This window comes from Pan troglodytes, chromosome 1, assembly GCF_028858775.2.
Source record: "Pan troglodytes isolate AG18354 chromosome 1, NHGRI_mPanTro3-v2.0_pri, whole genome shotgun sequence".
NCBI lineage: Eukaryota > Metazoa > Chordata > Mammalia > Primates > Hominidae > Pan > Pan troglodytes.
Window position 1 is genome coordinate 115,936,841 of NC_072398.2, and position 144,179 is coordinate 116,081,019.

The following is a 144,179-nucleotide window of genomic DNA, read 5'->3' on the forward strand; positions in this document are numbered from 1 at the left end:
CCTCAATAAAGCTTTTAAAAACCCAAAAATAAAATAGAAAGGATGAAAGAGTGTAAAAGAAACAGACGCACTCAGAAATGATGGTGACCTGATAGGGAGAGAAAGATGGAAATAAAGACCCTTCAAGAAATGTTGGTTCAGGCCAGGAGTGGTGGCTAACACCTGTAACTCAGCACTTTGGGAGGCAGAGGTGGGTGGATCACCTGAGGTCATGACTTCAAGACCAGGCTGGCCAACATGGCGAAACCCTGTTTTTTCTAAAAATACAAAAATTAGCCGGGAGTGGTGGTGCCAAACAGAGGCACAGAGAATCGCTTGAACCCTGGAGGCGGAGGTTGCAGTGAGCCTAGATCCCAACATTGCACTCAAGCCTGGGCAACAGAGTAAGACTGTCTCAAAAAAAATTGGTTTATTTAAAATATGATTTATTATATATCTTAAAGGCATTTTGAGGTCTCTATTTGTTTTTGTTAAATTAACATTTCTCGGGCTATGTCTGATCAGGGATATTGTGTAGACCTGATGCTATTACTAAAAAGACAACAAATAATAGATATTGGTGAGGATGTGGAGAGAGGGGAACTCTTTTTTTTTTTTTTTTTGAGACGGAGTCTCTCTCGCTTTGTCACCCAGGCTGGAGTGCAGTGGCACAATCTTGGCTCACTGTAATCTTCACCTCCCCTGTTCAAGGGATTCTCCTGCCTCAGCCTCCCAAGTAGCTGGGACTACAGGAGCCTGCCACCACGCCCGGCTAATTTTAGTATTTTTAGTACAGATGGGGTTTCACCATATTTGCCAGGCTGATCTCGAACTCCCGACCTTGTGATCCGCCCACCTCGGCCTCCCAAAGTACTGGGATTATAGGCGTGAGCCACGGTGCCCAGCCGAGAGAAGGGAACTCTTATACACTGTTGGTGGGAATGTAAATTATGGAAACTATGGAAAAAAGTATGGAGATTTCTCAAAAAACTAGAAATAGAGCTACCATTTGATCCAGCAATCTCACTGCTATGTATTTACCCAAAATAAAAGAAATCAATATATCAAAAAGATACCTATTTTTATATGTATATTGCAGCACTATTCACAATAACAAAGATAGGGAATCAACCTAAGTGCCCATCAACGAATGAACGGATAAAGAAAATGTGGTATATATATGTATATACACACAATATATATGCAATACAGAAAGTATTTTATAGCTAAAATATTACTAAATACTAGTATATTTATATTATTTTATATATAGTATGTAATATATAACTATAATAGTAAATAAATTTATATATAATACATAATATATAACTATATTAAATATAATTTAATATTATATTTATTATAATATTTAATTATATTAAATATAGTATATAACTCTATAATATTAAATATAATATACCATATATGATATATAATATATAATACTATATATAATATATATTATATATATAGTATTACTAGTATAAAATACTACTAGTACTAAAAGCCATAAAAAAGTGAAATCACATCCTTTGTAGCAACATGGACAGAATTGGAGGTCATTATCTTGAGTGAAACAAGCCAGGCACAGAAAAATAAATATCACGTTCTGTCTTATAAATGAATGTGAAAAAGGAAGTATCCACATGGACGTAGAGAGTGGAGTGACAGATAATGAAGACTCAGAATGACGAGGTGGTGGGAGAGGGGAGAATGAGGAGAAATTGGAAAATGGATACAATGTACATTGCTTGGGTGATGGATATCCTAAAAGCCCTAACTTGACCAACACAGTATATGCATGTAACAAAATTGCAAATGCACTCCATATATTTGTACAAATAGAAAGGAAAAAAAATTAATGCAGTGACATCTGAAAGCCTAATAGAGTTTATGGCATGAGATATGTGTTCAATAAATATTTCTCAAAGTAATGAATTTTTTTAAAAAATCCTTGTTAGAGAAATTCTGCCAAATGCATATATTTCTCAAAATTTGGCCAATTAATTTTAGAAAAAGAAGATCAGAAGGAAAGGTCGTGCATTATTTAACCTTCTTGAGCCTCTTTTCCTTATTTGCAGGGTTGCAAATAAAAGATAAGCAACATGGTATGCTTATTTATTGGCACAAACATCCACTTAGTAATTGCCCATTAAAATCATAATTGTTACATTTGGTGGTCAAAATCTGTGTTTTGGCTCCCAAATGTTGGTGTAATGCTTGATTATTAATGAAGTTTGCACTATAATGAAACTGTTAAAGATCAAGTTTGATATTGGAATGTCACAAAGGAGACTAGAAAATTTCACTGTGTTATAGAACTTGAAGTTCTGTCCTTCAGCCCCTCATTGACAAATTCAACATTTTAATTTGATTCTAGACTTTCCTGTCAATATGGATTGCTGTATTTGGAGTTTACTTCATTCAAATATCATCTTAAAATTTCATGTAAAGTTAAACATTGAGAGATCATTGCTAGGATTTGCAAACTGTAACAAAAATAACTTATCTCACTCTACAAAATGCATACAAACTAGAATAGTCATGATCAGGCATCTTTCAAGAACAGAAACCATAGACCGTCCAGGTTTTTAAATCAAATTTCAGCTTTGGCACACTGGACAAGAAGTGCATACATGACTTAATTTGTAAAAATAATTTTGTTTTTTTGTATTTTGCAGTTCAGGCTTTGGTAACATTCCAATATTACTCATTTGGAAAAAATGAAGTTTATATCACAACTTAAGCATGGTGCTAATGCAAATTTATACCAACACCAGAACTATATAAAGATCTTTTCATAATTGGACATGTAAACATACATACTCCTGTTTGGTGAAATCTTTGGGAAAAGTTTATGGGAGGTGCCAAATCTATTTTCTCAAGAATCCAGTAACTACAGCTGGAGTGAAGGGATTTAAAGGATGTATACATCCAAAAGAAAGGAAGCATGGAAAGGAGGGAATAGTGATAAACTTTCAATTAAAAACGATAACAACAACAAAACAAAACAAAAAACATGGTAGCAGTTTTATTTTCAGAGATATGGTAGATAAGATATCCTGAAGCAATACTTTATACCTCAAAACACTCACAAAGACAGAGCAAAATATACCAAATATTCTTTTAAGTTTATAGCTGAACTCACAATTAAAACAAAAAAGTCCAGGAGCCAAAAAGACAAAGAGAAAACTAAAAATAAGGATTGGCCCTAGTGACCCTGAGCTGTTGTCAATCTCATAGGGATTTGAATTAAAGCAACCATACAGGGATGTAAGATAAGGCCTTGGGCCAAATTTTTAAAAAAAGAGAGAGAACAAAGTAACACACATCAGTATGGGGTTCCTAAAGAGCTACTCCCTCTGCAAAGAGAAAAAAAATCCACCCCCTGGAAAAGGAAAATGAAAAGTACAATTGTATGTTTTATCCTGGGGTGCAGCTCCCATAGCCACCAACTACCCTCATGTAAGTTTGGATTCTATTAACTTACTATACCTCTAACCAAGAAAATAATACAAAATGAGATGGCTTTAAAAAATTCAAATGTATCAATCACAATAAATGTCAATGTGCTAAATAAACCTAAATAAATTTTAAGTTTTAATATAAAAATAAAATCCAGCTACAAGAAAAACGCCTAGAAGATAGGGAAACTAAAATATTGGAAACAAAGGGTTAAAAATATATACCACACAGTGATAAGTAAAATAAACCTGAAGTAGCTATATTCATATTAGGCAAAATATATTTCAAGTCAAGAAATAGAGTCACTAGCAAAGTGAGAAGGAAATTTGTCAATAGCAAGTGACAAATTCATCAAGGAACTATAACAATCTTAAATTGTTCTATGAAAGTTATAGTACAATTTCACAATATATTTTAAAAACTGATAATTACAAGGAGACAAATCACAAATCCAGACTCAGTGGATGATTTAAACTTATTTCTATCAGAAATGATAGTTCAAGCAGACAAGAAATAATTAGAAATACAGACTATTAGAAGAATACAACTAACAACGTTGCATAGTGTACATATTTAAAATACCAAATTAGTAGATCAAATAAGTCATAATGGAAATCAGAAAATATTTAGAACTGAAAGATAATGAAACAATTATATGTGGAAATCTGTGAGAGGCAGCTAATGAGAATATAATGCTAAATGCTTATGTAGAAGGAAAGTGAAAATTAATTATCTAAATATTGACTTAAGAGATTTTAAAAGGTATAATAAATAAGTCCAGGGAAAGTAGGCTAAGCAGAAAAGGTAAGGACAGACATTTATACAATAGAAACAAGAAGTACCATACATAACAACTACAAAGCCCTTTCTTTTGAAAAACAAATGGGCAAAATACGGGTAAAATTGATCATGGAAAAAAAACAGAAGTCACAAATCAAAAATACTAGTCACAATTCAGAAATGCAGAATACTAATGGGCAAAAGAGGATATAGTAGAGATACAGCAGAGATTTAAGACAAAATAAAAGAATAGCATGAAAATCTTTATTGTATTAAATTCAAAAACTTGGACGAAGTGAAAGTTTTTCTAGAAAAAATAAGTATTAGCAAAAATGGCTCAAGAAGATGTAAACTAAGAGTCTAAGATAATTTTAGAAACTTGTATCAGTAATACAATTATACCAGCAATATACTGATACTGATTGAGTTATTTGTTCAAAATGCTTGCAGCATCTCTACCAATCCCACCTGGTAGCGGAGCCTCTGTTCCTTCTTATTGATGGTATGCTTGACTACATGACTTGCTCTGACCATTGGTATATGACCAGAAGTGATACATACCATGTCAGAGAAATAACTTTATTTCACCTTTCCTTGTTTTATTTTTCTCTTTTCACCTTTGACTTATACCACTTAAGTGTGTCCAGTGCTCAGAACTGAATAAAATTCTGATTTCCTGCCTGTGTCTATACTGAGATCCTCTTAGCCAAAGTGTCTCACATCTAAATCTTCCTTTGCTTAGAATAATTTATGTTTTCTTAATCCAGTCTATCATTGTTGGACATTTGGATTGGTTCCAAGTCTTTGCTGTTGTGAATAGTGCCGCAGTAAACATACGTGTGCATGTGTCTTTATAGCAGCATGATTTATAGTCCTTTGGGTATATACCCAGTAATGGGATGGCTGGGTCAAATGGTATTTCTAGTTCTAGATCCCTGAGGAATCGCCACACTGACTTCCACAATGGTTGAACTAGTTTACAGGCCCACCAACAGTGTAAAAGTGTTCCTATTTCTCCACATCCTCTCCAGCACCTGTTGTTTCCTGACTTTTTGATGATTGCTATTCTAACTGGTGTGAGATGGTATCTCATTGTGGTTTTGATTTGCATTTCTCTGATGGCCAGTGATGGTGAGCATTTTTTCATGTGTCTTTTGGCTGCATAAATGTCTTCTTTTGAGAAGTGTCTGTTCATGTCCTTCATCCACTTTTTGATGGGGTTGTTTGTTTTTTTCTTGTAAATTTGTTTGAGTTCCTTGTAGACTCTGGATATTAGCCCTTTGTCAGATGAGTAGGTTGCGAAAATTTTCTCCCATTCTGTAGGTTGCCTGTTCACTCTGATGGTAGTTTCTTTTGCTGTGCAGAAGCTCGATGTGGCACATATACACCATGGAATACTATGCAGCCATAAAAAATGATGAGTTCATGTCCTTTGTAGGGACATGGATGAAACTGGAAATCATCATTCTCAGTAAACTATCGCAAGGACAAAAAACCAAACACCGCATGTTCTCACTCATAGGTGGGAATTGAACAATGAGAACACATGGACAAAGGAAGGGGAACATCACACTCTGGGGACTGTTGTGGGGTGGGGGGAGGGGGGAGGGATAGCATTAGGAGATATACCTAATGCTAAATGACTAGTTAATGGGTGCAGCACACCAGCATGGCACATGTATACATATGTAACTAACCTGCACATTGTGCACATGTACCCTAAAACTTAAAGTATAATAATAATAAAAAAAGAATAATTTATGTTTTCCAGTTTCACCAGCAGCTACTGTCATAACCAATGCAGTCGTCACTGAATATTTCCACAGCAAAAAAATATCTATGTATCAAAGAAAGACAGTGACTCTCATGCAAATGCTTAAATATGTTTCTCCTTCTCTGCCATTCTCTACACTGATATTACCAGCTTAAATCCACTATTACTATGCTTCTCCTCTTACAATAGTTAATTCCTCAGCAATTCACAATATAGCTTTCTTCTCATCAGTTGGGCAGCTGTGTGCCACACCCTGCCATTAATTTTTATAAGTCATGGATGTTGGTTTTCCATTTGCTATTACACATGATTTTCTAATGCTGACACTGGTTTTCTCATGCTGATTTATTCTCCTTATTTGTTAAAAGCAGGTCAAAAATCATTCAAGGAGAAAATAATAGAAGGCTATAATTTCAGTTTGAGTCACATACAAGTAAAAACTAAAGTTAGAAAGCAAAGGCACACACTCTATTTTTCCATGAAATTTATTTCCCAAGTCAAAGCCAGAGCCCAAATCACTAGGATTCTGCCCATCTTTAATGAAGGAGGAAAAAAGTTCCACAATGAAGACAGAACAGAGCCAGAAAGCATCTTATGGTCTTGAATAGAGAGAAACTTATGGTGGCAAACATCAACTGGTGCCAAGCATCTGTTATTGCTGTAAAAAGGCAAGTGAAGGCTGCTTCCAGGGTCTCAGCAAACCAGAGACCCCGGCTGCCTGGAGTTCATGAAGAACACTGTTCAGGGGTCTCTGGAATTGTCTTTATGCCAGTACCATGCCACTAACACATGGACTGCTTACGCAGCTTTTACTGTAATTAACTAGTTGGTGAACAATTTATCTGGTCAGAAATGGAAAAACTACATTTTTAACAATCTTATGAGTGTATATTCTTGGACTTGAAAAGTAGAAATCCCTTAAACTGAAGATTCCACATATTTTAAACAAAACTGATTTCTGGAATGGCCTTCTACTGCAAGGAAGCCATGAAACCTATATCGTTCCATCACCTTTGTAAAAATGTCCTTCATAGCTTTATTCTGTAAACATGAGTGTCCATTTCCCGTTCCACTGGTGACAGATTCCACTATCTCTCCCCCATTCTAAGTGGAACTATACAGTTTGATCCATGGGGCTCCTCACCCTCATCTTACCCTCACCAAGGGATGGCTACAGTAAGAAAATTAAGTCAACCAAGCGCTTTACCTCTGGAATCTAAATTGGGAGCCAAGTCACCTGTAAGATAGTATCACAGAGGGACAATTTATCAATTCCTGACTTTGAAAATCACTGCAGCTACTTACTTCCTCAGCCTGGTTACTCAATTTACCTTTGATTCTATGAGACATCATGCATCTTTCCAAGAAATTCACCGTGCCTCACTCTCAACTTCATCATAACTTTTCTTAATTAGCCAGAGTTATTTTTAGTTCTTGCAACCAAATCAATTGATACAGAGACTTTGTCAAAGGTTGAGAAGAAAAAACCTCACTTGTTCACCTAAGACCATGCTGTATGCAGCACAAGGCTGGTTTTATAAGCAGGCAGAGCAGGTAGCGAGCTATGAAATGTAAATGACACACACACACACAGCCAAAAATTCTGCTCTTTAACTAGGTAACTCTACCTGAAATGCTCCCAATTTAGAATTAAGGGTGGTCCTCTTAAAATGAGCCTGTGACTTCATGGTTCTATGTCAAATTGATTGCTTACTCTAATATCTAACAAAGATAGACTTTGCTGGATAAAAACATGAGGAGACAGGAAGGTGGGACACAATGGAGGGGGCACTGAAGTGGGCAGTCTGGGACAGTGATAGATGGCATGAAGATGCCTGTTAGAAAGAGGAGTCCCAATCTGTGTCCCTGTGGCCGGTGGTGACCTCCAACCTGCCTTAGGATCCCATCAGATGCTGCTGAAGTGCTGGCAGCCCCTAGTGATGGGGCCTCCTGTCTCCAGTCCCACCACTCCTCCTTCTCAAATTCAAATCCACCTGTTCTACAGATGTCCATGATCTATTTTGAATATAACTCTTTAGTTATTACTCACCTGCTTTATCAACCTTCACCACCTCGATTGCAGGATTTAAAAAAAAAAATTCCTCAGCATGGCTTAGAAGGCCTTTCATTAGCCTACTTTTCAACCAGTTTCTTGCTGCTGTCCCAGGCTCCCTTTCCATCCAAGCTACACACCTAAACTAGCCACTTGTCTTTTCCCACTCATGTTTCACTTGCCCTGCCTTTGTACATGGTTTCCCTCCATCCAGAATGCCCTTTTCTTACACCTCACTGGACTCACACAATTCCCAATATAAGCTCAGTATCAACATTGCCAAGAAGACTCCCAGGATTCCTTGGTTAGGACGAGGAATCTTTTTTCCCCTCCTTAGTTGGACAAAGTACCAGCAATACTCCCCATATTCCCTAGTTAGGACATGTCGAAAAGTAGGATGATGAAAGGCCTTCTAAGCCACGCTGAGGAATTTTTTTATCCTGCAATTGAGGTAATGAAGCATTGATAAAGCAGGTGAGTGATGACCAAATCTGTATTCAAAATAGATCCTGGGCCTCTGTAGAAAAGGTGCTCATAATATCCTGAAAATTTCATTTTAACTAAAATACAGCATACTTTAATTGTCTATGTATAACTCTACACTAACAGTGTCTTCAGGGCTGGGACTGTGTGATTTATCTCTGTATCCCCAGCACCGAGAATATAATGGGCTTTCAATAAATGTTATTAAGTAAAACTCAGTGTTCAAAACTGAGTTTAATTTTTTTCGTAAAATTCTTATCATTCTTTATAAATGTATCATCATAATAAACATATAATCATGAATATATCATTATCTTTATAAATATATCATTATCTTTATAAATATATAAACCAATCTGAAAACTGAATCATATTTGACTCTTCTCTGTCGCTCTGTACCCTTAAGCATTCCACAAGGTCAGTGGGCCAAACACCCTAACCAAAGAATAATGAATGTTTACATCCCATAAGAGAAAACGCTTCACTTCTTCACCTTTTCCACACGTGTTTACCATGAGTCTGCATTACCCACAGCATTGCCTTTGTCATTGCAGTTTTCTGATTTGAACTTTGGTTTATTAAAAATAGTAGTACGTTATCATGGTGTCCGTTTGCTAAGGGAACCATGAAATCCTGGGTTTAGTGATAAAAGCGTTAAATGGCACCACATACCTCAAAGATGGGAGCATCCGCTGCAATAAAATTATCACCTCAGCCTAGGAAGAAGGGGCAAGGCCTAAATTGGAGCTGGTGGGGATTACGGGGTCGGGGGAGGCTGGAGCAGCTGGTTGCATTCTACCTCAAGCACATAGTATTCAGAGTTTAAGATTAGCATGTCAGAGACCTTCCTTAAAACCACAAGCTCCTTTCACTCTTTTCAACAGCTGAGGCTTCCAGCTGAGAGACAGAATATTTGCCTATCTTAGAATATTTCCCTGCTCAGTGATTGATATGCTCTCCATGGCTGTTGGGATATGGGGAAAAATGACTACTCTTACGCTGCTAGAAGAAATGTGAATTGCTACAGTCTTTTTGGACAGCAATCTCGCAATTCCTTTTAAAATTAGAAATACACATACCCTTTGACCTAGCAATCCGACTCCAAGGAATCCATCCCACAGAAATAAAGGCACAAGTATGTAGGGAAATAACAGTGCTGATATTCAGTGAGCACACACCCATACAATGTACTGCCCAGCGTCTGTTCTGATTGGTCTGTACCTGTGCCATACCGGTTGTTAAATATTTTTAATGCCACCTCTGGATATATAAATAAAATTTTACATAAGTGAGATTTTTTTATTATGAACACTTTTTCCCTTATGAACTGTGTGTGCACACATGCCCTGCTTCCTTCCAGACTTCTGCATCCCCATTCCTCCAAGTAATCGGTGTTCTATAGTTTCGAGCTCACATAATTTACATATTAATATCCAAATTTACGTACATACAGTTTTTGGAGACTCATTGTTCATTAAAAAAGGAGATCATATTAGAAACATTCCTCTACATCTTGCTTTTCTCTGTACATTTAGAAATCCTTCCAATTTTAAACTCTAGCTCATTCTTTTTAAGTTCCACAGAGTACTTATTGTCTGGATATACCACAATATAATCAACCATTCTGAGATTGACAAGCATTTGCTCTGTTTTTCCCCCTTTCACCAAAAGTGCTGCAGTATACATCCTTGTGTTGCTAATCTGACAAGGAAGATGTTCCTACTACTACTAAGACTGAGCATATCTTCATATTTTTATCAGTCCTTTAAATTTTCATTTCCCTGAATTGCATTGCTCCTCTTTCTCTTGGGTTTTTGTCTTTCCAATATCAATATGAAAGAATTCTTTGCATAATTAAATATTGTTTCTTTTTCATGTGCCCTGCAGATTTTCAAATTCATCAGTGCAATGTTATTAGTATATCATAATGGTTAAGAGTAATTGCACTGCTGAGTGAATTGGACAGACAAGTCACTTAGCTTATGTGTGCCTTAGTTTCATCACTTGCAAAATGGAAATGATAATAGACCTATTTCAAAGGTTTTCGTAGGATTCAAATTATTAAGAACTGTACCTCACAAATTGTAAGCATTTAACTATGTGTTACTATGCTTATTTTATTATTAGTCCTTGGGCTGTATCAAAACTCCCTCTGTACATGGTCAAGTTTTGTAAATATTCTATGAGAATGCATAAAATGGGTGCTGAGTGTTGCTGAGAGTTTATATATATATATATATATAAAACTAATTGCTCAAACTTATTTGCCTTGTTCAGAGCTTTTGTATCTGCAATTTTTTTCCTATCTTATTACAGAGGATTGTGTCAAAAATCTACAACTACCATAGTTCGTTCATCTATTTCTCCCTACAATGGTTGCATTATATATTCTGATGTTATAGTGTTAGATACAAATATTCACAATTGTTAGTTTATCTTGCTTTATTGTTCTTTTTATTTAAATATAATTTTTTCATCTTTTGTAATTTTTTGCCTGAATTATATTTTATCACATATTAAGATGGTTAATATCTCATCTTCTTTTGGCTAACATTCCTCTGTTATTTCTTGTATTTTTTTTCTAGTTTCTATATCCCTTACATTGTATCTTTTGGACAATGTATTGTTGAATGATTTTTTTTTAAATTTTTCTATCCAAACTAAGACTGTCCTTTAAATGTTGAGTTTAGCTCTCTAAATATATTACATTCATTGTGGTTATTATTATATTACTACTATCAGTTCACATGTTCTTTTGGCCAGACTTTTATTTTCTTTTTCCTCTTTATTGGCTTCTAATAAAGAGGAAAGAAAAGTTGTTATTTTTTTCTCCAATGCTTTAAACTTTATGTTCTCTTTATGTTTTTACAGAGCTTGTCCTCCACCCTGGACTCATACTTAAAGTTTCTCAAACTTATCACTCTGTATATATCTTCCTTTCAATTACAGGAGAACCCTGACATACTCATATTTTTGTGGTCTTTTCTGTCCCTTTCCCACAAGGTTGGTATTGTCTAGAATTTTAATTCCAGGTCACATTACAAATATCCAAGTTTGAGCCTCAATGCTTCCATTTCCCCTGGATACCAGCTGGAGATTATGGCATGCCAGCTGAGACCAGGCAACAATGGTGCCTGCCAGGTGGCACAACAATAGGATGAAAAGAAGTAAGGTAAGTTCCTGATATGAATAGTATGTATAATATGTATTTGCAAACACGTATGTGTGTATGTATATGCATAACGGATTACGTATGATGTGCATAATATATAGAACCAGAAGTTTTGAAAGTATGTTATTTGAACTCCTGGGGATTTCTAAAAGCCTTTCTAAGGGAACACAGGGGCAAAACTTTTGTATAAGAGTACTAAAACATAATCTGCCTTCTTCCTTGTGTTTAACATTTGTGCTGTTGTGCAAAAGAAATGGTGGGAAAATTTGTTTAGCCATCATTATATTCTTTACTGCCACACACTTGCAGTAAAACAAAAAGTGCCTGTTTTCTCTAAGATGTCTTGATTGAAACAGCAAAAATAATTAATTTTATTTATACTCAACCCTTGAGCACATATTTTTAATATTCTGTGTGATGAAATGCAAAATGTAAAAAAGTACTTCTAGTGTGTATGAAAGTAAAATAGGTAAAATGGAACTCAACCTATGGCTATTTAGACTTGAGTGTTTGGCAAATCATTTCTCATAAATGAGCAAAGTCACTGTAAGTTCAAGAAAAATAATTGACAATAGTTCTTTCCAAAGATAAAATCCAACTCTTAAACAAAATTAGAAATTTGAAAAGATAACTCCAGCTTGACCCTTTTCTAAACATTTAAAGGCTTTTCTCATCAAATTATTGATAATGTTAATGAATCTAGTTTTTTGATAATGTAAAATGCCATTTGTCAACATTTGGAAGATCCCCAAACTCAGTGAACCAATATTTTACAAATTACCAGTGCATGGTATTACAAAATCAAACATGAGTTTTCAAAGTGCATAAGAGATCAATTGATTTTAATGTAACTGAGTATGAAAGGTTCATTGATATAGTTTTAGATTCCACATTGCAGCTAGCATTTAAGAACACACCACTTTTCAAATTTTGATGTATTAAAGAATAATATTTCCAGTTATCTAGAATGACTCTTAAAATACTTTTTTCCTTTCCAGATACATATGAAGCTATAGGCATGAGGCTGGATTTTCTTCACATACTTCAACTAAAGCAAAATATCGCAGATCGAATGCCAGAGAAGAATATGAGAATATATTTTGCTTCTACTAGACATTAAAAAGATTTACAAAGATGAAAACACCACGAGATATCATCTAACCCCAGTAAATATGGCTATTATCAAAAAGGCAAAAAATAACAAATGCTGATGAGAATGTGGAAAAAAAGGAAATGCTAATACACTGTTGGTGGGAATGTAAATTGGTATAGCCACTATGGAAAACAGTATGAAGTTTCCTGAAAAAATTAAAAATATAAATTACTATATGATCTGGGTATATATGCAAAAGAAGGGAAATAAGTATAACAAAGAGATATATGCACTCTCATGTTAATTGCAGCACTATTCATAATAGGCAAGATGTGAAATCAACCTAAGTGTCCACTAATTAATAAATGGATAAAGAAAATAAGATATATATACACAATGGAATATTAGCCATAAAAAGGAATGAAATTCTGTCATTTGCAACAACGGAAGTGAAACTAGAATACATTCTGTTAAGTGAATAAGTTATGCATAGAAAGATAAATATGGCATATTCTCACTCATATATGGGAGCTAAAAAAGTTGATCTCATAGAAGTAAAGAGTAGAATAATGGTTGCTAGAGGCTGGGCTGAATGGGAAGGGAATGGGGGAATGAAGAAAGCTTGGTTATTGGCTCCAAAAATAGAGATAGATAGAAGGAGTAAGTTATAATGTTTGATGTTTGATAGGACAATAGTTAGCAATAATTTATTGTATATTTCAAAGTAAGTAGAAGAGCATATTTGTAATGTTCCCAACACAAAGAAATGATAAATGTTTGAGGTTACTGATTTTGATCATTGCATACTTTATGCATATATCAAAATATTACATATACCCTATAAATATGTACAATTATGTATCCATTAAAAATATTTACAAAAAAAGATTTGCAAAAGTGTAAAATGCTGTCATTCTACTGTTTTCCAGTTTTTGAAAACAGTTATTTTTCATAAAATATATTTTAACATGTAATAAGTTTATTGTCATTTTAAATAAATTAATATTTTAAATTCTCAGTTTTAATTACTAATATAATAAGTATAGATATATTATAACCTACATGTTCTAATATATAATCAGTGTGTTATAACCCATATTCACAAAAGCTATTTGGTGACATAATTAAGAATGTAAAGAGGTCTGGAGACCAAAACAATTGAGAATCCCTGATATGTATAGAAATATTCTCAAATCATTGGATACAACAGTATACACATATCTATTAAATCGACATTGCATGTGAGTGTGTGTAATTGTGTAATCATGATGTAATTCAAGTCTTCTATGTCTTTAGTAATTTTTGAAAACTAGATTCAACTAGATTCAGGAGTTCTGAAAGAGAATAACAATATATTCCAACAGCCCACTAGTCCTTAAAGAAACAGGGTCTACCCTGTTCCAGTCAGAAAAGAAAAAAAACACTACCATCAGTTGATCTGAACAGGTGTCACAGAGGCTGTGAAGGCTGAGTTGTTTTTATTCAGTGTTCCATAATTGGCTTTTAACCTAGTTTTAAAAGTGCCATCTTCTGACAACTGCTCACATGTTGGCTCTTTCACAGCGTGTCCCTTCCCATGTGTAACATTCATTGCCTCTCTAGATCTATCGACAGAGACAAAGCCTTTTGGATGCCATTGTACATTAACAAACAGCAATCTAGCCAGTTCAACATATCACCTTTACTTTTCTACAAGGTTATAATTCTTCGTTATCAAATCTTAAAGCTACATAGCTACATAGTAATTTGAACAGTATTCTCAAAAGAGCTAAAAAATGTAACCTTAGAACCATAGACTTTGTCATCACATACTAACAATACCTAAGAGGTCATCAAATCCTATCACTTTACATTATAGATGAAATCATGAGACCCAGAGAAGGGGCTGAGGCAGAACTTTTTCATATTCTACTCAAAGGATTAATTTTCCTTAGTGGCTAACAGTTTGCCCTAGGTCCTTTGGAGAATTGCCCTTCAGCCCCAGAGCCCTTGCCTTTTATAGAGAGCTTGAGGATCTTGATTGCTTAGGTTCCTCTCCAGCCCCTATCCAGCCCATCGCAGTGAAGAACTGACTGAGGTAAGGCTCTAAAAATCAGGAGCATTACCTCCAGGAAAACTCTTAGTTGAGCTTTAATCCCTAAATTTCTAGGGATCAGGCTGAGGCGGAGACTTCTGAAACTGCACCCCCATTTGGCTTCTGCCCTTTTCCTATCCCGCTCCCCCAATTCCTCTCTAACCTTTTCCATAAGTGCTACCATAATAGGTCACTGGTACCTGAATACATGCCTAGGAGTTTGCTTCTGAGGAACTCACCTGGGAGAGGAGTGGATGTGCCCATAATTACATTTACACCCAACAGAACCAGGCCAGTTTATGTCTTCTACCTCCTACCTCAGTACATTTTTCACCTCTCCACAGATTCCTTAAAGTTAAGCTATAAGAAGTAATGCTCAGGTCATCCAGAGCATATTACCCCAAACTCCCTACTTTGATATTTTGCAGAGTTGCTTCTAATCAGGTCAGTTGATGTTCTGCCATTGGCTTCTCTGAGGGACACAAAAAGGAATCTTATATTTACTACTGTTTTTGTGGTAACTAGGTAACCAAAAACAGTGTCCACCACACTATCCAGTATCCCCTTTGTAAAGATCCATATGTTAAATTTTTCTTAGACTTCAGGGTCAAAAACTTCTTTGCTTCTCTTAAGAAATTCAGTGGTCTATTTATTAAATGGCCAGGAAGAATCTTGTAATTCATATACTCTGCTATTATTTTGTAGATAGGAAGCTCAGAGACAAATTTTCAGTCCACACCCTCTAACCATTTTAAACATTGTGGCATATCTGTTACTGACTTTTCCTCTGCCCTCCATGTGGAAGTATATGGAATGCTTCCATATTGTTTGTGTAGGCTTCAAAATATTTATTTATTTTCCATCTGATGATATTTAGTTTTTTTAGCTCCCTGAAAACCAGGTGAAACAAAATGTTAAAGAAACTTAAAAGATAACAGCAGTTCATCCTGTGGCTAGAACACAAAGTACTTTTACTTAAGGAAAATTGTTCTGCAAATACTATTTTAAAAGTATTACATATTGTGTCTTTCTCACAATTTAGGAAGTTTTTGACAAAGCTTCTGCTGATTATTTTTAAATAATTCATGTATACAATAATTCAGTATACAAATATTATCTATATAGGATTATGTGTGAGGTGGCTCATCAGAGAGACTTTCTTTGTTTAAATCATTGCAATATAATTTTCCCATTGATTTGGGAGAAAAGATGGGAAAGGCATTAAAAAATGCATTTGGTAAAATAATAGATAAAAACTCCCTAAGTCTTGGGAGAGATAAATATGGACATTCGAATTCTGAAAGTTTAAAAGTCCCCAACCTGTAAAAGTCCTCTCAGCAGGGCGCGGTGGCTCACGCCTGTAATCCCAGCGATTTGGGAGGCTGAGTCAGGCGGATCACGAGGTCAGGAGATCGAGACCATCCTGGCTAACACAGTAAAACCCTAACTTTATTAAAAATACAAAAAAATTAGGCATGGTGGCAGGTGCCTGCAGTCCCAGCTACTCAGGAGGCTGAGACATGAGAATGGCATGAACCCAGGAGGTGGAGCTTGTAGTGAGCCAAGATGATGCCACTGTACTCCGGCCTGGGCAACAGAGCGAGACTTCGTCTCAAAAAAAAAAAAAAAAAAAAAAAAAGAAAGAAAGAAAAAAGAAAAAAAAAAGTCCTCTCTGAGGCACATTATAGTCAAACTGTCAAAAATCAAAGACAAATAGAGAATTCTAAAGACAGCAAGAGAAATGCAACAAGCCACATATAAGTTTATCCTCATCAAACTAACAGCAGATTTCTCAACAGAAACCTTAGAGGCCAGAAAAGAATAAGATGATATATTCAGAGCACTAGAAGAAAAAAAAAAAAATCTGTCAGCCAAGAACACTTTACCCAGTAAAGCTATCCTTCAAAAATAAAGAAGAAATAAAGTCTCCCAGACAAGCAAAAACAGAAAATTCAACATCACTAGGCTGGCCTTACAGAAATGTTTAAGACAGTATTATATGTAGATGCAACAGAACAATAACTACCATCATGGTGGCACACAAAAATAAAAAACTCACTGATAGAGCAGATACACATATGAAGAAGATGAAAGAGTCAAACTTGTCATTACAGAAAACCACCAAACCACAAAAATAAACAGTAAGAGAGGAACAAAAGATAAACAAAACAATTATCAAAATGACAAGAATAAGTCTTCACCTATCAGTCATAACCTTGAATGTAAATGGCTTAAATTCCTTAATTAAAAGACATAGCCTGGCTGAATGGATTAGAAAAAATAAAAATAAAAAAGACCAAACTATATGCTGTCTGTAAGAAGCACACTTCACCTGAAAAGATACAAATAGACTGAAAGTGAATGAATTGAAAAAGATATTCCATGCAAACAAAAACCAAAAAGCAGAAGTAGCTGCACTTATATCAGGTAAAATAGATTTCAAGTCAAAACTACAAAAAAGAGACCAAGAAGGTTATTATAAAATGACAAAGGGATCAATTCAGCAAGAGAATATAGCAATCATAAATATGCATGCGCCCAAACTGGAACACCCAAATATATGAAGCAAATATTATTAGATCTGAAGAGAAAAATAGATCCCCACAATTTAATAATGGTTGGAGACTTCAACATCCCATTCTTAGCATTTGACAGATCATCTAGACAGAAAATCAACAACAAAAATCTGACATAAACTGCACTACAGACCACATGAACCTAATAGACATTTATAGAACTTTTCATCCAACTGCTACAGAATACACATTCTTCTCATCAGCACATGAAACCTTCTCCAGGATAGACCATATGTTAGGCCACAAAACTAGCCTAACAAATGTTTAAAAATCAAAATTATAACAAATTTATTTTCAGACCCCAAAGAAGTAAAACTAGAAATCAATAGCAGGGGCAATTTTGGAAACTGTACAAATACATAAAAATTAAACAACACACTCCTGAATGACCAATGGGTTATAAAGAAATTTAAAAGGAAGTTTAAAAATTCTCTGAAACAAATGAAATAGAAACACAACGTACCAAAACCTGTGGATACAGCAAAAGCAGTATCTAAGTAGTACTAAGAGGAAAGTCTGTAGAAATAAATGCCTGCATCAAAACAGAAAAATTTCAAATAAACAACCTAACAATATACCTCAAGGAACTAGAAAAGCAAGAGCAAACCAAACCCAAAATTAGTACAAAGAAAGAAATAATAAAGATCAGAGGAGAAATACTACACGAAATAGAGACTAGAAAAAATACAAAAGATTGGTGAAATAGAAAGTTGGTTTTCTGAAAAGATAACCATTAGCTAGACTAAGAAAAAAACAGAGAAAACCCAAATAAATATAATTTATCCATGCTTTTTTAAAAGAGTGTTTCCTGTGTCATTAATGTGTATACATTTTCAATTTGTATCTATTTACTGCAATTTGTACTCATTAGGCAAAAATTCCTAGTAAATATTCCCAACATTTCTATAATACTGGTCATAACAAGTAAAAATACTTTCATCCTCAACCATTAAGGTATTAGCCCTTTCTTTAGAGAAACACAGCTAATTATAATTCAATTGCCAGGGGCGTTTATTCAAAGGTAAAAGAACACTTATGGAAATCATTGACTATTACTTCATACTAAGAGGTACCCCAGATAATAGTAATAATGCATACTTATTTGGCACTTACTATTATACACTGTTGTATTCTAGGCACTTTACACATGTTAACCCATCTAATTTTCACAATGACAATATGAGGTATTATTATGACCATACACATGCAGAAACTGGGGTTCAAATAGACTAAATAATTTGCCCCATATTTTTTATTCTTTCATGGGAAGAGCGTATGAGGCAAGAAGTAAAATCACAGAAAACTTAAACTGGTTTTGGTCATGGTCATACAAGAAAACATGAGAATTACCACCATGTAATTCATGGTTTCTGGTCCAAATTAGGACCTCTGTTCTCACTTTATAGCTTTATGAAGTTAAGAGTGCCTTCATATGTCTTCTGTGGTTTTCCCTGAGGGACCCCATAGAAAGAAGACAGTGGACAAAAGCAGGATTCACAGTTTCTAAGTCCCTCGGCCAAATGTTAATCGAATAAATTAGATTTCCAAAGTGTTTACACAAAATAGGAACAAAAAATGATGGGCAAGACTGAGCGCAGTGGCTCACGCCTGTAATCCTAGCATTTTGGGAGGCCGAGGCTAGTGAATCACAAGGTCAGGAGTTCAAGACCAGCCTGGCCGATATGGTGAAACCCCATCTCTACTAAAAACACACAAAAAGTTAGCTGGGTGTGGTGGCAGGCACCTGTAGTCCCAGCTACTCGGGAGGCTGAGGCAGGAGAATTGCTTGAACCTGGGAGGCAGAGGTTGCAGTGAGCCAAGATTGCGCCACTGCACTCCAGCCTGGGTGACAGAGCAAGACTCAGTCTCCAAAAAAAAAAAAAAAAAAAAAGATGGGCAATGACCACCAATAGTAAATACTACAATGATAGGTGAGAATTATTTAGTTAAACGGCATCATCAACAAAACACTTCATTAATACCTATCTATCTATGATAATGTTTTGGGAAAACTGCAAAGTGAACAGTCACAATTCTTGTCTTTTGAGAGTTTACAAACTAGGAAATGCATGAACATCAGTACTACACATGAAAATGAAGCAAGCAATGGATGCAAACTGGAAATAACTGATATGTGTTATTTTTCTTTTATGTCTGCCCTTCGCTTCCAGTGGAATGAGGGAGGCATTTCCTTATAGTCATTCTGATAGAAATCAAGGTCTTTATGGACATATTGTGTCAGCTCTAATACCTTGCTACATATCTGTTAAAATGTCTTCACTCTGAAATTTGTCCAGCAACAGTTGCATATGACCCCTTTGAATCTTACAGGTCACAAGAATTGAAGCATCTTGGTTTCCTTATATTCTCAGAGGGTGACACTGTGAGAGTCATACAAGCTACTTGTTTATGGCTCACAGAAGATCCTTGTGGAGTGTAACTTCAGGAGTTCTCTGGAAGCAAGGAAAGAAAAATGAGAACAGTACAGACAATGGGCAAGGTTAAAGCAGGATTAGAATGGTGAAGGGGTACTGAACAGATTTGCCTAAAATTAGCTGAGAGGACAGGAGAATAGGAGATTACAAAAAATTGGGGGCACTCCAGTATGACACCATGAAAGAAAGCATAAAGTATTAAAGTTTGATTCATGGTATAATGGCAAGTCAATGAGGAGCTCTAATCACTGGGCCATGGGCAGTGCCCTAAAAATAGTAGTCATGCTATAAATATCTCTTGTTATGAAGACAAAGTGATAATGATGATTTTAAAGACAAGCAAGGGAAATGGTGTGCTCTCTTGTCAAATAAAGAAGAAGCTTAGGCAACATACTCTTTGCCCTTTAATATGTTTGGAGTCCATTAAGGAAATAAATATTTAGCACAAAGAATTCTTTCAAAAAACACAAAGGGCTCAGTAATGGTCAGAACTGAAACTGGACAATAACAGAGCTGTAAGGGTGACAATTGTGTATATATCACAATTCACCTTGAGCATCACATATCTGAAAATAGCCCCTCCAGCCCTCATACTCTAAATGACCCCTGCTATACCCTCTAACTCTCGGCATCATCTCAGCCTGATTCTTCTCTCTATATTCATATGTACTCAACCTCCCCTTCATGGCATGTTTCTCTCACAGCTCATCTGGGTTTCACTAATGTAAAATACTGATTATTTCCCTATGGATAAAGCTCCAGATGTTCTCAGGAAAAGAGCACAATAAGGCCTGCTGCATACAGCATTATTAAAAACTGGGGGAAAAATGTGTACAGAAAAGATAAGATCAAGGTACTAGGTCTTTACCTGGCTGCTACTGTGTGTGTTAAAGCTTGAACTTTCAAATAATGAATAACAAAAAATAGTAATCTTTCATCACAGCTGTGTAGTTTCAGAAATTTTTATAACTTCAGCATCTGTAAATACTTGGGAAAATGACAATAAGGTGGATGGCACATTAAATATCCAAAAGAAGATGTTCTGCTACCCTGGAGTTATAGATTACAAAAAATTGAGGGTTGTTCAAATTCTTACTAGACCACTGACTCAGAAGCTTAATGTATTAAAGAGCTTATGAGGAAGTCAGGAATAAGACTAAAGAAGAGAAGAAAAATTCAAGCTAAGAGTAAAGCCATTTGGCTTTTATCACATTCAGAGAATATAGAGAGCTGTGAATCATCAGAAGAAATAACTAGCCAATGATAGGATGATTGTAAGCAGATGTATCTGAAACTACTGGCAGGATTCAGAATTGTGTATTTTATCAAGTGGTAATTTATCTTGAAACAAATGTCAATCAATAAATTATGCCATTCCAAGACCAACAACTATTTCCATTATTTGCCAAAATATCATAGAACAGTTATTATTGAGACAACAACCCCCTCAGATGAACAAAATATTCAAGATATGAGTGAGTCATTCTGTTTAAAAAATCCTAACTGGTAAACTAAAAATTATTCAGAAAACTCCTGTTATTCTCATCTATATTTTTGTTTTCTTTTGTTTTGCATCGTGTTGAGACTGAGTCTCGCTCTGTTACCCAGGGTGGAGTGCAGTGGCATGATCACTGCTCACTGCAGCCTTGGCCTCCTGGGCCCAAGCAATCCTCCCACCTCAGCCTCCTGAGTATCTGGGACCACAGGTGCACATCACCATGCCCAGTTAAGTTTTTATTTTTTGTAGAGACAGAGTCTCCCTATGTTGCCCAAGCTGGTCTCTATATTTTTGGAAATAATTTCCTGCAGTTTTCCACACGGTATGATCAACATACTAGAGTTTTTCTGCTATTGGGAAATGTGTAGTGTCACAGACCTTTATTCTCACTGTCTAAGACTACAGGTGGAAGGGGTAAAGAACTAGGCTGCCTGTGTCCTGGTCATATCATTCTCCAAAGTTTATGACACTGCCCAATTCCAGAGGACACCATTCATACTAAAAACTTTGTTCTAGGGTGCCAGTCACGTTGTGAATGCAACCCCCCAAAATGACAATATTGCGTGAAACCTTACTGTTACTGTTCTCAACAAATGTCTGATGTTCGCTTCTTTTGTTGTTTCACTATTCATCCAAAAACAGAGAGCTGAGAGGTGGTCAACGGGGATGGATGTGATGAATCCAGTTGGTTTAAATCAGTGGTTCTCAAGCAGGGACCATTCAGCCCAGGAGATATTGGGTAATGTCTGGAGATATTTGGGATGTTCTAACTAAGGGAGTGCTAGTAGCATCTAGTGACTAGAAGCCAGAGATGATGCTAAACTTCCTACCATGCACACAATAACCCCCTACAACAAATAACTATCCAGCCTAAAAAGTCAGCAATGCCAAAGTTGAGAAACTTTAGTTTGTAATTTGCTTATCCATTTCTGGTGGATTGTTTACATTAATAGGCAACCAAATGGTGTTTTTATTTCACAAAAGAAGAGCTATTTTAACAGAAAGAAATTATCTTGAGAAATGGGAGAAAGGTAAGAGTGGAAAGGCAGGAAGGGAATTATTTTTGTTCCAATAACTGAATACCCACTGTATTCCAAGGACTATGCCTTGTATCTTGCTTACTATTATTACATTCAGTAATCCAGATAACCCTATGAGACAAATGTTTTTCCTCCACTTTCGTTATGAGCAGCCCCATCTCAATTAAATAATTAACATATGCTTGAGGAACTAGGAATTATTATTTAATAATAATTAAATAATTCAACATATGCTTGAGGAACTAGGAAGCAGCACAATAGAGAAATTGAACTCAAGAGATGAGGGTAAGAGATTTATTTAGGTCACAGGTGAAATCCTAAAGAAGTTCACCAAGTTAGAATCCAAAAGCACTGAAGACATGATCTATCACATTCAGTCTTCAGTGGGCTGGAGTTGGCTCTTTTGCCACGTGGGAGAAAGTTATTTTAATTTCTCAGTCCCAAGAGCAGCCACCTCCCCAAGTGCAGTGTGCTTCTAAGCCAGTTGCACACACATTCTTGAGTCCTGTCTTGATTTCTAACCTGTGGCCTGAGCCTATCATCTCAAGAAAACTGCTAGAGGGGAATGAAAAACATATTTGTTAATATGCATGACATTAGCCCTGACCATTCCACAATGAGACAAATACTGTCAGTGCCAAGCATCTGCGAAGCTATAAACACTAGGATGCCAGGATGTCTTTCTGTCTAATTAGGATGCTCTAATTTTTTTCAAATTTATGTCTTAAATGTGCCCACCGGTGTGATATTGGCTCTAACAGTGTTGTGGGATCATAGCTTACTATCACTTACTAGTTAGACTTGCAAAATAAGTCTAAATATCTGTTGTGCTGCTTTTTATGTTATTATTTCTCTAATTTGTAGCTGCCAAGAGGGAAAACTTTGCCATTAGTGAGAGTCTAGTCCAACATGCAGCAATGTGTGGTCCAGAGAAGGAAAAAACACACAAAATCTAAGTAGTAAAGTTTTTTCTATAAAATTACTATTATTCAAATGATTTTATTTTCTTTTTTGTTGCTTTTTATTTACTTTTATTTTAGATTTGTGGGTACATGTGCAGGTTTGTTACATGAGTAAATTGCGTGTCACTGAGGCTTAGTGTATGAGTGATCCCATCACCAAGGTACTGAGCATAGTACCTGATAGGCAGCCTTGAACCCACACCCCCTTCCCACCTTCCCTGCTCAAGCAGTCCCCAGTGTCTATTGTTCCCATTTTTGTGTCCATGTGTGTTCAGTGTTTAGCTTCTGCTTATAAGTGATAACAGGTGGTGTTTGGTTCTCTATTCCTGTGTTAGTTTGCCTAGGATAATATTCAGATGACTTTAAAAGATTACACATGAGGTAGAAAGACTGACAGAAATACAACCTAGTCATGTACGTATTTTCTACTCTCAATTTCTTATATTAACTTTTAATGATAAGAGTCACCTTGTCCTCAACTTGTCTTATATTCCTGACATTGCTATTCACCAGATCTCTGGATTTCTTTGAGGTTTCTGGGATTCAGAGCATTTTATAAAAATTCAACATTTTAAGCCTCTGTCAAAACTTGTAATGTCTTGCTTTCTTTACTTCTTTAGATAGTACTTTATCTTTTCCTGTTCCTCAGGCTGTCCTTACCTCTCTGCATCTTGGAGTTCCCTTTACAGTCAGAAGAGCACACAGTTCTCACAATTGTTATTCCTCATACAGCTCCAACTGAGCACACAGGAAGTGTGAGGCATTTGGACCAGCATTCATGTTTCAGCAGTGCTTCCTGGCTGCAGGTTTACCACTGTCCAGGAATTCTCTTGTTGCCATTCTTCTGTGTGGCTCTTCACCTTTATCTATCATGTAGCTAGCCTACATTTACTTGGTCTTTTTTGTCTTTCTCTAAAATTATAATCAATTTTTTATTAGAGCACAAGAATTTTAAAACCTATTTAGAGCCTCAGCAATACTTCAGCATAACCTTCGTATCAGAGCTCCTCTGATTTGGAAAATGCAGATGTAATGTATTAAAAATCTAAAGAAACAATCACCTGTGCATCAGTGAATATATACCAAATACATGAAAAAAATAAAAAAGAACTCTAGGGTTCACAGAGTCTAAAATGCAACACTTTTTTTCAGGAATGTGCTAAATGAAAGTGAAAAAGGTGAATTAAGGTAATTTAAGCAGTTGCAAGTTTCTTTTAAATTGAATCCATGGCAGTGGGATGTGGGGAGTAAATGAGTAGTAAATAGAGTTAATTTTACTTCTGAACAAGATACGAGGCTGCCAACAGAAGTGTAATTTGAAGGACTCCAGAAATACATACCTATCTAAGAAACAAATATCCCTCTCTAACCTGCTAGAACACCTTTAATGCCATTATTAGAGGTTTTGTTTTTTTTTTTCAAAGCAAGTATTGTCATGAATAAGATGCCTATTAAAATGTAAATGCCTCTGGTAAATCAATGCACTAAGTGGTTTTTGAACATTAGTATATAAATGAGATGAGAGAGCAAGTTGTAACCCACGGGAATGGAATTGAAGAAATGAGATGTTTGGTAAATGTCAGTGGGGCTGGAAAGTCGAAGCATAACTGAAGGAAATCATGCTGCTACTGGGTAGTGTGGTTGCAATGGGGGGAGGGTCTAAGGGACCTGGGAAAGTAGGAAAAGATGTGAGAGAGGAGGAAGCAAGAAAGAGAAATAAGTTAAAACAGGGAGGTAAAACTCCTAATTCACAATTTTCAACAGAATTGAAAAGTATTCCTTTATAGCTTTCCCCCTCCGTCTGACATTGAGCCTCTGAGATCTTCTAAAACAAACACACTTTTTCTCCATCTCCTCTTAATACTCTGCTTAAACCTAGCTTAGCACCATGCCTTACACATTGCAAGCACTCAATATTTGATTGATTCATACACACTCTCCTGTCAGTTTGCATGTCCTGCAACTAACAGCACACCTCAAGGGGCTCTGAAAACTAAGAAAATGCTTGGTTGGGCGCGGTGGCTCACGCCTGTAATCCCAGAACTCTGGGAGGCCAAGGAGGGTGGATCACGACATTAGCAGTTCAAGACCAGCCTGGCCAACTTGGTGAAACCCCGTTTCTCCCAAAAATACAAAAAAATTAACCAGGCATGTGGCCGCGGGTGCCTGTAATCCCAGCTACTCAGGAGGCTGAGGCAGAGAATTGATTGAATCCAGGAGGTGGAGGTTGCAGTGACCCGAGATCACGCCACTGCACTCCAGCCTGGGTGACAGAGCGAGACGCCATCTCAAAAAAAGAAAAGAAAAGAAAAGAAAATGCACGTGTTAAGCGTAAAGGAGACGAATATATTCCTAGAGAAATACCATTAGGTGTGCAGCCACACAACTAGGTGCCTACAGTGAGACAGCATGCCATCGTTGGCATTCACACAGTTCATTAAAATAGAAGAGAGGCAAATGCAATCTTACCTCTCTTGGGAATAAATATCAGAACTTCTCAGCATAGGTGTTTGTTGTTAGAAAAATAGGTTTAATAATCCTGTATCACAGATAAAGATACCAGCAAATAGAGAATTTCAGCATTCAAATGCGCCTAAGTGAAACTAATCAATGAGCAATAAAGCTTAAACTCTTGAAATTTTCTACCCATTCCACAGCCCAGCCTTAATGAAATGGGCCAAGAGTCATTAAATCCTAGCTGGTCACATATGGACGGCTCTGAAAGGAATGCTGGAGTCCTTACATATACCATAGCATTATGCTCTTTGGGAAGTTCTATACATTTTTCTTTAATGGTACAAGTGAAACTGTAAGCTGCTGTTAGTGAAGAAAACCAGATTGCTCTGGGCACGGAGCCATACCAATCCAGGCCTAATGTGTGAACCAGAACTGAGCATGATAGGTAGCCTCTGAAGAGCAAGAAAGTTACACTAACGAGATGAAAAGCCTGTAGCTATTCTATGTGGGCAAATTACTCTGCCTGCTGAGTTGAAAAAGACTATAGGGGGTCCAGGGCAGAAGCATGGAGACCAGTTAGGGATAGCATTGCAATAATCTAGACAAGATATAATGATGGCTTAAACTAGGATAGTAGCAGTGGAAGTGTTAAAAATTCTGGATGGAGTCCAAAGGTAATGCTGAAAGAATCAGCTAATGGATTTAAAGTGAGGTAGAAATAGAGGAAACAAGGATGACAGCATTTTTGTCCCAGCCAATTGGATGAATAAAGGTGATATTTATTGGATGGAAATGCAAGGTTCGAGAAGAAAATCAGCTGAACTTGCCATATTTGAAATCACTTTTATCCAAGTGGGAATGTCAAGTAGAGAAATGGATTTATAACTCTAGATTTCTGCAGAGAGGTTCAAATGCAAGATGTAAATTTTGGAGTTATCAGTATATAGATGTTGTTTAAAATGAGACCAGAGGATATTACTTAGGAGGTGAATGGTTTAAAAAATGCAAGAAATTCAAGTTTCGACTCTGGGACACTTTAGGTGCAAATCTTGGCCATATTGATGGAGTTTGCTAAAGGATAGTTATGAGGAAACAGGATGGTTATGAGGAGACATTCTAGGACCATTAAACCATAAAGGACCGAGTGATCATTATAGGACATTACTCTTTCCATGGATATAAAATCAGACAGATTAAGGGCTCTTCTACTAAATAAGGATTTTATTATTTATAATGTCTATGTGAAGAAAATTGAGTGAAAATCAAATAATTATTTAGTGAATAATTACTAGATATTACTAATTTGGCTAACTCTAGTCAAACTGCAATCCCCAACACTGCAAATGTTTTTTAATCCTACCTTTCTTTAGGGGTAAAAAAAAGGTGTAGGGACCAAATTTGCTTAATTCTCCACTTCATTTTGCTTAGTATAGACTTAGAGTCCCCACAGACAAAATCAAAGTGTTGTCTGTTCATTATATGGTTAATTTGACTACTTCAAGCCAAAAGACTTTTAACTAGGACACTTGATTTTGTCTTCAAGTTTGATCATATGAATCAGATAGAATTTTCCTATGGATGCAAATTCCTAGAAGTCATATATCCATTTTATGTGATTTGGGAGTTGGGAGTACACAGAATGTATGGCTTAGATGCATAGAAAAATATTAATTTGTTTAAAATAATGTTTGGGTGGATGGATGAAGGAAGGGAGGATGGTAGAAATAAAAATACATTGCACAAACCTTCCCTAATGATTGGTATGTGGTAAGACTAATAAAGCTGAGATAATTTCTATGACCTCATCTAAATGAATAAAACTGAACTTTCGGGAGCACATACCTAGATGTGGCTCATCTGCATCAATATACTTGTTAGCAAGCCCATAACATTTACGTGAGAGAAATATTCAGCAATCACCTCTTTGATTATATCAATACCTTAATTAAAAACCCAATTGAGAGTGACATCAGCAAGACAAAATCATGGTAAGCCCTGGACTCTCCTTCACTCCACAGATACACCTATTCAACACCAATGTATGGATCAATTCCTTTTGTGAGAAGTCCAGCTGAGAGGCTCCTGCATCCCTGACAAATGCAAAACCAGCCACGTCAAAACTTGTAAGAAAATTGGAGACACCTTGTCACCGTAATACCCACCCTTGGCACAGAGCCATATGATAAGGAAAAAGATATCCAGCTCCCAACTTCTCACTGAGGAAAGAAAGGGTTGGACCATAAATCCAGCATCTCACCTTTTCTAGGTATTTCCCCAGGGACTGGTTTTTGTCTTACCTGGTTTTGTGCACTGGCACATTGTAAATGCCTAGGGCCATTGAGTATAAAAAAGGTGGTTTCAACTAGCATATAAGCACTTACCACAGGCTCTACCCCTAGCCCAGCACAGAGTAAGTAGGCAAAAAACCTCCAGTTCCCATATTCTCTCTGGGGAGAGAAAGAGTTGGACCACACATCTAACATTCCAACTCCTCTGGGTAATACCTGAAGAATTGGTTTCCATCTCACCTGTCATGTGCTGACAGGAGCCAGCATAATCTAGACACCTGGGGGCTGCTGAACAATTTGGAGTCACACAAACAGAAACTCTGGCCAGCTTGACTGGTGAAAGCCTTCTGTATGAGGTCAGTACATGAAGACTGGGAGAAATGATTGTTTTTTCTAATGCATAGATACCAACACAAAGAGTCAAGACAAGTGAAATATTCAAGAAACATAAACCACACAAAAAACAAGATAAACTGCAAATATTGATTCTAATGAAACAGAGATAAATGCATTACCTGAAAGATAATTTAAAATAAGTATTGTACAAATACTCAATAAGCTCAGGAGAATATGCCATTATTACAGTAATACAATATTCTCCATGTGCCTATATATTTATCTTCACGAATGAATTTATACTTTCTTCTACTACTGTGTTGTTATTTAGTATCCTTTTAATTCATGTTGAAGAACTTCCTTTAGCATTTCTTGAGAGGCAGGTCTAGTGGTGATGAATTCCCTTAGCTTTTCTTTTATTTTTATGTGTGTAAAATATATATAACATAAAATTTATCATCTTAATCACTTTTAAATGTGCATAATGTTGTACAGCCATCACCACTATTTATCTCCATAATTCTGTTAGTCCCATAAAACTTAAATTCAATACCCATTAAATAATTACTCCTTATTTTCCTCTTCCCCCACCCACTGGAAACCACCATTCTACTTTCTGTCTCTATGATTTAACTACTCTAAGTACTTCATAGAAGTAGAATCAAAAAATTAAGATGCTCCTTGACTTATGATGGTGCTGTGTCCTGATAAATCCATTGTAAGATAAAAATATCATAGGTTGAAATAAATTTAATACGTGTAACTTATTGGTAAAGCCAAATATATAGACAAATAGAGAATATTATATTACCATAATGGTGGTGGGTAAAACACTTTAAATCTAGTACAAATTAAAAGACAAAAGTATCAAAAATAACTATAACAAAAATATATTGATGGATACAAAATATAGATAAATGTAAATTGTTACCTTAATAACACGAAGTGTGAAGAAGTGAGAAGTAAAAATGTATTGGTTTTATATGTGATTCAAAGTAAATCATTATCAACTGTGAGTACTGTAATAACTATAAGATATTTCATAAAAGCCCCTAGCAACCAGCAAAAAAAAAAACCCATAGAAGTTTCACAAAAGAAAAGAGAGATTCAAAGCATATCAATTTTATAAAAGGAAAGCTGCAAGAAGAAAAACAGGAACCAAAATAATATAAGACAAACAGAAAACAATTAAAAAATGTTAATTTTGTTAACTAGCTTACCAATAGTAAATTAACTTAACAGTAGTAAATTGGTAAAATTGACTTACCAATAGTAAATCCTTTTCTATTAATAATTACTTTAAACATAAATTGATTAAGCACCCCAATTAGAAAACAGAATAGGCTGGGCATGGTGACTTATGCCTGTAATCCCAGCACTTGAAAGGCTGAAGTGGGCAGATCACTTGAGGTCAGGAGTTCAAGACCAGCTTGGCCAACATGGTGAAATCCAGTTAAAACTAAAATACAAAAATTAAGCAGGCGTGGTGGCACGTGCCTGTAGACGCAGCTACTCAGGAGGCTGAGGCAGGAGAATCACTTGAACTCAGGAGGCACAGGTTGCAGTGAACCGAGATTGCACCATTGCACCCCAGCCTGGGCAACAGAAAGAAAAAAAGAAAAAGACATACAGTAGCTGAATGCAGAAAGAAACAAGATCCAACTATATGCTGTGTACAAAAGACTCACTTTAGATTTAAGGACACCGTTAGGCTGAAAGTGAAGGGATAAAAAGAAATATTCCATGCAAACAGTAGCCAGGAGAGAGCAGAGATGGCTATATTTATATAAGACAAAGTAGACTTTAAGTCAAAAACTGTAACAGGAAATAAAAAAGGTTATCATGAAATGGTAAAAGGAGTAATTCACCAGGAATATATAATTATTATAAATATATATGTGCCCAACAAAAGAGCACCAAAATATATAAAGCAAACATTGACAAATGTGATTACATCAAACTAAAAAGCTTCCATGTAGCCAAGAAAACAATCAACAGAGTGAAGAGACAACCTACAGAATGGGAGAAAATATTCACAAACAACATGTCTTACAAAGAGTCAATTTTCAAAATATGTAAAAAATATGAAATTCAGGGAGGGTCTGGCAAGATGGCTGAATAGGAACAGCTCTGGTCTGCAGCTCCCAGTGAGACCAATGCAGAAGGAGGGTGATTTCTGCATTTCCAACTGAGGTACCCAGTTCATCTCATTGGGAGTGGTTAGACAGTGGGTGGAGCCCACGGAAAAGGAGCAGAAGCAGGGTGGGATGTTGCCTCACTCGGGAAGCACAAGGGGTCGGAGAACTCCCTCCACTAACCAAGGGAAGCCATGAGGGATTCTGCCCTGAGGGACGATGCTATCTGGCCAAGATACTATGCTTTTCCCTTGTTATACTGCAAGATAAAAAGCCTGTAGCTATTCTATGTGGGCAAAATAATTTTTGCAATCTATCCATCTGCCAAAGGACTAACATCCAGAATCTACAAGGAACTTAAATAAATTTGCAAGAAGAAAACAACCCCATCAAAAAGTGGGTGAAGGATATAAACAGACACTTTTCAAAAGAAAACATTTATGCAGCCAACAAGCATATGAAAAAAGATCATCATCACTGGTCATTAGAGAAATGCAAATCAAAACCAAAATGAGGTACCATCTCATGCCAGTTAGAATGATGATCATTAAAAAGTCAGGAAACAACACATGCTGGAGAGGATGTGGAGAAATAGGAATGCTTTTACACTGTTTGTGGGAGTGTAAATTAGTTCAACCATTATGGAAGACAGTGTGGAAATTCCTCAAGGATCTAGAACTAGAAATACCATTTGACCTAGCAATCCCATTACTGGGTATATACCCAAAGTATTATAAATCATTCTACTATAAAGACAGGTGCACACGTATGTTTATTGCGGCACTATTCACAATAACAAAGACTTGGAACCAACCCAAATGCCCATCAATGACAGACTCGATAAAGAAAATATAGCACATATACACCACGGAATAATTTGCAGCCATAAAAATAAGAATGAGTGCATGTCCTTTGCAGGGACATGGATGAAGCTGGAAACCATCATTCTCACCAAACTAACACAGGAACAGAAAACCAAATACCACATGTTCTCACTCATAAATGGGTGTTGAACAGTGAGAACATGTGGACACAGGGATGGGAGCATCACACACTGAAGCCTGTTGGGCAGTGGGGGGCAAGGAAAGGGATAGAATTAGGAGAAATGCCTCATGTAGATGACAGGTTGATGGGTATGGCAAACCCAGGGCACATGTATACCTATGTAACAAACCTGCACATTCTGCATATATATCCCAGAACTTAAAGTATAATAAAAAAAAGAAATTCATACAACTCAATGATTTGAAAATGATTTAAAAATGGGCAAAGGACCTGAATAAACATTTCATAAAAGAAGACATACAAATGGCGAAAAAGTATATGAAAAATGCTCAACGTCACTAATCATCAAGTAAATGCAAGTTAAAACCTCAATGAGCTGTCACCTGACACCTGTAAAAAAGAGTATGATCAAAAAGAAAAAACATAACAAGTGTTGGTGAGAATAAGGAGGAAAGAAGAACCTTTGTATATTGTTGGTGGGAGTGTAAATTAGTACAACAATTATTAAAAACATATAGAGGCTCCTCCAAATACTAAAAATAAAACTACTATATAATCCATCAATCTCACTTCTGGGTATATATCCATAGTAATGAAAGTAATATGTCAAAGAAATAGCTGTACTTCCATGTTTACTGTAGCATTATTCAGAATAGTCAAAGCTGCGGAACAAACCTAAGTGTCTATTGATTAATGAATCTCTGAAGGAAATGTGATATAAACATATATAAATTATAACTAATATAATATATAAAAATATATATAATGAAATACTACTCAGCCTTTAAGAAAGAAACCCTGTCATTTTTAAAAACATGAATGAACCTGGAGGACATTGTTCTAAGTGAAATAGGCCAGGCACAGACAGACAAATGCTGCATGATCTCACTTACAGATGGACACTAAGAAAGTTGAACTAACAGAAGCAGAGAGTAGAATGGTGATTCCAATGGGCAAAAAGTTTTAGAGAGGATGAATAATTTATGAAGATCTGTTACACAGCGTGATGACTGCAGTTATAAACAAAATATTGTGGCCAGGCACAGTGGCTCAAGCCTGGAATCCCAGCACTTTCGGAGGCCAAGGGAGGTGGATCATGAGGTCAGGAGTTCAAGACAAGCCTGGCCAAGATGGTGAAATCCCATCTCTACTAAAAATACAAAAATTAGCTGGGCATGGTGGTGCGTGCCTGTAATCCCAGCTACTGGGGAGGCTGAGGCAGGTGAATGGCTTGAACCCAGGAGTTGGAGGTTGCAGTGAGCTGAGATCATGCCACTGCACTCCAACCTGGGAGACAGAGCAAGACTCCATCTCAAAAACAAAACAAAACAAAACAAAATATCGTATATTTGAATATTGCTAAGGCAATAGATATTAAATGTTCTCACTACAAAAAGTGAGTATGTGAAGTGATGAATATATTAATTAGGTTGATTAATCATTTCATAATATATACATATTTCAAAATATTATATTGTACACTGCAACTATATATAATTTTCATTTGTCAATTATGTCTTGATAAAGCCAGAAGAAAAGATCTAATAAATGTCTCCAATAAAGCTGTAGGATACAAATTCAGCATCTAAAAATTAGTTGCATTTCTATACATTAAAATGAACTATTTGAAAAAGGAATTAAGAAAACAATCTCTTTTCAATGTAATCAAAGAGAATAAAATATTTAGGAATAAAGTTCACCAAGGGAATGAAAGACTTGTACCTTAAAATTACAAAATATTGCTGGAAGGCATTAAAGCAGATAAAAAATAAATGAATGACATCCCATGTTCCTGTACTAGAAGACTCAATATTGTTAAAATGTCCATACTAACTAAAGCAATGTATAGATTCAATGCAATCTCTATCAAAATTCCAATGGCATTTTTTACAGAAATAAAGAAAGCAATTCTCTAATATATGGAAGCACAAAGGACCCACTAATAGCCAAAACTATCTTGAGAAAGCAGAACAATGGTGGAGGCATCATATTGCATTATTTCAAAATATATTACAAAGCTACAGTAATCAAAACAGTATGGTACTCATGTGAAGACAGACATATAGATTAATGGAACAGAATACAAAGCCCAGAAATAAATCTACACATATATGGTCAACTGATTTGTGACAAGGGTACCAAGGGTAACCCAAAGGGAAAGGATAGTCTCTTCAATATCCTGGGAAATATTGGGAGAATTGAATATACATATGCAAAGGAATGAAATTGGTTGCCTATATTAGACTACACAAAAAAATTACAAAACGGATTAAAGACTTAAACATAAGACGTGAAACAGTAAAAATCCTAGAGAAAACATAGGGAAAGCTTCATGGCATTGGTCCTAGCAATGATTTCATTGGAATGACACCAAAGCACGGGTAATAAAAGCAAAAAGTCGACAAGTGGAACTACAAACTAAAAAGCTTCTGCACAACAAAGGAAAAAATCAAGAGAATGAAAGCCAACCTATGAGATGGGAGAAAACATTTGCAAACCATATACTTGATAAGGGTTAATTTCCAAAATATATAAGAAAATTATTCAAAGAAATGAATAATCTAAATTTAAAATAGGCTAAGAACACAAATACACATTTCTACAAAGTACACAAACAGATGGCCAACAGGTATCAGTAATTGTCAATATTGCTTAATGTCACTAATTGTCAGAGAAATGATAATCAAAACCACAATGAGATACTGTTTTACACCTACTAGGATGGCTAGTATTTTTTTAAGACAACAAGTGTTGGCAAGGATTTAGAGAAATTGGAACCCATGTACACTATTGTTGAGAATATAAATTGATAAAGCTATTATGGAAAAAAGTATGGAGTTCCTCAAAAGATTATAGATAGACTACCATCAGATCCAGCAATCTCACTTCTGGGGTATTTATTCAAAATTTGAAATCAGGATCTCAAATATATATTAGGATCTCAAATATATATTAGCACTCCTGAGTTCACTGCAGCACTATTCATAATAGCCAAGAAGTAGAAAAAACCTAAATGCCCATGGATGGATAAATGGAAAAAGAAAATGTGATAAACATATACAATGGGATATTACTCAGCCTTAAAGATAAGGAAATCCTGTCATTTGCAGCAAAATGAATGAACCTAGAGGACATTTTGCTAAGTGAAATAAGCCAGTCACAAAAGGATAAACACTGCGTGATTCAGTTATGTGAGGTATCTAAAATAGTCTAACTCATTGAAGCTGAGAGTAGAATGTTGGTTGATGGCCTGGGGGAATGGGAATTGGGAAGTTGATAATCAAAGAGTATAAAGTTTCAGATATACAAGATGGATACATTCTAGAGATTTGCTGTACAAAATGTGCCTATAGTTAACACTTAAAAATTTAAGAGGATAGATCTCATGTTAAGTGTTCTTACCATAATAAGATAAAAATAAGAAAAGATATATCTTCTAAAAAACTATTGACTTGATCCTACTTATTTTATTTATTTTATTTTATTTTATTTTTTGAGACAGAGTCTCGTTCTGTTGCCCAGGCTGGAGTGCAGTGGCACAATCTTGGCTCACTGCAACCTCCGCCTCCCAGGTTCACGTGATTCTCCTGCCTCAGCCTCCTGAGTAGCTGGGATTACAGGCACACACCACCACACCTGGCTAATTTTTTGTGTATTTTTAGTAGAGACAGAGTTTCACTATGTTGGCCAGACTGGTCTCAAACTCCTGACCTTGCGATCTGCCCGCCTCGGCCTCCCAAAGTGCTGGGATTACAGGCGTGAGCCACCATGCCCGGCCGATCCTACTTATTTGAACAAAATTTCAAATTATTTGGCTCAGTCTTCAAGGCTCTCTACAGTCTGTTGCTATCCTTCCTTGCCATATTATTATTCTTAGCTAACATCCTTAGCTTCCACCACTCCCCTGGATGACTCCTTCCCTGAAGTCATTGCCTACTCATTGTCTCTGTCTAATCTTGACCTTTCCTGTGTCTGTTTTAACTCATACCAGTTTATACTCCACTAAAATGACCTTTCTACTTAGCTCCCATCTATTTACATTTAGACTCCTGCAAAGACAAATCAAGCACTACTTTCTCCACAAATCTTTTCTGAGTACCATAAATGAAGTAAGTTTTCTTTTATTCAAATGTTGTGAGCACAGTAGCTATACTACTGGCATTAGTCACTCTCTACCTTGTTCTATATACCTATCTCCCCCATTAGACACTAAGCTCCTTGAAAACAAAATTCAACTCTCAAAATTCAACTCAAATTTGTAGCATGTTAAGTGGCAAAAATAGTTCTTGAACACAGTGGGTACTCAAAAGGACATTTTTTTTAAATGAGTGATGCTGTCCTGCAGAACCAAGCATAAGGAATGCATTGAATAAAATAATTGCTAATAGAAAATAATTTGTGCTTGGATTGGGATAGCATAGATAGGTATATAAACCATGTTTATGCGCAATATTTTTTCCTAAGAAACTTCTTTAACTGTCAACAATATTCAGTATTAAAAAAATCATCTGTGCAGCCTCTATATTTAGAAGTTATGACAGCAAAAACAATCGACAAAGAATGTTAGATTTTACATTTGCTTCCTAAATGTCACAAACAAAAAAGCACAAATTGACAGTGCCACACCTTTCTCTGGGCACCCACTATCACCACTTCATCCCTACTGAGGGTTGACTCAAACACAGGAGGAAGGCTCCAGATCAATAAGATAATTATCCAATTAAGCAGTCAATTTTGAAGTAAGGAATAGTTGACCATTGTGCACTTCAACAATGTACTCAACCATTACACAAAGCCTTGTTGTAAAATATTAACAGCCACTGATTCCAGACTCCTCCCTCCCCTGCTCCTCCACCTTTTCCTTGCCTTGCCCTAGCACCTTTTTCTGCCAAGGAGGCTCGCAGAAGGATTTCCTTACTTCTATTGTATTTGTTATTTTCCATCTTCTCATTTGGAACAAAGGCTCGCTATGGTCTTTTAAAATTTTGTCTTGGACCAAGGTGGTCATTGGCTGAAGTGGAACAAAGTGAAATCCGGTCTGGAAAATGATAATTCTGCTTTCCAACTTCTCATCACTGCATATTCTGCCCGCCTTGGCTCCAGAAAATTATCCAGTTATTTCCTTTTGGCAGCATCATTTTAGTGCACTTAATAAATTTGGACTTAGGAGGGTGCAGAGTAGCTTTCCCAGCATTTTTTAAAATGTTATAGACATTGCTGTTTCCCTTAAAGAAAGCTAAGTGTAACACCTCCTGCGCTTTGTCGTTTCTGGCTTTGCTTCAGTTTCTGGTTTTGCTGCTCTTGGTGCTGCTTCAGGACAAGCAGAGTAAGAGTCCATCTAACTGATATGATTCAACAGATTCCAAAGGAGTCCTGAGTCCTGAAAATCTTTTCCCTCCTTTAAACGTATTGGGTGCTTAAAGTCTCCCATTATTATTAACCCCATGTACTACTCAAATGTGACTTTCTCCATGAAGCCTCTCATAATTTCAGCCTCCTGCTCCAGATGTAATAAATCACCCCTTCATTTTCTGTAAAACTGGTCATATTCTATTTTACAATTAGCTTTATATGTTTCTCCCTCCCCTGCTAGAAAGTGAACATCTCAAAGATTAGAGCCACATCTTATGAATCTTTGCTTCTTCCGCATCTGACATATAGCAGAATATCAATTAATTTTCTACGAATAGATGCAAGGCCTGAGATTTGATCATACATCATTCCTTTAAATTCATTTACTACAAAGCTTCTTAAATGCAAATATTGTTGGGAAGAACATTATGTTGTAATGCTAATTCAGTAATTATTATTGGTAAACTATAAGTATTCCTCTTGCAGAGATCCATCTGAGGATTAAAAATATCAGGGGCTGGGAAGTGTGCAAAAGGATTATTTAAAAGGGAAATAAATGTTTCATAAAAGGGAGACACCAAAGATTATCTACTCAATGATTTGGGGTTTCAGGCCAAAACTATATCTCAGCTGAAGTCTAATTTACTACAGAGCTTTATACTTTTGAAAGTTTTGCCCATAGAGGATGTATAAGTTGATTGTCACAATTAATCTAAAGATGCATTTGTATCTGCAATATAATAGGGCACACGAAAACTTGCCTACAGCCAATATATCTTTAGGCAAGAAGTCAATAATGAATCACCTATAAAAATTTTCCAGCTATTACCAAATCCCTGGCAAGTTCAGGGCTATTTTCACAGCCAGCCCTCTGGGGCTCTCCAGTGACTCAGTATGCCCCTGCTACACCCCACCTCATTAGCTGCTGGGTTATCCAGACAGACATTAATTACTCAGCATTAAGTGCCTGTGTTTAAATGCTTATTTTGGATAATTCAGAAGGTTATTCTAGAGAAGTACCGTTAACTCCCTAGTAATTTTGACTTATGATCAAAAAGCTTTACTCAGAAAGACCAGTCACTTCAGTTGAATGACAATTTATTAAAAATATGTTACACATGACTGAACTGGAGTGCTTTCCATTCTTTTTCCCAGTTTCGCACTTTGCAGTATACTTAACATCCAGCAAAATTGTCTCCCCAATGATTAATTCACTCAGATATAGCAACACCCCAAAAAAGTCTCAGTAAATATTTGAATCTCCCTTCAATTGGCTGTTGGTAGCTGGCACAACTTTTCTGAGTTGCCATGTCATACTGCTTACTATAGAGGGCTCACTTAGCAGTCACTCAGTAAAAGTTAGGAGTTGTTATTGTTGTTTATATCTATAGATAAAATATGTGTTCAGATTGAGGCACCACTATGTGCCCTATACTATAAAGGAAAGGGACATATAATATGAAATTTCAGAAAGCCAGAGATAAAGAAGGGTTTCTAGTAGATAGGGAAAATCTAGATTATGTACAAACAAATGTAAATCAGAGTAATATCAGACTTCTCACCGATAACCACTAAAGCTAGAAAAAGAATAATGCCTTAAAATTCTGAAATAATGACTTTCAACCAAAAATTCTGTGTAGAAACAATTTGACTAGTGGTTGGGACAATATTACCATTGATATCATCATAAACCGAAGATAAGACAATGCATCTATAAAACAAATGGGATACCATGAAGAGGGAACTGAGTGAACAGAGAGAGAGAGACATAATGACAGATAAAAAGAATTGTCAAAACATTATTTTAGGAAAGTTAATATAATAATTTAAATAGAAGCATAGTGCAATATAGTCAAGGAAATACCTCAGAAAATACAGAAAATAATGTCAAAATAAAAGACATAAAAGATAAAAGAAAATTAATTCAGGAACATTTAACTAACTGTAGCTCCAAATAAAGAGGAGGCAGAAAAGGAGGAAAATAGAACTGCTAAACAAACAACAACAACAAAAAACAATTCCTCAGAACTGAAAGACATGAGTCTCCAGATTAGAATGCTCCACTCTGGGCATTATCATGAGTCAAAAAAAATAAAATGAATAAAAACATTTAAAGTATTGCAAGAGGAAAAAAATAACAAATGACATATAAATAGGAAATTAGAGTGACTTCAGACTATTCAATAGCAACTACTGTAGACAAAGGAAAATCGAATACATATATAGTGGAATAATGCCTTAAACATTCAGATGCTATAAGTAGGAGCTAAACATTTGTACACATAAGCATAAAGATGGAAATAACAGACACTGGACACTGGGAACTACTTGAAGCAGGGTGAGTGGGAGCGAGTGAGGGTTGAAAAACTACCTATTAGGTGCTATGCTCACTACGTGGGTGACGAGATCATTTGTACAACAAACCCCAGCAACATGCAATTTACCCAGGTAACAAACCTGCACATACAACCCCTGAAACTAAAATAAAGTTGAGAAAAATATATATTCAGATTCACAGCAATCTATCCACTTAGTGTGAGAATAGAATAAATACATTTTAAGACTTACAATAAGAAATTTTATCTCCTATGTTCCTTTTTAGAAATATATACCAAGTATGTTAACCAGCAAATGACTATATGTTCCAGTAAAACCAAAAAGCAATCATATTGGGGATCCAGCAGAAAGACACTCTATTATAATTTAGTAACAAGGAAAACTTCTATTATGACAAAAAAGAAAAGCATGGCAAGACAGCAATGAAGCAGGTCTGGAATAAAAGCCAAATGGAATCAAGAGGACACATGACTCTAGGAGACAGGTGTCTAAAGGAAAATAGAACTGACAACATATATACTTGTTTGAGATTTTGGAAATAAAATTAAAAGACAGCTGGCAGATCCATTGGAACATTTGAGAAAAATTAGTAATAGACAGAAAATAAAGTAAGTAATAAATAAAGCATCCACAATCAGATCCTGATTTCTGAATGCCATTCCCCAATAAAGGAATCAAAACCCTGGGAGAAGTGACTGATTCTAGAACCAAGAAAGAAAATAGAAGGTGAGACTGGAGCATCTAATAATGACAGAAAGTAAGTGCTCAAAAAGCATAGAGATGAGGGCATTTCAAATGGACACAGGAATCAACCTGGAGGAACTCCCAATGATCAAAGCTGGAGCAATTTGAGAAACAAAATAAATAACATAGTATTGAGTTATTACACAAAGCATAAAACAAATGTATATGATTTCATGCTGACATGAATAAATTAGTAAGGGAAAACAGACAAATCTTCTCTACAAAAAAAATTCCAAATAATTTATGTAGCTAACCCCCTAGCTTCCAAGAGATGAAGTTTAATTTCCTTCCTCCTGGAGTATTAACTGAACTTTGTGATTTCCTTGTAAAAAATATAGAGATGGGGAAAATTAACTTTACACTAGAAAATACTGTTGACATTACTTTGGCTGGGTAATCAAAATTAACATCACCAGAGTTCAAGACGAGCCTGGCCAACATGGTGAAACCCCATCTTTACTAAAAGTACGAAAGGATTTAGAGTCCCAAAGTGCTAGGATTATAGGCAGGAGCCACCGCGTCCATTCAAGGTTATGCATTTTAGCAAGAATACCCCAGATGTGACATTGTGCTCTTCTCAGTGCATCATATTTGGGGTACATGGTGTTCATATGTCTTATTCCTGGTGACATCAATTTCAATCACTTTGGTTAAGGTGGTGTCTGCCTAATCTCTGTAAAGTGACTATTTTTCCCTCTTAAAGATGACCTTAAAAATTAAGGTAAGTTTTATTTTGCCTTAATTCAGATGCATATTTAAATGCCACCTTTTGCAAAAATATTTCAGTCAAATTATAATAAAAATTTATGTGATTAAAAAAATTTAATGTCATCAGTGATAACTCAACCTGAGAGCATATGCACTGATATGATGTGCTGTGTTATATATAAGAAACACTGGAGTTCCCAAATTTATAAATCAATTACTACCGGACCTAAGAAATGTTATAGACAGTAACACAATAATCGTGGGGGACTTCAATACTCTACTGATAGCACTAGACACGTCACCAAAACAGAATGTCAACAAAGAAAAACAATGAACTTATACTATACCCTAGAACAAATGGACTTAACAAGTATTTACAGAACATTCTACCCAACAACTGAAGAATATACATTCTTTTCATTGACACATCGAACATTCTTCAAGATAGACCATATAACAGGCCGCAAAACAAGTCCCAAAGAAAATGAAAATTGTATCAAGTACTGTCTCAGACCACAGTGGAATAAAATTAGAAACTAATTCCCAAAGTAACCCTAAAAACTATACAAATACATGGGAATTAAATAATCTGCTCCTGAATGATCTTTGGGTCAACAAAGGAATCAAGATGGAAATTTAGAAATTCTTTGAACTGAACAATAATAGTGACACAACCTATCAAAACCTCTGGAATAAAGCAAAAGCAGTGCTGAGAGGAATGTTCATAGCCTTAAATACCTACATCAAAAAGTCTGAAAGAGCAAATATAGACAATGTAAGGTCACACCTCAAGGAACTAGAGAAACAAGAACAATCCAAACCCAAACCCAGTAGAAGAAAAGAAATAACAAAGATCAGAACAGAACTAAATAAAATTGAAACAACAACAAAAAACAATGCAAGAGATAAATGAAACAAAAGCTGGTTCTTTGAAAAAATAAGTAAAATTGATAGATCATTAGTGAGAATAACCAAGAAAAGAAAAGAGAAGATCCAAATAAGCTCGATTAGAAATGAAATGAGAGATATTACAACTGATACCACAAAAATACAAAAGATCATTCATGGCTACTATGAACACCTTTATGCGCATAAACTAGAAAACCTAGAGGAGATGGATGAATTCCTGGAAATATACAGCCTTCCTAGATTAAACCAGGAAGAAATAGAAACTCTGAACAGATCAATAACAAGCAGTGAGATTGAAATGGTAATAAAAATATTACCAACAAAATAAGTCCAGGATCAGATGGAGTCACAACTGAATTCTATCAGACATTCCAAGGAGAATTGGTACCAATCCTATTGACACTATTCCATAAGATAGAGAAAGAGGGAATCCTCTCTAAATCATTCTATGGAGCCAATGTTACCCTAATGCCAAAACCAGGAGAGGACATAACAACAACGATAACAACAAGAAAAAACACAAAAAACTACAGACCAATATCCCCGATAAACCTGTATCCAAAATTTTCAACAAGATAACAGCCAACCAAATCTAACAGCATGTTAAAAAGACAATCCATTATGATCAAGTTGGTTTCCTATCAGGGATGCAGGGATGATTTAACATGTCCAAGTCAATAAACACGATACACCACACAAACAAAATTAAAAACAAAAATAGTATGATTATCTCAATAAACACAGAAAAACCATTTGACAAAATTCAGCACCACTTTATGATTAAAATCCTTAGCAAAATTTGCATAGAAAGGGTATATCTTAAGGTAATAAAAGCAATCTATGACAAACCCACAGCCAACATTACATTGAATGGGGAAAAGTTGAAAGCATTACCCCTGAGAACTGGAACAAGACAAGAATGCCCACTCTCACCACTTATATACAATATAGCTCTGGAAGTGCTAGCCAGAGCATTCCAAATTACTAAAATTTGCATCTGGTACAGGACTTAAAAGTTCCTTGCTTTTAAGAAAGAAATAAAGAGCATCCTAATCAGTAAAGAGGAAGTCAAGCTGTTGCTGCTCACTGATGATATGATTGTAAACCCTAAAGACTCATCCAAAAAGCTCCTAGATATGATAAATGAATTCAATAAAGTTTCAGGACACAAAATCTATGTACACAAACTAGTAGCACTGCTATACACCAACAGTGACCAAGCTGAGACTCAAATCAAGAACCCAATCCCTTCTACAACAGCTGCAAAAACATAACAAAACAAAACAAAACAAATCATGTACTTAGGAATATATGTAACCAAGGGGGTGAATGATCTCTACAAGAAAAACAACAAATCACTGCTGAAAGAAATCATAGATGACACAAACAAATAGAAACACATTCTATGCTCAGGGATGGGTAGAATCAATATTGTGAAAATGACCATACTGCCAAAAGCAATTTATAAATTCATTGCAATGCCCATAAAAATACCATCATCATTCTTCACAGAACTAGAAAAAAATTCCTAAAATTCATATGGAACCAAAACAGGGCTTGCATAGCCATAACAACACTAAGCAAAAAGAACAAATTTAAAGGCATCACATTAGAGACTCCAGAATCAGACTACCTACTTCAAATATTAACTCTGTGGCCTTAAGATATTAAACCCTTATGTGTCTCAGTTTCTTCATCTATTAAATGAGGGGATAATGTTATTTCTCATACTTATTTTGGATTAAATGAGATAATACATTAAAATGGATAAAACTGCCTGCCAAATGACATGCTCCGTAATTGCTAATACTGGTTTTTACTTGATGAGTCACAAAGTAAAGTTAGTTTATGCCTCCTGCCTGGCCCAATGCATCTTTGTAGTTGAAGTAACTATGTAGAAACAGGAAATGCCACATTACAATTTCATGGCATCAAAGTTAGCAAAAAGAAAGGTAGGCTTTTATTATCTACCTTTTCCACAGCAAACTCTGGTTGGTCCACAGAATAGATCTCTCTCTTTACCATGTGAAGGAAAAAAATAAGAAATAAGACCACTATTGTGTTGTCTTACATCCAAACATCAACCCTATTAACATTGCTGTGATTCAGCTTTCATTGTTTTATTCAATCAAAACATTTCATTAACATTTACGATAAGCAAGGAACTTTTAAGTCCTATGCCAGATGCAAAGATAAAAAGTTTGGTCCTCATTACCTCTTTAGCAAAAAAAAAAAAAAAAAAAATATGGTGAAATGCACAAACAAAATGTATCATCTTATTTTTTTTCTTTTTTTTATTATACTTTAAGTTTTAGGGTACATGTGCACATTGTGGAGGTTACTTACAAAATGTGGCACATATACACCATGGAATACTATGCAGCCATAAAAAATGATGAGTTCATGTCCTTTGTAGGGACATGGATAAAATTGGAAATCATCATTCTCAGTAAACTATCGCAAGAACAAAAAACCAAACACCACATATTCTCACTCATAGGTGGGAATTGAACAATGAGATCACATGTATCATCTTATTTTTAAGTGTACAGTTCAGAAGTGTTAAGTATGTTCAAAATGTTGTTCAATCAATTTCAGAACTCTTTTCATATTGCAAAACTGAAACTCTATATCCTTTAAACAACAACTCTCCATTCTCCCCTCCCTCCAGCCCCAGCAGCAACCATTCTACTTCCTGTCTCTACAAATTTGACTATTCTAGGTACCTCATACAATATTTTTCTTTTTGTGACTTGCTCATTTTACTTAGCATAATGTCCTCAAGATCCATCTATGTTATTGCATGTATCATAATTTCCTTCCTTTTTAGGCTGACTAAATTCCATTGTTTTTATATACCACATTTCATTTATCTATTCATCCATCAATGAAAACTTGGGTTGCATGGACGTTTTAGTTATTGTGAATAATGCTGCTATGTATAGGTGTAGAAATATCTCTTTTGATGCTGCTCCCAATTTTTTTATATATACACAGTAGTGACACCTCTGGATCATATGGTAATTCTATCTTTACCATTTTCAGTAACTTCCATACTGCTTTCCATAGTGGCTACACCTTTTTACATTCCCAAGAAAGATGCACAAAGACCAAGTTCTCTTCATCCTCACCAACTGTTATTTTCTGTGTGTTTTTTTAAATAGCCACCCCACTTTAATGGGATTGACATGGTATCTCAGTGTGTTTGTGATTTGCATTCCCCTAATGATTAGCAATGGCCGGCATCTTTTTTTATATGCCTATTGGTCATTTGTATATCTTCCTTAAAGAAATGCATATTCAAGTTTTGCCCATTTTTGATTTTTTTTGTTATTGAATTTTAGTTCTTTATATATTCTGGTTACTAATCCCTTATCAGACATATGATTTTCAAATATTTTCTCTCATTTCATAGGTTATATTTTCACCCTGTTGATTATGTCCTTTGATACACAGAAGTTTTTTTATTTCGATGTAGGCCAATTCATTTATTTTAACTTTTGTTACCCATGCTTTTGGCATCAGAGCCAAGAAATCATTGACAAATTCAATGTCATGAAGCTTTTCTCTATGTTTTCTTCTAATGGTTTTATAGTATTAGCTTTTATATTTAGATCTTTGATCCATTTATTTTTTTCCTTTGTATAAATGTCCTCATTTATTCATTTATTCAATAAACAGACCTTGAACACTTACTGTGTGCCAGGTATGTATATTTAATGTCCAAGGCACTGAATGCCCAAGGAAGATCTTAACCTTATTCTTAAACTAATATCTTAATATAGATTCCAGCACCCAGTGAGTGATTCTCTGTCCCAGTAGAGGAGACAAACAAGTGCACAAATAAGTGGAAGACAAGATAACGAAACTTTAATAACTGTACAGCACAGCACCAACCAATCCGAGCAGACCCAGTCACAGTAGCCCCTGCCATGGTGAATACCAGCTGTCTGTCAGCCCCGAGTATAGGTAATACCAAGTGCAATATTTTAAACACCCAAAGAGGAATGTAAACTAGAGGGAGCAGAGAGAGGGGGGCCACTTTTATAATTCCACATTCGTGTTTCCCTCGCAGAGGGAGCTGAATTGATGTAGTTGGCTATACGAGTTTTCCATCCTCTCCTGTATACACACCATTGCCAAGTGACTGCAGTTCTTCTCCCTGAAGAGGTGGAGTCTGTCTCCTGACTCCTTGAATCTGGACTGGCCCTCTGACTTGCTTTGGCCAGTGGAATGCAGCAGAAGTAATGAGGAACCTATTTCAAGATTAGGCTGTAAGACGCCTTGGGTAATTCTGCTCGTTATTGCTCCTCTGCCGTCACTATGACAAGATGCCCCAGATAGCCTGCTGGAGGAGGAGAGACTTGGACACAGCCAAGTTGCCCCACTTGCCCCAGAGAAGGCTATCCTAGATCAGCTAATAGCCAGCCAGCACCTGCAGTGAAGTTTCTCCATAGAAGCACTTTGAAGTTAGGGGTTGGATCATTATTTGTTGTCGGGAGCTGTTCATTTATGGATGGCATCATCCCTGGCCTCTACTCACCAGATCCCAGTAGTACCCCCCCACCCCACCGCCAAAGGTGTGACAACCAAAAATATCTCCAGACATTGCCAGATGCCCCCGAGGGGCAAAACAGCCTCTGGTTAGAACTTATGCCCCAGACTTATGAGTGTGTCAAGCTAAGATCAGCAGTGCTACCTAGTTTCTGACTGCGGATACATGAGCAGTAAATGCCTACTGTTGTTTGCCACTGAAGTGTGTGGTTATTTGTCTCATAGCATTATTGTGGAATAGGTAGCTAATACAGTGACCAAAAACATGGAAACATGGAAGTGAGAGATAGAACTGGACAACTGGACAACTGCAAGTAGTCCAGTGGGCTGGGAACTTGACAAGTAGATTTGTAGGTAGAGTCAGGTTAGTATGAAGTACAGACAAGGCTAGAAAGCTAGGGTACCTTGGTATGAATTGGGGACATGATTATTCATGGGTGGGGGAGGGGTGCTGTCAGAGCATGTGTCAGTTATGTATTTATACCACAGGAAACAGGGTTATCAGCCTGTACTGTAGGCAGCAGTAGGGAGGGGGAATTGTTCAAGCAGGAGGGAACGTTCTGCAGTGGTTCAGCTGATTCACACATAAGGCCCGAATTAGGGAATTAGGAGAATGGCCATATGTGTGGAAAGGAGGGGAGGGCAACCAGGCATGTTTGGTGTAAAATTGATACAACTTGGTAACCTGTACCTTGCTGCCTTTGCACATTTGATTTCCCCTGTCTCAGAGGCTCCCTCTTTTCCAGTGATGATCTACTCAACCCTCAATACTCAGCTCAACATTCAGAGAAGTCTTTGTGGGAGTCTTCCATGTCTTGTGAAGGCAGAGCTTATATGGCTGTCACAACTGTTTTTTTATTTTTTATATTTATTTATTATACTTTAAGTTCTAGGATACATGTGCAGAACATGCAAGTTTGTTACATAGGTATACATGTGCCTGGTGGTTTGCTGCACCCATCAACCCGTCATCTGCATTAGGTATTTCATCTAATGCTATCCCTCTCCATGCTCCCAACCCTCCAACAGGCCCCAGTGTGTCATGTTCCCCTCCCTGTGCCCATATATTCTCATTGTTCAACTCCCACTTATGAGTGAGAACATGCAGTGTTTGTTTTTCTGTTCCTGTGTTAGTTTGGTGAGAATGATGGTTTCCAGCTTCATCCATGTCCCTGCAAAGGACATGAAATCATTCTTTCTTATGGCTGTATAGTATTCTGTGGTGTATATGTGCTGCATTTTCTTCATACAGTCTATTATTGATGGGCATTTGGGTTGGTTCCAAGTCTTTGCTATTGTGAGTAGTGCCACAACAAACATATGTGTGCATGTGTCTTTATAATAGAATGATTTATAATCCTTAGGGAATATACCCAGTAATGGGATTGCAAGGTCAAATGGTGTTTCTAGTTCTAGATCCTTGAGGAATTGCCACACTGTCTTCCACTGTGGTTGAACTAATTTACACTCCCACCAACAGTGTAAAAGTGTTCCTATTTCTCCACATCCTCTCCAGCATCTGTTGTCTCCTGACTTTTTAACGATCGCCATTCTAACTGGCGTGAGATGGTATCTCATTGCGGTTTTGATTTGGATTTCTCTAATGACCAGAGATGATGAGCTTTTTTTTCATATTTGTTGGCCACATAAATGTCTTCTTTTGAAAAGTGTCTGTTCATATAATTTGCCCACTATTTGATGGGGTTGTTGTTTTTTTTCTTGTAAATTTGTTTAAGTTCCTTGTAGATTCTGGATGTTAGTCCTTTGTCATATGGATAGATTGCAAAAATTTTCTCCCATTCTGTAGGTTGCCTGTTCACTCTGATGATAGTTTCTTTTGCTTTGCAGAAGCTCTTTAGTTTAATTACATCCCGTTTGTCAATTTTGGCTTTTGTAACAATTGCTTTTGGTGTTTTAGTCATGAAGTCTTTGCCCATGCCTATATCCTGAATAGTATTGCCTAGATTTTCTTCTAGGGTTTTTATGGTTTTAAGTCTTATGTTTAAATCTTTAATCCATCTTGAGTTGATTTTTGTATAAGTTATAAGGAAGGGGTCCAGTTTCAGTTTTTTGCATAAGGCTATCCAGTTTTCCCAATACCATTTATTAAATAGGGAATGCTTTCCCAATTGCTTGTTTTTGTCAGGTTTGTCAGAGATCAGATGGTTGTAGATGTGTGGTGTTATTTCTGAGGCTTCTGTTCTGTTCCATTGGTCTATATATCTGTTTTGGAACCAGTACCATGATGTTTTGGTTACTGTAGACTTGTAGTATAGTTTGAAGTCAGGTAGTGTGATGCCTGCAGCTTTGTTCTTTTTGCTTAGGATTGTCTTGGCTATATGAGTTCTTTTATGGTTCCATATGAAATTTAAAGTAGTTTTTTCTAGTTCTGTGAAGAAAATCAATGGTAGCTTGAAGGGAATAGCATTGAATCTATAAATTACTTTGGGCAGTATGGCCATTTTCACGATATTGATTCTTCCTATCCAGGAGCATGGAATGTTTTTTGATTTGTTTGTGTCCTCTCTTATTTCCTTGAGCAGTGGTTTGTAGTTCTTCTTGAAGAGGTCCTTGACATCCCTTGTAAGTTGTTTTCCTAGGTATTTTATTCTCTTTGTAGCAATTGTGAATGGCAGTTCACTCATGATTTGATTCTCTGTTTATCTATTATTGGTGTATAGAAATACTTGTGATTTTTGCACATTTTTTGATTTTGTATCCTGAGACTTTGCTGAAGTTGCTTATCAGCTTAAGGAGTTTTGGGGCTGAGATGATGGAGTTTTCTAAATATACAATCATGTCATCTGCAAACAGAGATAATTTGACTTCCCCTCTTCCTATTTGAATACCCTTTATTTCTTTCCCTTGCCTGATTGCCCTGGCCAGAACTTCCAATACTATTTTGAATAAGAGTGGTGAGAGAGGGCATCCTTGTCTTGTGCTGGTTCTCAAAGGGAATACTTCCAACTTTTGCCAATTTAATATGATATTGACTGTGGGTTTGTCATAAATTGCTCTTATTATTTGGAGATATGGTTCATCAATACCTAGTTAATTTAGTGTTTTTAATATGAAGCGGTGTTAAATTTTATCAAAGGCTTTTTTCTGTATCTACTGAGATAATCAAGTTGTTTTTGTCATTGGTTCTGTTTATGTGACGGATTACATTTATTGATTTGCATATGTTGAAGCAGACTTGCATCCCAGGGATGAAGCCAACTTGATTGTGGTGGATAAGCTTTTTAATTTGCTGCTAGATTCAGTTTGCCAGTATTTTATTGAGGATTTTCACATCAATATTCATCAGGGATATTGGCCTGAAATTTTCTTTTTTTGTTTTGTCTCTGCCAGGTTTTGGTATTAGGATGATGCTGGCCTCATAAAATGAGTTAGGGAAGAGTCCTTTTGCTATTGCTTGGAATAGTTTCAGAAGGAATGGTACCAGCTCCTGTTTGTACCTCTGGTAGAATTCAGCTGTGAATCTTTCTGGTCCTGGGCTTTTTTTTTTTTTTTTTGGTTGGTAGAATTTTAATTACTGCTTCAATTTCAGAACTTGTTATTGGTCTATTCAGGGATTTGATTTCTCCCTGGTTTAGTGTTGGGATGGCGTATGTGTCCAGGAATTTATCCATTTCTTCTGTGTTTTCTAGTTTATTTGCATAGAGGTGTTTATAGTATTCTCTGATGGTAGTTTGTATTTCTGTGGGATCAGTGGTAATATCCCCTTTATCATTTTGTATCGTGTCTATTTGATTCTTCCCTCTTTTTCTTTGTTAGTCTGGCTAGTGGTCTATTTTGTTAATCTTTTCAAAAAAACAGCTCCTGGGTTCATTGATTTTTTTAAGGGTTTTTCATGTCTCTATCTCCTCCAGTTCTGCTCTGATCTTAGTTATTTCTTGTCTTCTGCTAGCTTTTAAATTTGTCTGCTCTTGCTTCTCTAGTTCTTTTAATTGTGATGTTAGGGTTTCGATTTTAGATCTTTTCCTGCTTTCTCATGTGGGCATTTAGTGCTATAAATTTCCCTCTAAACACTGTTTTAGCTGTGTCCCAGAGATCCTGGTACATTGCGTCTTTGTTCTCACTGGTTTCAAAGAACTTATTTATTTCTGCCTTAATTTCCCCAGAGGGGCACCCGTCAGATGCCAGCTGGAGCTCTCCTGTAAAAGGGGTCTATCAACCCCTGCTGAGATGTGTCTCCCAGTCAGAAGGCACGGGAGGAGGCAGTCTGTTCCTTAGCAGAGCTCAGGCACAGTGCTGGGAGATCTGTTACTCTCTTCAGAGCTGGCAGGCAGGAATGTATAAGTCTGCTGAAGCTGCATCCACAGCCACCCCTTCCCCCAGGTGCTCTGTCCCAGGGAAATGGGAGTTTTATCTATAAGCCCGTGACTGGGGATGCTGCCTTTCTTTCAGAGATGCACTGCCCAGAGAGGAGGAATCTAGAGAGGCAGTCTGACTACAGCAGCTTTTCCAAGCTGCACTGGGCTCCATCCAGTCTAAACTTCCTGGTGGCTTTGTTTACACTGTGAGGGGAAAATTGCCTGGTCAACCCTCAGTAATGCCAGGAGCCCCTCAACCCACTAAGCTGGAGCACCCCAGGTTGACTTCACACTGCTGTGCTGGCAGCCAGAATTTCAAGCCAGTGGATCTTAGCTTGCTGGGCTTTGTGGTGGTGGGATCCCCTAATCAAGATCACTTTGCTCTCTGGCTTCAGCCATTTTTCCAGGTGAGTGAACGGTTCAGTCTCACTGGCATTCCGGTTGTCACTGGGGTACAAAAAATAAAATTCCTGCAGTTAGCTCAGTGTCTGCCCAAATGGCCGCCCAGTTTTGTGCTTGAAACCCAGGGCCCTTGTGGTGTAGGCACCTGAGGGACTCTCCTGGTCTGTGGGTTGCAAAGACCATGGGGAAAACACAGTATCTTGGCCAGATAGCACCATCCTTCACAGCACGGTCCCTCATGGCTTCCCTTGGCTAGGGGAGGGAGTTCCCTTACCCCTTGCCCTTCCCAGGTGAGGTGATGCCCCACCCTGCTTCTGCTTGCCTTCCGTGGGCTTCACTCACTATCTAACCAGTCCCAATGAGATGAACCAGGTACCTCAGTTGGAAATGAAGAAATAACCTGCCTTCTGCATTGGTCTCACTGGCAGCTGCAGACCACAGCTGTTCCTATTCAATCATCTTGCCCAGGAATCTTTTTTCTACACTCAATTTTTGAATATTATATAAGCTAAAGGTCCAACTCCATTTTTTTTTTTTTTTTTTTTTTGCACATGGACATCAAATTTTCCCAGAACTATTTGTTGAAAATCTATCTTTTCCCATTGCATGGTCTTGGCAACCTTGTTAAAAATCATTTGATTATATACAAAAGAATGTGTGTTTCTGGGTTCTCTATTCTATGCCATTGGTATATATGTCCACCTTTATGCCAGTACCACACTTGTTTTGATTATTATAGCTTTGTAGCAAGTATGAGATGTACAATTTTATTCTTCTTTTTAAAGATTATTTTGACCACTAAGGGTGCCTTGCATTCCATATGAAGTTTAGAATGGATTTTTCTACGGCTGCAAAAAAACTCCATTGGGTTTTGATAGAGAGTGCATCGAATCTGGGGATGGCCTTGGGTAGTATCTACATTTCAACAGTGTTATGCCTTCAAATCCATGAACGCAAGATATGTTTTCATTTATTTATGTCTTCTTTAATTTTTTCCAGCAATGTTTTATAGTTTTCAGTGTACAAGTCTTTCACCTCCTTGGTTACATTTATTTCTGAATAATTCACTCTTTTTGATGCTATTGTCAATAGAATTGTTTTCTTAATTTTCATTTTGATTATTCATTATTAGTATGGAAATGCAACTAATTTTTGTATGTTGATTTTGTATCCAGCAGCTTTGCTGAATTCATTTACAAGATCTAACTGTGTGTGTGTGTGTGTGTGTGTGTGAGTGTTCTTTAGAGCTTTCTATTCTATACATAAAATTATATTATCTGCAAACTGAGGCAATTTTTTCTTCTTTCTTTCTAATTCAGATAGAAAAAATAAAAACTAAAACACCACAGTGGTATGTAATTTTATACCCACTAGATTGGCAAAAATTTGAAAAGTTGAAAACACCAAGAGGTGGCAAGGATATAAAGCAGAAAGAAATTTCATTCATTAATAATAGGAGTATAGTTGGTGCACCCACACTGAATAAATTCAACATTACCTAGTGAATCTAAACATGTTTACATTTTATGACTAGAAATTTTACTCCTACACATTTACACGCTCTAGAGATAATTTTTTGTATGTGCGTGTAACAAGATACACGTGCAAATGTCCAAAGCAAAACTGTCCATGATGGTAAAGAGAAAAAAAATCTATAGACAATAACATGGAAAAATAAACTATGGCACATTTCTAAAAGAGAAATAATGTTAATAAATTACCTATAGCATTAACATGGATAAATTCCAAAAGCAAAATTTTAGAGCAGGAGAAGCAAGTCACAGACTGATACACACACCGTGATAAAGTTCATATGAAATTTGAAGACAAGTAAAACCAAAAACCTGTTTCTTATGAATTTATATATCAGTGAGAAGTTGTTTAAAAAACAAGAAAATAGTAAAACAAAATTCAGAATAGTAACTATTTCTGGGGCGTGATCTGGCAGGGCACAAAGAGGGCTTTTCAGTTATTAATAATGTTCTAGTTTTTAAATTGAGTGGTGAATGCAAAATGTTTGCTTTGTCATCATTTTCTAAAAGGTTCATGTATTTTAAAAATTTTCATGTTATAACACATTAAAACTGTTATTATAACACAATATATATTATAACACAATAAAAACTGTTAATCCAACAATAAGCTTAAACTTAAAATGTAACAACTACACATTTTCACAAAGAATTCATGCAAATAGACTCTTTGCCAGCATGTGGTCTGGCATTAAGTGAGTATCAGGAAACAGACTCTCCTGCAGGTGCTAGCAGGAAAAGCAGAGAGCATTCATGGCAATTGTCCATGGTGATTAAGATGCCGTTGAAAAGGGCTGCTCCCAGCACTGAGAATCTCTCCACACCTGTCTACTGCAATCCCAAACCTAAGACAGCAAGCAAGGAACCAGAGTCTAATACTTTGATGACCAACAGTCTGAACCCATGATGTGATCAGATGAATGATCACATGGATAAAATGAGTGAAAAGACTATCCTAGAGAACTCAAGAGGTATACTTGCTTCTTGCCAGTCGTGTCTTTCCACCTTGTTCATAAACCACTCAAGGGCAAAGTCTGTCTTCTACTTTCTTCTCTTTGTAACTTCTCTTTCCTACCCAGTGAGCTTTTGAGTAAAAATATTCGATGTCTGTCTAGCGATGGGATAGATTTCTTGATAGATATATAGTCCACTCTAAATAACTAGCTTGGGACATGTTTATTTCCCCGTCAGCTGCCTTGGTCAACCCCAAAATGCTGCTATGGTTCAAGGCACTTTGGAAACCTCTTTTTGTAAGTCACACTCATGACACACACAAACAAATGTACAGAACCAGTCTCTTGACTTTAGAGTCACATCTTCAATTTTACTAAATAGATTTGCTCATTTGGATCAGCACTAGGTTCTCAGGTGCTTGCTTAGAATAGCAGTGCTTCCCAGAGAAGAATATGTTGTTTCTTTAAGGATATTTCAAGATCATGCCTCAGGCATCAAAAGCAATTCCAATTTAGGGGCATTTACTAAAGCTCGTGAACCACTGTGGGTAATAAAAAGAGCCCCAAAGTTGGAGTTACAAGTTCTTCCTAGATTATATATATATATACATATATGTATATATATATGTATATATATGTATATATATGTGTATATATATATATAGAGAGAGAGAGAGAATATACAGAAAATATACACATAAGAATATAAAGATATATATATATATATAAAATAAAGAAAAACTGAAAATAAGAAAAAGAAGAGGTTCTGAGTTCAGGTCTGCCACTCCCCAGCTGTGTTATCCTGAACAGTGGTCTTAGTTTTTCTAGTTCTTAAGATTATTGATCTTTAAGAGTTGATTAGCTCTGTTTGGTTGCTGGAAGAATCAAATAAGAGTTATATGAAATTACTTTTTAAAGTGTTAAGCACTGTACAAACGTAAGAAGTCTTAATTACAAACTTACAAAGCAAAAATTGAGTTTCTTTTGCTAGAGATCAGGCTTTGAGGTTAGAAAAAGAAGATCTAACTGGTTTTCTAACCTCTTCTAAGAGGTTAGGAAAAAACGGATTCTGAAACTATCTTTACAATGGGGAAGATAAAACACAAAAATAAATGACTATAGTGCAAAATGGAAGTAAACATGACATAAAAATGATATGGTTAGGTTCTACAGCAGTTCAGGGGATGAGAAATTCCTTAAAGCTGCAGGAATCAATGGAAGATTTATGAGGGAAGTGACATTTGATCTGGGCATTGAAGAATGATAGAACTTAATATATGCAGAAGGGAAGATACAGGAAAAGGAAGAACAGGCACAAGGAAGACACGGCTTTTACAGAGCAAACTAGCTCTTTGACTAGATTAGAAAGCATGTGAAGACCATTACTGGGCTTAGTGCAAGAAGTTAGGCAGAACTCAGTCATGGAGGCTTTGAAACCTGGTCATGTATGGCACACAGCAGCCTTCCCCTCCAACTCCCTGTGAGTCGTCCTCTGTTCCTAATAGGATACATTCCAGAAAGTTACCATTTCAGGCTCCCCAATCAATGCCACAGGCTTATGTAAATCAGACCTGACACACTGCACCTCTCTGCTTTCTTCCCCAGGACATTTCCCTTCTAGACTTGACAGGATCCACAGCCTCAGAGCAGCCCTGAACACCAAGTTCTCACTTTTGCAGATCTTACCAAGAGATTTGTGGTATGGCAGCTTGCCAGGCCCTGATCACTTAGCCAGGAAAGCCTGCCATGGGGGAGGGAGTCTAACATGCAGACTCAAGAACGAGCCTCACTTTCCAAAAGCACTGCTAGAGCATCAGTGCTAAATTGTACTTGACATTTAATTCCAGCTTGGGGCAGTTTTGTGTGAAACTTGACTTCAGTGAGACATTGATCAACGTGAATCTCTTCATGAGTTTTGACACAATCAGTTTTCTCCAGTGGATTGGGTGATTGTTAGCTGACTTACAGAAAGGCCTGGGTCACACACAGCTTTCTGTGGGCCTAAAACCTGCAGGCAAGGAAGAAATTATGAGAAATTGCTGCTGGCAAGGGATCACCCCCGTCCCTACAGAACATAACCAATAAGAGTCTATGAAGAGCAGGCCCACCTTTAATCTCATCAGCTCAGAATCTGGGTTTTTGAGAGAGTTAAGGAAATCTAGTTGATTTAGGAAAAGGGAACAAAGTTGGATGAGACTGTTCACTCAAGTTGTCCTTTATAACCATGACTTGTTGTCTCAAACTTCCTTAACTTACTAGCTTCATCTTTATTTACCTAGAACTGGCTAGAGATGGAAAGAAAAATAAAGCACTTGATAAGTGTGGATCTGTATAATTTATTGTGAGACTTTGGTCAGTGAACCAACAGGCACTATTGGGTTCTTAGAAGCACTCTGTAGGCAGAACAAGATTTTAACACACTAAACACCACTCTTATAGTGCAAAACTGTCCTGCAACGTGTCAGTTTGAATAATTTTTTGAATTTATATGATTCACAAGAAACAAAAAGGCTTACTTCTCCAAAAACATGAACTACACCATCAGAAACAATGTCTACATTTGTGCCCAACTCTATGCCCAGTGGTCAGCTCAATGTCTGCTACACGGTTAGCATTCATTTAAAAAATGTCGAATGCACGAATGGATAATTCAGCTGTCATATTCCTAATATTGGAGTACTTTTGGTCGTGAGTGTTACTAGAAGTGGTTCTAGAAAGCTCCCAATAGAAAAAATAAATACTGACTTATCGGCACACCTGTATATGTCAGCATGGCATAGCATGTATTCAGTATTTCCGAATGACTGAACTTTGCTTATTCAGTCAATTTGGAATGTCAAGTGACAGGTAAATTTTCAGGTGAGGGAGCAGTCTTAAAGCACCACTGAATGTGCATTCCTAGAGACACAGTTGTGATCAGCAAGAAGCAGAGAGACACCCGACTGCAGCATTCCCCAGGGAGTATTGTGCTATCCCCGCTACCAGAGCAACTGAGAGTCTAATAATCACACAAGTAACCCCTACCTATCACTCATGTGTATTATTTCATTTTCACACCACTATAAAGTACTACTCGAGACTGGGTAATTTATAAGAAAAGCGGCTTAATTGATTCACAGTTCTGCAGACTGTACAGGAAGCATGGATGGAAGGTCTCAGAAACTTACAATCATGCAAAGCAGGAGAGAGAGAGTGAAGGGGGAGGTGCTACACACATTCAACCAACCAGATCTCATGATAACTCTATCACAAGAACGGCATGGGGGTGATCCACTCCCATAAATCAACCACCTAGCAACCAGGCCCCTCCTTGAACATGAGGAGATTATAATTCAACATGAGATTTGGGTGGGGTCACAGAACCAAATCATATCACTATGACTTGAAAGATTGTTAGTAAGAGTGTCCTTAAGCATGTCTCCTTTTTCTAAATGCACTGGTCATTCTGCATCTTCATGAGGAGATACACCTTTCAATTCTTAAGATGCAGAAGATCTGTGGGGCCTGAACTAAATGGGCTTTGAATTAACTCTTCAAGAAAAGCTAGGACCTTTCTGACACAGAAACAATTTACCAGAAACTGGCAGATTGTGCAAGATAGGCCAGTCTCAGTTCTATCACACTTGAGACTCAAGAGCATCTAGTACAAATTAAATTGTATTTTATTAGATTTTTTTAATAAGTTGTATTTTTTCCTGTGGTCAGAATGTGTCCCCACCCCTAAATTCGTACCTTGAAATCCTTATCCCCAAAGTGATAAACTTAGAAAGCATGGCATTAGGAGGTGGGGCAATGGCACCCAAGGTGATAGCATTAGGAGGGGAGGGCTTTGGGAGGTCATTAGGTCATGAAGGTGGAGCCCTCATGAATGGGATCAATGCTTCTACAAAAGAGATCTGAGGTAGACTCCCATTTCTTACACCATGTGAGGTTGCAGCAAGGAGACTGCTGTTTATGAACCAGTAAAGGGTCCCTCACCATACACTGAATCTGCTGATGCCTTAACTTTGCACGTTTCAGCCTCTAGAAATGTGAAAAATAAATTTATGTTGTTTATAAGGCACCCAGTTTATGGTATTTTGTTATAGCAGGACAAATGACCTAAGACATTTGTAAAACAAATGTCTTCATATTATTTCTTAAAGCGGTGGTTTGGAATTAAAAGACATAGATTTCAATCTTGTATATGCCCATCTTGGACATTTTCTTATTTTTTCTGGCCTGTTTCCTCAGCTATATAAACTGGGTATGATAGCTTTGCTGCCTCCCTTATAGTTTTTATAGGAATTAAATAAGATGATCAATATGAAAGCTCATAGGAAACTGTAATTTACTGCACAAATGAAATACAAGCTTTCATTAGTATATATAGGATATAGCTTGACAATACAAATAATTCACATTTATTACATGATATGTGTTGATACATAATTTTACATATATTGTTGAAAACCTCTAATTAGCGTTGGGTTTTTTATAGATGAGGGATGCTCATCTTAAAGAAAAGTAGAAATTTAGACCATTCTATTCTCAATATGATCTTCAACAAGTCACTTAGCTTCCTCAAGTATCAATTTCTCCATTTTTAAAATTGGTAAGTCCCCCAGCCCAAGGATATGGTGAGTGATTGTGTGACCTCCAGAAACCACACTTCTCCCATGGATCTTTGCAGCCCTTGGGTCAGGAGATCCCCTCATGAACCCATTCCACCAGGGCCTTTGGTCTGACACACATAGCTGCATGAAGTCTTGGCAGAGCAGCTGCTCAGTCATGCAGAGACACCCAGGAGTTTTATATTCTCTGGCTCTGGGATCCCTGCCAAAGGTGACTGCAACTCAGGCAAGGCAGGAAGTCCATATATACCACTAGGAAGAGGGCTGGATCCAGGGGGCTGAGCAGTGTCAGTCTGTGGGCCCCACTGCCATGGAGCCTCACAGAATAAGACCCACTGGCTTGGAATTTCAGCCAGCCCCTAGCAGCAGTGTTGCACCTTCCTGGGACAGGATGGAGTTCTCGGGGAGAGGGGAAGGCCACCATCTTTGCTGTTTAGATGACTCAGCGATTCCAGCCTGGGGGTTTAGGACAGCCCAAACCAACAGGGGACAGAAGGGATCCCCCAGCATGGCACAGCTGCTCTACCAAAACGTTGCCAGACTGCCTCTTTAATTGGGATCCTGATCAGTTCCTCATTTCTGGGTGGGACTTCCCAACCAGAGCTTCTAGCCATCCCTGCTTCTATCTGACAGAGTTTTTATTTCTTCCTGGGACAGAGTTCTCAGGGGAGGGGTGGGCCACCATCTTTGCTGTTTGGGTGACTCAGTTGATCCAGCCTGTGGGCTTTGGAGAGACCAAGTCAACTGGGACAGAAGTGGTTCCCCAGCATGGCACAGCTGCTCTATGAAAGTGTGGCCAGGCTGCTTCCTTAAGTGGGTCCCCATTCTCTTTCTCTTCGCTGGGCAGGACTTTGAACCAGAGCCTCCAGCCACTCCTGCCAACGTTCTCTGGCCAACAGAGGTCTGAAAACTTCCTGGGACAGAGCGCCTAGAGGGAGAGGCAGGCCACCATCTTTGATGTTTTGGCAACTTAGCCATTCTAACCTTCAGGCTTTGGAAAGCCCAAGCTGACTGGAGGTGGAAGTGGTACCCCAGCACAGCACAGCTGCTCTACAAAAGCATGGCTAGGCTGATTCTTTAAGTGGGTCCCTGATCCTATTCCTCCTGACTGGGTGAAACTCCCAACTGGGATCTCCAGACACCTCCTATAGCTGCATTTGGGCTGGCAACAGGTCCATACCTCCTGGGACAGAGCTCCCAGAGGAAAGGGAAGGCTTCCGTCTTTGCTATTTCACAGACTTCAGTGGTGATACCTCCAGGTGCCAGAAAATCCGAGGTGACTAGGGACTGGAGTAGATACCCAACAAACCACACAAGCCATGCTGTTAAAAGAAAAACAGACAGAAAACCTCATCCAAAAGTCAGCAACCTCAAAGACTGAAGGTAGATAAGCCCACAAAGATGAGAAGGAATCAGTGAAAGAACACCGAAAACTCAAAAAGCCAGAGTACCCTCTGTCCTCCAAATGACAATATCAACCCTCCAGCAAGGGTTCAGAACCAGGCTGAAGCTGAGATGACTGAAATGGCAGAAGTAGACTTCAGAATGTGGATTAAAATGATATTCTCTGAGCTAAAAGAGCACATTCTAACTCAATGCAAGGAAGCTAAAAATCATGATAAAACATTGCAGGAGCTGACAGTCGAAATAGCCAGTATAGAGAGGAATATAACCAACCTGATACAGCTGAAAAAAACAGTACAAGAATTTCATAATTTAATCATAAGTATTAATAGCAGAATAGACCAAGCAAAGGAAAGAATCTCAGAACTTGAAGACTATCTTTCTGAAATAAGACAAGCAGATAAGAATAGAGAAAAAAGAATTAAAAATTAATGAAACCTCTGGGCAATATGGGATTATGTAAAAAGACCAAATCTACAACTACATGGTGTACCCGAAAGAGATGGAAAGAATGAAACTAATTTGGGAAACATATTTCAGGATATAATGCATGAGAACTTCCCCAACCTGGCTAGATGGGACAACATTCAAATACAGGAAATGCAGAGAAACCCAATACTACATGAGAAGATCATCCCCAAGACACAATCATCAGATTATCCAAGGTCAAAATGTAAAAACAAGCAAACAGATAAAACTGTTAAGAACAGTCAGAGAGGAAGGCCGGGTCACCTACAAAGGAAAGCCCATCAGACTAACAGTAGGACTCTCAGCAGAAACCCTACAAGCCAGAAGAGATTGGCGTCCAATATTCAACATTCTTTTTTTTTTTTTTTTTTTTTTTTTTTAGAGATGGAGTCTCGCTGTGTCTCCAGGCTGGAATGCAGTGGTGTGATCTCATCTCACTGCAACCTCTACCTCCCAAGTTCAAGCAATTTTCCTGCCTCAGCCTCCCAAGTAGCTGGAAATATGGGTGTGGACTACCATGCCCAGCTAATTTTTGTATTTTTAATATAGGTGGAGTTTTACCATGTTGGCCAAGATCGTCTCGATCTCTTGACCTTGTGATCTGCCCACCTCAGACTCCCAACATGCTGGGATTACAGGTGTGAGCCACTGCACCTGGCCCCTCAACATTCTTAAAGAAAAGAAATTCCAGCCCAGAATTTCATATCTCACCAAACTAAGTTTCATGAATGAAGGAGAAATAAGATTCTTTTCAGACAATCAATGCTGAGGGAATTTGTAACCACCAGATCTGCTTTAGAAGAGTTCCTGAAGGAAGCACTAAATATGGAAAGGAAAAACCATTACCAGTCACTACAAAAACACACAGAAGTACACAGACCAGTGACACTGTAAAAGAACCACATAAACAAGTCTGCAAAATAACTAGCTAGCATCAGAATAAAAGGATCAAATCCACATAACCAATAGTAACTTTAAATATAAATGGGCTAAATGTCCCAATTAAAAGACACTGTATGGCAAGCTGGATGAAGACCAATGCCCTATTGGTATGCTGTCTTCAAGAGACCCATCTCACATGCAGTGACACACATAGGCTTAAAATAGAGGGATGGAGGAAAATTTACAAAGTAAATGAAAAACAGATAAAATCAGGAGTTGCAAACCTAGTTTCTGACAAAACAGACTTTATACCAACAAAGACAAAAAAAAGACAAAGGGCATTACGTAATGGTAAAGGGTTTGATTCAACAGGAAGAGCTAACTATCCTAAACAGATATGCACCCAAGAGTGGAACACCCAGATTCTTAAAGCAAGTTCCTAGAAACCTTCAAAGGGACTTAGACTTCCACATAATGATAGTGGGAGACTTTAACACCCCACTGACAGTACTAGAACACATCATCAAGACAGAAAATTAACAAAGATATTTAGGACCTGAATTCAGCTCTGAATCAAATGGACCTAATAGAGATTTACAAAACTCTCCACCCAAAAAACAACAGAATATATATTTTTCTTATTGTCACATGGTGTTTACTCTAAAACTGACCACATAATATGAAGTAAAAAGCACTCCTCAGCAAATGCAAAATAACTGAAATAATAACAAATGGTCTCTCAGACCACAGTGCAATCAAATTAAAACTTAAAACTAAGAAATTCACTCAAAACCATACAATTACATGGAAATTCAATAACCTGCTCCTGTATGACTTCTGGGTAAATAATAAAATCAAAGCAGAAATCAAGAAGTTCTTTTAAACTAATGAGAACAAAGATAAAATGTACCAGAATCTCTGGGACACAGCTAAGGCAGTGCTAAGAAAGAAATTATAGCACCAGGCCACCCTGTGGAACCTAGGCCACAGCAACAGGCTCACTTGCATATAGATGTTGGCACTAGGGCTGCCCATGAATCCCAGACTGCAGCACCAGGTCTGCCTATCTATGGAGCACAGCACTAGATAAAAAGTATTAAATCTCACTGGTGAAAGTAAATATATAAACAATCACAGAATAACATAATACTGTAATAATGATGTGTAAATCACTTTTAACCCTAGCATAAAAGTCAAAACAGAAAAACTGAGGATAACTGTAACCACAAAAAAAATTGCTGCTAAATACACAATATAAAAAGAAATAAACTCTGACATCAGTAACATAAAGTGAACAGTAAAAGTCTGGAGCTTTTATGTCATTAAAGTTGTCATTATCAGCTTAAAAATTGAATGTTATACTATGAGAGTTTCAATGCAAGCCTCATACTAACTAGAGAGAAAAAACCTGTAGTAGATACACAGAAGATAAAAAGTATGAAATCATATAATTACAAAAAGTCATCACACCACAAAGAAAATTAGAAAGAGATGAAGAGAAGAACAAAAGAACTACAAAGAGACAGAAAACTATTTTTAAAATGACAATAATAAATCCTTCTGATGAATAATTATTTTAAATGTAAATAAACTTTTCACTCAAAAGATATAAAATAGCTGATAAAAAAAAAACAAGATCCAGCTATGTACTGTCTACAAGGGACTTACTTTACATTTAAAGATACACATAAGCTGAAAGCACAGGGATGGAAATGGTAACCAAAAGAGAGCAGGGGTGGCTATAGCTATACTTATATCATATAAAGTAGACTTTAAGTCATAAACTTAAAGTCAAAAATGTGTCACTAGAGACAAGATCACTATATAATAAAAGATCAATTCAACAGGGAGATATAACAATTATAAATATATTTGCACCCATCATCAGAGAACCTAATATATAAAGGAAATATTGACAGATATGAAGGGAAAAATAGATAACCATAAAATAATAGTAGAAGACTTAAATAACCCACTTGCAGTAACGGACATATCTTCCAGGCAGAAAATCAATAAGGAATGAGCAGACTTGACAATCAACCTAACAGACATACACAGAACATTCCAGCCAACAGTAGCAGAATATATATTTTTCTAAAGTGAACATGAAACATTCTCCAGGCTAGATCACATGCTAGGTCACAAAACAAGTCTTAGTAAATTTAAGAAGATTCAAATAATTCCAAATATCTATCCTGACCACAATAGAATTATGTTAAAATCAATAAAAAAGGAAAATGGAAAAATTGATGAATACATAAAAATTAAACCATGTACTCTTGTACAATCATTGAGTCAATACAAAAATCAAAGGGGGAAATTATAAAATATCTCAGGCAAACAAAAATGAAATGTAACACACTGAAACTTACAGGATGCAGCTAAAGCACTACTAAGAGGAAAGTTTACAGCTATAAATACCTGTATTTAAAAATAAGAATGATTTTAAATGAACAACCTAACACTACACCTCAAGGAACTGGAAAAAAAATGAACAAGGCTTAAAGTTAGTAGAAGGAAAAAATAACAAAGGTTAATGCAGAGGTAAATAGAAAAACTTGATTAACTTAAGTGTTAGGGTTTTTTAAAAAGACAAACAAAGTTGACAAATCCTTAGCTAGACTAACCAAAAAAAAGAGAGAGAAGACTCAAATAAATAAAATTAGAAACAAAGAGGAGACATGAAAATTGATAACACAAAAATAAAAAAGATCATAAGGGACTACTATGAACAATTACATGGCAACAAATTGGGCAACTTATAAAAAAGGAATAAATTTTTAGAAATGCACAATCTACCTACAACGATTGAAACAAGAAAAAAATAGAAAGGCCAGTAAGAAATAAGGAGATTTAATCAGTAATCGAAAACCTTGCATCATAGAAAAGCCCAGGACTAGATAGCTTCGTGGGCAAAGTCTATCAAACATTTAAAGAAGAATTAATATCAATCCTTTCTAAGCTCTTCCAAAAAATCAAAGAGGGAACATTTTCACACTCTTTTTATGAGGCCAGCATTACATGATACAAAAGCCAGAAAAAAGACACCATAAGAAAAGAAAACTACAGGCTAGTATCTCTGATGAACACAGATACAGAAATAATTAGAAAATATTAACAAAAGAAATTCAACATCACATTAAAAGAACCATAGACCATGGGGATGAGGATGGGGATCTATCCCTGAAATACATAAATAAGCCAATATGCAAAAATCAATTAATGTGATACACCACTTTAACAGATGATGGATATAAATTATGCAGTCATCTCAGTAGATGCAGAAAAAGCACTTGAAAATTTAACACTATTTTATGATAAAAATTATCTACATATTAGGTATAGAAGGAACCTATCTGAACACAATAAAGACCATATAAGACAAGCTTACAATTGATATCATACACAATGGTGAAAAACTAAATGCTTTTTCTCAAAGATCAGGAACAAGACAAGGATTCCCACTCTTGACACTTATATTCCACATAGAACTAGCAGTCCTAGCTAGAGCAATTAAGCAAAAGTAAGAAATAGACATCCAACTTGGAAATAAAGAAGTAAAACTGCCTCTGCTTGCAGATGACTGATCTTATATATAAAGCCCTAAGTACCCCACTGAGAAACTTTTAGAATACACGAATTCAGTAAAGTTGCAGAATACAAACCAACGTACAAAAATTAGTAGCATTTCTATACACTATCAAACAATGAACTATCAAAAAAAGAAGCCAAAAAGTAATCTCATTTAGAATAGCATCAAAAATATAAAATAATTAGGCATAAATTTAACCAAGGAGGTGAAAGACTTGTACTCTGAAAACTATAAAACATTGATAAAAGAAATTGCAGAAGACAAAAATAAATGGAAAGATATCAGTGTTGATGAATTGCAAGAGTTAATATTATTAAAATGCCCATACTACCCAAAGTGATGTACAAATTCAATGCAATACCTATTAAAATTTCAAAGACTTTTTTTCACAAAAATACAAATACCATCCTAAAATCATATAAAACCACAAAAATTCCAAATAGCCAAAGCAATCTTGAGTAAAAAGAACAATGTTGAAGGCATTACACTGCCTAATTTCAAATTTTACTACAGAGCTATAGGAAGCAAAACAGTTCAGTACTGGCACAGAAATAGACATATAGACCAATGGAACAGAATATAGATTACAGCATTAACTGTATAGGTTTATGGCTCATCGATCTTTGACAAAAGTGCCAAGAACACACAATGGAGAAAGGACAGTCTCTTTAATAAATGTTCAGAAGACTGGAAATCCACATGCAGAAGAATGAAATTGAATCCTTGTCTCACAAAATATACAAAAATTAGCTCAAAATGAATTTAACACTTACACATAAGACCTGAAACTGTTCAATTACTAGAAGAAAAGCTTTTTTGTTAATTTATTTTTAATTGACAAATAATTGTGTATATTTATAGGGTACAGTGTGACATTTCAATCCATGTGTACATTGTAGAGAGACACAATCAAGCTAATTAACGTATCCAATGCTTCACGAAATTCTCATTCATTATTTGGTGGTGAAGATGTTAGCTTTCATTTTAGCAATTTCGATGCATACAATACATTATTAGTAACTGTGGTCACCATGCAGTGCAATAGATCACTAAAACTTATTCTTTGAATCTAACTGGAATTTGTACCCTTTGATCAACATCTCCCCTTTCCCCATGCCTGCCTTTCCCCTATCCCCAAGCCTTTGGCAACAACCATTCTACTCTCTGTTTCTATGGGATTGGCTTTTGTTAGATTCCACATACAAGTGAGATCATACAGAATTTGTCTTCCTGACCTCACTTATTTGACTTAGCATAATGTCTTCAAGTTCCATCCACGTTTTCTCTTTTACAGCTATATGGTATTCCATTTTGTATACATACCATATTTTCTTTATCCACTTATCTATTGATGAAAACTTAGATTGCTTCCATATCTTGGCAAAGATATCTCTTCAACATACCAATTTCAATTCCTTTGAATATACACCCAGAAGTGGAATTGCTGGGTCATATGGCAATTCCATTTTTAGGAAGCTCCATACTATTTTCCAAAATGATTGTATTAATTTACATTCCCACCAACAGTGTATAAGGGCTAATTTTTCTCCGCATCCTCACTAGCACTGGTTATTATTCATCTTATTGATAATGGCCATTCTAACAGATGTGAGATAATATTTGATTGTGGTTTTAATTTGCATTTTCCTGATGATTTGAAAAGTTGGACTTTTTTTTCATGTAGCTATTGGCCATTTACATTTCTTCCTTTTAGAAATATCTGTTCAGATCATTTGCCTATTTTTTCACTGGGTTATTTGTTTTTTCTGCTGTTGAGTTGTTTTAGTTTTTTATGTCTTTTGGATATTAGTTCCTTATCTGAGTTATGGTTTGCAAATATCTCCTCTCATTCCCTGGGCTGTCTCTTCACTTTGTTCATTGTTTCTTTCACTGTGCAGAAACTTTTTAGTTTGATGCATTCCCATTTGTTTATTTTTGCTTTTGTTGCATGTGCTTTCAAATCCTATTGAAGAAGTCATTGCCCAGACTAAAGCAGTGGAGCTTCTTCCTTGCTTTCCTCTAGTAGCTTTATGGTTTTAGGTCTTACATTTAAATCTTTAATTCATTTCTGTTGATTTTCTCTATGGTGTGACATAGAGTTCAATTTCATCCTCTACATGGGGTTATCCAGTTTTTCCAACACTTTTATTGAAGAGACTGTCCATTTCCCATTGTGTGTTCTTAGCACCTTTGCTGGAAATCAATTGAGCATAAATACTTAGGTTTATTAAAGGGCTTTTTATTCTATTCCATTGGTTGATGTATCTATTTTTATATCAGTACCATGTTGTTTCATTATAATCGCTTTATATTTGAAAATCAACCAGTGTGATGCTTCCAACTTTGCTCTGTTTGCTCAAGATTGCTTTGACTATTCAAGATCTTTTCTGTTTCCATACAAACGTTAGGATTTTTTTGTTTCTGTGAAAACTGATACTGGGATTTTGATAGAAATTGAATCTGTAGATTACATTAGGTAATATGAACATTTTAACATTATTAATCCTTGCAATCCATTAATATTGATATCCATTTATTTGTGTATTCTTTAATTTCTTAAATCAATGTTTTATAGTTTTCAGTGTACAGATCTTTCATCTCCTTGGTTAAATTTATTTGTAACTGTTTTTATGCATTGTAAATGGGATTGTTTACTTGATTTCTTTTTCAGATACTTCATTTTTAGTGTATAGAAATGCTATTGATTGTATTTGCTAGACTTTCTGTTACAGCAAAACCCATTCAACACTGTTATTGTTACAAAAAAATGAATTTAAGAAAACTGACACGTAGCAGATAATTTGGCATTTTTCTCCACAGCATATTTAAGCTTAAGGTTAGAAAATTTTATATTATATTTTTTTCTGTTTAGATCTGAAAAGGAAATTATGGAACTGTCATATTGGTAGTCATGAATAAAGTTTGACAAGAAAAAGAAAAAAAAATGCTACTGATCTTCGTTATGTTGATTTTGTATTCTCCAACTTTACTGAATTCATTTAATTCTAACAAGTTTTTTGGTGGAGTCTTTATTTTTATTATTTTATTTCATTTATTTTTGAAGACGGAGTCTTGATCTGGCTGTCACTCAAGCTGGAGTGCAGTGGCACAATTGTAGCTCACTGCAGCCTTGATCTCCCAGGCTCAAGCGATCTTCGCACCTCAGCCTCCCAAGTAGCTGGGACCCCAGGGGCATGCCACCATGCCCAGCTAATTTAATATTTTTGTAAAGATGAGATCTCAGCTTTGTTGCCTAGGATGGTCTCAAATTCCTGGCATCAAGCCTCCCAAAGTGCTAGCATTATAGTTGTGAAACACCATGCCCAGCCTCTGGTGGAGTCTTTAGAGTTTCCTATATATAAGATTATCCCATCTACAAACAGAGACAGTTTCACTTTTTCCTTTCTGATATGGATGCTTTTTCTTTTTTTCTCCTGTTTTATTGTTCTGGCTAGGACTTCCAGTACTATGTTGAATAAACATAGTAGTGGAGTAAAAGTAGTGAGAGTAGATATCCTTGTTACGTCCCTGGTCTTAAAGAAAAAGCTTTCAACTTTTCACATTTAGTATGATATTAGCTGTAGCCCTCTATTGAGGTACATTCCTTTTATATCTATTTTGTCCAGTTTTTTTAATACTAAATGGATGTTGAATTTTGTTAAATGTTTTCTGTTATTGAAATGATCATACAGATTTAGTCCTTCATTTTGTTAACATGGTGTATTACATTTATTAATTTATGTATGTTGAACCATACTTGCATCTCTGGGATAAATCCCATCTGATCGTGATAAATGATCTTTTCAATGTGCTGTTCAATTCAGTTTGCTAGTGATAAATGATCTTTTTAATGTGCTGTTGAATTCAGTATGCTAGTATGTTGTTGGGATTTTTGCATCTATGTTTATCAGGGATATTGGCCTGCAGTTTGCTTGTCTTGTAGGGTCATTACCTGGCTTTAGTATCAGAGCACTACTGGCTATATAAAATGAGTTTGGAAATGCTTCTTTCTCTTAAATTTTTGAAAGAGTTTGAGAAGAATCGGTATTATTTCTTTCTCTGTACAGTAGAATTCAGCACCGAAGGCATTGGATCTTGGGTTTTTCTTTGATTGGCTACTTTCTATTACTGATTCAATCTCTTTACTCATTATTACTCTGTTCAGATTTTCTATTTCCTCCTAAGTCTTGATAGGTTGCATGTTTCTAAGAATTCATTCATTTCTACTAGGTTTTCCAATTTACTGTTGTGTAGTTGTTCATAGTAGTCTCTTATGATCCTTTGTATTTCTGTGTTAACAATTCTAATGTCTCATCCTTCATATATGATTTTGGTTATTTGAGACTTATCTCTTTTTTCCTTTGTTAGCCTAGCTAAAGTTTTGTCAATTTTGTTCATCTTTTTTCAAGAAACCAACTTTTAGTTTTGTTGATCTTTTTTATTGTTTTCTAGTTTCTATTTTGTTTATTTCTGCTCTGATCTTTGTTATTTCCTTTCTTCTGCTAAGTTTGGGCTTATTTTGTTATTTCCTAGTTCCTTAAGAGGTAACATCAGGTGGTTTAAGTTCTTTGTTCTTTTTTTATGTGGGTGTTTATTGCTATAAGCTTACCTCTTAGGACTGCACTGACTACATCCTGAAAGTTTTGGTATGTTGTGTTTCCATTTTTGTTTGTCTCTAAATGTTCTTTAATATATCTTTTAATTTGTTTTTAGACCCATTAGTTGTTTGGAAGCATGTTGTTTAATATGCACATATTTGTGAGTTTTTCAAGATTCCTCCTGTTATTGACTTTTAGTTTCATGCCATTGTAGTCAGAAAGGATACTTGATATGATTTAAATCTTCTCAAATTTGTTAAAACTTGTTTTGTAGCTTAACATATCATCTATTCTGTAGAATATTTCATGTGAACTTGGGAAGAATGTGTATTCTGTTGCTGTTGAATGGAATTTTCTGTAAATATGTTAGGTCAATTTGGTCTAAAGTTAGTTCAAGTCCAGTGTTCCCTTGTTGATATTCTATCTAGATAATCTGTCCAGTGTTGAAAGTGGGGTATTGAAGCCTCCTACTATTATTGTATTGCACTCTTTCTCTCCACTCAGAGCTATTAGTATTTGCTTTATATATTTAGGTGTGCTGATGTTGGGTGCATATATTGTTTATTGTTATGCACCCAACATCAGAACACCTAAATATATAAAGCAAATATTAATAGATTACAATTGTTAGAACTTCCTAATTAATTGGGAAAAGCTTCTTGGCATTGCTCTGGATAATAATTTTTTAGATGTGACCTCAAAAACACAGGCAACCAAAGCAAAAGCTAAAACTAAACAGCTTCTGCACAGTGAAGGAAACAAGTGACTAGACAACCTACGGAATAGGAGAAAATATTTGTAAACCATATATCTGTTAAGGGGTTAATATTCAAAATAGATAAGAAACTCCTACAACTCAATAGCAAGAAAGAAAATAACCCAATTTAAAAATGGGCAAACCTGAATAGATATTTCTCCAAAAAGATATACAAATGGTCAGCAGGAGTTTGAGACAATGTCAACATCATTAATCATCAGAGAAATGCAAATTAAAACCACAGTGTCCCATGACAATGATTTCACACCCATTAAAATTGCTATTATATATTTTTTAAGATAACAAGTGTTGGTAAATTTTATAGAGAAAAGGGACACTTGTATACTGTGGGTGGGAATGTGAATTAGTATAGCCATTATTGAAAACAATAGGGAGGTTCCTCAAAATATTAAAAATAGAACTACCATACGATCCAGCAATCCAACTTCTGGGTATTTATTCAAAAGAATTGAAATCAGAATCTCAAAAGGATACCTGCATTCATATGTTCATTGCAGCATTATTTACAATAGTCAACACATGGAAGCAACCTAAATGTCCATCAACAGATGTATAATTAAGAAAATATGGTATATTCATAAAATGGAATGCTATTGAGCCTTATAAAAAGAAATCCTACTATTTGCTACAATAGTAGCCTGTGGGACATTATGTTAAGTAAAATAAGCCAGACAAAGCAGGACAAATATTACATGATATCACTTATATGAATAATATAGGATAGTCAGACTCAGAAGCAGACAGTGGAATGGTGGTGAAAGGGAATATGAGAAGGGGGAGAAGACTAAGTACTAGTCAAAGTGTACAAAGTATCTGTTATACAAGGTGAATAACTCTTAGAGATCTACTATACAGCATAGTGCCTATAATTAAAAATAGTGCATTATATAGTTAAACTTTTATTAAAAGGATAGATCTTATGCTAAGTGTTCTTATCACAATATTATAGTAATAAACAAAGAGGGCAAGAGAAATATTTGGAAGTGATGGATAAGTTTAGGGCATAGATTGCAGTGATGATTTCAAGGGTGTATACCTACTTTCATACTAAGTTGTATACATACTTACTAAGTTGTATATACTAAGTTTATACATATGTAAACAAGGATTAAATTTTATATGTCAATTGTACCTCAATAAATGTTTTTTTAAATAAATACAGTATCGAAATTCTGTACACTCTTTTCTACATTAAGGAAGTTCTCAGATGCAATTTAGAGCCACAATGTACCTTAGCAATCTGTTTGTAAAATAAGAGCATTGCAGCTGAGGAATGTTAAACAGCTAATCAGGTACAAAACTCAGTATTTAAACTCAGGTGTTTCAAATTGTGTAGCACTTTCATTATTAATTGTTTCCAAGCATGTACAGCCTTTAAAAGTCAAATCTACAAATTCTGGGAAATCTTTATTACAGAAGTCTTCACTTGGCAGGAGTAGAGAAGTTGTTAATATAACTAAAATTTTGCCATTAAAATTATGAAACAGTTAAGAAATGGAATAATTATAGAGCTAGACAGAAATATTTTGAGACAATCTCTGAGTGACTAAGGCATTATGTGCTATAAATATGTAACCATAAGTGTGTGAACATATTAAGAAAATTTCATTTTACAAGAAAGAGCCAGCCACGTTAACAGTCAAAAAATACATAGCAAAGAAAGAAAGCTCAACTTTTTCCAACTAATGTCATGAGTTTGAGACAGTAAGAGTATAGAGACATAGAATTTCAATAATAATTTCAGTAATATTTATCTTTTGAAATAATTTTATTATCTTTTGAAATGTGGCCTTATCTCATTTAATCTGATTCTTGAAAAAATATAAATGTTATGTATAGACCTGATATGCCTATATTATTTATAATTTTAAAAGTATTTTTTATTAAGACAATGTGATGTAAAATGAATTAGTTTAATTAAGGTCAATTTAAAGAAATATTACATCATCACCATAATATAATTGTTAGGTATAGATGGCAAAATATCATGTAGATGGCATTACAATGTTTGAATATGGGAAAAAATAAAAGGAGAGGATAAGCCTCTGATATTTATTCTGCCATCCTCCCGAATTTATGGTCCCTCCTATGATTCTATAGTTTTTAAATTCTTAAACTAGAGAAGAGCAACTCATCTCCAGACCGTGGGTTTAAGATGTGTACACACACACACACACACACACATCACCAAGGCCAGTGTTTTCTCAACAGATGGACTCCCACTTATTAAAGCATAAATAACGAACAACTCTAAGAAATTTATTTTTAAAATGGTACTTGCATTAGGGATATATTAAAAGCAACAACCATTATTTTTACTTTGTACTTACATTATTTCCAGCCTTTATAATAGCTCTGAAAAGTAGTGGGGTTTTTTCTAATTTTACCGTTAAGAAAAATGAAGCTGATAGATTTTAAGAAATTGTCTTAAAATATCATTGAAGAAATAGAAGAAAGAAAATCGAGCTCCTATAACACTGTTACTATACTTTTAGCTTCTACTTGTGGTATAGTTTCTACCTTAAATTACATGTTTATAAAAACAATTTTTAAATTACAGGTACAAAAATAAGCACATAGACCAATGGAACAGAATAGAGACCCCTAAAATACACCTACAACAAACTCATCTTCAACAAAGTTAACAAAAATAAACAATGGGGAAAGGACAACCTATTCACTAAATAGTGCTGGAAAAACTGGCTAACCACCTGCAGAGGAATGAAACAAGACCCCTACCTCTCACCATAGACAAAAATAACTCAAGATGGAGTGAAGACTTAAAGGTAAGTCTTCAAATTACAAAAATTCTAGAAGAAAATCTAAGAAATACTCTTCTAGACATTGGCCTAGGCAAAGAATTTATGAAGAAAACCCCAAAAGCAAATGCAGCAAAGTCAAATGTAGACAAATGGGACTTAATTAAACTGAAGCACTTCTGCATGGCAAAAGAAATTCTCAACAGAGCAAACAGACAACCTGCAGAATGAGAGCAAATATTTGCAAACTGTGCATCTGACAAAGGAGTAATATCTAGAATCTATAAGCAACTGAAACAAATTAAACAGCCAATATGGTTTGGCTCTCTGTCCCCACTCAAATCTTATCTTGAATTGTACTCCCATAATTCCCATGTGTTGTGGGAGGGACCTGATGGTAGATAATTTGAATCATGGGAGCAGTTTCCCCCATACTGTTCTCGTGGTAGTCTCACAAGATCTGATGGTTTTATCAGGGGCTTCCGCTTTTGCATCTTCCTCATTTTCTCTTGCCACCACCATGTAGGAAGTGCCTTTCACCTCCTGCCATGATTCTGAGGCCTCTCCAGCCACGTGGAACTGTAAGTCCAATTAAACCTCTTTTTCTTCCCAGTCTTGGTATGTCTTAATCAGCCACGTGAAAACGGACTAATACACAAGCAAAAACCAAACAACTCCATTACAAAGTAGGCAAAGGACATGAACACTTCTCAGAAAAAGACATCCAAGTGGCCAAGAAATATATTTAAAAATGCTCAACATCACCAATCACCAGAGAGATGCAAATCACATCAGAGAGATTAAAACCACAATGAGATAGCATCTCATACCAATCAGAAAGGCTATTATCAAAAAGGCAAAAAATAACAGATGTTGGCAAGGTTGCAGAGAAAAGGAAATGTTCATACACTGTTGAGGGAAATGTGTATTAGTTCAGCCCTTGTGGAAAGCAGTTTGGAGTTTTCTCAAATAAATAAAAATAGAGCTACCATTTAATCCAGCAATCCCATTACTGGGTATATACCCAAAGGAAAACAAATTGTTCTACCGAAAAGCACATGCACTCATATATTCATCGCACCACTGTTCACAATAGCAAAGACATGGATTCAACCTAGGTGCCCATCAATGGTGGATTAGATAAAGAAAATGTGGTACATATACATCATGGAATATTATGCAGCCATTTAAATTTTTTTTAAATCATGTCCTTTGCAGCAACATGGATGCAGCTAGAGGCTGTTATTCTAAGTGAACTAACACAGAAGCAGAAAACCAAATATTGCATCTTTTCAACGATAAGAGGGAGCTAAATCTTGGGTTCACAAGGACATACAGATGGAAGCAATACACACTGGGGCCTCCAAAAGGAAAGAGAGGTATAAAAGGAGGGAGGCAAGGGCCGAAAAACTTCCTATTGGATACTATATTTACTATCTGGGTAATGGGATCAGTAGAAGTACAAACCTCACCACCATGCATTATACCTTTGTAACAATCCTGCTCATGTACCCCCTGAATCTAAAATAAAATGGAAATTTTTCAAAAGCAATTTAAAAAATGGTAATACCTGTCGTGTTTATCTTACAGATACTAGTGAGAGTCAATTAACATTATTGATGGGAATATCCTTTGAAAAGTATTAAGAACAATAAAAGTGTAAGGCATATTTTGCGTTTTTCTTTAAAAAAAAATGTGGAAGCTTCACTGGGTATTGTCCAATGAAAGAACCACATTTCCTCTGTTGATGTTAGAGTCTTAGGAACTGTCTGCCTCTGAGCACAGCTCTCCTGTTCACTTAGAAAGACTTATAGGTACTGGCCAGGATTTTTTTCAATATGCTTAATGCAGTAAAAATGAATAAAGTAATAGCCCTGGCCCATGGTCATTATCAGATTGCCACCCAAACACAATGTCTTCCTTGGAAAGGAGCAAATTCACCAGTCAGGGGCCACTGTACTCATCAGGGTAGTAATACCAGCAACTGTAACAAACTCCCAATTACCAGTGGCTTAACACAACTAAGGCTATTTTCTTACTTATGTCACAGTCCAATGCATGTTGGGTGGTTCTTCTTCAGGCTGCCTCCTTTTTGTGGCTTAGACATTATTCAACAGTTAGATGAAAGAATAATGAAAGTATGAGGAAGGCATGTCGGATACTTACCATCTCAGCCGTTGCAGCATTAACTTCTCACAATCCTTAGGTATGCTAGTCACATGGCCAACTAACTGTGAGACAGGCTGGACAATGCAGAGGAACACAAAGGACAGAGATGGGCACTAATAGTCTCCATAGGACTCCATAAGCCTTAGTCCTAGTTCAGCAAGCCACCTTCTGGTCCTACACACTAAACTGTAGCACAATCCACTCAGATAGAAACATTTGGTCATGTCTGTATTAAGACAAAATTGGATGAGATGCGATAGGATGCAATGGGAAGAGAGGAGACAGGATGAGTAGACTGGCTCCTTACAAGCATCTCTATACCACTAGCGCCTGCACAGTGTCTGTGCAGTATACAGATGCTGGTATACCACCCTAATAAATGAGCAGTGTGTATCTGTTCCATAACAAAACAGAAGAATAATAGGTGACAGCAAATTTCCAAAGAAGATGCCTCTTTCAGCAAACATAGGCTTAAGTTGTATGGTTCTCAGCAATCTTTAATTGTGATAGGGTTAATGAGGTTTAAGGGTGGCAGGAGGCAGAGCAGTGATCCTCCTCTTTTCTTGGCTTGAATTTGGTTCCACAATATCTAAGCAAGCATAAATTACCTTCTTCACTCCATTCCTTGATTTTCAACTCTTTTTCTTTCCTTGCCTCTCCTGCTTTGCTCTCCAGATGGTTTTCTCCGTCAAATCCCCCTCCTTGATTTTCTTTCCATCTCCTAATACCAAGTAGCATGAGGGTTGGAGCAAATGTGGTCAAGATTTGACATGTGGTTAATGTTGGACAAATGTGAGCAAAACTAAGTGTGATCAGTCATTAAAGAGAATTCTAGGTTTAAAAGGGACTCTAAAAATTGGGGAGTTCACAAACAAATAGTACAAGTAGCAATTTCCTGCCCATCAATTACGATTTAAACTCCATCGGTATTATTTATTTTAGCTATTGATATTCTGTATAAGATTCTGTGCCAAAAAATATGAAAAAGAGTGATGAGGACCGGTCTTCTTATCTTATGAAAGAGAGAAACGAGCCATAGAAGAGAACGTCTTGGCCAAAGTCATACAATGAGTGATTGAGGGAAAGAGGGAGGGAGGGCTACAATTGCACTGCCCAGTATGATAGCCATCAAGCACACATTGCTCTTGAGAATTAAAAGTGTTGCTAGTCAAATTTGAGATGTGCCGTGGTGTACAGTACACACTGAGTTTCAAAGACTTGGTAAAAAGAACATAAAATATTTCAATAATTTTTTGTTCCAATTACCTGCCAAAATTATAATATTTCTATATTGGGTTAAATAAAATATATTATTAAAATTAACCTAATCATTTATTTTTAATGGGGCTACCAGAAAATTTTAAAGCATATTTGTCACTCAAAATGTAATTCTATTGCACAGCGCTAAACTAGGATACAGACCTTTTGTTTCTATGAGAGTTCTTTCCCTTGCCACAATACTACTTTTATTTGCTTTGTTAGTTTGTCCATTTGTTTGTTGGCTTGATTACTTTCTTAAGCACCAGTCATAACCCAGTCAGGACCTTATCACTTTTGTCAACCTTAAATCAAAAGAAATGTAAGTAAAAAAATCTAATCCTTCTGACTTCCTCCAAATGTGAACATGCTTTTCTATGCAGAGACAATTTTTCATATGTACCCTTTATGTCGCTCTGGTTTTGCCTCACTGAGATGTGGCCTTAGAGTATCAGCTCCATACTTGAATCTTTCACACACACCAAGGATACTGCAGGCTCAGTGTCTGCTAATTCAGTGGAACTCTTTTGCAGGTTAGGACTTCAGCAAATGCCCAGGCAGTCCAGCCGTCTGTAGGAAGACCTGGCCTCATGGTTTGGGGAATTTGTCTTATTGAAACAGAAAAACTGTTACTAGTCCAACTACTCAGTCTTCTCTCCAGTCACAATCTGCTTTTTAGATCATCTGCTTTTTATCAAGTTCTTCTTTGGTAGGAATTTAAACAGGAAGGAGTTCATAGGGCTCAGGACCAGTGCTTTTTATTCCATTGTGGACTTGGAGAGAAATCTAAAAGAAAAATTTCCTCTAGATGGAAGAGTAAGAGAAGAGTCAGAGAGAATACAATCTTCTGCTATTGTTGTATTGCCTTCTATTCCTTTTTATTTTTTCTTTTGGTTTATTGATCTCTTTTATTCTGGTCTTATCCTCTCGTCCTATTTTTCTCTGAATGCTTGTCACTGAAGGCTTGGTGGTAGAATAGAACAGCCTTTCAATCAGGCAGAATCTGATGGCCTACTATATGCCAAAGATCTGACACTGTGCAGTGTGCTGCAGGAGGAAGAAATGAACCACATGGGGCCAGCCCTGCAACGTAATGCCCTGTGACATTTTCCAAAGTGTTCTGTCTATTCCTGCATTCAGAGAAAGTGAAAAGGCCATCTTAAAAAGATTACTTCTTTTTTTTTCAATCACACAAATAACTATAGAGATGAATATAACACACACGAATGTACTTCTGCTTCCTCAAAGTCTTAACTTTTTATTTTTATTTTTTTCTTTTTTTATTATATTTTATGTTCTAGGGTACATGTGCACAACATGCAGGTTTATTACCTATGTATACATGTGCCATATTGGTGTGCTGCACTCATTAACTCATCATTTACATTAGGTATATCTCCTAATACTATCCCTCCCCCCTCCCCCAACCCCACGACAGGCCCCTGTGTGTGATGTTCCCCTTCCTGTGTCCAAGTGTTCTCATTGTTCAATTCTCACCTATGAGTGAGAACATGTGGTGTTTGGCTTTCTGTCCTTGCAATAGTTTGCTGAGAATGACGGTTTCCAGCTTCATCCATGTTCCTACAAAGGACATGAGTTCATCATTTTTTATGGCTGCATAGTATTCCATGGTGTATATGTGCCACATTTTCCTAATCCAGTCTATCACTGATGGACATTTGGGTTGGTTCCAAGTCCCCTGTGACATTTTCAAAGTGTTCTGTTCATTCCTGCATTCAGAGAAAGTGAAAAGGCCATCTTAAAAAGATTACTTCTTTTTTTTCAATCACACAAATAACTATAGAGATGAATATAACACACACAGATGTACTTCTTCTTCCCCAAAGTCTTAACTTTTTATATTTGCTTCAAATCTTTTTTTTTTTTTTTTTTTTTTTTTGAGATGGAGTCTCACTCTGTCTCCCAGGCTGGAGTGCAGTGGCACAATCTCGGCTCACTGCAAGCTCCACCTCCCAGGTTCACACCATTCTCCTACCTCAGTTTCCCGAGTAGCTAGGACTACAGGCGCCCGCCACCATGCCCGGCTAATTTTTTTTGTATTTTTAGTAGAGACAGGGTTTCACCGTGTTAGCCAGGGTGGTCTCTATCTCCTGACCTGGTGATCCACCCACCTCGGGCTTCCAAAGTGCTGGGATTACAGGCGTGAGCCACCGCGCCCGGCCTATTTGCTTCAAATCTTTGTAATGCTCTTAAGGAGACTACTTCTGTACACAGTGTCCTTGCAGCTCAAGCCCAGTCAGAGATACCTGACAAGTGGTTAGTCTTTTTATTTTTATTAATTTCTATCTCATTGATCCTTGTTGTAAAACCTTATTAGGAGTTTGCCTGTGGCCAGGTCATGGATTAGAGGTTTCATTGCCACCAAGGAATAGCAAAGTCATTAGCAAACTCTGCCCGTGTGAGTTCCTGCATTGTCGGTATCTTTCAAATGACTCCATCATCTACCATTGAATGTCTCTATTATTTTTGCAATAACTTCCAATGGGGGTGTTTTTCTCAGGACATATGTTCTGAAGCTTATGAAGGAAATCATGATGTATTACCTGAATAGGTATTTTTTTTCTCTTTGAAGATTTGTTCAGTGGAAACACAAAGGTCATTCACTTAGCAACCACTCCTCCCGTTGACCCACGACATGAGAAGCAGAGGTGATTCTAGAGAAAGATAATCAGTCCAAGCTCAGCTTTTACTGGCAACCAGGAAGATTCCAGGTTCTAAGGACAAACATAAATCCTGCCCCAGAAACAGATCCCTCCCAAATTGTCATCAGAGCCAAACTATAAAAACCACAACTGTCACCTGGGCCCCCACTCTCAACACCCAGCTTCTGCTTGCTATCTTGGGTGATAATCAGCCACATCTTTGTCCAGATTCTGAGGGCCCCAGCCCATTCCCCTGGACAGTCTGTCACATTCTCTCCAAAGTGCATTTGTTCAGAGGCATTAATGTCGCACTTTAATTCAAATCACTTTACCCCTTTATTATTCTGAATAAAAACAAGAAAGGAAGTAGGAGGAGGTGGAGGGAGAGAGGACAGGTTTGTAGCAGGAAACAGAGATCAACCCTATGCTTATGTTTGGGGGTGACTGGATCAAGGAAAAGGTAGAAAGGAAGAGGGAAGAGTTGGTAATTAACCCCAGTAAGTTGCTTTCCTGAATTACTAGGAAAGGTCAGGAGTAAGACTTGATTTTACAAAAGATATAAAGCAAAGAATCTAAATCCATCTTTTAGAACACATTTTGAATTCAATGCTCTTGTCCCCTCTATTAGTTTTCTATTACTGTGTAACAACTTACTCCAAAAATAGAGGCTTAAAATGACTAACATTTATCATTTTATAGTTTCTCTGAATCAGAAATCCAGACACAGCTTAGATGGGTATGTGTGGCTCAGATTGTCTCATGAAACTGCAGTCACGCTATGGGCCGGGGCTACAGTCTTATCTGAACACTTGACTGAGGGAGGTCTATTTCCAAACGCATTCATGCGGTCATTGGCAGGATACAATTCCTCATACCAAGGATTCTGCTAGGACCACTGTCTGCTAACTCAGTGAAAACACTGGGCAGTTTAGAACTCAGCAAATGCTGAGGCTGTCCAACAACCCTCAGAGAGATCTGGCCTCATTGTTTTGGGAGTCTGTTGTTATTAAAACAGAAAAACTATTACTAGTCCGACTACTGAGTCTTCTTTCTAGTCCCGACCTAATTTCTACATGATCTTTATAGTGAGGGTTCCACAAGGCTGTCTGGTAACATTGCAGATGGCTTTCCCAAGGGTGGGCAATCCAAAAGAGAGCAACAGAATATTCCCAAAATAAAAATCACATTATTTTTATAACCTAATCTTAGAAGGTTATTTTTAAAAGTATGTAACGTAGAAGTTATATCTGAACACTTCTGCCATATTCTGTTCAGCAAAAGTGGATCAATTAGTCCAAGCCACATTTAAGGATGGAGGATTATTCAAAAATATGAATACTTGGGATCATTAAGATGATCTTAGAGGCCGTCTATTACATTATTTATCATTGATTCACTTTAATTAAAGGGTTTGTTTTGTGTGAATTTATAGAATTTGTTTCTTAAAGTTTTATGGATCAATTAGGGGTAACATATAGAAAGTATTACAACATGATGGATGATTTAGCCAAAAACAATCTGACTGAAAGCAATTTTGTGGAAATAGAGTGGTCCAACAACAATTTGGTCAAAATATATCCTAGTCACTGGAGAAATGGATATATAAAAGTAAAATAAAAGTAGAAACTTCCCAAATCCTGAAAGGCAGAAAAAAATTCCTGAAGATTCATAGGGGTTACAAAACAACTTTCCGTGATGTACCAAAATTAAAAATGTCATGAAACTAGAGACAGGCTATTCATACTCCAACACATGATTATATTGGTCAGCTTGCTTCATATGAAATTGTATTTGGTTAAATTGCCTTCAGTTGAATCACCCTATCTTGTTAGAAAAAAATTACAATTCACTTTGGAGCAAATTTGTTGCCAGCATTTTATGTAAAGATTTCCAGAGTCGGCGATTAGTGCTGGAAAGCTGAGAGATGGTGCCAAGTAACAAATTACTCCAAACTAGTCGTTTAAAATAACAATAATAATTTATCATGTCTCATGCTTTTTGTGGGTCAAGAATTTGAGGATAAGTTAGCTGGATATTCTCACTTGGGATTTCTTATGAAAGAAGAATGCAGTCAGATGTCAGCTGTAGCTGCAATCAAGTAAAGATTGATAAGGGCTGGGCCACTTCCTAAGTGGCACAATTGCATGGTTGTCCAGTTGGTTTTGGGTATTGGTGGAAACCTCTGCCTTAGCACCTCCATGGAGCTCCTTGAGTATGTGTTACAGCATGGCAGCTAGCATCCCCCTGAGTAGAGGATCTAAGACATAAAGATGGAAGCTACAATGCCTTTAATGACTCAGCCTCAAGAGTCACATACTGTGATTCCCACCATATTTTATTGGTCACACAGAACCAGCCCTGATTCAAAGTGGAGGAACACTACACAACAGTGTGAATTCTAGGAGATATGAATCATTGGGGGTCATCTTGGAGGCTAGCTATCATACAAACAAAGAAGATGGGCCATATCCAGCCAGTTTTTTACAAATCCTTGTCTCAAAGGCACTTTGTCTCATTACAGAGATAAATACTGGCCTCTCCTTGGCTTCTATAGAGGCTAAGTCAAAGTGAATTGAGACTTTCAGTCTGCATCCAAGATGGGCAATTGAATACAGTTTATGGGAGGAGCCAGCCTTTAACCTAAGGGTGGCCTGGTGGAATAATAGGGACATAAGGGAAGGCTCTTACCCAGTAAAACATTAGTCCTGCTCCTGGGGCAATAAAGCTTAAATTCCTCTAGAAACAGGAAAAAAAATGCTATTACATATTTATAGGAAAATCTTAAAGTGGAAACATCCCAAAGAAATGTAACATACTGATCTAAATTTACATCAAGATATGAATAATTTGTGACAGATATTGTTCTGAGAAGAAGCTTTCAGAGACGTTGGGCAACAAAAAGAAAGTGAAAAGAACCTTATAAAAAATATGGGAGAGGCTTCCAAAGAAGTGAAAGTTAAATCACTGACATTATCATTTTTCCCAGACCCACACTTGTTCTGTAACAGTTCAAAGACAGAATTATAGAAAATAAGATACAGTAGCGTAGCTAGGCCAGGCATGGTGGCTCCCACCTCTAATCTCACCACTTTGGGAAGCTGAGACAAGAGGATTGCTTGAACCCAGGAGTTTGAAGCCAGCCTGGGCAACATGTTGACATATCATCACTATGAAAAATTTTTAAGAATTAGCTGGGCATGGTGGTGCATGCCTGTGGTCCCAGCTACTTGGGAGGCCAAGGCAGAAGGATCACTTGAGGCTGAGAGATTGAGGCTGCAGTGAGCCATGATCATGCCACTACACCCCAGCCTGGGTAACAGAATGAGACCCTCTCTTTAAAAAACAGTAAATAAATAAAACGAAAGTTATAGTAGTCAAAGACTAGAAATGGATGCTAAAATAGAGTGCAGTTAGAAACCAGTAATTTAAAGAAATGTAATTTTAGACCAGTGATTAAAGTCTATAGTTAGTCGACTAAGACTTATTTTTGCCTATTGATGAATGGTCTCTCCTCACATGCCACTCTGCTGTTATACCTTTAACAGCTCTTACCTAAGGCAGTATCAATAGGAGAAGCACAAAGAAAGAGGAGATGGCATGGAGACCTGTGGAGGTACAGTCATAAACTACACTTGAACCAGAAATGAATTACTGCAACAGAACTTCTGCTGATCCTTTACACTATCTGGAATTGTTACAAATGGGCAGAAAAAAAGTATACCAATCTTGGCCTGTATTCCCACAAATGACTAAGAGCTGGCTGTGTAAAAAGTTTTAGGTCAAATCTCGTGACAATGAGCTTCAAGAAGCATAAAGGGATGTCCCATTGCTTCCAGGATTTTGCAATTTGGTTGTACCAAATATTGCTCAATATCACTCTCAAATACCTGAAAACCATTCCGAGGAAATAGTCCTTACTCAAATTGATTATGACCCAAGATACATAGATCACAGGCTATAATTTCCAAAAATGTGGATATTTTAATATCTAATTCCTTTGCCATTTTCCTTCCAGAACCAACTCTGCTAACACATTCCTTCTTTCTGCTAGAAAAGAAAAACTGCCACCATCTTTAATTCCCTCGATCAGTCATGGCCACAAGATACCATTTTTTCATTACCAATGAGTGCTTCTAGGGACCATCATGCTCACATACTATACCATGCAATCAAATGTTTCATATTTTGAATTTAGAGGAAAGTTCATTGGTGCAATTAGAAATTCTAAACACACACACGTTAGAAAAAGTTCCTAATCAGAGTACCAGCATAAGTAAAAGTGTTCTTTTTAGTGGAGCCCTTCACAAATGAGACAAAACTTGTGATGTATTCATCTCTAGCAAGACACTACAGAATGCAGAACTTGATGCAGGTTTAAAATAGTGTCCCTCGCCCTCTCCTTCGATTAGACTTTAATGAGCTGTGTCTGTCATGTTCACTGTTGTATCTTGGTAAGCAATAAGGTGCCTACCATATAGTAGAAGCTCAATATTTGTGGAATGAATAAATGTGGATAAATAATAAATGAGTCAATGAACTGTATTATGATTCTCCCCGCCACCCATCTGTGACCTGAATTCAATCCTATAAGTTTTTTCAAACCCTAAATCCAGCACTATATTCCAGATTCCTCTGGATTCCCAGCACTCTGTCTCATCTTCTTACCAGCTGGCCCCGATTTTCAGACACCCATTTACCCCCTCCTCCCTTCTCAAACTCCCTCTAGTCCCTACTGATCCCCACAGTTAAGACCGGCGTTCTTCTATCTCCAAGTACAGAACAAAATTAAAACGTGTGCAAGAGAAATGAGAGCTCAAGAAAAAACACCTACTAGCCTTTACTATGCCCCCATTCAAACCCTGATTTTAATCATTTGTGCATTTATGTATTAGTCCATTCTTTCTTTCAACAAATAATAGAGTGACTTCTGAATTCTGTTATTCATATTGATACATAGATACATCCAATATGGAACCTCCAGTAGTTGCAGTTCAATAATCAAGATCTGGGCTGGGCATGGTGGCTCATGTCTGTAACCCCAGCACTTTGGGAGGCCAAGGCAGGTGGAATACCTGAGGTCAGGAGTTCAAGATCAGCCTGACCAACATGGTGAAACCCCATCTCTACTAAAAATACAAAAATTAGACGGGTGTGGTGGTGGGCGCCTGTAATCCCAGCTACTTGGGAGGCTGAGTCAGGAGAATTGCTTGAACTCAGGAGACAGAGGTTGCAGTGAGCCAAGATTGCACCATTGCACTCCAGCCTGAACAACAAGAGTGAGACTCCGTCTCAAAAATAATAATAATAATAATCAAGATCTGGCAAAGAAAGAACGTATTCCTAGTGCTGAAGTCCCAAGTTACTCCTAGTGCTGAACCCCATTTCAGTGATGAGTATAGGGAAACAAATATTACTGAGTCTCTACTATGTGCCAGGCACTATACTGCATGCTTTTCATATGTCATAAAGAATCATTACCATGGAACTTGAATGATGTCCTTGGATACTGTTTTAGTACATTGAGCCTGTGTGTCTAAGAGAGGTCTCCAGCTCCCTACACTTCAAGTCCTCTGGCTCTTGTAAAACAACTGAGTCACAAGTAACAGATGCAACTGTAACACAGTTACAGATCAAGACACAGATCTTGCTTGTGTTTACAGAATTGTGATCCCACTAGAGGAAACACTGGTTTTCCTTTGCCTGTGTTTACAAAATTGTAAGCCTGCCGAAAGAACCTTTTGTTCGATGTTAGATTAGAATTGCATTACTCTCTGGCTTTATGAGAAACCTAATTTCAAGTTAGTCACAAAGAGGATGACTGAGTATCTGAGACAGAACATTAATAAAATCAAGAATACACTTATTGGAATATGTTCATGGCTTTATTAAATTTTGATCAGGATGGGTATAGTGTCTCATACCTATAATCCCAGAACTTTAGGAGGCTGAGACAGACAGGTTGCTTGTCAGTAGGTCAGGAGTTCGAAGTCAGCCTGGCCAACAGGGTGAAACCTGTTTTTACTAAAAATACAAAAATTAGCAGGATGAGGTGACACATGCCTATAATCGCAGCTACTTGGGAGGCTAAGGTGGGAAGATCACCTGAGCCTGGGGAGGTCGAGGCTACAGTGAGCCATGATCGCCCACTGCAATCTAGCCTGGGCAACAGAGTGAGACCCTGTCTCAAATATATATATATATAAATATATATTTAATAAATAAATAAGTTTTGATCAAAGAATACATCCATATTTCTTTCTCTTTTCTCATTTGAAACTGTGTCTTCTTTCCCACCCCCTGCCCTTGTTCTCTGTTCCCACTTCCCATCTCTGAATATAAATAGTTGTTTTCACATTCTTTGGATTTGGGCACAATGAGCATAGCTCACCATCCAAAATGCTTCTAGTTTTGAAGCCTCCTTCTGAGCATCAAAAAAGTTGAGATGATTTGCCAGGTGTGCAAGTTCTTGCTGTGTGCCAAAGTAATGCGCCAAATCACTCAGGAAGAGACATAAGATTTTCCAGTGTCCAGATGAGCCAATGAAATATGCTTTTAAATGCTTGAAATAGAAATTGACTACATTTTGTGAAAAGATTCTCTGTTATAACTGAAACCTGGCAAGAGTAGGAGCAACCTGAGGGGACTTTCTCCTCTCTGACTTGAAAGCCCTGGGGAAGTGGGGTTTCACTTTTAAGCAGGTCTGGTTGCCAATGAATTCAGTATGATTGGACCTCACATTTTAGATGCCAGGAAATTTTCATTAAAAATAAAACTCTTGAAACTTGACCTTTTATGGTCATAAAATTCCACACCATTTAGCACATTAACTAGCACCTGAAATGATGAGGGAACGTCTTGATTTAGTTTAGCATAGAAAGCATCTGATAAAATGAGATCCGTAGGGGCATCTCTGAGGTTTTATAATTACCATGAGCTGTCATCAGTACATTATATCTGTTGTCTTTCTGATTCATTATGATCATTATAGCTAAATCCACTGTAAGTAAAATGGTGGAAATGTCCATAGGCCATCCACCATGTATTCCACAGATGAACAGAACCAACAGGGCAGATAAAGGCTGAATAAAGTGACAAAAAACACTTAGCTTTAACTTGAACCCCCTTCTAAACTGGTGCTATTTCACAAAACCTTTGATTCCTCACCACTTTCCTTTCCAAAAGTACGAAGTCAAAAAGGAAATGAGGGTAAAAGAGTGATGTGTCAGAGGTTTCATAATTATGTAAAAGTTCACTACCCTCCCTTCCAAAAGCACAAAAAGCCAAAAAGGAAACGAGGATAAGAGAGTGATGTGTCAGAAGGTTTTATAAATATATGAATGTTTATTTACACTAAATAAAATTATAATTTCCCCAACGTTTCAGAGTTTCAGAATATTCCTGTCTTGTTTTTGTCTCAACCAAGCCATGTTCTACAAATATTTACACAATCATAAGGCAGATCTATTTCAGGAAATTGAAGAACTGAGAACATTCTCCAGATAATTTAATGTAAATTATTATCATCAATAATATGTTCTAGCTCCTAAACCTCTCTTCTTCTGAAGAAAATATTATATTTGGATGATGATGATGAGCCTCATAACCCCAGTCACATTCTGTTTCTTTGTGCCTGGGTAGGTCATGAATACTGAGGACTTCCTCCTTTCCTTATATTTTTTATATGCAGATAAAACCTTACAAGGAAATTCACACAAAAAAATAATAACAATTAACTATAGATAGTGGGATAAAGAGTCATATGTTTTTAATATTTTCAAAAATTTTAACTAGAATAATGTATTACTTTTCAAATAAGGAGGGAAAAGACCATAAAGTTTGTTTGAAGAAAGGTTCTAGGGCCCAGTTCTCATTTAATTAGGGTTTTTCCATATAGATGGAAGATACTCAATTACCTGGAATTCATCTACATCACTTTATCTTCATACATGATGAAGGACTTCCAAGTCTTTGTATTCACAACCCTGCACTCTTTCTGCCACCTTTCACCAATTAGCCTTTTTCTGCATCCTGACAAAATGGAATTTGCCTCTAAATTGTTTCTCAACCCACATACTTCCTCAGTGAGAATCAATGTAAGAAGCTACCATCCCTTACCAATGTATGAAACAAGGCCCTGAATATAAGACCTTAACCATCTGCATTTATTCAACTCCTACTGATTGAGTAATTGAGAAGGCTTGGCAGATTCTAATCTGGTCACACTAGATTCTAGTTCTGCCTCTTGAAACCATAGAAGGAATAGAATACATAATTCTTCATTCCCTGTCTTCAAGTTCTGGGAAGCCTCTCAGGGTTAAACAGCTGCCGCATTCCACCTCTAATATAGAGACGTAGTGGAAGGTAAAATGATCCCAATAGTGAGTTTGTGCTCGAGCACAGAGGAAATTTTAAAGTGCTTTGAGATCTTTCAGGGTAGAAATATACATAGTTCCTAATTAAAAAACATGGGTTTCGTTGAATTTGAAGCTTAAACATTCTTCTAAATGGCCACACCTGTAAGCTAAATGAAACGGAGAGGGAAAAAGACAGAAACAGATTCAACAAAGCATTAGATACCAAAAAGACATGTTCAGTTGATTAAAACTTTTTTTAGTCAGCTTGCTTTGATGTTGCCTAGACATATCTATTCTAGAAGAAAGGGGAAATTCACCTTCTCTGAGGTCTGCTAACATCCTTTAGGACTTGACAAGGTAATGGGGATGAGACAGCAGTGTCTCACCCAAAGGGACAATTGATAAATAATCTTCAAAGGGAGAATGCTTGTAAGCAAAATTGTCTTACCTTTGTAAGATGTCCATGTTGGATATCATGAAATAAATAAGAATACGTGAGATAGCTTCTCCATAATGCTTCCCATTGTTTGTCTGATGCACCCAATATGGTTTTTTAAATATCTAGGAATACTTACATATCTTAGGAATTACAATGAGACATTATTCAGTAAGCCTATGAAAAGCAAAATTAACTTTTAAGTTTAGATGCCATAAAAGGGCACTTTGGTCTGCCTCAAGAATTCTGATCATTAGCCAGATAAGACCTGCTGGCTACACTGTACTGCTGAAAAAAAAAAATTACAAGAAAATGTAGAGTCTTCTCTCTAGTGTAACTCAGATAAAATGCTTAGGTTTTTATTAATCATTAGAAATAAATCTCTATTTGGAGATTCAGAATAGTAGCATCAAAAGTTATATTATAAAAACGCATAAATGCTACCTAAGACCAACTTTTAGGTTACCTGGAGGCCTCTCAAAACAATACTACAGGAGTCGTGGGTCTAAAGGAGAGCATACATAATAAAAAACATAGTAAAAAAGGATCTGCTCTGGACCTCACCTTGTTTATAACCTTATGTGGATCACTTCACTTAAATCAAATTATCTCTGCATGAACATCGAGGTATAAATGTTTATACTAAGTATGAGTATTCTTCCTACAACAGGTGATTTGGCCAAAAATGCCCTCTGGTCCCAAGTTATATATTTTGATTGTGTGGACATCCATTCTCACATTTTAAGGGAATAACACAACTCAACACCCAGAAAGGTATAAAGATAACTGCTTTATGATTGTTTAAGGTTGGAGTATATATCAACATCTTATTTTTTTAAGTTTACCTTAAGATTAAACTCTGCAATTTTTGCCTTTTTAAAAACAAATCTTTTCCTTATGGTTCCAGCTTCAAGTGTTTATTAGATCACACAGACATCTGTCAATAGAAAGAATTACTCTTTTCCCATAAAGGAAGGTAAGGAAAGACCTCTCTGGAAATTGTGAAATTTCTAGAGGATGAGGCACCTACGTCTGCAAAGATTATCTGAGATTTAGAAATTTGTGCAAAAAATTACAGATTCAATGCTATTCCTATCAAACTACCAACATCATTCTTTACAGAATTAGAAAAAAAATTCTAAAATTCATATGGGACCAAAAGGGAGCCTGAATAGCCAAAGAAATCCTAAGCACCACACTACCTGAATTCAAACTATACTATAGAGCCACAATAACCAAAACAGCTTGGTACTGGTACAAAAACAGACAAATAGACCAATGGAACAGAATAGAAAAATCAGAAGTAAAGCCACATACCTACAACCATCTGATCATCCATAAGGCTGACAAAAACAAGCAATGGGGAAAGGACTTCTTATCAATAAATGGTGCTCGGAAAACTATTAATAGCTCGGCATATCCAGAAGATTGAAACCAGACCCCTACCTCTTACCATATATAAAAACTAACTCAAACTAAATTAAATATTTAAATGTAAGATCTCAAACTATAAAAATACTGGAAGGCAACCTAGGAAATACTCTTCTCAACATCAGCCTTGGTGAAGAATTTTTGCCTAAGTCCCCAAAAGCAATTGCAACAAAAACAAAAATAGACAAGTGGGGCCTAATTAAACTAAAGAGCTTCTGCACAGCAAAAGAAACTATGAACAGAGCAAACAGACAGAACAGGAGAAGATATTTAAAAATTATGCATCCAACAAAGGCCTAATACCCAGAATGTATAGACAACTTAAACAAATCAATGAGCAAAAAACAAATAACCCAATGAAAATATGGGCAAAAGAGTCCAGGTGCAATGGCTCACACATGTAATCCCAGCACTTTGGGAGGCTGAGGCGGATGGATCACGAGGTCAGGAGATGGAGACCATCCTGGCTAACACAGTGAAACCCTGTCTCTACTAAAAAATACAAAAAAATACAAAAAAAATCAGCCGGACGTGGTGGTGGGGGCCTGTAGACCCAGCTACTCGGGAGGCTGAGGCAGGAGAATGATGTGAACCTGAGAGGCAGAGCTTGCAGTGAGCCAAGATCGCGCCACTGCACTCCAGCCTGGGCGACAGAGTGAGAATCCATCTCAAAAACAACAACAACAAAAAAAAAAAGGCAAAAGACATGAATAGACACTTCTCAAAAGAAAGCATACATGTGGCCAACAAACATATGAAAAAAATGCTCAGCATCATTAATCATGAGGGAAATGCAAATCAAAACCAAAATAAGATACCATCTCCCACCAGTCAAAATGGCATTATTAAGAAGTCAAAAAATAACAGACTTTGGCAAACCTGCAGAAAAAAGGAAGTACTTATACATTGTTGATGGGAATGTAACTTAGTCCAGCCACCATGGAAAGCAATCCGAAGAAGATTTCTCAAAGAACTTGAAACAGAGCTACCATTCAACCCAACAATCCCATTACTAGGTATATACCCAAAAGAAAATAAATCATTCTACCAAAAAGACACATGCACTCATATGTTCACTGCTGCACTATTCGCAATAGCAAAGACATGTATTCAACCCAGGTGCCTATCAATGGTAGATTGAATAAAGAAAATATGGTACATGTACACCATGGAATACTATGCAGCCATAAAACAATGAAATCACGTCCTTTGCAGCAACATGGATGGAGCTGGAGGCCATAATCCTAAACAACACAGGAACAAAAGCCAAGCATCTCATGTTCTCAGTTATAAGTCAGAGCTAAACATTGAGCACACATGAACAGAAATATGAGAACAATAGACACCGTGGACTACTGGGTGGGAGATTTAAAAAAACTACCTACCAGGTACTATGCGCACCACCTGGGTGATGGGATCTGTACTCCAAACTTCAGCATCATGCAATATTTCCATGTGACAAATCTGCAGTTGTAATTTGAAAGTTGGTATTTTAAAAGAGGCATACTGTACTTCTTAGAGCAACCAATAAAAATTAATAAAAAAGATTTTTAAAAAAGAAATTTATACAGAGAATTTGCCTCAATTTTTTTTCAATTGAAAGCCATGTCTTCCTGGTAAAAAGAGAGATGCTAGCAGCAAGAGCAACTAGGGTTAATTCTGACTCCAGATGGATTTCTGGTCTACACTGATAGGTTGGCCATTAGCATTGCTCAGATTCTTATATAAATTGTATAGACTCCCACAGGATGGACATAAACCACATTTAGGTAGAAACTAAATCATTGACAGAGAGTTTCAACAAAACACTAACTGGATAACCTTTTCTTTCTGATGCTATAGCCAGGAGGACATATGAAAGGATTGAATCACAAGGGAAAAAGTTTCTAACTATGAGCACAGAATGTTCTTCATAACATTTGGCCGTGCAAATATGTATAAAATCCTCCCACTTCTTTAGAAAATAACATTTGAATTAACAAAACAGCTCTTCATTGAAAGAGAAACCTTTCAGCATTTCTGAATATGTGTAAGTTTGTACAACAGCTAGTTGGAAAATACATAACTGGAAATGTGCGAATGTAATTCATGGAATCCATGATGTTTTGATAGAGACTATTTTAAAACTGATATTTGTACAATCTGGAAGAAAATGAGGATTTTTAAATGGTCTCAATTAGTAAATCAGCTGTATAGAAAAATTAGGTTTGCATAGGGCAGCGATCAGCATAAACGAGAACGAAGCATGAAAGCAGATCACTAGATTATGCAAAACCAGCACCTGAAACTGGAGGATCTATTGGACATTCCACACTCTCCACTTCTGGTTAAAGAAACCAAAGACAGTGATGTGAGGATGAATCGAATAACTAATATCAAAACCACACTGCCATGATAACTGAATTATTCATAATTAATCATTCTAAACCATTTCCCAGTGATACCAAATTTCTTCCTAATTATTAAATTCAAATGAAGTCATGTTGGACTCATTACTGACCTCCCTCCATAATATCCAGACAATCATAGGTCTTTCCAGATATCCCTTTACTGCCACTTGCATTATATTTCCTCTCCTTCCTCTATATCAGTTTTTCATCAGTCAGTATCTGAATTACCCAACACTCTTTCCTATCTTGAATACCACTGAAAACAAATCTTCCTTAAACGCTGTAATTGCACTGCTTGAAAACATACAGGAGCTCTCTGGTAAATACTGTCTCAAGCCCAGCCTTCCCTGCTAGCCTTTCTGGATTCCTTACAACCAGTCTTACCAAATTCATCCAACAGTACTTCCCAATAGCTACCAACATACTTCCTCCAGTGGTAAAAAGTCACTTCTGGGCAACATGCCCTATTCCTTCTCAGACACAGAGGCTTCATCTTTTACTTCTGCCTCAATTGTCTCCCTTAACTCAGTTTCTTAACTATTTTGCAAATTTTGTGAATTTCATTCAATTCACTCCAATATACATAGATTGATGTTGGTAAGGAAAATATTCCAGATAAAAGGGCAACGGTTTTCAGAGGTAGGGAAGAGAACTGTAGAGTGACCTCGCATGACAGTGGCAGAGTAAAATGCTACAAAAACAAGCGGCAGGGGGAGGGTGCAAATCATAGTGATTACTGAAGCTGAGAAATGTATGCCAAACTGTTCTAATCCTTCTATCATTGAATTCTGTGCTTTGAATTTTAGTTATGCTTACATGTTCATATATTTTTACATAAGCACATGAATGTGATTGTTAACGAACACACTGAATTTTTTGTCATTTATATTTTATTTATTTATTTATTTAATTTTTTTTCTGATATACACCAGAAACCATTTTATTAAAAAAAATTCAAGAGTTAGAAAATTTATATACACTTTTTTGCTTAAACTCATTTCCAGTTATCTCCCCATAGAATTTTGCCCTAATGTAATCATTTTTATTTCTAAAAGTTTTTAACTGATCCTCTGTCATACTTCTCTTCAATAAAAATGTACCTTAAAATTGAACTTTAAATTGTGTTTAATTTTCTAAAACTGTAATGTTCAAACTAAGAAATATATGGAAATGTATTTCTTTTTTTTTTTTTACCGCATGCATATTTATTTATTTGATTGCCAAATCCTACGGCATGCATAGGAAATACCATTTTCTTTTTTTTTTAATAACAGGGTTATCATTTATTATTTTGATTAACTCCTCATTTAGCATTAGGTATATCTCCTAATGCTATCCCACCCCCCTCCCCCCACCCCACAACAGTCCCCGGTGTGCGATGCTCCCCTTCCTGTGTCCATGTGTTCTCATTGTTCAATTCCCACCTATGAGTGAGAACATGTGGTGTTTGGTTTTTTGTCCTTGCGATAGTTTGCCGAGAATGATGGTTTCCAGCTTCATCCATGTCCCTACAAAGGACATGAACTCATCATTTTTTATGGCTGCATAGTATTCCATGGTGTATATGTGCCACATTTTCTTAATCCAGTCTATCGCTGTTAGACATTTAGGTTGGTTCCAAGTCTTTGCTATTGTGAATAGTGCCGCTATAAACATACGACACACTGAATATTTGTAAGTCTCCCCCCAAACACTTTTTTTTGGTTGGCTTCTTGTCACTCTTCTTTCCCCATTTCTGTCCAAATTATCTTCACGCCCACCAAAGAGGCCCAGGTTTATAACCAATTTGTATTCATTTGCTTTTTTACTAGCATCATATAATTTTATGAGGCATATATACGCATACACACATTTAAGAAAATCTTTTGAACAGTTTTGACAAAAATGGAATAATACCATCTACATTTTTTTCCTACATCTTGTTTTTTATCACACAATTCTTTATTTTAAAAAAAAGCCTCCAAGTAAACTGGCGTATCTTTAATTTTTTCCTTTTTATTATACAATTTACCCATTTGTGAATACATGACTCATTTAATCACACCTATAAGGGTGGCCATTTGTTTTGTTTCTGTATTTTGCTCATACTAACATCACTGCAATAAATACAATCTATCTTGATAGGATAGATTCCTGGAACTGAAATTTTTAGGTAAAAGAGTTTATGTATTTTTATTTTAACTTCTGAATAAAAGCCATAATGCTTCTACTATAAAAGACTGTCTTTTTTCATACATCTTGTTCAGCAATTCTTATTATAGTTCTTTTAAAATTGTGCCTATCCAGTGGTCTAAATGTAATATCTCATCATTATTTGATATTATGTATTATGATATATATGTAATATATCATATTACATTACAGTAGTCAGTTTCTCTGACTACTAGTAAATTTTGGCATCCTTTCATAGGTTTGTAGAAATTTGGATTTACTCTTAATTATTTGAATTTTTAAGGGTGAAAAGTTGAAGTATATAAAAAATACAAAAGTTAATGTAAGAGACACCAATGTACCCACCCTTTAGATTTAATACTTTAACATTTTGTTTTATTTGCCTTAGAGTCTTTAAATAAATACAATGTTGCAAATATGGCTGACAAGTCCCCCTCTCCTACCAATCTTACTATATCCCATGCATTTTTATTCCTTATAGGAAATAACCAATAACTTGAAGTTGATATGTATTCTTCTTTTCAGTGTTTGCATACTTTTTGATCACTCTGCTTGTCTGGGAATTACACCTTCTATCACTATTCCTTTAGTAGTTACCTTGCACTTTTAACTTGTATATTTGACATAACAAAATTGAAAATCACTATCTCTGTCCCCCAGAAAGATGCAGGACTCTAAAATACCTTAACTATGATATCTTCCTCCCATATTTTGTATTTTTTTTTTTTACAATTCGTGCTTGCTTACATCTATCCACTTTTTTTAATGGGCCCAGCACACTTCCGTTGCTATCTTATTTACTAAAAAAAAAAAAAAAAAGACTACATACATACCAACGTTTTTGCATTCTGTTCTTTGTACACCTTTGCCTTCCATCTGGGTCCCTTTTTTCCTGAAGAAATGTCTTCAGAAATTCTTTTAGCAAGACCTGTGAATGGTCAATACTCACTCTTGAATAAGACTAGAATTCTAGGTTGACAATATTTCTTCTTTGGCCTCCGGCTACATTTAATTTTTGTTTTATTCTTTGTTATACTAAAAGTTATGAATATGTTATACTAAAAGGTATGAATATATTTTTCTTGGTCTTGTTCAAGTCTCATTGTGCTTCTTCAAACAGGAGTTCACAACTGAAATTTTTATATCTCAGCTATGATATAATCTTTAAATATTACCTTTTTCTTAGTCTCTCCATTTTTTCTGTTTGTAGCTCCTATTAGATATATATTATCCCTTTAATTCTAACCTCCATGATTCTTAATTTCTCATTCATATTTTCTATCCTGTTATGTACCGAGGCTACATTCTGGGCATTGTCTTCATCTCTACTCTTCCAGGTACTAGCCTTATGCAGGGATTTGCATTCTAGCTCCTCCCATTTATATGTCTACACCTATGTCTCCTGTTGTCTTAACACTATTCAAATTTTGGCTTCTAGTTTCTTGGGCCTATATCTTAGTCCAGTATTCTGCTGCACTTTCAATAGGTTGATGCACGTCAATATAAACAAAGTAGAGATATGGGACAGGATGGGCCAGAATGGTAACAAGCCTCAAAATCATGTCAAGTGGAGGGTTTGTTTATCCAAAAACAAATCTTTATTTCATTCTTACTCTTGAATAATAACACTTTTACTGGGTAAAAAAATTCTAGGTTTACATTTTCCTCCTCAGAATTTTAAGGAGTTTCACATGGAGAGACAATTTAATGTAGAAAATATAGGTTATCTTCAAAAATCTGAAGTGTTTGCCTGTAGAAGAATAAATAAAATTTCTGTGTCGCCTGGCAAAATGAAACTAGGGCTACTATGTGTCTGCTACAAGGAATGGCTTCTGTTTCATACAGAGAATTTTCCAACATTCAGATCTGCCAAAGATAGCATGGACATTCTCAAGAGGTACTAAGATGTCCACAGCTACAGAGGTTTTCAAGTTTAAAGAGAACAACTAAAGTAGACAAACATTTGGCACAGGTGTTATAGAAGAGGTTTAACTAGCACAGATTGTTGAAATAATTGGGTTTTTAAGTTTCTTCTAGAACTTGGAATCTCTAGTTCTTTTGCATCACCTAGATACAACCCCACAGCATTGGCTATGTGCCAACAGTTGTTTAGTGTTTATTGATTAGGTGAAAATTTCTGTACTATTCAGATCTCAAAACCTCAGTGTCTTATAACAATAAACTTTTGTTTGCTCACATTACATGAGGGTTGCAGCTTTGCTGTGGTTTTGTCAGGCTATGCTGAGAATACCTCAGTTTAGGCAGCTCCCTGTGCCTTCTCATTCTGAGATTCAGGTTGAAGGATGAGCCACTAACTGGAGCAAGCTGTTTCCAAAATAGAGGACAGAAGCTCAAAGTGGGTGGGGAGAGCAGAGCCAAACCACACAAGCAAGCACATTTAAACCTTTGAAGGTGGTTTATGTCATCTGCTCATATTTCAAGGCCCAAAGCAAGTTATATAGCCAATCCCAAAGTCAGTGGGGCAGGAAAGTAGATACCTCCTACAGGAAAGCTTAACTAGGGCATAAAAGAGCCAGTGGTATGCTAGAACCAGCTCATACTGGCTTCTAACAGCAACTTATTTATTTATTTATTTATTTATTTATTTATTTATTTATTTATTTTGAGATGGAGTTTCACTCTGTCACCAGGCTAGAGTGCAGTGGTGCGATCTCGGCTCACTGCAACCTCTCCCTCCTGGGTTCAACCAATTCTCCTGCCTCAGCCTCCCGAGTAGCTGGGACTACCAGCACCTGCCACCACACCCTGCTAATTTTTGTATTTTTAGTAGAGACAGGGTTTCACCATATTGGCCAGGCTGGTCTCGAACTCCTGACCTTATGATCTGCCCGCCTCAGCCTCCCAAAGTGCTAGGATTACAGCCAACAGTCATTTTTTAATTTCAGAGTTTTGGCCAGCTGATTGTTAATCCATTAATATCTTCAACTGGACTTTGATGGAAATTTTCATACCATGGAAGTTGGAAAATGCTACAAATTGAACTTCTCTACCCTCTCCTCACTTCCCCAAGGGTGGTTGTTCAACATTTACCAGCACACCGCTAGAGGGAACCAATAAGTGTAAACAAATAAAACTGGCTACTATTGTTTTCTTGGCAAACAGAGCCTCTGGGAGCCAAGCAGTAGCAATGGATGAACAGCACTTAAAAAATCCTTCAAGGTGTGTCTCTTTTCTACACCCGAAAGGACATAGTGCTGATTTGTTCACTCAGAGGGAAGAACCAATATCCTTTAGACTCTCTTGCATCATCCTCTGGCACTGCAAGTTGAAGCCAAACCAAGGAGGTAAAAATCCATTCATCCTCCCCTCTCTCATCAACTCAGTTTAGGATCTTGTTTCTTTGACAACATACCTGACACTGAAACTACTTCCACTTCCCACTTCTCCCAGCTACTTTGAGCGCATCCAGTAAAACACTTCCATGCCTTTCTGCTCCCTTGGCACACTCTATTGCTGTCACCCTATATGAGCACTTGGGATAGTTTCCAGACGAAGCCCCTGGCTTTAGCACACAGTCCCCTCCTTAAACTGGGCTCTAATTGAGTCCAACACTTTATTTCTGCAGTGTAGGATGGACAGTGCTAAGTGCTGTCATTTAAGGAACTACAGGTGTAAGAGCTAGGCTTTCCAAACCCCATGCTGTCATCTGCCCACTGCCCACAATTGGCCTACACTGCCAAGGTTTCCTATACTAGTCAGGGGTATTTGTGGATTCCCCCTAGAGACTATGCCATCCTAAGAATGATGAAAGGATTAAGAAGAAACCAACGTGAAATGATATCAGTAGCTGTTGGTAGAACTGCCTCCCGAAAACACCCAGGCTGTGTTTCTACACAAAATCCATGGCCATTCACCCGCTTTGTCCTTCCCTATTGCTCCCAATTTCCCTCTCTCAGCCTCTACCTCTTTCCCCACCTCCTCCACCCTGGAGACCTGGTTCCAATTGCAAGGCCATTCCTGCAACAATCTCTGGCAACTGGAGTGAAAGGTGCCGACAAAGAGGCCCTCTCCACAGCTCCCTTTTCACAAGAAGCATGTATCCAATTAAAGGATTTTAATTAAAATGCTTTCTGTAGCATCCTGTTTTTACTCATTGTTATAAATTAAACTTGACATGCTCTGATTTAACAGGTGGGTGAGATTATTCTGAAAGCTGCCAGATGAGAGGAAATAGAAGCTGAGCTGAAAGAAGCTGTGTGCCTGGGAGTGTGAGAGAGACAGAGGGAGAGAGAGAGAGTGTGTGTGTGTGTGTGTGTGTCTTCATGCACCACACAAGTGCACAATTATATGTGCATGTGTTTGTCTTTAAATTGGTTTTAAATTATTGTTTTAAATGAGAAAGTTGCAATACAGCAAGGGGAACACGAAAAGAAAATAAAACCACAATCTAAAAAATTAGAATTTCATGCATCAACCTTAAAATCTCAGCCAGCAGTACTCATTTGCACATTTCTCATTAGTGGCATTCCTTTTTGGAGCATCAGCTAAGAAATATTTGTAACCTCCATTTATTGTTTCTCATAAATGAAGTTTCAACCCATATTACTCATGCAAAGGAATAAAGATGGATGTTTTGTTGTTGACAATTAAAAGTCTCAGTCATTACAGATTTCACCTCCTCAGTGCTTTTAGACAGTCAGTAGTCAACTTAAATGCCCCAAAGAGTTCTCACAGACTGCGCATTACACCTTTTGGTATAAACTGGCCACTTCAAGGTCTCCCTTTGTTCAAACCAGAGTAGTTTACTCACAAATCCTTTGCTTGAAGGGTATTATCTAAATTCCATGCTGTTGTTCATAGAACAGGTTCCCCCTTCCTGAACCTCTTTTTTTCCAAAACTATCTATTCCTTCCAGATTCTGCTCTTTTTTTCTTCCCCGTGACATTATCCCTAACCACTCCAGCACAAACTTACTGATTTAAATGCCTACCGTATGTATTCATTTATTCAACAGGATCAAGCAGTGTTGTAAGTATTCGAGGTATAGCATTAAACAATAAGAAAATGAACAAATTTAAAGTATGTTTAGTGGCAGATGCACACTAAGAAGAAAAATAAAGCAAGTTAAGGTGGATAGAGTGTTGTTTGCCTTTTCATTAATTCTGTTATTATTTAAAGTTTTGCTTATTGATGTTCCATTTTTTCAATTGGTCTGTTATTTCCTTGAGGATGGGAATTATCCCTAATATCTTGGAGTAATGATCAAAATATTTAACAGCTAATACATCAGGCACCAACCAGTGAGAGTGGAGCTCAGACATTCTAGTGTGTCCCAGTTGGATATCAGCCCTACTAAACCTCATTGTGTCCTCCAGTTTACATTACTCAATATATTTTGATCCAAATATTGATTTGATAATAATATCAATCATTGGTTTCTCATATTATGTAAATGGTACTCTAGTGGCCTAAAAGAGTAAGTGTATTTTAATCAAAGGGTCTAACTTATTTTTAGAGACTATGCAGGTTAGGCACTCCTCAAGCAAGATAGTTACCATAAGCCAGTCTAGGTGAATTTTCTTGTCCATCTTAACAACTCACTGGATATCCCATCCACATAGGACAGATTTCCAGGAAAAGCAGTTCTTTCAAAAATTTATTTGTCCTGAGAAAGTCCTAAAATTACAGATTTACTGTTTAAGTCCCTAAGGAAAAATGCTTTATTTTACAGTAGAAAGATCATGGACTTTGAGTTTAAACTACAATCTGTCCCAAGAACTTATCCTGGTTAATTACCTTTTTTTGTTTGTTTGTTTTTTCAGAGTCTCGCTCTGTTGCCCAGGCTGGAGTGCTGGGCAAGTATGATCTTACTTGTCCAAGTAAGATCACTGAGTGGCGTGATCTCGGCTCACTGAGAGCCAGTTTCCCAGGTTCAAGCGAGTCTCCTGCCTCAGCCTCCCGAGTAGCTGGGACTACAGGCACACACCACCATGCCTGGCTAATTTTTGTATTTTTAGTAGAGACAGGGTTTCACCATATTGGCCAGGCTGGTCTCGAACTCCTGACCTTGTGATCCGCCTGCCTCTGCCTCCCACAGTGCTGGGATTATGGGCATGAGCCACTGTGCCCAGCTGGTTAATTAACTTTTCTAAGGCTCAGTATCCTTAATTGTAAAATGGAATGGAAAATACCAACTTTGCAGTGTTGCAGAAGACAAAGCAAAGTGAGAAAATTGCATGGTACCTACCTGATACAGAATTGATGCTTTGTGAATGATAGCTATTATAGTTGTTGTCATTATCTACTGGTATCTATAATGGTCCAATCACCCATGTGGTCAGATTGTAAATTATACAGATAGATAGACTTGCTTTCACACGCTGATGGATACCTATGGCTTATACCACAAAATGCTTAGGGTTCCACTTTTATGCCATTTCCACCACTTTATATCCAGGTAATACAAGCGGTATCTACACCTCAAATGTAGTAAGCTTCTCTACTAAACTGCAAGCTGCTTAAGGACATGAATCTCTACTTCCTTCTCTTCTGTATCTTCATTTCCTCCCACTCCATTTCTACACCATTCCTGGTAGGAGGCTCCACCCACAGGAGGAAGCATAACATGGAGCTGGAGAAATAGAGAAGAGTAATAAAATAATGGAAGAAGCGGGTGGGGGAACTGGATAAGTTGTGAACACTCAAGATAGACTGAAAGGGGACATGCTAGAAATCTAATGAATCATAAGTCCATCTAGGGGACACACACTTTCATTAGGAGACAACTGCCTGAACCTAGAAAGAGGCAAACTGAGAAGGAATAAATAAATGAGTCATTTGTCATGATAGATTTCATGATTATGGAACCCATTACCCCCAAGATGTGAAACAAGCTGAAACTATAAATGGCTACACAAATAAGTGAGAAAAACCCATGGAAGATGACCCTATCATAGGATTCATTAAAGGAAATTAGAGTAGTTGAAGTGTAGTAGCAACCACCAGCAAGCATTTACTAAAGTCTCTCTGTGCCAAGAGTTGTGCTAAGTGCAGATGGAGAAGCAAAGAAGTAAAGAAAAGTCCCAGACCTGAAGAATGTTAACAAGCAGGAGAGAAGAGACCCGCCCACAAATGGCCACAAGAACCTACAACAATGAAGTGTTATAAAAAAGAAAAGGAGAGAAAGCTATACCTTCTGTCTGAAGGATCTAAGGAAAATGTAAGCATTTGAGATGCACACTGAAGAAGGAATAGAATTTGAGCAGTGAAAATCAGTTAGAATTGGGTCTTTGAGAGGGAATATAGGCCCTGGGGCAGAAAGATTGAACTAGGATTGATATGCAATATAATGGGGCCCAAATCCTGTTCTACTGCTGGGCCCAACAATTCCTTTCGACCCACCCTACTTGGTAAAGCAGGGAGGGGAAATAGTAGAAAACTAAAGGCAAAGATAAGAAAGACATAAATACCAAAAAAGTTACGTGTCTATCAAATAATAGTGGAAAAGAGGTTGAAGAAGATAATATCTGCCATCTCCCCTTGCTCCAAATGTCCCTTGATTTATTTTATACCTAACTCTTGCCTGAAAGGAGTTAACACCGTGCACAACCACTCCACCCTGCAACACACTCACATAATACACTCCCATGTCTGTGAGGCTTAAAATTTGGCTCCACAAGCAGGAAGAAGTGTGCTATGTAACTTGCAAACTGGAGAAGAAAAGCCAACGTTGTGGCTTAGAGCCAAGATGGCCGAATAGGAAGAGCTCCAGTCTACAGCTCCCAGCATGAGCGACACAGAAGACGGGTGATTTCTGCATTTCCATCTGAGGTACCAGGTTCATCTCACTAGGGAGTGCCAGACAGTGGGTGCAGGACAGTGGGCGCAGTGCACCACGCACGAGCCGAAGCAGGGCGAGGCATTGCCTCACTCGGGAAGTGCAAGGGGTCAGGGAGTTCCCTTTCCTAGTCAAAGAAAGGGGTGACAGACGGCACCTGGAAAATCGGGTCACTCACACCCTAATACTGCGCTTTTCCAACGGGCTTAAAAAACGGTGCACCAGGAGACTATATCCCGCACCTGGCTTGGAGGGTCCTACGCCCACGGAGTCTCCCTGATTGCTAGCACAGCAGTCTGAGATCAAACTGCAAGGCGGCAGCGAGGCTGGGGGAGGGGCGCCCGCCATTGCCCAGGCTTGCTTAGGTAAACAAAGCAGCCAGGAAGCTCAAACTGGATGGGGCCCAGCACAGCTCAAGGAGGCCTGCCTGCCTCTGTAGGCTCCACCTCTGGGGGCAGGGCACAGAAAAACAAAAAGACAGCAGTAACCTCTGCAGACTTAAATATCCCTGTCTGACAGCTTTAAAGAGAGCAGTGGTTCTCCCAGCCCGCAGCTGGAGATCTGAGAATGTGCAGACTGCCTCCTCAAGTGGTTCCCTGACCCCTGACCCCCGAGCAGCCTAACTGGGAGGCACCCCCCAGTAGGGGCAGACTGACACCTCACACGGCCGGGTACTCCTCTGAGACAAAACTTCCAGAGGAACGATCAGACAGCAGCATTCGCGATTCATGAAAATCCGCTGTTCTGCAGTCACCACTGCTGATACCCAGGCAAACAGGGTCTGGAGTGGACCTCTAGCAAACTCCAACAGACCTGCAGCTGAGGGTCCTGTCTGTTTGAAGGACAACTAACAAACAGAAAGGACATCCACACCAAAAACCCATCTGTACATCACCACCATCAAAGACCAAAAGTAGATAAAACCACAAAGATGGGGAAAAAAAAGAGCAGAAAAACTGGAAACTCTAAAAAGCAGAGCGCCGCTCCTCCTCCAAAGGAACGCATCTCCTCACCAGCAATTGAACAAACCTGGATGGAGAATGACTTTGACGAGTTCAGAGAAGAAGGCTTCAGACGATCAAACTACTCTGAGCTACAGGAGGAAATTCAAACTAAAGGCAAAGAAGTTGAAAACTTTGAAAAAAATTTAGACGAATGTATAACTAGAATAACCAATACAGAGAAGTGCTTAAAGGAGCTGATGGAGCTGAAAGTCAAGGCTCGAGAACTACGTGATGAATGCAGAAGCCTCAGGAGCTGATGTGATCAACTGGAAGAAAAGGTATCAGTGACAGAAGATGAAATGAATGAAATGAAGGGAGAAGGGAAGTTTAGAGAAAAAAGAATAAAAAGAAATGAACAAAGCCTCCAAGAAATATGGGACTATGTGAAAAGACCAAATCTATGTCTGATTGGTGTACCTGAAAGTGACGGGGAGAATGGAACCAAGTTGGAAAACACGCTGCAGGATATTATCCAAGAGAACTTCCCCAATCTAGCAAGGCAGGCCAACATTCAGATTCAGGAAATACAGAGAATGCCACAAAGATACTCCTTGAGAAGAGCAACTCCAAGACACATAATTGTCAGATTCACCAAAGTTGAAATGAAAGAAAAAATGTTAAGGGCAGCCAGAGAGAAAGGTTTGGTTACCCACAAAGGGAAGCCCATCAGACTAACAGCTGATCTCTCGGCAGAAACTCTACAAGCCAGAAGAAAGTGGGGGCCAATATTCAACATTCTTAAAGAAAAGAATTTTCAACACAGAATTTCATATCCAGCCAAACTAAGCTTCATAAGTGAAGGAGAAATAAAATACTTTACAGACAAGCAAATGCTGAGAGATTTTGTCACCACCAGACCTTCCCTAAAAGAGCTCCTGAAGGAAGCACTAAACATGGAAAGGAAGAACCAGTACCAGCCACTGCAAAATCATGCCAAACTGTAAAGACCATGGAGACTAGGAAGAAACTGTATCAACTAACAAGTAAAATAACCAGCTAACATCATAATGACAGGATCAATTTCACATATAACAATATTAACTTTAAATGTAAATGGACTAAATGCTCCAATTAAAAGACACAGACTGGCAAATTGGATAAAGAGTCAGGACTCATCAGTGTGCTGTATTCAGGAAACCCATCTCACATGCAGACACACACATAGGCTCAAAATAAAAGGATGGAGGAAGATCTACCAAGCAAATGGAAAACACAAAAAGGCAGGGGTTGCAATCCTAGTCTCTGATAAAACAGACTTTAAACCAACAAAGATCAAAAGAGACAAAGAAGGCCATTACATAACGGTAAAGGGATCAATTCAACAAGAAGAGCTAACTATCCTAAATATATATGCACCCAATACAGGAGCACCGAGATTCACAAAGCAAGTCCTGAGTGACCTACAAAGAGACTTAGACTCCCACACATTAATAATGGGAGACTTTAACATCCCACTGTCAACATTAGACAGATCAACGAGACAGAAAGTTAACAAGGATACCCAGGAATTGAACCCAGCTCTGCACCAAGTGGACCTAATAGGCATCTACAGAACTCTCCACCCCAAATCAACAGAATATACATTTTTATCAGCACCACACCACACCTATTACAAAATTGACCACATAGTTGGAAATAAAGCTCGCCTCAGCAAATGTGAAGAACAGAAATTATAACAAACTGTCTCACAGACCACAGTGCAATCAAACTAGAACCCAGGATTAAAAAACTCACTCAAAACTGCTCAACTACATGGAAACTGAACAACCTGCTTCTGAATGACTACTGGGTACATAAAGAAATGAAGACAGAAATAAAGATGTTCTTTGAAACCAACGAGAACAAAGACACAACATTCCAGAATCTCTGGAACACATTCAAAGCAGTGTGTAGAGGGAAATTTATAGCACTAAATGCCCACAAGAGAAAGCAGGAAAGATCCAAAATTGACACCCTAACATCACAATTAGAAGAACTAGAAAAGCAAGAGCAAACATATTCAAAAGCTAGCAGAAGACGAGAAATAACTAAAATCATAGCAGAACTGAAGGAAATAGAGACACAAAAAACCCTTCAAAAAATTAATGAATCCAGGAGCTGGTTTTTTGAAAGGATCAACAAAATTGATAGACCACTAGCAAGACTAATAAAGAAGAAAAGAGAGAAGAATCAAATAGACGCAATAAAAAATGATAAAGGGGATATCACCACCAATCCCACAGACATACAAACTACCATTAGAGAATACTACAAACATCTCTACACAAATAAACTAGAAAATCTAGAAGAAATGGATAAATTCCTCGACACATACACCCTCCCAAGACTAAACCAGGAAGAAGTTGAATCTCTAAATAGACCAATAACAGGCTCTGAAATTGTGGCAATAATCAATAGCTTATCAACCAAAAAGAGTCCAGGACCAGATGGATTCACAGCCGAATTCTACCAGAGGTACAAGGAGGAACTGGTACCATTCCTTCTGAAACTACTCCAATCAATAGAAAAAGAGGGAATCCTCCCTAACTCATTTTATGAGGCCAGCATCATCCTGATACCAAAGCCGGGCAGAGACACAACCAAAAAAGAGAATTTTAGACCAATATCCTTGATGAACATTGATGCAAAAATCCTCAATAAAATACTGGCAAACCGAATCCAGCAGCACATCAAAAAGCTTATCCACCATGATCAAGTGGGCTTCATCCCTGGGATGCAAGGCTGGTTCAATATATGCAAATCAATAAATGTAATCCAGCATATAAACAGAACCGAAGACGAAAACCACATGATTATCTCAATAGATGCAGAAAAGGCCTTTGACAAAATTCAACAACGCTTCATGCTAAAAACTCTCAATAAATTAGGTATTGATGGGATGTATCTCAAAATAATAAGAGCTATCTATGACAAACCCACAGCCAATATCATACTGAATGGGCAAAAAGTGGAAGCATTCCCTTTGAAAACTGGCACAAGACAGGGATGCCCTCTCTCACCACTCCTATTCAACATAGTGTTGGAAGTTCTGGCCAGGGCAATTAGGCAGGAGATGGAAATAAAGAGTATTCAATTAGGAAAAGAGGAAGTTAAATTGTCCCTGTTTGCAGATGGCATGAGTGTATATCTAGAAAACCCCATCGACTCAGCCCAAAATCTCCTTAACCTGATAAGCAACTTCAGCAAAGTCTCAGGATACAAAATCAATGTACAAAAATCACAAGCATTCTTATACACCAATAACAGACAAACAGAGAGCCAAATCATGAGTGAACTCCCATTCACAATTGCTTCAAAGAGAAGAAAATACCTAGGAATCCAACTTCCAAGGGATGTGAAGGACCTCTTCAAGGAGAATTACAAACCACTGCCCAGTGAAATAAAAGAAGATACAAACAAATGAAAGAACATTCCATGCTCATGGGTAGGAAGAATCAATATCGTGAAAATGGCCATACTGCCCAAGGTAATTCATCGATTCAATGCCATCCCCATCAAGCTACCAATGACTTTCTTCACAGAATTGGAAAAAACTACTTTAAAGTTCATATGGAACCAAAAAAGAGCCTCCATTGCCAAATCAATGCTAAGCCAAAAGAACAAAGCTGGAGGCATCATGCTACCTGACTTCAAACTATACTACAAGGCTACAGTAACCAAAACAGCATGGTACTGGTACCAAAACAGAGATATAGATCAATGGAACAGAACAGAGCCCTCAGAAGTAACGCCGCATATCTACAACTATCTGATCTTCGACAAACCTGAGAAAAACAAGCAATGGGGAAAGGATTCCCTATTTAATAAATGGTGCTGGGAAAACTGGCTAGCCATATGTAGAAAGCTGAAATTTGATCCCTTCCTTACACCTTATACAAAAATGAATTCAAGATGGATTAAAGACTTAAACGTTAGACCTAAAACCATAAAAACCCTAGAAGAAAACATAGGCATTACCATTCAGGACATAGGCATAGGCAAGGACTTCATGTCTAAAACACCAAAAGCAATGGCAACAAAAGACAAAATTGACAAATGGGATCTAATTAAACTAAAGAGCTTCTGCACAGCAAAAGAAACTACCATCAGAGTGAACAGGCAACCTACAAAATGGGAGAAAATGTTTGCAACCTACTCATCTGACAAAGGGCTAATATCCAGAATCTACAATGAACTCAAACAAATTTACAAGAAAAAGACAAACAACCCCATCAAAAAGTGGGCGAAGGACATGAACAGACACTTCTCAAAAGAAGACATTTATGCAGCCAAAACACACATGAAAAAATGCTCACCATCACTGGCCATCAGAGAAATGCAAATCAAAACCACAATGAGATACCATCTCACACCAGTTAGAATGGCAATCATTAAAAAGTCAGGAAAGGACAGGTGCTGGAGAGGATGTGGAGAAATAGGAACACTTTTACACTGTTGTGGGACTGTAAACTAGTTCAACCACTCTGGAAGTCAGTGTGGCGATTCCTCAGAGATCTAGAACTAGAAATACCATTTGACCCAGCCATCCCATTACTGGGTATATACCCAAAGGACTATAAATCATGCTGCTATAAAGCCACATGCACATGTATGTTTACTGCAGCACTATTCACAACAGCAAAGACTTGTAACCAACCCAAATGTCCAACAATGATAGACTGGATTAAGAAAATGTGGCACATATACACCACGGAATACTACGCAGCCATAAAAAATGATGAGTTCATGTCCTTTATAGGGACATGGATGAAATTGGAAATCATCATTCTCAGTAAACTATTGCAAGGACAAAAAGCAAACACCGCATGTTCTGACTCATAGGTGGGAATTGAACAATGAGAACACATGGACACAGGAAGGGGAACATCACACTCTGGGGACTGTTGTGGGGTGTGGGGAGGGGGGAGGGATAGCATTAGGAGATATACCTAATGTAAATGACGAGTTAATGGGTGCAGCACACCAGCATGGCACATGTATACATATGTAACTAACCTGCACAATGTGCACATGTACCCTAAAACTTAAAGTATAATAATAATAAAATAAAATAAAAGCCAACGTTGTAAAGTGCATAGGCAGACAAAGAGCTAAATGAGGAGTGAACATTGAACATATCAATACACAAATAATTACATACTTACAATACATGATACACACTCTGCAGAAAGTGATGAGATCATGGTGCAGTGAGAGAGGGGGGTCGGGGAACATAAGAGTTTCCACCCCTCTGCATGGGAGAAGTAGAAATTTACCTCAAATGCCACATTTGGTTTCTCAAATCATTTTCCAGCACAATCTCTTACCTGATTCAGGTCTAGTATGAAGAATTTACCTATCTGATGTGAAAGATCTGACAGTTAAAATGCACGCTGAACTATGGGAAAGCCCCAAATTTAACACAGAAATTGTTTGACTATAACTTTCATATAGAGCCACATTGAGAAATTGTATTTTATTCCTCAGTGGAAGAAGAAAAAAGGGTCCCTTCAGCATAATTTCTCCAGTTCTTGACTTTTCTTTGCCCAAGCAGGTTCACCAACACAGTGGTACCCAAGCATGTTATTAACAACTGCTTCCTTTCACACTTAGAATATAAACCTATTCTTGCTCTGGGGTACCTGCTAATAGCCTCTCAGGGAAACAGAAAAGAATAATAATCTTTCCTCCTGCTGATTCTCTTTCTATAATACAGGTAGGGCAACAAACTTTCCTGGACCTAGGACTGACCAAGTCTTAGCACTGAGAATCCCACATCCCCAAAAAACTGTTAGTTTCAGGTAAAGCAAGAAGGTTGGTCGTCGTCTCTGAACATACCACGTGAAGTCCTGAGTTGCCACTGAGCACACACAGCAGGACTGGGGAGTAGCATGGAAGTGGTAACTGGAACAACACAATAGACTAACTACCTCCCTCACAGTTTTTTAGAGACCCAGGTCTTGATTGAAGAAGAGCTTTAACCCATTTTTTTGAGACTAAAAAATATGAAAATTCAAAAATGGGTAGAATATTCCCCAAAATTCTTTTATTCTGGATAAATTAGGATGCTTCAACTAAAAAAATCTAAAATAAAAGCCACATTTTTTCATTTTAGTTGTTTCAAATTGAAAACAACTAGCCTTTGTGGTGAAATATTGAAACTATGGAAAATGTCTTAGGGAAATGTTGACCTTCTCTTTAAAAAGTTTAAAAGTTAAAATATAATTTCTCAACTGTAAAGTTTACTTTGAATTAATGGGGAAATGTGAAAGAATGATCCTAACTGAATGCAGACAGCAAAACTCCGAGATTCTATGGAGCTTTCAGCTCATAATCAAAGAGAACAGTCTGAAAACAGGGAAGAATAGAACAAGCACTATTTAAAAGTAAATTTTGTCTCAGAAGGATGAAAAGCGATAAAAGATAATTTGTATCTCTTATTCTTAAAAAATGTTGCTGTGTAGATTGGCTACATCAGAATTACTTGGAAAACTTATAAAGGACACAGATTCCCAACCCCAATTCTAACAGACACTGATTTAGGTCTGCACAGAGCAGGGAGTCTTATTTTAACAGGCTTTCTAGGTGATTTTGATGAGCAGCTGGTTTTGGAAACAGTGATTTAGACAATTAAAATGGTTTAAGTGGCAAGTTCACATGGATTATTCTCCAACCTCTTGTCAAGGAGCAATAGGACTCGATGGTCAAAAGATCAAGTTCTCTTAGGATATAACAATCTAGCATACAATCTTGGCTCTGCTGCTTGTGAGCTATATGATCTTGGACAAGTAAATACACTTTCTCCTTCATTTCCCCCTTTTATAATGGAAATAATAATAGTAATCTCCCAGAATTTATTTATTTATATATAAATACATGTCATACTCTTAGAAAAGTGGATGCCAAATAATAAGTGTTCAATACATGTGAATAGTTCTTATTAATGCTAAAAGAAGAAACAGAAGGGAGCTCATAACCTCCATCAATGATTCTATATAATTTAGCATATGAAAAAAGTGGCAGAGGGCTAAAGATAACTATACTAACTAATCTGCAAGAAAGAGCAAAACAATGTTTTCCAGAAACTTCATTGACTTCTAAGAAAGTTTTCAAGCATATGTGTGCGCTGCTTATTGTGAGTACTCAGGGAAATAAATCACTACAAGAAAGTGAATAATGCATGATGTGTAAACTTCATTTCAATCATTTAAGTTTCCTTTAATAGCTTTTCCTTTTTTATTTCAGGAAGCTTTTCCTAACATCTTTATGTACACAACAAGTTGAAGCTTAAGGGAGTGGTATTCAAGATGAACATGTTCAGAACAGAACTCTTAATTCTCCCCACTACCACCTAACCTAACTCTATCCCAGTCTCCCTCAACCCAGAAATGGTACCATCATCAATACAGAAACCTGGTATATTAGCCCATTTTCATGCTGCTGATAAAGGGATACTCTTACAAAAGAAAGAGGTTTAATGAACTTAACAGTTCCACGTGACTGGGAAGGCTTCACAATCATTGCGGAAGGTGAAAGGCATATCTCACATGGCAGCAGACAAAAGAGAGCTTGTGCAGGGAAACTCCCATTTTTTAAAACCATCAGATCTCATGAGACTTACTCACATCATGAGAACAGCACAGGAAATACTCGCCCACATGTTCAATTATCTCCCACTGAGTCCCTCCCACAACATGTGTGAATTCAAGATGAGATTTGGGTGGGGACACAATCAAACCATATCACCTGGGAATCATCTTGATCCCTAATTCCCACACAGACACATGTGCAAATCATCAAATAAGTCTCATAAATTCTCCCTCCAAACTATATCTTGAGTTTATCTACTTGTCTTCATCCTGACTGCTGCCAACTTGGTATATCCCAGGACTCTCTCTCATCTAGAATCTCACAATAGCCACCTAACTGACCTCCTCATTTCCACTCCCAGTCCCTACAAGGCATTCTCCATGCAGAAGCCACAGTAGAACTTTTAAAATATGTTTTATGTTCTTTCCCTGCTTAAAACCCTTCCATAACTTCTGTGATAGTTAATTTTATGTGTTGATCTGACCGGGCCATTGAGTACTCAGATTTTTGGTTAAACATTATTTATTGGTGTATCTGAGGCAAGGGCGGTGTTTCTTGGTAAGATTAACATTTGAATGAATAGACTGAGTATGCATTTGAGCTGCTATAACAAAATACCTCAGAGAGGGTAATTTATAAACAACAGAAATTTATATTCTATAGCACAGCATAACACAATATTACCATGTAACAAAACTGCACATATACCCCCATATCTAAAATAATAGTTGATAATCTTTTTTAAAAAGAAAGACATTGTTCACAGTTCTGGAGGCCAAGTAGTCCAAGATCAAGATGTCAGCAGATTCAGTGTCTGGTGAGGGCCCATTCCTCATAGATGGTGCCTTCTTGCTGCATCCTCACATGGCAGAAGGGGATAACAAGCTTCGCTGGATCTCTTTATAAGGGCACTAATTCCATTCGTGATGACAAAGTTCTCATGACCAAAAAACTTCCCACCCCTTAATATTATCTCATTGGGGATTAGATCCCAATATATGAATTTTGGGGGAACACAAGCATTCAGACGATGGCACTGACTAAAGTAGATTGGCCTCCATAATATGGGGTGGGGAGCTCATTCAATATATTATAGGCCTGAGTAGAATAAAAAGCTAAGGAAGAAAGAACTCTTTTGCTCTGGATAGCTGTCTTTGATCTGGGATATTGACCTTCTCCTGCCTTGAGACTCAGAATTAGACTGGAACTTACATCATTGGCCTTACTGTTTCTCATATTCAGATGCACACTCACACATACATCATTGGCTTTCCTGCTGCTCAGACCTTGGAATTTGTGCCGAAACTGTACCACCATCTCACCTGGATCAGGACTTCTCAGCCTCCATAATCCTGTAAGTCAATTCCTTATTTAAAAAATCCTCCCCACCCATAGATACACACACACACACACACACACACACACACACACACACACATATCCTATTGGCTCTGGTCCTTTGGAGAACTCTGACTGATATACCTTCCCATTGCACTTGGAATACTAAGTCTAAATTCCTTATTAAAGCCTGCAAGTCCTGCATAATGTGCCCCCATTCACCCCTGTCCCCAGTGACTTCTCCAATCCAGTTTCCTGCCACTCCCCCTTCCTCATGCACACCAGCCACACTGACCTTCTTTCAGTTCCTCAGCATGTAAGATTCACCCCACAGCCTCTGAGCTTACTGTTTGATCAATCTGCAGAAAAGATTGCTCTTCCCAGCTTTTTACATGATGGGTCTCTTCCCATTGCTCACATCTCAGTTTAAATGTCTCTTCACAGAGAAACCTTCTCTGACCAGCCCTGCCATATCTAAAATATGATCCCTTATTATTCTGTATAGCTGTGCCCTATTTATTAGCTTTGTACTGCCAACAAAACTTCAAGCAGCACAAGAACAGAGACCATGTCTGTTTTACTCAGCAATACATCCCAAGCACTGTATCCAGCTTATGGTGGATGCTCTAGTATTGTATAAATGAATACATTAATGAGCAGGTAAATGCACAGCCAAATAAACAACCATACCCAAAGACTTTACTAAAGCTTATGTTTTTGTTTAATAATGATTCAACACATGTAAGGTTTTTTTCAGGAAGGAGTGATATGGAATAAAATATTTCATCTTCCTAGTACAATTTCAGGAAGCACTAAAGGGCAGCAGCTCATGAGATATCCCTGAAATCAGCCTTTTACTTACATAGAAAGCAGCCTTTTACTTCTCTCAAGGCCTACTTTATGAGCATTATTTAATTTGAATTGTCTCTGTCTTCCTTTCTCTTCGCTGCACGATGCTCAACCAGATTCACAAATGGTGGTAACTAAACTGGCCACCAGTGAAAAATTTTGAAGCAAATTAAATAACCATGGAGTAGGACGACAGTTAATGCAACCAACACTTAATGATTTGTGGCATCAGTGTAAGCAGTGCTGGGAGTGGGTGAGGCCAATGTCGGTAACTCAGCTGAATAAAACCCCACATATGCCAGGGATCCATTTACCTCGTCTCTAGGTTACTCCTCCTAACAAAAGCTACACAAGGGTTGCTGGCCAGAAGCCAGAGGGGCCGATGGGACTTCCACACCCACTCACTCCTTCCCAAGCCCAGGTCTCTGGCCGAGGTGCTAATGAGCAGTAAAAAGGCCAGAAGGTGAAAAGAAGTAGGGGGAAAGAGGGCTTGGATTATCCATGACCTGTGTAATCAGTCCCTGAAGATTTGGTTTAACTAGATTTTCAGAATCCCCTTTCTACCCAAGAGTGTGTGAGAAACTCAGAGGAGATGCTGAAGTACCAGGAATTGAGACACGGCCTCGTTAAGGGTGTGCAAATATTGACGCAATTTCCATAAAAAGTGCTTTGTGGGGGCCTGAGGATGGGTATTGAGTGCCGGTCAATAAAAGCTCTCTGGCTGAGGAAGTTTTTATAGCTCATTCGACCACAAAAACTAGTATGACATATTTGGGCAAAGGTTTCTGGAAACCATTTCCCTTCACTGCTTCCGTAGATTTACTCTGTGTCCTTCCTCTTCAGAGAAGTAGTTTGGCAAAGGAGAACACGCAAAGTAGTAAAAGCAGGTCTCCGAAGGTTACAAAAAGCTCTGACTTGTACAATCTTCAGATTTCCATGGCCTAAATACAGGATTTCAAACTACCATTGTGACGTCAGGGAAGGTAGAGTTGCAAAAAGATGTGCAGAATCATGGTGGTGAGCTGGTATAGCTAGCTCCAGCATCCCGCAGATGAGCACATGGATTCCGGGAGTCAAACATATTCATCACCAATCTGGGCCTGCCTCTTAGTAGCTATGTGACCTTGGACAAGTTACTTAACCTCTCTGAGCCTTATATTTCTCATATTTTAAACAGGGATCGTACAGAATAAACACCTATTAGTTAAAAACATAGGTTAAAGAAAACAGTGCCCAGCACATGGTAGGTGCTTACCAAATTGTAGAAGATGGAGATTACTAATGATGATTAACTTCAGCTAAACTATCCATAATTATTGTAGGGAATTGGTGAGTATCCAAGAATTCCTATATCAGGAAGACTCACCGAAACTCCAGCAAACTTAACTGTTTAGGCACAAGGGCCACAATTCTGTGCATCTTTCCTGAGAAGGAATTGGAGAAAGAAAAAACTATAACTTCTTTCTAGAACTATACTTTGGATTTTTATAACAAGAATTTATTTATGTTTTAAATGTGTGATAATTTTTAGTTTTTAAGAAAAGCTATGGAGACAAAATCCAGAAGCAGTGCTTTCAGAGTAGTAGAAATAAGCATTGAGCTTTAAAATTGGCCAAGAATTGAAAATTATTTAAAACTCATTTGCTGTGACCCTCTAATATAGACCCAGATAAAACTCCTGGGAAAATCTTATTGGAAACAGTGAGATATAGCAAAAAGGTAGATTCAGAGGATTCCTCAAGTTAATTTTTACAAATGAATTGAGGATATGCACTTTAATGGAAACTGTAAAAAATAATAAGAATAAAAACAAAAATAAAAGAGTAATTAACACAAAACAAATTAAAACAAAATTTAGCTTGAAAATTACTCATGGTAGAAAAAGTATCAAGATAGTGCCGAGTCAAATACAATAACCTTCCTACCTGTTGACAGGTATCAGGTTTATATAACAATAACTCAAGAAGTTTAGAAAATTATTGTAGTGTTTGTATAGTGTTGCATAATGAAGGAATCAAGAAGGTGGATTATGGTGGGTGACTGAGCAATGTAGCTAAAACCACTTACATTTCACAATTTCATTGGCCCCAGAATCTATGAACAGACATTTCACAGTGGGGAAGTCAGATCATGCTCACTTGCATGTGAATCTCTAAAGGCTGGCGGAAACCACATCCATGCTGTGTGTGATGTGGTATTGTGTAAAATCTCTGGAGTATCCTGAGACTGGATGAGCCTGAGTGCCATCATCATTTAGCTCCTTCATCAATTCCTGAGTTACAGCAGCTCCTTTTGGATCAAGACTGGAGACACCACCACCATTAAGTGTTTGGACACTTTTTGGCTCACCTGCATCTGAGAACAGTGATATCACTGTCCAAGCCTGAGGTGTCTGTGCAGCTCCCAAGACCCTGATCAGAAACCTGGGCAGGAGGCCATAGCAGAAACTCTTTGGACTGGGCTCAGTAAAATACTTCAAAGCAGAGGTTTAATGACAAAGGAGCCTGCAAGGAACAATAAAAACCAATACTCAGCCTGATCCAGGGTGCTGAAATGCATCTACGTGTGTATGCTGGTGGGGCCACTTTTTTTGTAGACTACCGTGTTAGTCCATTTTCATGCTGCTGCTAAAGACATATCTGAGACTGGGCAATTTACAAAAGAAAAAGATTTAATGGACTTACAGTCCCACATGGCTGGGGAGGCCTCACAATCATGGCAGAAGGCAAGGAGGAGCAAGTCACATCTACATGGATGGCAGCAGGCAAAGAGAGAGCTATGCAGGGAAACTCCCCTTTTAAAACCATTAGATCCCATGAGACTTATTCACTATCACCAGAAAAGCACAGGAAAAGCTGGGTGCTGTGGCTCACGCCTGTAATCCCACCACTTTGGGAGGCTGACGCAGGTGGATCACCTGAGGTCGGGAGTTCGAGACCAGCCTGATCAACATGGAGAAACCCCATCTCTACTAAAAATACAAAAAATTAGCTGGCTGTGGTGGTGCATGCCTGTAATCCCAGCTACTTGGGAGGCTGAGGCAGGAGAATTCCTTGAATCTGGGAGGCGGAGGTTGTGGTGAGCCAAGATCGCGCCATCACACTCCAGCCTGGGCGACAAGAGCAAAACTCCATCTCAAAAAAAAAAAAGAAAAGAAAAGAAAACAAAAGCACAGTAAAGGCCTGGCCCCATGATTCAATTACCTCCCACCAGGTCCCTCCTATAACTCGTGGGACTTCAAGATGATATTTGGATGGGGACACAGCCAAACCATGTCAGCTACTTTTTCCCCAGCTTTATTGAGGTATACTTGACAAATAAGAATTATATGTATTTATATACAACAGGTACAATACAATGTTTTAATATACGTACACATTGTGAAATGATTATCACAATCAAGCTAATTAATGTATCTATCACCTCAAATAGTTACCCTTTTTGGTGTGGTAAGAACATTTAAGATAAACTCTTTTAGCAAATTTCAAGTATACAATACAATGTTAGTAACTATAGTCATCGTGTTGCACATAAGGTTCCCAGAACTTATTTACCCTCCATGACAGAAACTTTGTACCTTTAAACCACCATCTCTCCATTTTCCCCAACCCCCACAGTCCCTGGGAACCACCTGTCTACTTTCTGCTTTTAGGAATTTGACTTTTTTAGATTTCATATATAAGTGAGATCATGCAGTATTTGTCTTTCTGTGCCTGGCTTATTTAACTTAGCATAATATTGGTGGGGCCACTTTTTAGGAAAAGCCAAGATATGGAAATCTAAATCGATTTAAAAGACAAACCAGGATCCAATGATTCTCATCATAAGTGGGATCTTTCTTTGTAAAATTATTCAGAATAAGGTTATTTTATGTATTCCATTCTCTGCTACTGTTAAAATACGCTTGGTTCTCACAACTAGGTCCATTCACCTTTCGTTGAACATATTATTTGCATAGAGTACAGTGTAGCTCTATTTAAATGAATTTAATTTAAATAATTAAATAATTCTATTTAAATGAATTTAAAGAGAGGAAATAGGAGTTTGATTAATGGTCTGTTTGGATAATATTTTAATCCAGGGGCTCAGTAGTTTGTTTTAAATGTGGAGGTCAGTTCTAGTTCAAACTGATTCATAGGAGTATTTTCATTTCTTTGGTGTGCAGGTCTGTGTTTGGGGTTTTTATTACAATTATTATTGTAGAAGAGGTTTCAGTTGAAAGTTCAGAAAAAATATTCGTAAGTGATTTCTGTTTGAGTTCAGTAGATCATCCAGGGATTCCTGATTTAGTTCAGTTCAATCTCCATGTATTTGTGTCTGTTGCATATATGGACGTGTCTGTACCAAGTATGTGCATAGTCACAGATATTCATCTTGATTTTTGTCCAAGCTCACCTCACCCTTTGTCTAAGCACTCAGCTCCTGATTGTTGAAAGATACCTCTGGGTGCACAGGAAAGTCTAAACTTCATAGAGAGAGAAGCAGCTTCCCATGGCTGAGTGGGAAGGCCCCCAGGAACAGCCTCCTGGGATGAAAAGGCTCCCAGATATCCAGCTATCTCCTGGGCCAGCACTTTCCCACATACTGCTCAGGCAGTTTATGACTAGCTGCTGCTAATCCCCCCACCACACCTCTTCCTGGGTTATTTCAACAGATATCTGAGTACCTATTATGAGCCAGTCTCTATTCTATGAGCCAAAACTCAACACTGAACAAGAGATACACATTTCTTGCTCCAGCCACACATCACAGTGTTCTTCCCTGAGATACCTACCTCTTGAGTTATCATAATTTTCAAGAATGGAACAGGATAGATAATAGACATTTATTTAAATTTTTGAATGATAAGGTTTGCCACCTTACCTGATATTCATTATTAAATAAGATGATTCCAAGAAAGAAAGACCCTGAAATGCACCTAAATTGCAGGTGATCTTTGGGAGGTGTTTGGTCTATACCATGTTTATATCAAGTATAAGATTTACATTTACCTGCAAGAATTATGGCATGTTAAAGAGCCTGTGTGAATAAATACGTAGCAGATTTGGAGAAAAAGTGAGTTTTGCTTTATTATAAATCTATTCTTCTTCATTCCACTATTCAAAAAATATTTGTTAAGCCATTTCTCTGAGCCAGGCACTTGTTCAGACAAGTAGGTAAGTATTGTATATCTCGGGCTTTAATACAAATGTTTTCATATTCATTACCTGAAATGGTACACAGAATTATCCTGTGCTGAAGACAAAGCAAAGCTACTTTCCAATCATGGTCCTGAGTACCCAGAGTCAAGGTTTCAAAATGCCCTTCTCAATATTGCATAGCTGATGAGCAGTGTTGTTACCAGGCAGAGATTAAAAACACCGAGACTGGGCCAGGCGTGGTGGCTCACACCTGTAATCCCAGCACTTTGGGAGGCCGAGGCATGTGGATCACGAGGTCAGGAGTTTGAGACCAGCCTGACCAACATGGTGAAACCCCATCTCTACTAAAAATACAAAAATTAGCCAGGCACGGTGGTGCGCGCCTGTAATCCCAGCTACTCGGGAGGCTAAGGCAGGCGAATTGCTTGAATCCGGGAGGCGGAGGTTGCAGTGAGCCGAGATCACGCCACTGCACTCCAGCCTGAGTGACAGAGTGAGACTCTGTCTCAAAAAAAAGAACACCGAGACTAGAGTTCTACTACTTGGGATCAAGTCCATCCTCTGCTGTGTGACCTTAGGCAAGTGATAACATCTCTGTGCCTTAGTTTCCTCATTAGTAAACAGAAAGAATAATAGTTCCTACCTCATTGGGTTGTTACTGTTATGAGAATTAAATAAAATAATGCCAGTTAGACACTGAGAACAGTGTCTGGCAGCTGTTGAGTGCTTAATAAGCCTTCACCATTATCGTCAAACTCAGTCTTCTGGTGCCAAAGCCTCTATCTGCTGCCTGTGTCCATAACTCCTGCCTGATTCCACTTTGCTCAGGGTTTTTCCTCCCTCAGATCAGAGGCATTAATATTTCAAACTCTCAAATTCCACTGGAAATTCTGACTGCGCTCATCAAAACTATTATGACAAAAGCCTTAAGACTGGTGGACATGAACCAATACAGTCACCAGTTTTTCACTTTCCATGTGAAAAACAGTTATATTTTCCAAGTCAAGCCAGTCTCCCTCATGGAAATTAAACCACCTTGGATTCTGGTAAGCTTGATATTCTTTTTATTAAAGCACTAAATTTGTCTTTATATAACAGAGGGAAAACTTGCCTCCCAGAACTAATACATGTTTTAATATCCATACCGATAATAATTCCTTAAGAATATTTTTAAATTTAGTTTAGTTTGGTTGAGGAGAACTTCTGTGATTTTTATTTTCACACACGGATCCCTTAGACAGTAGTTGGTCAATCAACACACATTTCCTGAGCATTTGTCTTATGCTGAACCCTGAAATAAATACTGGAGATTCAAAGATAAGTAAGAAGTGGTTCCTGACATCATGGGCCAAGGGAAATTGGAGAGGCAGCTGCCCTCTGAATGAGTATCCACGTGTTCTTATGAGTTACCTTGTTTGAAGAAATCTTATTTGGAAATGAACATTTTGAAAATGCATGCTGAGCTCACCTACTTCCATACTTTATGCAAGTTGAAGGTGCCAAGAAGCTGATCAATCTCACAGATGCTATGAGGATGGAGAAAACTGAGTCTGTTCTATCAATAAGGTCACAGAACTGGGGGAAACTCTGCAGCTTCCAATTCAGAATGGGGAGACACTTTGGCCAGGTTGGAAGCCTATGAGATTGGCAGAATGTCCAGCAGTAGAGTCCTCAGGCCCAAGATTCGTATTCTTTTGGCAAAATAGCAACTTCCTACTTCAGAATAAACAGTCTTAAAAGGCTTATGGAAATGGTTCTGAGGGATGGTTCACTATCCAAAAGCTCTTACAAAAGGTTTCAATAAGTTAAGTGTGAAAGAATCAGAAACAGATGGATTAAGTTTCTCACAGAATACCCAGGGCTTAACAATTAACAATAACAAAAACAAGTTTTAAAAAGGGAAACCATGTATGGCCATTGTCCAAGTTTGAGCCCTTGAATGAGGGTTGGAATGTTCTGCCAGACACCTAACTCTGTGGGGTCCTTTATTATCTACCATACCAAAACTATGAGCTTTAAATGAAGTTAGGTTTGTATACTGCTGCAGCCTTCTCTAGAATATGAACCATTGGAAATGCAGCCAGACACCCCTTAGTCATGCAGATCTGTTTCCCAGTGTATGCTCCACAGATCACTTGTTATATGATGTGCAAGCCCCCATACCATTGTTCAGGCCATCCTCTCTGCCAAGGAGTAGCTCTGCTGAATTAACCCCTCACGTCCCTCAAGGCTTACCTCCAATGCCAACTTCTTGGAGAAATTTTCTTTGTCCCTCTCTCAGCCAGGTCCTCCACCCAACCTGACAACTGCCCTTCCTGTTGGGTGACTCCAGACAGCTGGACCACAGCAAAACCCTAGTTGTCCACAACCCAAAGAATGAGCAAAAGCCAGTTAGCACCTTTGAGAACTAAGTCTGCACTCCAGTACCACACCACTGCACAACTCCAGGGGACACTGTTAATTTTGTATTCAATGAGAATGGCATCCTCCCTAGCAAAAAACAATGTGCATAATAATGACTTCTGGGGATGGGAAAAAAGGCAGCTCTGCTGCACTCATCTGTGGCCCTGCCTCCCCACACTTAACAATGTGTGCCAATAGCCATGCTACCCAGGACACTGCAAAGGCAGACACATACACTATAGTTTGAAGTGGAGAGAAAAGTAGAACGCCGTGGCTTTTATGGGAGAAACCAAAACATGGAATGGTCTATATGGTCCAGATTTAATGTTTCCCAAAGTGTATTCGGCAGATTGTTTGAAGTGTTGGACAAAAATAAGATTATCTGGTCAAATTAATTTGGAATTTCTTCTGAATGTCTTAAAGGCATGCAATATGTTGCTTTGTATCATTAACTTCCAAAGTGGAAGTGAAGAGAGAATAACTGGTTCAGTAGTTCCCAAACTCATTTGACCAAAGAACCTATCTTCATAAAGCAGCATTGTGGCTTTCTGAGAAACACATAAAGGAAGAAAAAGATATGGTTTTCTGCCTCTTTTTAAACAAATGGCATAGTGTCCCACCTCAATCTTATGCCCTCACTTGGAGCCCATAATAGTTTTTCTGCACCAATTGTCCTTAATGTGAGAGGTCCATGGATGAGTCCCAGAAGGTTTGTGAATGCCCTGAAATTGCATGCAAAATTATATTCACTGATGTATTCTTGGGAGACAGGCCTTCAGATCTGAGGAAAATTCAAGACTCCAAACTAAGGCAAATTCTCTACCAAATCCTTCTTCATTACTTTGGAACAATATGGGGGAAGGAGAAAGGGAATTATTTTCATGCCCAGGTAAATGGGGGCACATAAACAAACTCAAGAACACAAATGTTTATCTAATAAACATTTATTAATTAAACATCCCCGGGTCAGTAACGATGTGGGTGATGTACCTAATTTGGTCCAGAGTCTTTTTCTAGGAAGAGTGTGAAATTTTCACTTTGTAAGGACTGGTTTGGCATCTAGCATTGCAATGAGAATTGTAGTTTCCAAGGCTCTCACCCTCCACCATTCCTACATCATTCCAGCTGGCTGGCAAGGGCATAGATGGCAAATCCATTGCAGGGGCTCCAGATGCCTCCAGGCATCACAGAAGTGGGTCTCATTGTACAGAAAAAGGATCCAAGATAAAACGCGCAAGTTCAAAAGATCAAGATGCATTTTCATTGATCTTGGACTTGTAAGAGCAGTGCCATCAATCACAGTCGTTTAAAAATTCCTATTAATGGCCCAGAGTGCTGGGGTTCCCATATGGTTTGTCTTTATAACATTTGGTCTTGGGCATCTCTTTAGAATCAGCATGAGAATCTGTCAGTGTCAGATTCAGACCTTTGCCTGCTTCCTCACTCCTGGCAGTAGTGGAAGGGAGAAAAGGAAGAACATGTGCTTAAATATGTGCTTCGGGACAATGGAGATTTGGGGTTCAGCTATGGAGCCAGAGGACTGACAATACCTTGCCCCCGGGAGAAAGCAGGGGCTAAAACAAGATTGACCCAAGTCAATGAGAAAGTCCTAGGACAGGTCCTGGAACCATAGTGAGGAAGCAGCAAGTCTGGAAAAAAATTCTGCCCCAGCTCCTCCATGCAAGATATTCTGGTGGCACCAGGGGCAGGGCTGACCCTGATGTCCCCCAGTGGAGAAGCAGTGGGTATTTGAGGGACTGTGTATGTAGAACAAATCAATAGGAACTGAGAGAGCACCAGGAAGCAGGGTTGTAAGGGAAAAGGCCTTCCGAAAATCCAGGCTTGGCTGGGCGCGGTGGCTCTTGCCTGTGATTCCAGCGCTTTGGGAGGCCGAGGCGGGTAGATCATTAGGTTAGGAGTTTGAGACCAGCCTGATCAACATGGTGAAACCCTGTCTCTACTAAAAATACAAAAATTAGCCGGGTGTGGTGGCACATGCCTGGAATCCCAGCTACTCAGGAGGCTGAGGCAGGAGAATCGCTTGAACCCGGGAGGCAAAGGTTGCAGTGAGCCAAGATTACACCATTGAACTCCAGCCTAGGCAACAGAGCAAGACTCTACCTCAAAAAAAAAAAAAAAAAAAGGAAGAAAGAAAGAAAGAAAGAAGAAAGAAAGAAAGAAAGAAAGAAAGAAAGAAAGAAAGAAAGAAGGAAAGAAAAAGAAAGAAAATCCAACCTTGCATTATCTAGTATGAAAGCCACTAGTGACATGTGACAGTTGAGGACATGAAATAGTATGAATTTGAAATGTGCTATATGTGTGAAATACACATCAGATTCAAAGACTTGGTGTGAAAAAAATTATAAAATATACCATTAATAATTTTATATGGATTACATGTTAAAATGATTTTTTAATTTTTAGTTGACAAATAATAATTGTATATATTTATGAGGTAGAATGCAATGTTATGATACATGTATACAATGTGGAATGATTAAATTAGGCTAATGAACATATCCTTCACCTCACATACTTATCATTACGTTGTAATATATTTTCATATTGGGTAAAATTAAATGTATTACTAAATTGACTTATTCTTTTTTTACTTTTTTAATGCAGCTATTAAAATATTTAAGATCACATATGTGAGTCACAGTATATTTCTATTGGACAGCCCTATTCCAAAGCATGGCTATGTTAGTTTCCTAGGGCTACCCTGACAAAGTACCATAAGCTAGATGCCCTAAAACAACAGAAATGTATTCTCTCACAGTTCTGGAGGCCACAGGTCTGAAATAAAGATGTCAACAAGGTGGTCCCTCTGGAGTGCTCTGAAGAAGAATCTGCTCCAGGCCTCTCTCCTAGCTTTTGGTGGTTGTTGGCAATCCTTGGAGTTTTTTATTTGTAAATGCGTCAATCCAGTCCCTGCCTCCACTGTTTAATGGTATTCTTCTCAGTGTGTCTCTGTTTCTGTCTCTTCTCCTCTTTGTTTAAGGGCACCAGTCATGTCAGATTTAAGACCCACCCACCTCCAATATGATCAAAGATCCTACTTTCAACCAAGGCCACATTCTAAGGCTCTAGGAAAGATATAAATTTATACAACAGTATTCAAGCCAGTACAATGTCTAAACCTGTCCTTTTCAGGAAACAGAAGTCCAATCCTCACCTCCATGGAGAAGACACATTTTCTCAGCCTTGAGTGGTGAGTTATGCCCGCCATGTCCCCTCACACACTCACCACAGATACTCTGAACTCCAAAAGAACTGCTGTCTAGTGAGGAGCTTGCTTAGGTAAAACACATTCAGGACTGGAATTAGGAAATGGGTTCTAGTCCTGGCTGCCTCATTAACCACCATAGTGGCCTTTAGCAGAAATACTAAACCACTCTGAACCTCAGAGTTCCCTGTCTCTGCAATGGAAATACAAACCCCTGTACTTCCAAATTCACAAAATAGCTGTGAGGATTACATGGGATCATTGTAAAAGTGTATTAATAATCTATATACAATATAAGTCTTTGTTACAGGCTGCTGCCAACTCCTGTCCTTTTGCTACACAAGACAAACAGGAGAATCACTTCGAAGGCTGGAGGACCTGAGATCTCTCAGCTTCTAGCACAGATGGAGATGGACTCCTACAAAATCCTCCCTGCAGAACTCCCTGCCCCCAAAATTGTCCCTTTCAATCCAGTCTTCTCACTGTGGCCAGAGGATTATTTCCAAATTTTTGAAATCTAATCATGCCGTTTACTTTCTGCTTAAAAACTCTTACCAAAAAATATGTATTGATATAATAAATGATGCAGACCTTGCTTCTTCTGATCCAGGGACAGAAGAATGTTGGGGTGATCGTCTAGTAGTCTTCCTCTGGTTGAGGCCCAAGGATTAGGAGTCAGGCAAAATAAACACCAGATCTTAGTTGATGGAAGATTGGTGAAATTGTATGATGTACAGAATAGGAATTGGACACTATGCTATGTGGAATATATGCAACCATTCAGAGGAAGCCCAGGACATCTAAGCCAACTGTGAGGCAGGTTCAGTCAGCTGGGCAAATAACAGCAACTTCGGCAAGACCATGTTCCAATGGCCCATCAAGGGATGAGGCTCAGAGGAAGCCTGAATTAGAAACATTTGCCTTTTCTCATTAGGCCCAAGAAAGTTATTCATTTTGTTTTTTCTAGACTGTTTTATTTGGCACATCTTGAGTGAAATGGCATTCTCTTTTCCCAAGGTGCTTGAAGCTGCTTGTTTGTTTTTGCAATTGGCCATTTTACAAGTAGGGGTCATGAGCACTCACACTGAGACCTGATGCCACCGGTGAGCACGTTATTCTGCTAAAATACAGGACTTGGGTAAGGTCAACTGCATGGGAGATAGGCTGTGCTTGAGGATGGCAATGTATTTCCCACCTCTATCACTGATGGCTACTGTTTGTAGCTCTGCCAAGCAGTCTTCCAAAGTCCTCCTCCTTTGCGGTGCACAAGGATCCCTAAGTCAACTGTGAATTTGTTATTGATGCCTCTTGCATTCCCAACAACAGTCTCTATCAATGCCAACTTCTCCTTAAAAATCCCAATGCTCCAAGTCTCCCATTGAGTTAGCTCTGAAAGAAGCTAAGCTTATGTCTTCTAAGTAGGGTATCAGATGTCTTCAGTTTATCTTACACAGTCCTAGCTTCACTTGTACTGATATTAACAGTGCCTCTTTTCCTCTCAAAATTGTCCTTGCTTGGATGACAAATTATAAACACACCCTATTTTCAAACTATGTTTTTTAAACTGATATTAGCAGTGCCTCTTTTTCTCTCAAAATTGTCCTTGCTTGGATGACCAATTATAAACACACCCTATTTTCAAACTATGTTTTCAAAAAGAGATGGTATCATTCTTTTTGAATGATACCATCAGAAGATGCCAGAGCAATATGTTTTCTTAGGCAATAAGTTTGGAAAACATCTCTCATTTTGTCTTAGAGAATCACAACTTATATTAGCAAATTAAGAGCTCTGAGAAGTCCCTGCATAAATATGTCTGCTTAACTTTGTTAGGCCCAATGTTCCCAATATTTATTAAACCACAGCCCTTGATTTTTGATAAACACATATCAACATTTCCTTGGAAAATAGTTTGGAAAACACTTCCCTGAAATGTAAAAGACTCAATGTGCTTCTCCTCTCAGAATTTCAAAGAAATCCTTCCAGGAGAAGCATATAATCATCTGAAGGGTGGATGATACCCTCTGCAAATTATCCACATTGTTCATAACGATATTTTTTATTAAAAATCAGACAACATGATCTGACCCATTGATCTGACATGGCCTAAAAATGAGACAAGATCTTTGAAATCAGGACAGACCTAAACAAATCTAAGACATCTATATGTGGTCCTGCCTACATTCCTTTCATGGTAGACCTCAGGCCAGATTTTTTCAACCCCTCAGAGGGAGCTCTTACCACTAATATGTCCAGGCTTATCTCTGAAATCCTCCTGGGACAGTAAAGTGATACTGTTATTCCACCAGCCTTGCCTGCTCTACCATGCAGCAGTCAGCCACTAAAAGCCTGAGTGCTCAGGCATAAAGGCAGGCCACCTTCCATGGGGTCATTTGGTAGAGACCACCTTCCATAGGGTCATGGCACCCCCCTCTCTGGTTCATGGGGTAAAGATATGAGTGACTGGATCTCACCCACCCATCCTCTAATCTTTGCCATGAAAACAAACCACACCTTGTGTACTTCTGACAAATCTGAATTTGTAACAGAGTTAAAGCCTTATCCCATCGTGCAGTGCTCAGCACATAGGAGGCATCTGCAAACATCACAGGCTGAAAACTCTTACAGCCTAGAGAAATGGACATTTGTGTTTTCTTTACCATAAACCTAGGGTTTTTTCTGTCATATCTTTTATTTCTCCACTCAAAAGATCTATGCTAACGAAGTGTTTTTGGTTTTGAAAAATGTTTCCAATTTGTTACAGGCTTGGTCATGGTCTTACAAATCATCTTTAATATTTCTCCAAAATCTGAAATGATACTTAGTTAATATGCCAGTATCTTCCTCTTATAAAATAACTGTCCCATGACTCTCAGCAGGAAAAGTGAAATAGAATTGATTCTAAACACTTCCAGGTATAAACAGTGGATGATATAAATACTATAAGCCAGGAGTGGGCCTCTGACAATCCTTAAACTATTCTAATCTGTGGAATTATTTGATGACATTGATTTACCTCATCCTTAGTTCCAAGACATGGGTCCCCTTTGATCTTTGGGGAAAATTTTTCTTCTCACCCAAACTAGAGACTCAATCAAACACCACTCAAGAGTGACTTTATAGAGCTGGACAGTCCATTAAGCCATTCTGACTGTATCCTGGCCTTCTGAATATTATGAAAGAATAAACCCCCTTATTGCTATGACTCATTCCTGTAGAAATTTCTGGAAAGAGCATTGAATGTAGCTGAAAGTTAAAAAAAAAAATTTTTTTTTAAAGAATTCCCCAGCTGGGTGCAGTGGCTCACACCTGTAATCCCAGCACTTTGAGAGGCCAAGGTGGGCAGATCACCTGAGGTCGGGTGACCACCCTGACCAACATGGAGATACCCCATCTCTACAAAAAAATATAAAAATTAGCTGGGCATGGTGGCGCATGCCTGTAATCCCAGCTACTTATGAGGCTGAGGCAGGAGAATTGCTTGAACTCAGCAGGCAGACATTGTGGTCAGCCAAGATTGCACCACTGCACTCCAGCCTGGGCAACAAGACCGAAAGTCCATCTCAAAACAAAACAAAACAAAACAAAAATGCCTGTATAACTTTATGAAAGAAGCAAGCATTGTTTCTCCGTGAAAGATGAAGACTGAGTATGGTCCACAGTTTGTTATACAAAGACAATGTTTACATTTCCACTGAGGCCAGACTAAGAGAACATGGACTAGGAAACTATTTGGTTCTGTGGAAAGACCCTGGGAGAGATATTCTGGACATCGGATGATTCATTCATTCACTTCTATTCATCAATCATTAATGAAAATCTACTGTGGTTTACATACCACAATACCCAGGCTTATGGAGACCAGCAAGGACAATTCCAGGCCTTTAAGCTCACAACCACTAGTAGGAAATGTAGGGGTGGGTTGCCCCTACACACCTGTGGGTGTTTCTCGTAAGGTGGAACGAGAGACTTAGGAAAGAAAAAGACACAGAGACAAAGTATAGAGAAAGAAATAAGGGGACCCGGGGAACCAGCGTTCAGCATATGGAGGATCCCATATGGAGGATCCCCTATGGAGGATCCCCCATGGAGGATCCCCTATGGAGGATCCCCTATGGAGGATCCCCTATTATCACCCTAGCTTCTTCCGAGCGCACAAGCTTACCGTAAGGTTGACTGCAGACGTACTCGGGATCTCTCGTCGACTTGTCCTCAATGACCACGCTCGAGCGTACCTTCACCCTAGAGAAAAGCCTCCACGTTGGGCACCAGATGTAGGGGTGGGTTGCCCCTACAAGGAAATACAACACACAGTAGATAATGACTATATGTGAGTTAATACTGAGAAAGAGGAACGAGGCCCTGAGCAAGCTATTGACATTTCTCAGCAACAGTTTTAAAAAGTAAGAGTTCTCCACATGAACAAAATAGACAGGTGTTAGAAATAGATAATCAGTGCCATGAAGAAATGTCAAAACGGAGACAAAAGATCTCTCAGCAAGGGAATCTTTACTTTCTGCAGAAAGGGTGCTCAATCACAGATGGAACAATGGTGAGAGCACACCTGAACAAAGGAAAAGCAGACATATTTATCCCTTACACATTTGGATGGTCCTTACTGCTGTGTCCTGCATCCATTGGCTGGGACTGGACCTCACAATCTTAAACTAATACCCGATTTGCTAATAACCTAAAACTTTCCTAAATAGGTAAGTGCAAGGAAGAACAAAGAAGGAGAGGAAGTTGCTTATGAAAGGTTTAAGGAAGCAATAACATTTCCAAATAAGGAATGGGCATAGGCTGTGAGCTGGAAAGTGTCTGTGAGCATGTCCAACAGTTACATAGGATAGGGCTTAACAAAGAGTTATTAGCACAAAGCAAGGAGGCTTGAAGTAAGTTAGTCTTTAAAAGAAACTATTATTTCTAACACTTATGATTTATTCTTTAACAAGAAGGGAAACTTTGAGGAGGAAACTTTTTACTTTCTACACATGGTATTCCAGGCCAGGTAAAAGACTCTGCAAAAGTGAATACATATAAAACAGTATGGCATTAGTTAGCACAAAGAACAAATGAGGAAGTGGTAAGAGATGAGGCTGGTGCTAGATTGCCCAAAGGCATAAGGGTGGACAATTGAGGTCCCTACCACTCAATAACTCTAACACTCATGATCATTTTCCTTCAGGCTGTCACCAGCTTATGTGCCATGAAATGATAGAGTAGCTCTTATTAACCATGTCAAAAGCTCAAAGTGGAAGGTCAAATCCAAGCGGGAATGAGGAAAATGCTGATGGATTTCCCTGCCTAGTTTAAAAGGATCCGTATGCTCACTGGAAACTAGCTGCACTAAGGGCCAGGATAACGTGCATGTATGCCTCACACTGCTTACAAAGAGGCTTATCTAGGTTTTTCCAGACAAATAGATATTTGACCTGACAGAAGATGTCCCCAGCCACAGGAGGAATCACATGGGTTTTTTTTGTCTGGCACCCTTAAAGAGGCAATTTGGATCTGAAGCCTCCACAGGCTTCATCTGGTTAAGTGAAGTGAGTATGGGCTTCTGGTGGCCCATGATGAATGTTTGCCCCATACTTGAAGACAGCAGCACTCCTCAAGAGAGCAGGCTGCCCCAAAAACTGAGCCCATAACTAATTTAGTAAGTATGGCTTTATACTGCTGGACAGAAAAGGCAGCAGGGCCTGTACTTTTCCATGAGGTAAACCCCTTAACGTCTTTAGATGAAGCCTAGGCATCCAGCACCAGAAACACAGGACCTGGGAGGGAACTGCTACAGGCACATCCTGCCCTTTGCCCCTTGTTTTCCCATAAACATTATTGGATCTCTTGGGCCCAGAAGTCTCTGTTTTTGTTTAATATGCAAGATGACTTCAAAAGATAGCCAGAGGTCATTTCTACTGCATTGAGAGCCTCTGAAAGCTAGGGCTTTCTTTTCTACATTACCTCTCGGAACTATCAAGTTTTAGAATTTATTCTTCTAGAAAACGTCCCACAAGCTCAATTTGATTGCCCCATATTGACGATTCTGTTACCAGGGCTAGGTTCATGAGTTTCACACTCAGGAAGTCCCATCGTTTAATGCTCTGCCATTGTCATCTTGAAATGCTCAATAAATTTGAACAAGGAGACCCACATTTTCACTTTGCACTATCCTGCATAAGATGTAGTGATCCTGACTGCAACCAATAAAAATATACCTCTGGCTTCAGAGTAACACTTTTTTTTTACGTTTTCAAAGGCATTCACACTTGTTATCTCATCTGGATCCTCACAATAAAGCAGCCAGAAAAGGAGAGAAAGTGGAAGAAAAGACAAAATCATGAAGTTAGAAGAAATCTGGGTTCCAATCCAGGTTCTGCGATGATTAGTTATGTGAACTTGAGCTAGTTATTTAATTTCTCTGAACACGGGCTTCCTCTTCTGTAAGACAGCACAACTACCTAGAACGTTTAAATTGGTGAGATAATTATGTGAAATCGTGTATGTCTCCTTCTGTCATGGAGACGTAACTGAATAAACCTCGGTTCCCCTTTGCTCTTCTAGCTTCTCTTTCTGTCCCCCATTTCTCCCAATTTGCAAGATATAAAAGGTAAAGCTGAGCCATTTAGACAATCTGCCAATTGTGTTATTCTGGATCCTATAAAAAGCAGAAGTCAAGTTGGGATTAAATGTGCAAAGATTTTATTAGAGGAAACGGCTCTGTGAGAGAAAAGGGAGAAAGATGGGAGACTCAGACCAGGAAGCAAGTCTGACCCGGAGTGAAGAAGAGAATGAGACGGTTGGGTGGAAGAGCCCTAGACTGCTGTGCCATCTAAGAAAAAGATTCGAGGAGGCTGTTGGGGCCTCTTTGAGCCAGCCAGAGTCAGCTCCCAGCCCCTACATCTCCCAGGAATGGTCCTGCCTCAGAATCCCAGCCGTGCTCACCCTTGGCTGCAGCACACATGGGAGGTGTGGCCTTGGCGTGAAGGAGATTTCAGGAGCAGTATCTAGGCCCTTGGTCATTTTCCCTGTATTCGCAAGTCCTTAGGGTGCATTTTCATGACCACCACATGGAACTTCACATGGAGTTAATAACAAAACCAGATCCACCCTTGACTCTTACCCGCAAGGAATTCAATTATCCCAACCTCTTCCTGTGTGAAGTTGTTCTTCAGCCATTGTTTCCCCCAAAAGCAGAACAATGTTCCCTGCTGAAGATGCCTCCGTCCTGTCTCTTTGAGGAAGTGAAGCTTTTCCCCCAGAATGCTTCTTTCGCGGCGCAAATCAGCTCTACTGGGTTTTTGGAGCCCCGGAGAGGAGACTCATTCAATCAGCCCTTTCCACAACCCCCATCCTGTAAAACGTTAAGGGTGATTCTGAGAAAATTGCCCAAAAGTTAGGTATCTTTTGGCTGTTGTGGTCTCTGAAGTAATTTTTAAATTAAAAAAAAAAAAGAAAGAAAGAAAAAGAGAGGTGGAGGTGAGGGAAAAAGAGCACTTTCACATCCATTGCAATATTGACACATTACTCTGAAAAGTGGATGAAGATAGGGCAGGTCATCTTATTATACTCATGTTTTAAATGTGGAAACCGAGTTCTGGAACATTTAAACCACTCGCCTAAGGTTTCATAGCTCATGGAAGGGAGAGCTGGAACTCCTGCCCACGCCTTCCGCCCTCCTCCGGTAGGACTGAGTCTACACAACACCAGTAAAGTCCATCATTTGAATCATAGAAAATGTTAGTCAGTTCAGCAAATTGTTATTCTAGCAGCTCCATGCCCCGCCCCTCCTTCCAGCTCCATCCACTTCCTCTCAAGCTCTCTTAGGGCTCTAGAGCCCAGGATACCTAACTACTGCCAACATTTGTGGGTGAGAGCTTTTTTTTAAAAAAAATCACACAAACTTAATGAAGAATTAAGAAAAAAACAACAAACTTAATCAAGTACAAAAAAAAACACAAACTTAAGAGCAAGCAGATGGTGGGCAGAGAAGAAGGGGAAGGAAGAAGGGAATAAGAATTCCAGTCTAATAAAAATTTATCTAAATAAAGGAGTGTTTTAAAATTAAATTAAATTTTACTATGTTGTTTTCACGTAAGTGAGGTATTAGTAGAAACTCCTCAAAGATTTGCCTTAAGGAACAAAATGATGTATATGTTTCTCATTCATTCAAATGTCCCTAATTTAGTTTCTAATCCTTAGAATAGGGTCTGAAATTTAGTTTGCATTTGTAATACAATATTAAGAAAGATGGACTAAACCAATTAGTGAGAAAAAAATAAGAATATGTGGAAATTTGCTTGTAACCTTCTTGAATGAAAAACGACAACCATTTACCCCATTTAAAAGCACTGATTTATTTGCCAGAAAAGCACATACAAAATATCAGGATTAGTCACTAAAAATAGATCCAAAAAGGAGGTGATATTAATCCAGTTCAAAATAATAGAATAAAACTAAATTTATTTTTAATAGTATTTTATTCATTCTTAATACCTAATTCAGACCAGCTTGTTTATATCCTACTTCCTGTTTACCACCACCCCCACAACTTCACACTTACACACCCTTCCCAGTACATCTAAATTAAAGAAATTTTACTGTGTTCAAATGGTAAATTTGTAGAAGACTGTTTCCAGCCATAATGCCAAGTAAGAAAGTAGAGCCCCATGGCAAAAGTTTAAAGTACAGATAGTGTCTTTTTATCCCACAAAATCATAGAACAGATGCTTCTACCCAATTTGGGAGTTCCTTCAACAATATCCATAAGAGGTACTCCTTTTGCCTGCATAGGAACATTTTTTTTCTTTCAAATTTTTATTTAACATCAAGGGGTTTATGTGCAAGTTTGTTACATGGGTAAATTGTGTCTCATGGGGTTTGGTGTCCAGATAATTTTGTCACCCAAGTAATCAGCATAATACCCAATAGGTAGTTTTTCAATTCTCTTGCTCCCCTAACCCGACACCCTCAAATGCGTCCCAGTGTCCATGTGTACTCAATGTTTAGTCCCCACTAATAAGTGAGAATATATCGTATTTGGTTTTCTGTTCCTGCATCAATTCACTTAGGATAATGGCCTCCAGTTCCATGCACATTGCTTCAAAGGACATGATCTCATTTTTTAATAGTTGCATAGTATTCCATAGTGTATATGTACCATATTTCTGGGTTTTATCCAGTTCACTATTGATGGGCATCTAGATTGGTTCAAAGAGTTCTTACCAATGCCAGGAATCATGGCTGTTAATAGAATGCCCCTAGCTTCTAGAAAATAATTTCAAGTCAAGTTGAAATCAACTCATCAACCATTTGAAAGATATTTATCATAGCATCCATGTCATCTTATCCTTTCCAGGTTATATATAAACAGTTCCCTCAAACTTACTATGAAGATCCTATTTCATGTATAGAGATCCCATGAAATACCTATAAAGATCCCATTGCTTTGAAATATGTTACTTGCCATTATTTTTCTTTAAGTATAATACACAGCTCTGGACTGTGCCACCATTGAATCTGTTTTTTTCCTTCTTCAAAATGGGGCTAGTAGTATTTTCTACCTCATAGGTGTGTATTGAACATTAAAAGAAATAGCACCAATTCCTGTTCATTTATGCCTTGTAAAAACAGTTTGTTTTTACCAGCATCTGTGCTCTGCTCATCCTCTTGGGCACCCTGGAGTCCACGTTCCAGCCTCCCTTGTAGTTAGAAGAGACCATATGACTGACTTCCAGGAAGGGAAGGTGGGCCTAAGGATATATACCACTTTCAGACTAAGTCTGACATTGTGTGTGTGCTTTTCTGGCAAATAAATCAGTGCTTTTACATGGAGTAAATGGTTGTTGTTTTTCATGCAAGAAGGTTAAAAGCAAATTTCCACATATTCTTATTTTTTCCCCACTAATTGGTTTAGTCCATCTTTTTTGTGTGTGATCCTCCCTCTCTTTCTTCATCTGCCTACTGAATGGAAACAGCTCCAAGGACTTACAGGAGGGTGGAGCTACAAAATTAAAAAAACTTGAGTCTCCGCATGACTGCATTTCTTCACCCCCATCTCTCCCTTGACCCATGGTATGCAACAGGGGCAAGAATAAAATTTTACTATATTAAGTCACTGAGATTTTAAAGTTCTTTCAGCCCTTAGTCTAATGCTGCTATGTATATTAAGCTAATACTTCCATGGAAAAACCGTGTCAGGTAGAGAAATGCTCAATAAATATTAGCTACCATTACCACTAACAGCACCTCTGTCACCACTGCTACTATTGCCACTACCATACACATAGTCTGATGGGAGTCTACTGTATTCTCTTACTTGATCTAGTCACTTCAGCCTAGAATTGAACCCGCTATTTTAAGAATCACAACATACTTTGACTTGTATTGAAATTCCAGTCAACAACTCCACAAAGAAAGAGAAAAACAGATTTATTTTCACTTGTGCTTTTTCAACATAGTTCTCCCCTTTTTCTGTACATTCTAAACATTTTGGAATTCAAAAGTAAAAATAAATACACACCTCTGTTAAGTTCGCTAATTTTAATTACTGACGCATTTTGAAGACTGTTAACATATTTTTTCATCTTGATCCCCTTGTTCAGTGTCTTATTTTCTTCTCTCAGTGATAATATGTTACAAATTTTTCTGATATGCAATCTGTTTCTCCTAAATTGCTAACAAAGATTTTGGTGAAGATAAGGCTAAGTACAAAATCCACTGTAGTGTAGCTCTGGGGGCTCCCTCAAGAATTTAGAGTGGTCAGCTCATTAACAGTATTTCAGTTCTACAAGCTTGGACTGCATTGTCATTCGGTCCATGACTCACCATTTTGTCCCCAAAATATCTTAAAATTTTTGTCAAATGTCCCATCCATAGTATGATTTGCTATGTGATAGCATTCTCCTTACCAATTAGCTCAGTACTCTGACATAAAGATAAAATGGTATTTGCTTGAAATAATTGTTTCTTAATGATCCTGGGCTGACTCCTTGACATCACTGCTGTCTTTTCCAAGTACTCTCAAGTCATCTGCTTACTAATACATTTCAGAATATTTCCTGGGTTTCACATCAAGTCTATAGCATTTAAAATTTCTTCCTCCCAACTTCTCTTTCAAAATAATGATGTTTGCCCTTCTCCAATTCTTCCAGGACTTCTCTCAATATCCATGTTCTTAATAATCACCAACCATTTCCTCATCTCATCTATACATTTCTCTAGTGCCCACATATTTAGATTCATCTGGGAAGAATTGAGCTTAACGAAATCTGGAGCCCCACTCCCTGAGGCACAGAAAGCACTTGCAGCTACAAAATACTGTAACCATGACTGCAAATCATCCCAGCAACAGGTTGGGAAACTTTATCTCCTTTATGGAGCATCTCCAATCTGGAAAGTCTGCATGTCCGCCCAGCTTTGTGCTGAGGGTCTGCTATGTACCAGGTATTTAATACATGTAGCACATTTAATCCTAACCACAATGCTGGGAAAACTGAGGTTCGCAGAAAAAAAAGTTGACAAAGGTTTTACATCTAGAGTCAGGCTGAGTCTGGAATCAACCAGGTCTTTCTAAATCCCAAATGCAGATTCTCTCCACTGAGTCACACCTCCCTTTTTTCTAGGGCTCTTATACTCTCTTCTTGCCTATTGGGGTTTTCAATTCCTGTTCATTTATGCTGTTCTACACTTTCCAGTATTGAGACACTTCTTGTTGAAGGAAGTGGGGATTTGTCAGAAACTGAGGCCACTTTGCTTCTCCCCTCTCCTCTGTCATACATTATAGGCACTCCCCCAAGTGACTGGGCATATTCTAGCAAAAGAAACTTTCTTATTTTTTCATAAGCTTCAACTTATTCTACATTTTTATTTTGACTCCATCCTCACCCTCCACATGTAGCCTAAAATCCCCTTGGTCTTGTTGGTGAGCCTTGATTTCCCTGAGTCCTCAGGATGCGCATTTTGCTCTTTATCCTAAGGTTATCTTTTTTCTATCAGCACTGTTCTTTGAATTCCATTCTCCTGAACATCAGGGCCCTTCCCATGCCCTCTGTGCAGTCGCGATCTTTAACTAGGAGATTCTTCTCAGTGCCCTGCCCACTCTCCATCAGGGCATTCTATGCCCTAGGATACCCGTAAGCTGAAGACACAGCTGTCAACTAACTACCCTTTAGCCTCAGCTGACAAACACTCTAAGTTTCCCTCTACCTGGAGGCATTTTTCATCTTTGGAAGGAACTGAAGAAATGAGATCCATTGATTCCAAGTACAATTTCTGGAGAGATGCTGTCTGGTACTGACTCTACCACTTACACCTCGGTGAACTTGGACAATGTACTTAACCTCTCTGGGCCTCAGTTTATTTATCTGTAGCATGGGGATAACAATTCTGCTAGGACAGATGTCAGCTATTACTTATCGTCAAATCAATTTTAATGTTGGCATTTTTGTCTTCTGGTAAATAAAAGAAGAAATAATTGAGGATTGAGAACTCTGAAGTTTGCCACTAAATTTACATCATGTGAGTGGTTACCTCTTCCACTTAGCAGTAAGCAGCAACATAATTTTTGAGTTGTAAATATCATTACATCCAAGCCAAAAGTTGCAAACTTGAATGCCAGTGGAGCAGGTTACATGACGACTGTCGAATTGGATAACTGATGACACTTTCAAGAGGGCAGCCCTACTTGGCACCCACATAAAACTGTGACCTCAAAATTACCAAATCTTCCTTTGCATTTGTCCCAAGAGATACCGGAAATCCAGACTTTTATGTAAAATTTCTCAATTTTTAAATGGCATCAAGTTATTTTTTCAATATCTAGCACTTACATACTTACTAACAACATACCACCTGTTGGCAACCTCTGGCTTGCAGCCTGAAGTCTGAAGCCCCACTCCCCTAGTCACAGAACAGACTTGTAGCTACCACATGCTGTTACCATGACTACAAATAATCCCAGAGATAGGTCAGGAAACCTTATCTTATTTATGGAGCACCTCCAGGCTGGGAAACCTGCGTGTCCACTCAGCTATGTGCTAGAGTCACCCTTTTATTTGCCACAGATATTAGTTTACCACAAGACTACTCTTGTAAGATCCCCCAGAACCTCCAGGTCAAATTCTCAGCCCATCCCAAGATTCCAGCCACTCACCGGTGATATTATTTATGGTATCAATTACTAATGCTCCTGAGATTAAGAACCCGGTAAAACAGATGCCAGAGAAGCTGTTACTAAAATTGCCTATGTATGGTTAGAGGCAAGGAGAACCCCACCCCTGCCCTGGGCATTTGTGGAAAAGACGAGGAGGTTATTGGGGCCAGCATCCAACGTGTTCGCTCTCAAGTCTGCTGAAGCCCACAAGATGATCCATTTGGGGAAACCAGGGCTGGCAGCAGCTGTTGAGTAAGCCTTGCTCATTTTGGGATTATGAGAGAGCTGAGGAAGCCTTGATAAGCCGCTAAGAGCAAAGTCTATCTTTGGAATCCTGCATAATTTTCCTGCAGACTTGATCCACAGGGAGCTAGAGCTAGGGTTAGTTAAAATTTAATGCCTATAGGTAGTCAAAATATATTTTAAAATTTTATTTCATCGTTTTTTGGCTTTTTTTTCTTTTTGTGGAGAACAAGCCCTCACTATGTTGCCCAAGCAGGTCTCAAACTCCTGGACTCAAGCTATCCTCTCCCCTCTGCCTCCCTAAGTGCTGGGATTACAGGCATGAGCCACCACCCGGGCCTATTTCATCATTATTTATACTGGAAATAAATAAGTAAATAAATAGATAAATAAATAAGAGCAAACTAAATGACTATCTGCAGTGAACTGCATCAAAATTATGGCACATAAGCCGGGCGCAGTGGTTAATACCTGTAATCCCAACACTTTGGGAGGCTGAGGCGGGTAGATCACGAGGTCAGGAGATCAAGACCATACTGGCTAACATGGTGAAACCCCGTTTCTACTAAAAATATAAAAAATTAACCAGGCGTGGTGGCGGGTGCCTGTAGTTCCAGCTACTTGGGAGGCTGAGGCAGGAGAATGGTGTGAACCCAGGAGGCGGAGCTTGCAGTGAGCCGAGATCGTACCACTGCACTCCAGCCTGGGTGGCAGAGTGAGACTCTGTCTCAAAAAAAAAAAAAAAAAATTATGGCACATCAATAATATGGAATCATAGGCAGCCAGCTATGGGATAAGTGAATTTTTCAAAAGCTATGTATAGAATAATATGTATGGTATTATTCCTTTTTGGTTAAAGCAAATAAAGAAAAAAAGGAAGGAAATAATCTATGTGAATATATGTGTCAGAGTAAACATATAGGTGAGCACATAGGTTGAATAGGTTTAGAGAAAAAAATCTGGAAAGCTACATACCAAACCATTAACAATAGTACATCTGGGGAAAGTTTTTATTTTTGTTGAATATACTTTGGCATTTCGTTTTGTTACAACAAGCAAGAAGTCATTTTGTAAATTTTAAAAGTGAATATATAAAGAAAATATTTAGTCCTTATCAGATCAACTCATTAATTCATTAGCTCATTAACTTAGCACCTACTGTGACCCCACAACTGTACTCTATGCCACCAAAAACATAAAAGAAAAAACTTCTGTCCTTAAGCATCATAATCCAGTAGAGGAGCCTATATGTATGGATAGTTTACAAATATTTTTCAAATTCTAGCAGTCCTTTCTTTTTCATAAGTAAAAAACAACTGTCATTATTTTATAGATGAAGGAAGGTGACATGCAGAGAAACTGATGCCTGCAAGTGAGAGAACTCTATTGTGATTCCAAATCCAGGAGTTTCTCTACTGAATGCTAATGGGTAAGTGTCTTCTTTCAGGTTTTCTGTTTCTCAGAGTGCCATGGCTATGAAGAGAAAATATATTTCAATAAAAACTAAGTATTAAGAAGCACTTACAAGTGCCTGGGCAGAGATGATGTACCCAAGTTTTCTAGTTTAATTTTCTATTCAAATGAGATTTGTCAGCTTATTATTACTCATCTTTCTTATTTATTTCTTTAAACAGAATCTACTCCAAAGATTGACCAAAAATCATGGACAACACCCGGCTATCTTTCATGGAGCATTAGCAATGGCAAAGAACTTAGAAATCCTTTCTTTTGACACTTCTATTTTAAAGACAGGAAACTGAAGCCCAGAAAGTCCTGAAGGCTGTCATAACTGGTGATTAGTGGCAGAGCTGGGACTTGAATCTACTACTCTTTCAGCCCATCCATGCCATGCTTATCATTATGAATGACCCAGTGAAACATCCATATAGCATTCCTCAGTGCCCCACTTTACCAGGAAGGTGCTCTCATCAATTGCAATCTGACCTAAGCAAAATTCTCACTGGTTCAATGTTTCTGCAGACTGGCATTAATGGAATAGGCAGTCATGCTCATCTAATCATGTCTTTCTTTAAATAGCTTGGGCTGACATGTTGTTTTCTGTCCAGAAGATAGATAGGCAAACACCAGCACAACTAGCATTTATCAAGTATCTATTATAGGGCCCTCAATGAGATTAGGGTTTTTGTTTGCATTATTTTAACATTATCTTTAATAGTCTATGAGGTATTGAAGTCTATCTTATAGCTAATAAATAATGGAACCAAAGGCTAAAATCCAGGACTTTTTTTTAAAAAAGCTAGGTCTAGGGCTCTTTCTCTGTGTTTTGCCTTCCAGGGTACAGCAGAAAAACCACTGAATTTATCCCAAAGATTGTAGCTTCTTTAGAAGCAAAATATGCCAATAAAATCTCGGTTTCCAGAGGGGGAGTCAATGGAAATCAAATAAGAATGTATTTCATTCTGTCATCTCCTGACCTATAAAACAGAGTTAGAAGACCAGACTCCTGGAGAGTTGCTGCCATTAGGCCTTACAGGAGTCTCTGCTCATTTCTCATTGTTCCAGATTTTTTAATCTTGTCTTCAGGCCAGTTTCTTGATCTCCTCTCATCACAGCAGCACTCCATCCTGTCCAAGCATAAGAAATCTGTGCTGTCTTGGACAGATGACAGAACTTAGACTTTAAACCACTGATTTTTTTGTGGTGGGCATTTAGGAGTGCTAAAGCCAAAAATAGATGCTCATTTAAATCTAAGGGTTACTCTCCCATCTTCTCACTTCCATCTTAATGTCACCTAGTTCTAATCAGGGTCTACTGCTTAATGCAGTAGGAGAAAAATGATGTTTTGTTTACAATAGCAGGTCCCATTGTGACTGTGTTCTTGTAGTGTAACTCTTTTCAAAGCAAAGTTTTCCCTGAGATAGTGAGCTGAAATAAATATATATCCCCTACTGCTGATTCTTCTTTATTTTTTTCTCTAAACAGAAAGGACAGTGCCATTGAAAGCATAAAATGCACCTAAAAAAAATTCTTCAGTAAAGCCCAATAGAATCAAGGTGTGACATCCCCAAGAACAGCCAAGTTACAAAAGAGCTAGTCATGCTGAAGGCCAAGTTAAATAACCCATAATTTTGGATCTCTGGGTCCTACTAGCACCCTTGAGTGTGGGCTTATAAAATTCCTGAACGGGCAAGACGGCCCCTGTTGAATCTTGCTTGACTTGGCCCCTTCATGGGTAACTCTTCTGTGATTTGGCTTTCCCCACACATCTCACACCTTCCCACCAGTGACCTTTTCACTCTGTGCTTGGCTTTTCTGTGGTGGGTTAAGTGTCTGCACACATTCACATCATCATGTTCCCGATGTGAAGATGACGTGGTCATACATGCTATTGATCTCCAAATATTCAAAGGACATTGAAGCTCTGCTCAGGCTCCTGCAGTCTTTTCTGGGATAAGTATGGATATAAGGATATGGCAAGATGATGAATGCCCTACGTATATCTATTGTTCTGATTTGCGTAGCCCCTTGAGCTGCACAGCACTTCTTATAAAAGTGAGCTTCCACATGTCTAATGGTGCTTAGTCCCTTAGACTCTAAATCTTAGACCATGTGTTGTTATTTCATACCACCCCAGAGCCATTTCCTCTTATATAAAATTTCCAGAAATCCATAGGCATACTGCATCACGTGGCAGTGGGCTTCTGCATTTCCTTAGAGCATTATGACAGGCCACCCTAATTATAATCACTTATAATTGTCAGCTTATCCTCTGTCTGTGTTAAGCAGTCTCACTTTCAACTACTCATCGTCATCTCCAGAAAGCCTCCCCTGAACTTTAGGCTGACCCAACTGCTCCCATAGTATCCATATTTACCTCTATTTTGGCATTTCCTCACTACAGTAATTGTTTCTATTTTTGGTCTGTCACCACAATAGACACATTAGAGCTCCTAAGTTGGATGGACTAGCTCTCACTTATCTGTATATTACCAACACTTAGCACTATGTCCTGCAGAAAATATACATTCAGTACATATTGGTGAGCCATTGTTGAAGGTTTAGTTGAATGGGTTAAGGTAAAAATTATTTCCAGGCCTGTGAATTAATTCTATTCCAGAACTCTTTCTGTTGCCAATATTAGTGTGATGAAATATTAAGTATGACTTGTGTTGACACTCAGACAGAAGGACATATGGCCCACTAGAATTGTCACTGCAAAAAGGCTAATTAGTTTAACTCTCAAAGGGTAACTTTATTTACCATGCCTTTGTTGGAGGGGAGGTATTGAAAGAATGACTGACTTCCCCATGCTTTCACCTTGTAGGAGACAAGGAATTTGGCGGCCACCTAGATTGGCCTTTAGTTTTGTCTATACGTCAGTATCCTTCAGTATTATCTTCCTTAAATCTTCCCAAAAGTCTGTATAAGGTTTCATGGACATTACCAAACTAAACTGCCTGATAAGACGTATGTACCCCTCAACCTCTGTTTCAACTTTTATCTATCGTCTTCCCACCCTCCGCTGAAACGCAAGCATGCCTTTGTCTCAGATATAGACTGGGAGCCCAAGAGATAATCTTTACCAATCTCAGCATCTCCAGTTTTCTCTGTTAAGCTACATGGTAAAGATGTCCCTGAGAGACTAAGTCTGGGGAATTTTTGTATACCAGAGGTTTGACCAGAAAACTGAGATTTTTCCAACTCTGGATCCTTTGGCTTTTGCCCTGATTATTTTACTAGGGCCTTACTCTTCTCTAATTCTTAACAGTTAAAAAAAAGTCTTTCTGTTGCCATGGTTGAGAACAATGAGCCCTTGTCAGGATAAGATTTGGAGAGCTTTAATGAGAAGATGTATGTAAGCCCATGTTGCAAAGAGACAAAACAAGAATACAGAAAAAAGGCTCTGTTGATGAAGCAAAAACCCTCCTGAGACCAGCACACTCTGGAAATGGAAAATGGAACCAGTGGCATTTTGCCTATTTGTTCTGGGCACCATTCTGGATGAAGGGATAGTTAGGTTTTCTCTGTGAAGAATAATTAGTGATGGGACCCAAGATAGTTGTTGTTGTAGAGGGTGCCTCACCCTGTGAGCTTCCTTTCTGAGGAGCACCACCAGCAACACCCTTAGGTCAAAGGCCTGAGCATTGTCACAGAGTTAGACAAAGCCTAATTCCAGAAGCTTAGTCTAGAAGCCATGTATGAATATAGTTTCCAAACAGACTGAATCTTTGGGGACTGCAAATAACATTACATGTTCAGGCCTTCCACACTCCTGCCTTGAGGTAGGAAGTATTATGCAAAGACGTGCAAAAACTACAGGCTGAGTGGAGTGTGATCCTGACACTCTAGAGATGACTTCCATATGCAAGTCATACTTGAGCTCTTTCTGAATGAAACCAAACAAGAGGTGATTCCTGTTATACTACAAGCTTATTTAAGCCAGGGAACATGGCTTGTGTAGCATTCTCAGAATTTTGCCCAGGAAAAGAAATATTTTCTAAAAGTCTGCCTTATCAAATATTAATGGTTCTAACCTCAGATTGCCTGAGTGTGACCTTTGGCAAGATTCTTAGTCTTTCTGCATTTTTCTCTCACCTATAATGTGGGTATAATAATAATACTGTCAGCTTCATAAAGTCGTTGGGAATTAAATAAGACATGGTACTAACTAAAGCACTTAAGCTGGCATGAATAAGCACTTGATAAATGTTTCTTGTTTTATACTTATCACTTGAGAAAAGCTTACTCAGCATTTTATAAATCCTCAAGATCTTTTAGGAGAACGGGAAGGAATCCTACTAAAAGATATATCTCACAGATGAACCGAACCCCAGTGGGGCAAAGTTAACTGTTCCAGATTGCTTTGCAAAGCATCTGAGAAGCTGGGACTAGAAATTAGCCTTATCTTTGACTGCTGGGTTTATAGGAAAAGCAGATTGAGATTGGCTCAGGCTAGGTTGGCTCAGGGGCTGGCAGAAGCTCCCTAATGCCTAACAAATCTGTTTCCTCTTTTTCCTATGCACTCAGCTAGACTATATTGCCCAGTTTCCTTTGCAGTTAGGTGTGGTCACTGGAGTTCTAACCATTAGAATAGAGAGGAAGTCATGCATCAATACAAGACTGGGCTTATGAATATCTCCCATGTACAAGTTTTTATTCTTTCTCCTCATCGTTTAGCTGAATGGAGAGGTACTGAGCTAAGTGCTGAAGATATTGGAGCCATTAAATGGAAGAAGATTGTTTTCCTAAATCATTGCTTGAAGAAGAGCCACTCAATGAGAAATTCCATGTTGAGTTGTGAGATGAGTGAGAAATGAACATTATTATGTTAAGATTTGGAGATTTATCTGTTACCTCATCTAGAGACAGCCTAAGAGAGGCTCTACCTGCCCATGTGTAGAGGAAGGATGCATGGTGTGGGCAAGATGAGAACTCCAAGAATCTTCGTGGAGTTCAAAAGCTTCCCTGAGAATGAGAGCTGACAGAGGTTGACTTGGCAATCCTTTGATAGCCCCCCTTTGTCCACTTTGGCTTCACTAGGTGAAAATACTAAAAATGACTCAAAACCCCTTTGGTTTTCTGTGCCTCTGCAGAGCCTGCAGTAAAGTGTAATAAAAGCAGAAACTGTGAGTAGGAAGCATCTGAAGTGGGAAATGCCGTTAGGCTGGCCCATAAAAGATGAGTGCTATGAGCAGTAAAATGAGCTAAGAAGGAAAACATGATGAATGTTTTCTCGGCCTTAAGCAGCAAGATCCCATTTCAGCATCCCACGTGGCACTGTATGCCTGGCTGGAAAAAGCAAGGGCCTCTGTGCAAAGCCTGACTCAGGGAGTGTGGCAGTTGAGCCTAACCCTGGGGCCCCGGCTGGGGGAGTAGAGTGGGGTGGAGGTGCTGGGGGCGGGTGGAGGGATGCAGCTTGATTTCTTCATCACCTCCCAGGCCTTACTGACGCTTTCCATGTTGAAGGTTCCCACTGAGACACTGGAGGAAATCCTGAATTGCCCAAGTTACAGAGCAAGGACACCTCACATAGGGAAAGGGAACCCAGAGGTCATGGTGCCAGGAACAGCAGGGAGAACTTTATGAGATTTGACTCAAGAAAATGAATATCCTCTGCTTCAATCCCACTACCATAGCTCATTATACCACACAGAGAACATGTGTCTTCACTGTGCTGGCCCCCACCTCGCACCGGGACACCTTCCTCCTCCTAGGTTTAGGCAGCTTCCATGAATTCTTCGAAGTACGATTCAAGTTCAACTTTCTCCACGAGCCCACGACTTTTTATTATAGTCCCTATAAATCTCATTTTTGGAAAAATATAGCAGTGGAAAGGCCTGGGTTGGAGCCCTGCCTTTGTTACTTGCAAGCTCTGTGATTTTGTGCACATTACTAACTTCTGTAAGTTTCGGTTTCCCTATCTCTAAAATAGGGATTGAAATATAAATCCTACAGGATGGCTGTAAGGATTACAGGATATTACCTTGCATAATGTGTAAGATGTAATAAACGCTCAATAAAAATTAGTTTTCTTCTGAAATTTTGCAGCATATATGGTCTTTACCACCAATTTAATACTTTTATTGTTTCTTATGCATGTAGCTTGACTCTTCAACCAGGGTAAAATCCCCTTCTAGAACAGAATAATGTCTCAGATCATTATAGACTACCAAGCCATATTTAATATTTTTGCTTATTAATTACTGTTCATCATTAGTCTGATTGATATCAATTGGTTGGTTGATCATTAGTTTTAACCTTTTACAAAGTTAGTTAGAAAGGTGCCTCTCATCCTCTAAGAATGTCATGAAAATATGATTTTACTCGGGCTGTGTAGAAGATAGATTCATATTTTGAAGAGTCTCTAAATTACTCCAGTCCCAAGAAGACTTCAAAAAATTAGTATCAATGCTATACAAAGCTATTGTAAAGACAAAAATGCCTGGCCTACGCTGATATAATAACAGCTGAACACATCTTCCAGTGACACATGGCTGCCCTCAGCACGAGTTAGAGTAAGCCAATTCTAAGAAAATGGCTATATTTGTACTAGCTCAAACATCACCCTCTGAGAGCAGCCCTCTTAGAAAATCATATCTAAATAAGCCTTTGTTCTCAT